Raw genomic sequence first — 144179 nt, forward strand, 5'->3', positions numbered from 1 at the left:
TGACATCCTGCATGGGGCATTATATTGGAGGAGAGGTGACGTCCTGCATGGGGAATTATATGTGGGGGGGAGTGACATCCTGCATGGGGCAATATATGGGGAGGATAGGTGACATGCTGCATGGGGCATTATATGGGGGGGAAAGGTGTCATCCTGCATGGGGCAATATATGCGGGGGAGTGGTGACATCCTGCATGGGGCATTATATGGGGGGAGAGGTACCATTGTGCGTGGGGTATTATACGTGTGGGTGATGACATCCTGCATGGGGCATTATATGGGGGGGTGATGACATCCTGCATTGGGCATTATATGGGGAGGAGAGGTGACATCCTGCATGGGGCATAATATGGGGGGAGAGGTGACATTCTACATGGGGCATTATATAAGGGGAGAGGTGACATCCTGCATGGGGTATTATATGGGGGGAGAGGTGAAATCCTGCATGGGGCATTATATGGAGGGAAGAGGTGACATCCTGCATGGGGCATTATATTGGGGGTGTGATGACATCCTGCATGGGGCATTATATGGGGGAGGTGATGACATGCTGCATGGGGCATTTTATGGGGGGAGGTGACATCGTGCATGTGGTATTATATGAGGAGAAGAGGTGACATCCTGCATGGAGCATTATATGGGGGGACATCTTGAATGGGGCATTTAATGGGGGGGGTGATGACATCCTGCTTGGTTCATTATGTGGGGAGGAGAGGTGACGTCCTGCATGGGGCATTATATGGGGGGGTGATGACATCCTACATGGGGCATTATATGGGGAGGAGAGGTGACATCCTGCATGGGGCATAATATGGGGGGGAAAGGTGACATCCTGCACGGGGCATTATATGTGGAGGAGAGGTGACATTCTACATGGGGTATTATATGGGGGGTGATGACAACCTGCATGGGGAATTATATGTGGCAGAAAGGTGACATCCTGCATGGGGCATTATATAGGGGGGAGAGGTGACATCCTTCTTGGGACATTATATGGGAGGATAGGTGACATCCTGCATGAGGCATTATATGGGGGGAGAGGTGAAATCCTTCATGGGGCATTATATCATGGGAAGAGGTGACATCCTGCATGGGGCATTATATGGGAGGGTGATGACATCCTGCATGGGGCATTATATGGGGAAGGCGATGACATGCTGCATGGGGCATTATATGGGGGGTGATGTCATCCTGCATGGGGTATTATATGGGGTTAGACATCTTGTATGGGGCATTATATGGGGGGAGAGGTGACATCCTGCATGGGGCATTATATAGGGGGGAGAGGTGTTATCCTGCATGGGGCATTATATGTGGGGGAAAGGTGACATCCTGCATGGGGCATTATATAAGGGGAGAGGTCACTTCCTGCATGAGGCATTATATGGGGAGAAGAGGTGACATTCTGCATGGGGCATTATATTGGGGGGGGACATCTTGCATGGGGCATTATATGGGGGGTGATGACATCCGGCAAAGGGCATTATATGGGGCATTATATAGGGGGGAGAGGTGACATCCTGCATGGGGCATTATTTGGGCGTGATAACATCCTGCATGGGGCATTATATGGGGGGGTGATGACATGCAGCATGGGGTATTATATGGGGGGAACCATCCTGCATGGGGCATTATATGGGGGAGAGGTTACATCCTGCATGGGGCATTATATGGGGAGGAGAGGTGACATCCTGCATGGGGCATTATATGGGGGGAGAGGTGACATTCTAAATGGGGTATTATATGGGGGGGTGATGACATCTTGCATGGGGCATTATATGGGGGGGTGATGACAACCTGCATGGGGCATTATATGGGGGTAGGGATGACATCCTGCATGGGGCATTATATGGGGGGGATGACATCCTGCATGGGGCATTATATGGGGGTGAGAGGTGACATCCTCCATGGGGCATTATATGGGTGGGTGACATCCCGCATGGGGCATTATATTGGGGGGTGATGACATCCTCCATGGGGTATTATATGGGGGTGATGACATCCTACATGGGACATTATATGGGCAGGTGATGACATCCTGCATGGGGTGTTATAAGGGGGCAGCCATCCAGCATGGGTCATTATATGGGGGGGAGAGGAAAATCCTGCATGGGGCATTATATGGGGGGAGAGGTGGCATCCTGCATTTGCATGATATGGGGGGAAGAGGTGACATACTGCATGGGGCATTATATGGGGGGGAGAGGTGACATCCGGCATGGGGCATTATATGGGGGGGAGAGGTGACATGCAGCATGGGGCATTATATGGGGGGAGAGATGAAATCCTGCATGGGGCATTATATGGGGGGGTATGATGACATCCTGCATGATTCATTATATGGGGTGAGGTGACAACCTGCAAGGAGCATTATATGGGGGGGTGATGGCACTCTGCATGGGGCATTATATGGGGGGTGATGACATCCTGCATTGGGCATTGTATGACTGGAAGAGGTGACATGCTACATGGGGATTATATGGGGGGAGAGGTGACATCCTGCATGGGGCATTATATGGGGGTAAGTGACATCCTGCATGGGGAATTATATATGGGGGTAGAGGTAACATCCTGCATGGGGCATTATATTGGGGGAGAGGTGACATCCTGCATGGGGCATTAAATAGGAGGAGAGGTGACATCGTGCATGGGCATTATATGGGCGGGTGATGACATCCTGCATGGGCCATTATATGGGAGGGAAAGGTGACATCCTGCATGGGGAATTATATGGGAGGGAAAGGTGACATCCTGCATGGGGCATTATAAGGGGGAAAGGTGACATCCTGCATGGGGCATTATATGGGGGGGGAGGTGACATCCTTCATGGTGCATTATATGGGGGCAGTGACATCCTGCATGGGGCATTATATGGGGAGAACAGGTGACATCCTGCATGGGGCATTATATGGGGGGTTGATGACATCCTGCATGGGGTATTATATGGGGGAGTTGATGACATCCTGCATGGGGCATTATATGTGGGGGAGATGTGACATCCTGCATGAGGCAGTATATGGGGGGAGGTGACATCCTGCATGGGGCATTATATGTGGGGTGTGACATCCTGCATGGGGCATTATATGGGAAGGAGAGGTGACATCGTGCATATGGCATTATATGGGGGGGGAGGTGACATCCTGCATGGGGTATTATATGTGGGGGAGAGGTGACATTCTACATGGGGCATAATATGGGGGGTGATGACATCCTGCATGGGACATTATATGAGGGGTGATGACATCCTGCATGGGGCATTATATGGGGGGAGGGACGACATCCTGCATGGGCCATTATATGGGGGGAGGAATGACATTCTGCATGGGGCATTATATAGGGGGGAGAGGTGACATCCTGCATGGGGCATTATTTGGGGGTGATGACATCCTGCATGGGGCATTATATGGGGGGGTGATGACATCCAGCATGGGATATTATATGGGGGGAACCATCCTGCATGGGGCATTATATGGGGGAGAGGTTACATCCTGCATGGGGCATTATATGGGGGGAAGAGGTGACATCCTGCATGGGGCATTATATGGAGGGGAGAGGTGACATCCAGCATGGGGAATTATATGGGGGGGAGGTGACATCCAGCATATGGGGGGAGAGGTGAAATCCTGCATGGGGCATTATATGGGGGGCGTGATGACATCCTGCATGGGGCATTATATGGTGGGGAGGTGACATCCTGCTTGGAGCATTATATGGGACGGAGAGGTGACATCCTGCATGGGGCATTATATGGGGGAAAGGTGACATCCTGCATGGGGCATTATATGGGGGGGAGAGTTGACATCCTGCATGTGGCATTATATGGGGGAAAGGTGACATCCTGCATGGGGCATTATATGGGGGAGGTGATGACATGCTGCATGGGGCATTATATTTGGGGGGAGAGGTGACATCCTGCATGGTGCATTATATGGGAGGTGATGACATCCTGCATGGGGCATTAAATGGGGGGGAGAGGTGACATCCTGCTTGGGGCAATATATGGGGGGAGAGGTGACATCCTGCATGGGGCATTATATGAGGAAAAGAGGTGTCATCCTGCAAGGAGCATTATATGGGGGGGACATCTTGCATGGGGCATTTAATGGGGGGGTGATGACATCTTACATGGGGCATTATAAGGGGAGGTGATGCCATCCTGCATGGGACATTATATGGAGGAAGGGATGACATCCTGAATAGGGCAGTATATGGGGGAGAGGGATGACATCCTGCATGGGGCATTATATTGGGGGGGGTGATGACATACTGTTTAGGGCGTTATATGGTGGCAGGAATGACATCCTACATGGGGCATTAAATGGGGGGAAGGATGAAATCCTGCATGAGGCATTATATGGGGGGTGATGACATCCTGCTTGGGGCATTATATAGGGGTGTGACATCCTGCATGGGGCATTATATGGAGGGTGAGGACATCATGCATGGGTCATTATATAGGGGGGAGAGGTGATATCCTGCATGGGGCATTATATGGGGGGAAAAGTGACATCATGCATGGGGAATTATATGGAGGGGTGAAATCCTGCATGTGGCATTACATGGGGGGTGATGATATCCTGCATGGGGTATTATGTGGGGGAAGACATCTTTCATGGGGCATTATATGGGGGTGAGAGGTGACATCCTGCATGGGGCATTATATAGGGAGGGAGGTGATATCCTGCACGGGGCATTATATGGGGGGAAAGGTGACATCCTGCATGGGGCATTATATGGGGGGAGTGACATTCTGCATGGGGCATTATATAGGGAGAAGAGGTGACATCCTGCATGGGGCATTATATTGGGGGGGACATCTTGCATGGGGCATTATATGGGGGGGTGATGACATCCGGCAAAGGGCATTATATGGGGGGATGATGGCATCCTGCATGGGGCATTATATGGAGGGAGGGATGACATACTGAATGGGGCATTACATGGGGCGGAAGTGACATCCTGCATGGGGAATTATATTGGGGGGGACATCTCGCAAGGGGCATTATATGGGCGGGTGATGACATACGGCAAAGGGCATTATATAGGGGGGTGATGACATTCTGCATGGGGCAATATATGGAGGGAGGGATGACATCCTGCATGGGGCGGAGGTGACATCCAGCATGGGGCATTATTTGGGGAGTGATGACATCCTGCATGGGGCATTATATGGGGGATGATGACATCCTGCATGGGGCATTATATGGGGGGTGATGACATCCAGCATGGGGTATTACATGGGGGGGTTGATGACATCCTGCATGGGGCATTGTGTGGGATGGAGAGGTGACATCCTGCATGGGGAATTATATGTGGGAGAAAGGTGAAATCCTACATGGGGCATTATATGGAGGAGAGGTGACATCCTGCATGGGGCATTATACGGGGGGGGAGAGCTGACATCCTGCATGAGGCATTATATGGGGGGAGGTGACATCCTGCATGGGGCATTATATGAGGGAAAGTGACATCCTGAATGGAGCATTATATGGGGAGGAGAGGTGACATCCTGCATGGGGCATTACATGAGGGGAGAGATGACATTCTACATGGGGTATTATATGGGGGGGTGATGACATCTTGCAAGGGGCATTATATGGGGGGGTGATGACAACCTGCATGGGGCATATATGGGGGGAGGGATGACATCCTGCATGGGGCATTATATGGGGGGATGACATCCTGCATGGGGCATTATATGGGGGTGAGAGGTGACATCCTCCATGGGGCATTATATGGGTGGGTGAAATCCCACATGGGGCATTATATGTGGGGGTGATGACATTCTGCATGGGGTATTATATGGGGGTGATGACATCCTGCATGGGGCATTATATGGGGGGGAGAGGAAAATCCTGCATGGGGCATTATATGGGGGGAGAGGTGGCATTCTGCATTGGCATTATATGGGGGGAGGGACGACATCCTGCATGGGCCATTATATGGGGGGAGGGATGACATTCTGCATGGGGCATTATATAGGGGGGAGAGGTGACATCCTGTATGGGGCATTATTTGAGGGTGATGACATCCTGCATGGGGCATTATATGGGGGGTGATGACATCCAGCATGGGGTACTATATGGGGGGGAACCATCCTGCATGGGGCATTATATGGGGGAGAGGTTACATCCTGCATGGGGCATTATATGGGGGGAAGAGGTGACATCCTGCATGGGGCATTATATGGAGGGGAGAGGTGACATCCAGCATGGGGAATTATATGGGGGGGAGAGGTGACATCCTGCATGGGGCATTATATGGGGGGAGAGGTGAAATCCTGCATGGGGCATTACATGGGGGGGTGATGACATCCTGCATGGGGTATTATATGGGGGAGTTGATGACATCCTGCATGTGGCATTATATGGGGAGAAGAGGTGACATCCTGCATGGGACATTATATGGGGGGTTGATGACATCCTGCATGGGGTATTATATGGGGGAGTTGATGACATCCTGCATGGGGCATTATATGTGGGGGAGATGTGATATCCTGCATGGGGCCTTATATGGGGGAGAGGTGACATCCTGCATGAGGCAGTATATGAGGGGAGGTGACATCCTGCATGGGGCATTATATGTGGGGGGTGACATCCTGCATGGGGCATTATATGGGAAGGAGAGGTGACATCCTGCATATGGCATTATATGGGGGGGGAGAGGTGACATCCTGCATGGGGTATTATATGTGGGGGAGAGGTGACATTCTACATGGGGCATAATATGGGGGGTGATGACATCCTGCATGGGACATTATATGAGGGGCGATGACATCCTGCATGGGGCATTATATGGGGGGAGGGACGACATTCTGCATGGGCGATTATATGGGGGGGAGGAATGACATTCTGCATGGGGCATTATATAGGGCGGAGAGGTGACATCCTGCATGGGGCATTATTTGGGGGTGATGACATCCTGCATGGGGCATTATATGGGGGGGTGATGACATCCAGCATGGGGTATTATATGGGGGGAACCATCCTGCATGGGGCATTATATGGGGGAGAGGTTACATCCTGCATGGGGCATTATATGAGGAGGAGAGGTGACATTCTACGTGGGGTATTATATGGGGGGGTGATGACATCTTGCATGGGGCATTATATGGGGGGTGATGACAACCTGCATGGGGAATTATTTGGGGGTAGGGATGACATCCTGCATGGGGCATTATATGGGGGGATGACATCCTGCATGGGGCATTATATGGGTGGGTGACATCCCGCATGGGGCATTATATGGGGGGGTGATGACATCCTCCATGGGGTATTATATGGGGGTGATGACATCCTGCATGGGACATTATATGGGCAGGTGATCACATCCTGCATGGGGTGTTATAAGGGGGCAGCCATCCTGCATGGGTCATTATATGGGGGGGAGAGGGAAATCCTGCATGGGGCATTAAATGGGGGGAGAGGTGGCAACCTGCATTTGCATTATATGGGGGGAAGAGGTGACATACTGCATGGGGCATTATATGGGGGGGAGAGGTGACATCCGGCATGGGGCATTATATGGGGTGGAGAGGTGACATGCAGCATGGGGCATTATATGGGGGGAGAGATGAAATCCTGCATGGGGCATTATATGGGGGGGTATGATGACATCCTGCATGATGCATTATATGGGGTGAGGTGACAACCTGCAAGGAGCATTATATGGGGGGGTGATGGCACTCTGCATGGGGCATTATATGGGGGGTGATGACATCCTGCATTGGGCATTGTATGACTGGAAGAGGTGACATGCTACATGGGGATTATATGGGGGGAGAGGTGACATCCTGCATGGGGCATTATATAGGGGGGGATGACATCCTGCATGGGGCATTATATGGGGGTGAGAGGTGACATCCTCCATGGGGCATTATATGGGTGGGTGAAATCCCACATGGGGCATTATATGGGGGGGTGATGACATTCTGCATGGGGTATTATATGGGGGTGATGACATCCTGCATGGGGCATTATATGGGGGGGGAGAGGGAAATCCTGCTTGGGGCATTATATGGGGGGAGAGGTGGCATTCTGCATTGGCATTATATGGGGGGAGGGACGACATCCTGCATGGGCCATTATATGGGGGGGAGGGATGACATTCTGCATGGGGCATTATATAGGGGGGAGAGGTGACATCCTGTATGGGGCATTATTTGAGGGTGATGACATCCTGCATGGGGCATTATATGGGGGGTTATGACATCCAGCATGGGGTACTATATGGGGGGGAACCATCCTGCATGGGGCATTATATGGGGGAGAGGTTACATCCTGCATGGGGCATTATATGGGGGGATGAGGTGACATCCTGCATGGGGTATTATATGGAGGGGAGAGGTGACATCCAGCATGGGGAATTATATGGGGGGGAGAGGTGACATCCTGCATGGGGCATTATATGGGGGTAGAGGTGAAATCCTGCATGGGGCATTATATGGGGGGGTGATGACTTCCAGCATGGGTCATTATCTGGTGGGGAGTGACATCCTGCATGGAGCATTATATGGGGGGGGTTCATGGTATCCTGCATGGGGCATTATTTGGGGGGTTATGATATCCTGCTTTGGGCATTATATGATGGGAAGAGGTGACATCCTGCATGGGGCATTACATGGGGTGAGAGGTGACATGCTGCATGGGGCATTATATAGGGGGAGAGATGACATACCGCATGGGGCATTATATAGGAGGAGATGTGACATCCTGCATGGGGCATTTTATGGGGGGGTGATGACAACCTGCATGGGCCATTATATGGGAGAGGTGATGACATCCTGCATGGGGCATTTTATGGGACGGAGAGGTGACATCCTGCATGGGGCATTATATGGGGGGGAGAGGTGACATCCTGTATGGGGCATTATTTGAGGGTGATGACATCCTGCATGGGGCATTATATGGGGGGTGATGACATCCAGCATGGGGTACTATATGGGGGGGAACCATCCTGCATGGGGCATTATATGGGGGAGAGGTTACATCCTGCATGGGGCATTATATGGGGGGAAGAGGTGACATCCTGCATGGGGCATTATATGGAGGGGAGAGGTGACATCCAGCATGGGGAATTATATGGGGGGGAGAGGTGACATCCTGCATGGGGCATTATATGGGGGGAGAGGTGAAATCCTGCATGGGGCATTACATGGGGGGGTGATGACATCCTGCATGGGGTATTATATGGGGGAGTTGATGACATCCTGCATGTGGCATTATATGGGGAGAAGAGGTGACATCCTGCATGGGACATTATATGGGGGGTTGATGACATCCTGCATGGGGTATTATATGGGGGAGTTGATGACATCCTGCATGGGGCATTATATGTGGGGGAGATGTGATATCCTGCATGGGGCCTTATATGGGGGAGAGGTGACATCCTGCATGAGGCAGTATATGAGGGGAGGTGACATCCTGCATGGGGCATTATATGTGGGGGGTGACATCCTGCATGGGGCATTATATGGGAAGGAGAGGTGACATCCTGCATATGGCATTATATGGGGGGGGAGCGGTGACATCCTGCATGGGGTATTATATGTGGGGGAGAGGTGACATTCTACATGGGGCATAATATGGGGGGTGATGACATCCTGCATGGGACATTATATGAGGGGCGATGACATCCTGCATGGGGCATTATATGGGGGGAGGGACGACATTCTGCATGGGCGATTATATGGGGGGGAGGAATGACATTCTGCATGGGGCATTATATAGGGCGGAGAGGTGACATCCTGCATGGGGCATTATTTGGGGGTGATGACATCCTGCATGGGGCATTATATGGGGGGGTGATGACATCCAGCATGGGGTATTATATGGGGGGAACCATCCTGCATGGGGCATTATATGGGGGAGAGGTTACATCCTGCATGGGGCATTATATGAGGAGGAGAGGTGACATTCTACGTGGGGTATTATATGGGGGGGTGATGACATCTTGCATGGGGCATTATATGGGGGGTGATGACAACCTGCATGGGGAATTATTTGGGGGTAGGGATGACATCCTGCATGGGGCATTATATGGGGGGATGACATCCTGCATGGGGCATTATATGGGTGGGTGACATCCCGCATGGGGCATTATATGGGGGGGTGATGACATCCTCCATGGGGTATTATATGGGGGTGATGACATCCTGCATGGGACATTATATGGGCAGGTGATGACATCCTGCATGGGGTGTTATAAGGGGGCAGCCATCCTGCATGGGTCATTATATGGGGGGGAGAGGGAAATCCTGCATGGGGCATTAAATGGGGGGAGAGGTGGCAACCTGCATTTGCATTATATGGGGGGAAGAGGTGACATACTGCATGGGGCATTATATGGGGGGGAGAGGTGACATCCGGCATGGGGCATTATATGGGGTGGAGAGGTGACATGCAGCATGGGGCATTATATGGGGGGAGAGATGAAATCCTGCATGGGGCATTATATGGGGGGGTATGATGACATCCTGCATGATGCATTATATGGGGTGAGGTGACAACCTGCAAGGAGCATTATATGGGGGGGTGATGGCACTCTGCATGGGGCATTATATGGGGGGTGATGACATCCTGCATTGGGCATTGTATGACTGGAAGAGGTGACATGCTACATGGGGATTATATGGGGGGAGAGGTGACATCCTGCATGGGGCATTATATAGGGGGGGATGACATCCTGCATGGGGCATTATATGGGGGTGAGAGGTGACATCCTCCATGGGGCATTATATGGGTGGGTGAAATCCCACATGGGGCATTATATGGGGGGGTGATGACATTCTGCATGGGGTATTATATGGGGGTGATGACATCCTGCATGGGGCATTATATGGGGGGGGAGAGGGAAATCCTGCATGGGGCATTATATGGGGGGAGAGGTGGCATTCTGCATTGGCATTATATGGGGGGAGGGACGACATCCTGCATGGGCCATTATATGGGGGGGAGGGATGACATTCTGCATGGGGCATTATATAGGGGGGAGAGGTGACATCCTGTATGGGGCATTATTTGAGGGTGATGACATCCTGCATGGGGCATTATATGGGGGGTTATGACATCCAGCATGGGGTACTATATGGGGGGGAACCATCCTGCATGGGGCATTATATGGGGGAGAGGTTACATCCTGCATGGGGCATTATATGGGGGGATGAGGTGACATCCTGCATGGGGTATTATATGGAGGGGAGAGGTGACATCCAGCATGGGGAATTATATGGGGGGGAGAGGTGACATCCTGCATGGGGCATTATATGGGGGTAGAGGTGAAATCCTGCATGGGGCATTATATGGGGGGGTGATGACTTCCAGCATGGGTCATTATCTGGTGGGGAGTGACATCCTGCATGGAGCATTATATGGGGGGGGTTCATGGTATCCTGCATGGGGCATTATTTGGGGGGTTATGATATCCTGCTTTGGGCATTATATGATGGGAAGAGGTGACATCCTGCATGGGGCATTACATGGGGTGAGAGGTGACATGCTGCATGGGGCATTATATAGGGGGAGAGATGACATACCGCATGGGGCATTATATAGGAGGAGATGTGACATCCTGCATGGGGCATTTTATGGGGGGGGTGATGACAACCTGCATGGGCCATTATATGGGAGAGGTGATGACATCCTGCATGGGGCATTTTATGGGACGGAGAGGTGACATCCTGCATGGGGCATTATATGGGGGGAAGGTGACATCCTGCATGGGGCATTATATGAGGCGGGGAGAGGTGACATCCTGCAAGTGGCATTATATGGGGGAAAGGTGACATCCTGCATGGGGCATTATATGGGGGAGGTGATGACATGCTGCATGGGGCAATATATGGGGGGAGGGGTGATATCCTGCTTGGGGCATTATATGGGGGTAGGTGACATCCTGCATGGGGCATTATATGAGGAGAAGAGGTGTCATCCTGCATGGAGCATTATATGGGGGGGACATCTTGCATGGGTCATTTAATGGGGGGGTGATGACATCCTGCATGAGGCATTATAAGGGGTGGTGATGCCATCCTGCATGGGGCATTATATGGAGGAAGGGATGACATCCTGAATAGGGCATTATATGGGGGAGAGGGATGACATCCTGCATGGGGCATTATATGCATTGAGAGGTGACATTCTACATGGGTATTTTACGGGGGGTGATGGCATCCTGCATGGGGCATTATATTGGGGGGGTGATGACATTCTGTTTAGGGCATTATATGGTGGCAGGAATGATGTCCTACATGGGGCATTAAATGGGGGGAAGGATGATATCCTGCATGAGGCATTATATGGGGGGTGATGACATCTTGCTTGGGGCATTATATGGGGGTGAATGGGGCATTATATGGAGGGTGATGACATCATGCATGGGTCATTATATAGGGGGGAGAGGTGATATCCTGCATGGGGCATTATATGGGGGGAAAAGTGACATCCTGCATGCGGAATGATATGGAGGGGTGACATCCTGCATGTAGCATTATATGGGGGGTGATGATATCCTGCATGGGGTATTATATGGGGGAAGACATCCTTCATGGGGCATTATATGGGGGTGAGAGGTGACATCCTGCATGGGGCATTATATAGGGGGGAGAGGTGATATCCTGCATGGGGCATTATATGGGGGGGAAGGTGACATCCTGCATGGGGCATTATATGAGGGGAGTGACATTCTGCATGGGGCATTATATGGGGAGAAGAGGTGACATCCTGCATGGGGCATTATATTGGGGGGGGACATCTTGCATGGGGCATTATATGGAGGGGTGATGACATCCGGCAAAGAGCATTATATGGGGGGGTGATGACATACTGCATGGGGCATTATTTGGAGGGAGGGATGACATACTGCATGGGGCATTACATGGGGCGGAGGTGACATCCTGCATGGGGAATTATATTGGGGGGGACATCTTGCAGGGGGCATTATATGGGCGGGTGATGACATACGGCAAAGGGCATTATATGGGGGAGTGATGACATCCTGCATGGGGCATTAAATGGAGGGAGGGATGACATCCAGCATGGGGCATTACATGGGGCGGAGGTGACATCCAGCATGGGGCATTATTTGGGGAGTGATGACATCCTGCATGGGGCATTATATGGGGGATGATGACATCCTGCATGGGGCATTATATGGGGGGTGATGACATCCTGCATGGGGTATTATATGGGGGGGTTGATGACATCCTGCATGGGGCATTATGTGGGGCGGAGAGGTGACATCCTGCATGGGGAATTATATGTGGGGGAAAGGTGAAATCCTACATGGGGCATTATATGGAGGAGAGGTGACATCCTGCATGGGGCATTATACGGGGGGGGAGATGTGACATCCTGCATGAGGCATTATATGGGGGGAGGTGACATCCTGCATGGGGCATTATATGAGGGGAAGTGACATCCTGAATGGAGCATTATATGGGGAGGAGAGGTGCCATCCTGCATGGGGCATTATATGGGGGAGAGGTGACATTCTACATGGGGTATTATATGGGGGGGTGATGACATCTTGCATGGGCATTTTATGGGGGGGTGATGACAACCTGCAGGGGCATTATATGGGGGGAGGCATGACATCCTGCATGGGGCATTATATGGGGGGGATGACATCCTGCATGGGGCATTATATGGGGGTGAGAGATGACATCCTCCATGGGGCGTTATATGGGTGGGTGAAATCCCGCATGGGGCATTATATGGGGGGGTGATGACATTCTGCATGGGGTATTATATGGGGGTGATGACATCCTGCATGGGGCATTATATGGGGGGGTGATGACATCCTGCATGGGGTGTTATAAGGGGGGAGCCATCCTGCATGGGGCATTATATGGGGGGGAGAGGGAAATCCTGCATGGGGCATTATATGGGGGAGAGGTGGCAACCTGCATTTGCATTATATGGTGGGAAGAGGTGACATCCTGCATGGGGCATTATATGGGGGGGAGAGGTGACATCAGGCATGGGGCATTATATGGGGGGGAGAGGTGACATGCAGCATGGGGCATTATATGGGGGGTATGATGACATCCTGCATGAGGCTTTATATGGGGTGAGTTGACATCCTACAAGGAGCATTATATGGGGGGTGATGGCATTCTGCATGGGGCATTATATGGGGGGTGATGACATTCTGCATTGGGCATTGTATGACGGGAAGAGGTGACATGCTACATGGGGATTATATGGGGGAGAGGTGACATCCTGCATGGGGCATTATACGGGGGTAAGTGGCATCCTGCATGGGGAATTATATATGGGGGGGAGAGGTAACATCCTGCATGGGACATTATATTGGGGGAGAGGTGACATCCTGCATGGGACATTAATTAGGAGGAGATGTGACATTCTGCATGGGGCATTATATGGGCGGGTAATGACATCCTGCATGGGCCATTATATGGGAGGGAAAGGTGATATCCTGCATGGGGAATTATATGGGAGGGAGAGGTGACATCCTGCATGGGGCATTATATGGGGGAAAGGTGACATCCTGCATGGGGCATTATATGGGGGGGAGAGGTGACATCCTGCATAGTGCATTATATTGGGGCAGTGACATCCTGCATGGGGCATTATATGGGGAGAAGAGGTGACATCCTGCATGGGGCATTATATGGGGGGTTGATGACATCCTGCATGGGGTATTATGTGCGGGAGTTGTTGACATCCTGCATGGGGCATTAAATGTGGGGGAGAGGTGAAATCCTGCATGGGGCCTTATATGGGGGAGAGGTGACATCCTGCATGAGGCAGTCTATGGGGGGAGGTGACATCCTGCATGGGGCAATACATGTGGGCGAGTGACATCCTGCATGGGGAATTATATGGTATATGGGGAGGAGAGGTGACATCCTGCATGGGGCATTATATGGGAAGGAGAGGTGACATCCTGCATATGGCATTATATGGGGGGGAGAGGTGACATCCTGCATGGGGCATTATATGTGGGGGAGAGGTGACATTCTACATTTGGCATAATATGGGGGGTGATGACATCCTGCATGGGACATTATATGGGGGGTGATGACATCCTGCATGGGGCATTATATGGGGGGAGGGACGACATCCTGCATGGGCCATTATATGGGGGGGGAGGGATGACATTCTGCATGGGGCATTATATAGGGAGGAGAGGTGACATCCTGCATGGGGCATTATTTGGGGGTGATGACATCCTGCATGGGGCATTATATTGGGGGGGAGATGACATCCAGCATGGGGTATTATATGGGGGGGAACCATCCTGCATGGGGCATTATATTGGGGGAGAGAAACATTCCTCATGGGGCATTATATGGGGGAGAGGTTACATCCTGCATGGGGCATTATATGGGGGGAAGAGGTGACATCCTGCATGGGGCATTATATGGAGGGGAGAGGTGACATCCAGCATGGGGAATTATATGGGGGGGAGAGGTGACATCCAGCATGGGGCATTATATGGGGGGAGAGGTGAAATCCTGCATGGGGCATTATATGGGGGGGTGATGACATCCTGCATGGGGCATTATATGGTGGGGAGGTGACATCCTGCATGAAGCATTATATGGGGGGGGTTCTTGGTATCCTGCATGGGGCATTATTTGGCTGGTGATGATATTCTGCTTTGGGCATTATATGACGGGAAGAGGTGACATCCTGCATGGGGCATTATATGGGGTGAGAGGTCACATGCTGCATGGGGCATTATATAGGGGGAGAGGTGACATACTTCATGGGGCATTATATAGGAGGAGATGTGCATCCTGCATGGGGAATTATATGGGGGGTGACAACCTGCATGGGCCATTATATGGGAGAGGTGATGACATCCTGCATGGGCCATTATATGGGAGGGAAAGGTGACATTCAGCATTGTGCATTATATGGGACGGAGAGGTGACATCCTGCATGGGGCATTATATGGGGGAAAGGTCACATCCTGCATGGGGCATTATATGGGGGGGGAGAGGTGACATCCTGCATGTGGCATTATATGTGGGAAAGGTGACATCCTGCATGGGGCATTATATCGGGGCAGTGACATCCTGCATGCGGCATTATATGGGGAGAAGAGTTGACATCCTGCATGGGGCATTATATGGGGGGTTCATGACATCCTGCATGGGGTATTATATGGGGGGGTTGATGACATTCTGCATGGGGCATTATGTGGGAGAGAGAGGTGACATCCTGCATGGGATATTATATGTGGGGGAGAGGTGAAATCCTGCATGGGGCCTTATATGGGCAGAGGTGACATCCTGCATGAGGCAGTATATGGGGGGAGGTGACATCCTGCATGGGGCATTATATGAGGCAGAGTGACATCCTGCATGGGGCATTATATGGAGGGAAGAGGTGACATCCAGCATGGGGAATTATATGGGTGGGAGAGGTGACATCCTGCATGGGGCATTATATGGGGGGAGAGGTGAAATCCTGCATTGGGCATTATATGGGGGGGGTGATGACATCCTGCATGGGGCATTATATGGTGGAGAGGTGACATCCTGCATGGAGCATTTTATGGGGGGGTTGATGGTGTCCTGCATGGGGCATTATTTGGGGAGTGATGATATCCTGCTTTATATGATGGGAAAAGGTGACATCCTGCATGGGGCATTATATGGGGTGAGAGGTGACATGCTGCATGGGGCATTATATAGGGGGAGAGGTGACATACTGCATGGGGCATTATATAAGAAGAGAGGTGACATCCTGCATGGGGCATTATATGGGGGGGTGATGACAACCTGCATGGGCCATTATATGGGAGAGGTGATGACATCCTGCATGTGCCATTATATGGGAGGGAAAGGTGACATTCTGCATGGGGCATTATATGGAACGGAGAGGTGACATCCTGCATTGGGCATTATATGGGCGGATGAGGACATCCTGCATGGGGTATTATATGGGGGGGTGACATCCTGCATGGGGCATTATATGGTTGCCACTATCCTCTATGGAGTGTTATATGGGGGCCAATATCCTGTATGGAGCTTTATATGGGGTCCAATATTCTGTATGGAGCAATATATGGGGCCCATAATATTGTATTAAGGACTATTTGGGGTCATTACTCTGTATGTAGCAATATATGGGGCCCATAATACTGTATGGAGGACTATGTGGTGCCCATAATACCATATGGAGGACTATATTGTCTGGGCTACACTGTGCACTGCGAGGATTCGCCGCCTCTGAGCTTTTGTAGAATTTACAATAGATATCGCTCATGTAATGTAAGAAGTGAAATCTTCGGTATTGTACTATATATATATATATATATTTCTCTGTGGCATCTGTGCATCATGAATCGTGGTATGTGTTAAAGGGGCTTACTGAGACTCTTTAGCCCGGGGCCCACAGAAACCTGGACCCAGCCCTGCTCCCAGACTATGAGAAATAAGATTCTCTGGTCTGATGAGACAAAGATAGAACTTTTTGGTGATAATTCTAAGCTGTATGTGTTGAGAAAACCATGCACCGCTCATCACCTGCCCAATAAATTCCAACAGTGAAACATGGTGGTGGCAGAATTATGCTATGGGAATGTTTTTCAGCTGCAGGGACAGGACGACTGGTTGCAATTGAAAGAAACATGAATGCGGCCAAGTCCAGAGGGCTCTGGTCCTCAGACTTGGCCGGATGTTCACCTTGCAACAAGACAATGACCCTAAGCACACAGCTAAAATAACAAAGTAGTAGCTTCAGAACAACTCTGTGACCATTCTTGACTGGCTCAGCCAGAGCCCTGACCTAAACCCAATTCAGCATCTCTGGAGAGACCTGAAAATGGCTGTCCACCAACGTACACCATCCAACCTGACAGAACTGGAGGGGATCTGCAAGGAAGAATGACAGAGGATCCCCAAATCCAGGTGTGAAAAACTTGTTGCATCATTCCCAAGAAGACTCATGGCTGTACTAACTCAAAAGGGTGCTTCTACTCAACACTGAGCAAAGGGTTTGAATACTTATGACCATGTGATATTTCAGTTTTTCTTTTTTAATACATTTGCAAAAATTTCTACATTTCTGTTTTTTTTAGTCAAGATGGGGTGCAGAGTGTACTTTAATGAGAAAAAAATGAACTTTTTAGAATTTACCAAATGGATACAATGAAAAAAAGAGAGAAAAATTTAAAGGGGTCTGAATACTTCCCGTACTCACTGTACGTACCAGGATTGGGGGCTGAGGAGGCCATGCACACCAGGATTGGAGATGAGGGTGCCATACATACCAGGATTGGGGGAAAAGGGCCCATACATACCAGGATTGGGGGCTGAAGAGGCCATGCATACCAGGATTGGGGGTGAGGGGTGCCATGCATACCAGAATTGGGGGTGAGGGGTGCCATGCATACCACGATTGGGGATGACGGGCCATACATACCTGGTTTGGAGGATGAGGAGTCCATGCATACCAGGATTGGGGGTGAGTGGACCATGCATACCAGGATTGAGGATCAGGGGTGTCATACATACCAGGATTGAGGGAAAAGGGCCCATACATACCAGGATTGGGGGCTGAGGAGGCCATGCATACGAGGATTGGGGAGAGGGGTACCATGCATACCAGGATTAGGGGTGAGGGGTGCCATGCATAACAGGATTAGGGGATGAGAGGGCCATGCATACCTGGATTGGGGAATGAGGGGGGGCATGCATACCAGGAATGGGGATGAGGGAGCAATGCATACCAGGATTGGGGGATGAGGGGTGCAATACGTACCAGGATTGGGGATGAGGGGTGCCATACGTACCAGGATTGGTGGATGAGGGGTGCCATACGTACCAGGATTGGGGGATGAGGAGTGCCATACATACCAGGATTGGGGTATGAAGGGGCCATACGTACCAGGATTGGGGATGAGGGAGCAATGTGTGACGCTCGCAAGCCCTGCCCTGGGAAGATGGGGTACTCGGAGCCGGGTCAGATGTTGAGAACGGGGATGCAGTCGTGTCCTGGACCCGTTCCATGCCCAGGGCCGTCACATTGAAAATGATGTTAGCGCTTTCCGGGTTGAGTGGTAATTGTCGACTACGCCACCTGTGGTGTCTGGTGATGCGCCACCAGCGCCGCTACAGTCCGCTGAGGCCCGATGTCATGGCAGCTAAAGTTCTCGCTGCTCCCCACAGGCGGAGCGCGGCCTCAGGGCAGGCAAGGCAGGATGAAGGGGGTAGTAGTAGTAGCGCGGGGAGTGCGGGCACCGCGTCGCGTGGTATGGCGCGTAATGAACAGTCCGGAGGCCATAGGGATGAATTTCCAAGGCTTTACTCAAAGTTCTCTCAAGCAGCGCAAGGCTTCTCCCTGCTCCTCGCGTAGTCCTGTGGCCACCAGGGACGGGGGTCCGACTACCTCCGAGGAAGTCCAGTGTGAGGTATTTTCCCTACACCAGAGTGTTCCTGCACTACAGACTTTACCCTTTCCCGTCTGTGCGTGTGTAGATAGGCCGGGTCTCCCTCTGAGCTCCTCTCAGGTGTTGGGCTCGGGTGGCAATTCCTCTCCATCCGAAGCCCGGCGGGATCCTCAGGGCCTAACCGGGCTTTCCCGTCCTGGACATAGAGTACGAGGTCGGGTGTCGGGGGCCGGTACCCCTCTCGCAGCCGGAATCCCTCTGAATAGATCAGGTAGGCGAGGACAGGTGGCGTACTCCGCTCCGTCTGCATCCTCCCCGGGACCCATTTGCTAGGGAGCCACACTCTAAAGCTCCCGGGCCTTCTTGATCCTGGTCCTTGGCCGGGTTGAGACATTCCTCGTCTGCAACCTTCCTCTCGTCCCATAGATCGGGGTACGAGGGCTGTGTCCCATGCCGGTGCAGGCCCACACAGGATCTGCGCTCCCGGAGGGAAGTCACATTACACACAGTAGTTTGACAGCAACCAAGACCAAGATCAAAGATGGCATTCTATTAAATATGAAATTTGAAGTGTAACTAACTAACTGTTCCTCCACCCACACCCACTAACTGGATCCTACCACTTTGTGTTCCCCAGTCTCCCTGTAACCAGGGGAGCAGCACTAGTGCATACTAGCTCCCTCTGGTGGAATGTGGTGTTGGATGCAAAAGGCTAGGTCACTACCATCACACCAGGCTTACCTCAGAGGAGGAACACCACACTCCTTTAAAGAAGTGCAGCATTCCTGTGGCGGCCGAACCCTCAGGGGCGCCACAAATGCGTACTAGGATGGGGAAATTTACCAGTAGCTACTCGAGTCAATAAGTTTTCCCATTTTTTTGTGGTAAAATTAGGGGCTACTCGGGTCAGTTTATTTAAAATATACGGTATTTTAAAATCAGTGAGCACATGGTACCCATAATACTGCAGGACTGTGGGGTGCATTATACTATATGGGGGCTGCATTTTACACTATGGGGTGTGTAATATACTGTATGGAGGACTATGTGGAGTGCATTATATTCTATGGGGGACCGTGGGAAGTTCATTATACTATATGGAGGATTATGGGGGGCATATTATACTATATGGAGGATTATGGGGGGCGCATTATACTATATGAAAGGCTATGTGGGGCCATTATACTGTATGAAAGCAATTATACCGTGTGAAGGTTTGTGTGGGGTCCATAATACTGTTTGGAGGGCTGTGTGGGGCCATTATACTGTATGTAGGCCCATTATACTGTATGGAGGGCTGTGTGGGAGTCACAGTTGGGGGATCATACTGTGTTAGGGTCACCATACTTTGCCTTGGGAGTTGAAGTGGGGTACAATAGGGTTATTATACTGTGCATGTGGAGGCTAATGTGGAAGAATGCATCATGGGGGTATCATACTGTGTTTGGGGGCACTTTTATTGGCATCATACTTTACGGGGGCAATGAAAGAGGAATCTAGGACTTCAGCAGGAGGAAAATTGTTATGTAAAGGCTGGAAAGTTGTGAGATATGCTCTTCTGTTTCACAGATAAATATTTATTTTTATTTTTTTGGCGGGGGTGCCCAATTAGAGCTTCTGCTATGGGGACCCATGATTTCTAGGTACGCCCCTGCCTGTAAAGTATAATTTTATAGTGTTGTCTGTGTAGTCAAAGCAATTACAGAACTTCCTTTTACCCAGTGATAAAGGGGGAGGCATATAGAATAATGTAATTTTAGGCAATGTCTGTAAGAAGGCAAAGTAATTATAGGAACTGTAGTCCTTTACATTGGTTACATCTCCCATAGAAGCTCAACTATGCTAAGGCTTGGAGTAAGCCACTTCGCACAGGTTCCAATGGCATTCTGGTGTCATCTTTTACTCCTCTACAGGGATCTGTCCTTTTCTGCAAAGACATCTATAGAGTAACAGCAGACTAGTGGAGTGAGTTACAGGAAGAGAGTATAAGCTTGTTTGGTCAGAACAAGAGAGTTTCGGGACAATTGAAGAATTGGATACCAAAAGTGTATGGGTTTGGCAAGGGTTAGGTGAAAGATAAAAGCCTAAATAGGGTGTTGAGCATCCCAATGCACCGCTAAGCCACCCTACTATAAGAATCTCACTTGGATACTCAAGAATAAGGAGTGTTCTGTATCCAATATAATCTATCCATCAGACAGGTCATCAATATGAAACCTTGGAAGGCCAACAAATAAGAATCCCACACCCTCCAGCTGACATCTGCAGTGGCCAGAAATAAGCAGGGTAAGGAGCCAAGCACCTGCATCTTATCACTTGCACCTTTAAGTGACTGACAGATAAGGTGCAGTACACCACATAGGATCGAAAACAGCAGTCCCATATGTTGCAAAGTGGCCATTGCAAATATTACTACTTGTCTACTATAAGTAAATAAGGAGCAGTACTCGGGAGCGGCTACTAAGCATCACATGGGTCTGCTGTCTTCCACTTTACTATACTTAACTTATATGTCCCGCAAATTTCAGATTAACAGTGATGGTGCTGCTGGCTGCTTGACCCTGCCAATCTCATATTAGTGAGCTACCTCTTGAACTTTTATGGCAAGAGGGGAGAATACTTTCCCTCCAGAGTAGTTGAATCCAGAATGTACTAGACAGCTGGCACACTACTTATCAGTGACATCACCATATCTTCCTAGCTGTGAACACTGGCCACAGAATCCCAAGAACAGAGACAGCCTGGACAGGAGTGAAGACAGGTAAGTCCATTAAAGGAGTTATGCGGGCATGGGACAAAAATCTGCAGCCACTATATAATACCGCAGACTGACGAATCATGTCAGCATGCACACACAAACTGTCACGGTTCTCCGGTATTTACAGTGCAAGAAGACGGTTATGACCACATGTATGTGATTTGCATTCTTGCTGTAACAAGCCTTCACATCCCATTTAATATGATATATATATATATATATCCAATTGTGCTCTGGAACTACTTAGATCTCAGTGACTTGATAGGGGGCTAGAGTCAGCAAAATAGAGTAGTTTGATTCTTATAAAGAAATACGAGAATGTTGTAAGGAAAGGGACTAAACTATATTATCTTACCTTATCAAAGTATCCTTGATAAAGTAAACAATAAGAGACAAGAAAATCAAAAGATTAATATTAAAACAGAATTATTGACAAAGATGTTGGGGAATAGTTAGAGGTTCTCAACATTCTTCTAAATACTATCTCTGTATATTGTACATGGATCACACTATACTCCCCTTGGATATAAAGAATGGAACATGGAAATTAATAAGATTAGTGTCATTGCAGTTACTATTTCATATAATCCAGTTTTTATATAAATACAAACAGGAGTGTGTTATTAAGAGAATTGTGTTTGCTGAGTAAAATAACACTGCACAGGTGGATTTTCAACTTGGCCCCCAAGGTTTATAGCTATACACCTGGTTAAAATACACTCCTCAGCATTGAAATTGCAACACCAAGATGAAAAATTCATGGAGTTCTTCATTTATAAGATCCTTGGATTGAGAATATGCAGCCAAGTCATATGAAACCTTTTTAAAGCACTTTTTTTCTTTATCACAATGAGATGATGGGTAGAGTTTTGGAATGGGTAAGTGCTGTTAGAATAATAATTTATTTACTGTTTGCAAATTAAGGAGACGGGAAAAAAATTGCCATTGAATGAATTGCATTGTTATGGTTGTTACGGATCCGGGTGGTGGAACCTCTGTGCCGCGGTGCAAGGAGGGACCCAGAGGGGCGTAACTAAGTATCAACTCAGACCGACCCTGGTCGTACGGCGGCTAACGACTCCGTGACCAGGGAGGGACCGAGCAGAGGGACCAGGTGCTACTCTGGGGACGACCTTGTAAGAGAGCAGGTGGCTCCCACGGGTCAGATGACAGGGACTGACCGGTATAGCAGATGGACACAACAAGCAGGCAGAAGTCTCTGGGTTAGCTGACAGGTGGTCACGGCAAGTGACAGCAGGAGCCTCCAGGTAGGCAATCAGGTGGTCACGGCAAGTGACGGCCAAGCAGGCTGGAGTCTCTAGGTTAGCAGGCAGGTGGTCACGGCAAGTGACGGCAGAGCCTCCAGGTAGGCTAGCAGGTAACAGGCAGGCAATAGGCGAGTGCTCCCAGGTGAGCGGGTTAACAGGCATGGCAGGTAGCAGGCAGGTAATAGGCGAGTTCTCCCAGGTGAGCGGGTTAACAGGCACGGCAGGTAGCAGGCAGGTAACTGGCAGGTGCTTCCTGGTAAGCAGGCGGACTTGCCCATAGACAGACTGGCGGGTTGAACGGAAGACAGACTGTCGGGCTGGGGAGTAGTGAGGCTGGCGGACTGGAACAGTAGTCAGGCTGGCAACTGGACCTGAGGGCTGAAGCAGAGGTAAGTATACTGTGCATCAACTATTGCTCTGGCACCTCCATTTTGGAGGAGGTGCCTTATAGATGGGAGGTCCTCCGGCTATTGGCCGGGGACTCCTTAGGACGGCGCGCGCCGCCCCTTTAAGAGGGAGGGAGCGCGTGCGTCCTGAGCACGGTTCCCGGGAAGCAGCGCGCGCCGACAGCTGCAGCAGGAAGAGGAGCGCTGGAGGACGCCGCGCGGGGAGCGAGGAGGTGAGAGGGACGGCGTCTCTGCCTAGCAGGAGGTAGAGACGCCGATGCTACAATGGTCTTTTTGAGTGCTCTGTGGTATACTGTTACCAGGGGACAGAAAAAATGTATAACTTATTGCCATTTTCTTGCTATTTACAAAAGTAGAGAATATGAATTAATGTAGAGCCTACACATGTCACCACTTTAGGCCGGACAGTCAGTAATAAAAAGATCTATATACAGTATATAACTACAATCTATATTAGTGTTAATGATAATGAGTAGTGATGGGCGAGCACTAAAATACTCGGGTGCTCGATGCTCAGGATGAGCAATGTCGGTCAACGGGAAAGTCAAGCATTTTTCAGGCGGCTCCCCCCGGCGGTCTTCAGAGGGCCTAAAAATTGCCGAAATCGATGGGAACACTGCTCAAATGACATGGAAACAGCATGGGGAAGACCCCTTGAAGCATTTCTGACTCCCAGGTCACTGCTGGCAACAACGTTGTCAGAGGTATTACGCCACTTTTACGGACTCACAATAAACAAACCAAAATGGATTTTCCTGGGAAATATGTTAAGGAACATCCTTTCCAGGGTAATGACTTGTATATAAGTATACAAATCAATAACCAAAAACAAAAATACTCCTCCTCACCTTGGGCTATGTTCACACGTAGAGTTTTTGATGCGTTTTTGCACTTTTGCATTGCTTTCAACCATGACAAATGCAATCACCAGGAAATGTAATTTTAACATTTTACCTTATCTGGCCATGTGGTGTTTGACACATGATCAGACACATCCTGTTTCATTTATGAAGGAGGAACTCTGAAAGTTACAAAGCCTATTTTTATAGGGCCATCAGGCAGCCTTTACTATTCTTAAAGGGCCAGCTGTCAGCCCTCACTATTCTTAGAGAGCCATCAGCCAGCTATGCTTTATTGTTCCCATTACTAAAGAGTGGGTCTCCTATACTGTTATTGCATATGCAGTGAGTGGCAAGGCTGCCTAAAATTTGGACACACCCCAATTCCCCTTTGAAAATTTGGACACACCCCAATGCCCCTTGGAAGAGACATAGAGGGCCTCATGAAAAAATGTTCACATTATTAGGAAGTGGGTCTCCCATAGTGTTGGTATATGCAGTGAATGCAAGGGCTGCCAAAAATTGGGAGGCACTCCAATATACCTTGGAAAAGACGTGAAGGAGGGCCTCATAAAAAAATGTTTCCATTAGAAAGGAGCGGGTCTCCTATACTTGTAATGCCCATGCACTAAGCGTATGGGCTGACAAACATATACCCCTGGGGGGTATACATGAACAATTTTTTTACAGGCATCATAAACACCCTTAAAAACAATTATGTGGGTGTTGCATCACAGACCACGGTCACCATGGTGATATGGTGGTGGAGGATGAGGATGAGGAGAAGGAGGAGGACAAGTGCAAATAGCCAAAATCAGGAAGCGTATACCTGTTATGTTCTGCTACCAAAGCTAAGGAAAGAGAGGAGATCTGTCCCTACTATAGGACTCAGCTGAATCCCTACGATGTAACAGGGAACCTGATCCTGCGATCAGACCTGCTAAAGTCCTAATCTAGTCTGTACGGAGACCTATAGATGTGGGGAGGGAATCCCTACAAGTACTAAGGACTGGGAGGAATATGGGACACCTCCTAACAGAAATAGTAGCAGACAGACGAACAAACAAAATAGATAGAACATAGAGGTCCGTAGACCAAGCAAACTAACAGAGCTAGATACAGAGCACAGGCTAGCTAGAAAGTAGATATACAATGAAGTCCAGCAAAGCCAGAAGGGCGGAGCAGGATTAAATAGGCCAACAAGGTCATGTGACCAGCAAAGGAAAAAAAACCTAACAGCAAGGTTCTAACAGTACCCCCCCTTCTAAGAGGATCCTCCGGATCCCCTAGGACCAGGCTTATCAGGAAATCTCCTGTGAAACGCTCTGATAAGTCTGGACGCGGAAACATCATCTGACCTCACCCAAGAGTTATCCTCGGGTCCGAAACCTTTCCAGGCCACAAGATACTGCAAACTACCTCTATACCGTCTAGAGTCAAGGATGCGAGAAATTTCATATTCCCCGTCCTCCACCACCGGAGGAACAGAGGCAGAGGCGTCACCATCCGACACAACAGCTTTTTTTAACAGAGAGACATGAAAGACCGGATTAATTCTCCAGGAGGTAGGAACCTCCAACCTAACAGCAGATTGGTTGACAACCTGAAGCACCTTAAAGGGCCCTACAAACTTGGGACCCAATTTCTTAGAAGGAATCCTCAACCGCAGATTCCTAGAGGACAACCAAACCATGTCACCAACAGCGAACAAAACCTCCTGTCGTTTCCTATCAAAGTAGTCTTTAGATTTTCTGTTGGCCTCCTGAAGATTACCACACACATCCGTCCAAACTCTTTCCAAATCACCGGAAAAATTCTCCTCCTCAGGCACGGCAGATCCCAACTTGGAGAACGACCCAAACGACGGATGTCTCCCAGAACAACAAAAAAAAGGCGAACAACCAGCAGAAGAAGATGTATGATTGTTCAGAGCAAATTCGGCAAGTGGCAGAAACTCAGACCACCCCTCTTGATTGTCTGCCACAAAACAACGCAAGAACTGCTCAACATCCTGGTTTTTCCTTTCTGTCTGGCCATTAGATTCAGGATGATATCCGGACGAAAACGACAAATGAATTCCCAACCTGTCACAAAAGGCACGCCAAAAACGAGCCACGAACTGAGGACCCCTATCAGAAACAATGTCAGTAGGAACGCCATGAAGTCTGACAATTTCCTTGACAAAGGCCTTAGCGAGAGTTTTAGCGCAGGGCAGTTTGACGAAGGGAACCAAGTGACACATCTTGCTAAAACGGTCCACGACCACCCAGATGACAGTAAAACCCTCAGAGGGGGGGAAGGTCAGTTATAAAGTCCATAGCCAAATGTGTCCAAGGAGCACTGGGGACCTCCAAAGGACAAAGTAACCCCGCAGCAGGAGTATGTGAGGACTTAGATCTAGCACATATAGTACATTGGCGCACCCACTTAATGACTTCCTTCTGCCATCCAGGCCACCAAAAACTGCGACCCACCAGTCTCTTGGTCTCAGAGATTCCGGGATGACCTGCCAACCGAGATTCGTGACACTCAACAAACAAATCTCTCCTAAAGGTCCCAGGCACAAACAACCTCCCATGAGGAGTGTTAGATGGGGCATTCTCCTGAGCTTTAAGAATCTCATCTTCCAAAACGGAGCCTAAAGCAGCTATCACAACACCTTCTTGTAAAATGTTTTCCTCTTTCTCAGCACCGACAATGGGAGAAAAACTGCGAGACAAGGCATCCGCCTTAACATTCTTAGTACCAGGGATGTAAGTAACGGAGAAATTAAACCGCGAGAAAAACAGTGCCCACCTAGCCTGACGGGCATTCAGGCGCTTGGCAGCATCAAGATATATCAGATTTTTATGATCCGTAAGAACCTGAACGGGAAATTCCGCACCTTCCAAGAAGTGGCGCCAGTGTTCAAATGCGAGTTTAATAGCCAATAATTCCCGATTACCAATATCGTAATTCAATTCAGTCTCCGAAAATTTTTTTGAAAAAAAGGCACAGGGATGTAATCCATCCCCGTTATCCTGAGACAATACTGCGCCAACCCCCACAGAGGAAGCATCAACCTCAACCAAAAACGGCCTAGTAACATCAGGCTGCATAAGGATGGGAGCAGAGGTGAACCTCTCCTTGAGATACACAAAAGCTTCAATGGCCTCAGAAGACCACTGAACCGCATCAGCACCTTTCCTGGTGAGATCAGTCAGAGGTTTGACAATACTAGAAAAATTTTTTATGAATTTTCTATAGTAATTGGCGAAACCCAAAAACATCTGTATCGATTTCAAACCAATAGGCCTAGGCCATTCCTGCACAGCCTGAACCTTAACCGGATCCATCTCAAAACCTTTGCTGGAGATAATGTAGCCCAAAAAACTAATTCTCTGTACAGCGAACTCACATTTCTCCAGCTTAGCAAAAAGCGAATTGTCCATTAATAACTGTAATACCTCACGCACGCTCCGCCAATGAGACTCCAGATCTGGCGAATAAATCAAAATGTCATCCAAATACACAACCACATTTTTACCGATCAAAGGTCTAAGGATGTCATTAATCAGATTCTGAAAAAATGCAGGAGCATTAGTAAGACCAAAAGGCATAACCAGATTCTCAAAATGACCCACAGGAGTGTTAAAAGCAGTCTTCCATTCATCACCCTCCTTCATGCGCAACAGATTGTATGCCCCCTTAAGGTCAATTTTAGAGAACCACTTGGCCCCCAATAACTGGTTAAACAGATCAGGAATCAATGGCAGTGGGTAAGGATTGCGTACCGTAATTTTGTTAATCTCACGAAAATCCAGACAAGGACGTAAACCGCCGTCCTTTTTTTTTACAAAAAAAAATCCAACCGCCACAGGAGACTTAGAGGGCCTAATGTGACCGGCGGCCAAACTTGTCTGTATGTATTCCTCCAAAGCCTTCCTCTCAGGAATAGTAAGGTTAAATAAACGACTTTTGGGAAGAATCGCTCCAGGGACAAATTCAATAGAACAATCATAGTCTCTATGGGGAGGCAAAACCTGCGATTCTTTCTCAGAAAAAACTCTCCAAAAATCCTGAATAGGATAGGCAATTCTCCCCTATCCAAAGCTGCAATACGCCCGTTACAACACTTGTCATAACATTTATGGCTCCAGGATTTAATTTCACTGGTAGACCAATCCAGTACAGGATTGTGAAATTTTAACCAGGGCAAACCCAATATTACTGGAGAAGGCAAGTTATTCAACACTACCAAATCCAATTTCTCATGGTGAACACCATTAATAGTGAGAGGAAATTCACTGACCTTGAGAGTAATATTCTTCAAAGGGGAGCCATCCACAGAAACCACAGCAATGGGGGATGATAAAGGTTCAGGTTTTAAATTGAGTTTTTCCACGAATCCCCCATCAATTACATTCAGTGTAGACCCGCAATCAACAAACACCCGAAATTCCATTAATTTTTCCTCAGCAATCGTGGAAGCAGCTAAAAATATACCCTTGGAATTTAAACAGGCAATACGGGCGTGACTGACCATTTTTTTTTCTTTCTTCATACGAAGCTCACAGCCTTTAATCAAATGACCAGATTTTCCGCAATAGAAACACAAGCCTTCCGAAAAACGACGGTCTTTTTCTTGAGAGCGAGGTGCCACCGATCCAATCTCCATCGGTTCACCACTGTTAGTACACACATTATCATAACCAGAAACTGACATAGCAGAGGATTTGCTCTCATTAACCCTAGCACGCAGTCTTCTATCCACCCGTATAGCTAATTGCATAGCCTGTTGCAAATCCTCAGGTGTAGGATAAGCAATTAGCAGGTCTTTAACCCTTTCACTGAGCCCAGCAAGAAATAGACTTTTCAGAGCAGAATCGTTCCACCCTGTTTGAGTGGACCAACGACGAAAATGAGTACAATATTTTTCCACATTACCTGATCCTTGTTTTAAACGTCTCAACTCAGTCTCAGCTGATGCCACACGGTCAGGATCATCATATAATAATCCTAAAGCAGAAAAAAAACTATCCACTGATCTGAAGCATGTATCACTAGGTTGCAAAGAAAAGGCCCACTCCTGAGGCTCTTTGCGCAAAAGTGACATTATGAACCCTACGCGCTGGGATTCATCCCCAGAGGACTTGGGTCTCAAACGAAAATACAATAAGCAAGCATTTTTAAATGAAAAAAATTCTCGATGTTCACCAAAAAATAAATCCGGCAAACATACCTTAGGCTCCAAGAAATATGCTCCAGGACAGTTACTCACGTGCTGACGGAGCTCGGCCACTTCCAGAGAGAGTCCCTGCAGGTGTTTAGCCAAATCCTGAACCGACACCATGATGGAACAAAAAAAAAAAAAAAATCTTTCCTTAGAGAATTTGCAGGCTGGACTTACTGTTATGTTCTGCTACCAAAGCTAAGGAAAGAGAGGAGATCTGTCCCTACTATAGGACTCAGCTGAATCCCTACGATGTAACAGGGAACCTGATCCTGGGATCAGACCTGCTAAAGTCCTAATCTAGTCTGTACGGAGACCTATAGATGTGGGGAGGGAATCCCTACAAGTACTAAGGACTGGGAGGAATATGGGACACCTCCTAACAGAAATAGTAGCAGACAGACGAACAAACAAAATAGATAGAACATAGAGGTCCGTAGACCAAGCAAACTAACAGAGCTAGATACAGAGCACAGGCTAGCTAGAAAGTAGATATACAATGAAGTCCAGCAAAGCCAGAAGGGCGGAGCAGGATTAAATAGGCCAACAAGGTCATGTGACCAGCAAAGGAAAAAAAACCTAACAGCAAGGTTCTAACAATACCCATGTGTGGGTGTGAAAAGGTGCATGGGAATACACCTCCCAAAAAAAGACACTGGATTTGAGTTTATGTTACACTGTTAACATTCAGTGGTGTTGAGAAGTTTGACACAATCCAGCCCTTGTTCATTTTTTAGGAGTCAGTCTGTCAGCATTTTCAGTTGACAGGCGGATGCGCTTATCAGTTATAATTACACCAGTGGCACTAAAAACCCGCTCTGATAAAACGCTAGCGACAGGGCAGGCCAGGACCTCCAAGGCGTAGAGAGCCAGTTCATTCCACATATCCAGCTTGGATACCCAATAATTATAAGGCACAGAGGAGTCACAGAGGACATTGGTACAGTTGGCAAGTTAGACAAGGTGGTTAAGGTGATGGACTGCTAATCAATTGTGCTCTTCATGCATGGGTTCAAATCCCATCCTCATTGGTATAATCTGCTTCTTTCCCTTTGACAAGCTTGGCTTTCATTTTTGTGGGTAAATAGCTGGCTGAGTGATAGAAAGCAGAGGGTGGTTATCAATTGAGTAAGCTCAGGGTGTGTCAGGGTTACTAGCGGGGTGCCTCAAGGGTCTGTCTTGGGCCCTATATTATTTAATATATTTATTAATGATCTAGTGGAATGGTTGCATAGTAAAATAGCAATATTTGCAGATGATACTAAACTTTGTAAAGTAGTTAATACAGATGAGGATAGGGCACAGCTACAGGAGGATTTAGATAAATTGGGGAGTTGGGCTAAAAAATGGCAAATGGGGTTCAATGCCGATAAATGTAAGGTCATGCACATGGGAAAGAAAAACAGCAGTCACCCATACATATTAAATGGGAAACCGTTGGGAAAATCTGACATGGAGAAGGACCTGGGTATCTTGGTTAACAGCAAATTAAATTGGAGTGCCCAGTGTCAGGCAGCAGCTGCGAAGGCAAATAGAGTCATGGCATGCATCAGAAGAGGAATAGGGGCATATGATGAGTAGTGTTGAGCCACCCCCGTAGTGTTCGGGTTCGGTTCGTCGAACACCGGGATGTTCGAGGAACTCTTTGTCGAACACCGTTAAAACCAATGGCAGGCAAACAAAAACACATATAAACACATAGAAAACACCTTCAAAGGTGTCCAAAAGCTGACAAACTGCTCAGAAGACACTCTCTTTAAAAAAGCCGGCCGGCAATTCAGCAGCGGCATACACCGGTACCCGACAATTTAGACAAGAAGGAATAGAGCATCACACATAGATTAGATAGATAGAAACATGTCAGTCACATATATAAGAAGTACAGTGACAGTGTTGGTTACTGTACTTGTCATTTAGTGTTAAAGGATTTATTTAAAAAAATATTAGTGTTTTCATGCACCGTCTCTTTACTGTACTTGTCATTCAGTGTTAAAGTAAAGGATTTATTAAAAAAAAAATTGGCGTGGGGTTCCCCGTAATTTTAGTCTCTAGCGGAGGTTAAGCAGACGGCTGGGGCAGATCTTTGAAGCCTGGGAAGGGGGTAATACCCACGGAGCTTCCCAGGCTACTAATATCAGCCCCCAGCTGAATACCTAGCCATTACTAGCTATTAAAATGGGGGACCCCAAAAAAAATGATGTGGGGTCCCCCCTATTTTAATAGCTAGCAAAGGCTAGGCAGACAGCTGGGGGCTGATATTAATAGCCCAGGAAGGGTGCCATGAATATTGGCCCCCTCCCAGGCTAGAAACACCAGCCGTCAGCCGCCCCAGAAATGGCGCATCCATAGGATGCGCCAATTCTGGCACTTAGCCTCGCTCTTCCCACTGGCCTGTAGCGGTGGCAGTGGGGTAATAGGGCTGGGGTTGATGTCAGCTTATAATGCCAGCTGACATCAAGCCCAGGTTAGTAATGGAGAGGCGTCTATAAGACACCCCCATTACTAACCCCATAGTCAAAGTTACAAAAAACACAAACACCCAGAATAAAGTCCTTTAATTGAAATAAAGACACAATTCTTTATTGTTCTAAATTAAACCATACTTACCACCACGCCCATTCCAGCTGAAGCCAACGATCTCCTGCAATAAAAGTAAAATAATAAAGCAACATCATCCTTACCTTTCCATGGTTCCCACGACAGCTTCAGCTCTGCTACATTCACATGACAGGCTGGACCGCAGCAGAACGCTGCCATCCAGCTTGCCATGCGGCAGACACTGAGAAGCGCAGGCATGCTTGCGCTCCTCAGTGTCTGGCTGTGACGGTATAAAGATGAGCCGAGTTCATGTCCAATGAACTCAGCTCACCTTATGCACGTCACTGACAGCGTGGGAAAATTCTCCTGCGCATGCGGTGAGTGCAGGAGAATTTTCCCACGCTGTCAGTGACGTGCATGAGGTGAGCTCAGGTTCAATGAACTCGGCTCACCTGAGTGCTGCCATCCAGCTTGTCATCCTTCAGAGACACTGCAGAGCGCAAGCATGCCTGCGCTCTGCAGTGTATATGAAGGATGGCATGCTGGATGGCAGCGCTCAGCTGTGATCCAGCCTGTCATCTCAATGCCATCCCAGCGTGGGAGAATTCTCCTGCTCAAGCGCTGAGCGCTGAGAATTTTCCCACGCTGTCAGTGATGTGCATGAGGTGAGCTGAGTTCATTGTCGACTCATCTGGATGCCGTCACAGCCAGACACTGAGGAGCGCAAGCATGCCTGGCGCTTCTCAGTCTCTGCGGCATGGCAAGCTGGATGGAAGCTTTCTGCTGCGATCCAGCCTGTCATGTGAATGTAGCAGAGCTGGAGCCGTCGTGGGAACCATGGAAAGGTAAGGATGATGTTGGTTTATTATTTTTCTTTTATTGCAGGAGATCGTTGGCTTCAGCTGGAATGGGCGTGATGGTAAGTATGATTTAATTTAGAACAATAAAGAGTTGTGTCTTTATTTCAATTAAAGGACTTTATTCTGGGTGTTTGTGTTTTTTTGCAACTTTGACTATGGGGTTAGTAATGGGGGTGTCTTATAGACGCCTCTCCATTACTAACCTGGGCTTGATGTCAGCTGGCATTATAAGCTGACATCAACCCCAACCCTATTACCCCACTGCCACCGCTACAGGGCAGTGGGAAGAGCGAGGCTAAGTGCCAGAATTGGCGCATCCTATGGATGCGCCATTTCTGGGGTGGCTGACGGCTGGTGTTTATAGCCTGCGAGGGGGCCAATATTCATGGCACCCTTCCTGGGCTATTAATATCAGCCCCCAGCTGTCTGCCTAGCCTTTGCTAGCTATTAAAATAGGGGGGGGCCCCACGTCATTTTTTGGGGGGTCCCCCATTTTAATAGCTAGTAAAGGCTAGGTATTCAGCTGGGGGCTGATATTAGTAGCCTGGGAAGCTCCGTGGGTATTACCCCCTTCCCAGGCTTCAAACATCTGCCCCAGCCGTCTGCTTAACCTCCGCTAGAGACTAAAATTACGGGGAACCCCACGCCAATTTTTTTTTTTAATAAATCCTTTATTTTAACACTAAATGACAAGTACAGTAATCAACACTATCACTGTACTTCTTATATATGTGACTGACATGTTTCTATCTATCTAATCTACGTGTGATGCTCTATTCTTTCTGTTATAAATTGTCGGGTACCGCTGCTGAATTGCGGGCCGGCTTTTTTAAAGAGACGGTGCATGAAAACACTAATATTTTTTTTAATAAATCTTTTACACTAAATGACAAGTACAGTAAGCAACTCTGTCACTGTACTTCATATATATGTGACTGACATGTTTCTATCTATCTAATCTTTGTGTGATGCTCTATATTTTCGGCTCTAAATTGTCGGGTACCGGTGTATGCCACTGCTGAATTGCTGGCTTTTCATGTTTCACTGTGAGCACTGTTCCCATCGATTTGGGCAACCACTGTAATGCCACAACCACCATGGCTGTGGCATTACAGTGAGTGGCAGACAATCCCTGCATGATTGGTGCTCTAAATGCCAGACATGCAGGACACGCTTTTGGTGCATGAACAGTTATCGAACATAACCTCGAACAGCCAAATTTTTTGCAAATCGTTCGCGTTCGTCGAACGACTCGAACACCGCCCAAAGCAGCTCGAATTTGAGATTGGTGAACAGTTTTAGTTGAACACTGCTCATCTCTAATGATGAGAACATTGTTCTTCCTCTGTATAAAGCGCTGGTAAGGCCGCACTTAGAATATTGTGCACAGTTCTGGGCTCCGGTGCTCAGGAAAGACATATTGGAGCTAGAGAGGGAACAAAGGAGGGCGACTAAGGTAATAAAGGGAATGGAGGGACTAGAATACCCAGAGAGGTTATCAAAATTAGGCCTATTTACGTTGGAAAAGAGAAGGCTTAGGGGAGACCTCATAAACATGTATAAATACATCAGGGGGCAGTACAGAGATCTCTCCCATGACCTGTTTATACCAAGGATGGTGACAAAGACGAGGGGGCACACTATGCGTCTGGAGGAAAGGAGGTTCCTGCACCAGCATAGAAGGGGATTCTTTACGGTCAGAGCCGTGAGACTCTGTAACTCTCTGGGAGAGGAAGTGGTGATGTCCAACTCACTTAATGAGTTCAAGAGAGGCCTGGACGCCTTTCTTGAGAACAATAAAATTACATCTTATGCTTAGTGATAGTTAATTAATCCAGGGATTTAATCTGACTGCCAGATTGGAGTCGGGAAGTGAATTTTTCCTCAATGATGTAAATTGGCCTATACCGCATGGGTTTTTTTTGCCTTCCCCTGGATCAACGCTGCGGAATAGCTGCAGTGCACAAGAAATAGGCTGAACTGGATGGACGCTTGTCTTTTTTCGGCCTTATAAACTATGTAACTATGTAAGGTACTCCCTCAGCATCTTCCCAAACTTTGCACTCTTTGTGAGAGTAACCCACGCCTCAAAGCCTGTGTGATGGGAGGGGCTGAGAAAATTCTCCCAGAACGTTGACAGTGTTCCCCTGCCTCTGCTGGATTGGAGTTGTGTCTCTGTCAGCTGTACTCCTTGGTTGTCCAACGAACTGTGACCTCTGCCGCCAGCGTTTTCAGATGGGAATTTTTTTAATAGTTCCGCAACAAGTGCCTTCTGGTACTGCCCCATTTATGTAGACCTGTCCACCTAAGGAATAAGAGATATAAAGTTCTCCTTGTAGCGTTGGTCTAGAAGTGTCACCAACCAGTAATGACTGTCACTCAAGATTTTGAAAACGCGAGGGTCATGGGAAAGGCAGCGTTGCATAAACTCAGCCATGCGTGCCAGACTGCTAACAGGCAAGACAACCGTGTCCTCACCAAGAGGATGAGTGACCATGCTCTCCTCCTCCTCCACCTCCTCCTCCTCAGGACATCAAAGCTGAACAGACGGTATGACAGTTGTGCAGATAGAACCGTCTATAGCGCAGGAAAATAGGTTCTGTTCTTCCTCCTCCTCCTCCTCCTCCTCTTCCTCATTGTCAATCAATCCACATTGGGATGAAATGAGGCTGGGCTGTGTATAATCACCCTGTATGGTTCCTTGCTCCATCTCATCGTGCTCCGCCTGCAATGCATTCTCTTTGATTGTGAGCAGAGAGTGTTTCAGAAGACAGAGAAGCGGGATGGTGATGCTTATTATGGCGTCATTGCCGCTCACCATCTTGGTGGAGTCCTAAAAGTTTTGGAGGATGGTACAGATGTCTGACATCCATGTCCACTCCTGAGGTTTTATGTGTGGAGTCTGACCTGAATACCTATGGCCTTGTTGATGCTGGTAGTCAACAACTGCCCTCTTCTGCTCACAAATCCTTCCGAACATCTGCAGTGTAGAGTTACAATGCATGGGGACATCACACACCAGTCAGTAAGCAGGAAGCTGCATACGCTGCTGAAGCACCGCAAGGGCAGCAGAAGCTGTAGCTGACTTTCTAAAATGGGCACAAAGGCGGCGTACTTTGACAAGCAGATCTGGCAGCTCCGGGTAGATTTTGAGAAACCGCTGAACCACGAGGTTAAGCACATGGGCCAGGCATGGTACATGTGTGAGCTCGCCTCACCTCGGAGCCACCACCAGGTTCCGGCCATTGTCACACATTACCATGCCTGGCTGTAGGTTCAGTGGTGTGAGCCACAGATCTGCCTGCTCTTTCAGAGCTGTCCGCAACTCTTCAGCATTGTGCGGTTTGTCACCTAAGCATATTAGCTTCAGCACAGCCTGTTGCCGCTTGGTTGTGGCAGTGCTGCAGTGCTTCCAGCTTGTAACTGATGTGGTCATTTTGGAGATGGAGGCTGAAGAGGAGGATGAATTTCAGGAGCTGTAGACTGTGGGGGCAACCCTGATTGACCTAGGGCCTACGATCCTCGGCGTCGGGAAGTTGTGTTCCATCCCAAGGTCCAACAGTGTCCCGGCTTCCACTATGTTAACCCAGTGTGCCGTCAGCGAGATGCACCGTCTCTGCCCACAAGCACTTGTCCACATGTCCGTGGTTAGGTGGACTTTCCCTGTAACTGCATTATTGAGGGCACGGCTAATGTTGTGGGACACGTGCTTGTCTAATGCGGGGACGTCACACCGGGAGAAATAGTGGGGGCTGGGGACCAAGTAGTGAGGGACTGCCGCCGCCATCAGGTTGCGGAAAGCTTCCATCTCCATGAGCCTAAAAATCAACATTTCGAACGCAAACAGTCGCGAAATGTGGGAATTTATAGTTGTAGCATCGGCGTCTCTGCCCCCTGCCAGGCAGAGACGCCATCCCCCTTACCGCTGCGGTCCTGCTCCAGCGTCTTCCGGCCTCCCTGCAGCTGCTGCTGGTGTATGCAGCTTCCCTGGCTCTGTGCTTAGGGCACGCAAGCACGCTCCCTCCCTCTTAAAGGGGCCGCACGCACCATCCTAAAAAGTCCCCGGCCAATCACCGGAGGGCTTTCCCTATAAGAGGCACCTCCTCCAATATGGAGGTGCCCGTGCAAGATTGTTGCTTTGTGATTCTTACTTTGCTTCAGCCCCCAGGTCCTCTGCAAGTCAGTCCTGTTCGCCAGTCTGATCTTCTGCTCAGTCCGCTAGCCTGTCTTCTCTTCAGCCCGACAGTCTGTCTACAGTCCAGTCCGCCAGTCTGTCTATGGGCTCTGCCCGTCTGCTTACCTGGAAGCACCTGCCTGTTACCTGCCGTGTCCACCAGCCTGCTTTTCCTGGAAGCACCTGTCTGTTACCTGCCTGTTACCTGCCGTGCCCACCAGCCTGCTCACCTGGAAGCACCTGCCTGGTACTTGCCGTGCCTGCCTGCCCACTTACATGGAAGCACCCGCCTGTTACCTGCCATGCCTGCCAGCCCGCTTACCTGGAAGCACCAGCCAGCTATCTGTTGTGCCGCCAGCTTGCCTACCCGGAACGCTCGCCTGACTATCTGCCTAATCAGCCTGCTTGTCTACCTGGACCACCCGTCAGCCTGCCAGCCGAAGCTCATCCGCTGTACCGGTCAGTTCCTGCCTTCTGACCCATGGGAGTCACCTGCTCTCATACAAGGTCGGTCCCAGAGTGGCACCTGGTCCCTCTGCTCGGTTCCTCCCTGGTTCATGGAGTCGACTGAGCCGCCATGCGACCTTGGTCGGACGGAGTTGATACTTAGTCACGCCCCTCTGGCCCCTCCTTGCACCACAGCACAGAGGTTCCACCACCCGGATCCGTAACATTAGTAATGTGGCCTGTATTGGCTGCGTATTTGCACTTGTGTATCAAGGACTAGGGTATGGACAACTGAACGCTGCGCTGGGACAAGGATGTGCTTGATGATGGTGCTAGTTGAGAATGTGCAATGACAGGTGTAGGGTAGGAGGCATCTTCGCATGCACTATGGACGAGGGGATTGGTTTGCACGCACAACAGCAGAAAAAGCAGTGGTGTCACCCGCAGACACTGTTCCTGGACCCTGGGGTTCAGCCCACAAAGTCGGGTGCTTAGCTGCCATGTGCCTTATCATGCTGGTGGTGGTCAGGCTGATAGTTTTGCTACCCCTGCTAATGCTGGCCTGGCAGGTGGTGAAAATGGCCTTTTTGGGATTATTGGCAGAGTCTTTAAAAAACAACCAGACTCGGGAAGAACTAACAGTTGTACTGGTATCTTCCGTCGTCTTGGTGTTACGGGGAACAGTTGCCTGCCTTCTGTCTGCGGCCACCACATTGCTTATTCCTGCCTGTTGGGGTGTTATGCCTCCCTCCCCCTGTGTGCTGCTGTCCTTGCTCTGCATGTCCTCCCTCCTGCCAGGTTGGGTCAGTTACTCTATCATCCACCACCTCGTCTTCCACTTCCGCACCCTGGTCTTCCTCCTGACTTTCTGGCAATTGTGACTCATCATCGTCCACCTCTTGTGACACTTTCCCACTGTCGCCTTCACATGACCGTGGCTGCTCAAATATTTGGGCATAGCTACATGCGATCTCCTCTTGCCCCGCTTCAAGCGGACCAGGTGACAGGGCCGAATCTATAAATGGAAAAGTGAACAGCTCTTCGGAGTGTCCAAGTGCGGGATCAGTTGTCTCTGGGCACTCGGCATGGTGGGAGGAAGGAGGATCAGAGTGAGGAATATGCGGTCCAGACTCACGGCTACTGAGACTTGACCGTGTGGAAGACAGGGTGGTGGTGGCTAAGTGACTGGAAGCATTATCTGCTATCGAACCAATAACCTTTTGACACTGCTCTGTGTTCAATAGTCGTGTTCTGCGGTCCCCTATTAATTGGGACAGGAAGGTCAAGCAAGAAGATGTGGGTGTTTGTTGTGGAAAAATTTCAGCTTGCCCACGGCCTTGGCCTCTGCATGCACCATCACCATCAAGTCCAGTTCCCCGTCCCTTGCCCATTTTAAATGGAGGACAATATCTTCCACGCTTACTACAAATGGCTGAATTTGGAGCGAACTCATATGTGATCCATGTGATTGACAAACCACAGTTTTAAATAGCTGGCCTGTAGGTAACTATTTTTAACAGCAAACTGGTGTCAATAACTTCACTGACACACTGAAACAAAATTTTTTATGGAGGCCAGAAATGACAGAATTTTCAGCGCAATTATATGTGATCCGTGTGATGGACAAACCACAGTTTTAAATAGCTGGCCTGTAGGTAACTATTTTTAACATCGCCGACCTCGTGTCAATAAGTTTGCTGACACACTGCAACAAAATTTCAATGGAGGCCAGAAATGGCAGAATTTTCAGCACAATTATATGTGATCCGTGTGACGTACAAACCACAGTTTTATATAGCTGGTCTGTAGGTAACTATTTTTAAAAGCAAACTGGTGTCAATAACTTCACTGACACACTGAAACAAAATTTCAGTGGAGGCCAGAAATGGCAATATTTTCAGCGCAATTATATGTGATCCGTGTGACGGACAAACCACAGTTTTAAATAGCTGAATTTTTAGTGCTGTAATATGGAAAGGACCTGGCTGTATTCTGCAATGCCAACAAGCAAATGGCACAGAAAAACAGTGTTCTTTGGATTGCTTTTTAAGAAAATAATAAGGATTAAGATAAAAAAATTTAATATTCCTGGCCCCTGATACCTGGGGCTATTTATAGAAATATATGTAAAAGCACCAGCAGCAGACAGAACTGGAATGGACCCTCTTGCTATGTGCAATGCAGTCTGCTATATACCCTGCCTGCCGGTCTAGCACTGATATCTGTGCAGCTCAGAAGGACTGTTAGTTGAGTTGGCTATGTGCCTCTAATATAATCTTACTAGAAACAAGCAAATCTCTCCCTAGCTCAGCAGCACCTCTGCCTACAGTGTCTGATTCCGGAGTGACTGTGACGAGCAGGGCGGTGTCAGGTCTGGTATAGACCTGATAACGCTGTGCAGCCAGCCAATCACTGTAATGCCACAACCAACATGGCTGCGGCATTACAGTGTATGCCAGACAATCCCTGCATGTTGATTGGCACTCTAAAGAGCACCAAACATGCAGGGAGGGGACCCAAGCTCCTGCCAAGCAACCCCGGAAATACTTGGCGAGCACCGAGCATCTCGAGCAGTGAGATGCTCGGGCGAGCACCGAGCAGTAGCGAGCATGCTCGCTCATCACTAATAATGAGCAAAGCACTACCTAATCTGATACATTTGGCTTTCTTCCCAGAATCCTATTGATTAAGGTATACTTAAATGCAAACCCACCTCAAGGTTATAATAATTACAAATCCACTATTACAGTATCTGCAGAATCACTACCTACATACATAGCTTGGGAACTTTATCCATTTTTTTAGTTCAGCTAATGCACATTATTCAAATCTTTTCATACAGAAATTAATCTTGGTCACTAGCAGCCAAATTATTATAGAATATATTGTGTGCACAAGCTACCACAGTTTAAGGGGAATCAGTCACCAGATTTTTGTCACCTAATCTGGGAGCAGCATAATATAGAGATTCCAACAATGCGTCACTTACTGGTCTGCTTGCTTTCGTTTTGATGAAATCAGTGTTTTATCAGCATGATATTATCACTAGAGCACTAGTAAACCTGCTGCCTCCATATTCATGAGCTATATTGATGTTACGCACCTGTCTCGACTTTGGTGCTGGCCCTTGCTTCCTTCACTTATGGCCGTCTTCCTTTGCTGTGGTCCACACCAGGATTCACATGATTCCCAGTGAAACTCCAGTGGCTCACTCACCCATAAATGTCTGAGTATTGTGTAAGAGTATTGAGCTATCGTGTGCTTTTAAGGCTGGCTCTTCAGTTTTTCCAGCTGGCAATCTTCTCTGCAAATGCCTGTGCTTTGTTCTAAAACCTGCATCTACTTCCTGGCCTAGACCTGCTTATTGACCCTTCGTCTGCGGTAAGCATAACACACTCCTCTCTGGACTGGTTCCTGTTTGAATGGCTGCTACATCCATGTGTATCTTCTCTTTAAACAAGTTTGAATCTTCATCTCTGCTGCCAGTTACTATCCAATTATTTGCTGATTATCCCTTCATATACTGTAAGTGTGGGGCCCCTGAGGGTTCAGTCGCCACAGGGGTACTGCACCTCAGAACGAGGTGTGGTATCTCCTCTCCCAGGTAAGGATGGAGTACTACACAGGACCCCAACCACACACTCAACACTACACCACTCCAGTTCGGAAGGGGGCCTAAAGCACCATAGTGCAGCCCCGGGCCTGAATGGAGGAGTTGGGGGGAACCAAAGTTAGGGGGAACCACGTAGTGTGTGAGGGTGGAGGAAGCATTTAACCTAAGCACTTTACTAAAATTCTATATAGCTAGAGGCCATTTTAATAACCATGTCTTTGGTCGTGGGTCTTTGGGACAGCAGGTCAGCACAAGGCTGCAGCAGGCTCAGGGTCCATGGTTTCCGGTCTCAGGCCTCGAGACGGGGAATTGGGGCAGAGTTATAACCGGCTCTGTCCCCGGTCAGAGTCCTACCAAGAAGGCCCAGGAGGGGAGCAGAGGAGATAGGCTCCACAGGCGAAAGGATCTCAGGGGGTGCGGACGGAGCGGAGTCGCCACCTGCATACCTTATTCTGGCCCAGCCAGAGAGACCCTGCCGCAAGAGGGGGTACCGGTCCCCGATTATCTGACTTTGCACTTCACGTCTCTGTCGGAAAAGTCCGGAGGCTTACGTGGATCCCAGGGGGATACGGACGGAGTGGAGTCGCCACCTGTATGCCCTAATCTGAGTTTATCCAGAGGGACCCGGCCTTACACCACGTTCTCACCACAAGTCACCAAAAAGGGCACCCAGTCGGTCCGGGAACTACACGTTACCCTCAAGGGACATCGCAGCACCCGTACGGGACTCAGTGGGGGACACTAGGCGGGAGAACTTCAACAAGAGAGGAACACACTAGAGCGGGGATCCTGACAAGTGCTCCTGAGCTACCTGGAGTGTGCTGAACCCCACCCTGGCAGCCGCAGCTCGCCGTGTGACAGCAGAGAGAAGCTCTGAGCTGACTACGCACCAAAGTGAGTAAAGCCTTGTATGACTTCAACTACCGCCTCTGTCTGTTATTTCTCTCCGCGGCCTAGCACCCGCCAGCGCTCTATTCTACACTCCTCTCTACGCTGCCCTGAGGCCTGCTCCACCTGTGGGGAGCGGAACCATCTATAGCTGCCCTGACACCTGCCTCAGAGGACTGTTGCAGCTCTGGTGACCTTCACCAGACACCACAGGTGGCGTCACGAACATTCCCCCTATCCCATACACCTTTCCCCCTTTTCCTTGCTTTTAAGAGTGACCCCAGGGTACGGGCCCGGGAGCCGGCCACCACGACATCCCCCCCCCAAGATCAAGCAACAACAAGGCCCGGGCGCCGAGACGTTAGAAGTACTTAATTATATTTACCAAATGTCCAACTGGGGGTCTTTATGTAGGGGAAAGAGGGCAAAAACTTAGGACAAGGATGAATCATCATCGCCACACAATAAAAGAAAAAAGAATAGATCTACCTGTAGCCAAGCATTTTTGTTACCCTGATCACATCATAAAAGACATGAAATTACTGGTATTAAAAGGTAACTTCAAATCTCAAAGAGAAAGAAGAATCTCAGAATATAAACTGATGATGACCTTTAACACTTTCAGAGCAGGAATGAATGTGTCGCATGGATTTATGCCATTCTACATCAACTAAGGAATGTGCCCCTCAGACTTGTGAGGCCATCATAACACTGGACCTAATCACAGGACAATAAAACCTTCACACTCCTTATCTATTAACTGCTAAAATATTTATAGCCAGAACTGTTTATCTCTTCCATAATAACTCTGCTTTCCATCACCTGTCTTATCTATTGCATTATTTTTGTGTCTTATTGTGTATAAATATGTGACTCTTCAGATTTTGTGGTATACTAGCCTGATGAAGAGACCTGAGTAGTCTTGAAAGCTTGCAATTTGTTACCATCTTTTCAGTTAGCCATTAAAAGGTATTAACCACTGAGGACTCTCAAATCTAAATATTTTTCTATCTACTGGCTAACACGGTACTAGAATATATATTTTCCCTATATCAAAAACAATCCAAAAACTATCACTTTTTGGTGAAAGATGCCTGCTTTGCTGGTGTTTATACATAGGTAAGTTACAGGTAAATTATTTTCCATTTTTGGGAATATCAAGAGCTTTTTAGTTTACTGAATGAAGAAGTCATAGCTTTTTACAATCCAGGAGAGTGTGGAGCCATTGGTCGGTGCAGCAGCTGATTGGAGATATCCTCCATTGTGCTTTTCATCCAGTGTTGTGCCTGTCCGACACAAATGAAGGTGAGCGCCACTTACCTGGACTTTGTCTAGGTGCATTGCCAATTCACACGGAGCACTTTTCTGTTTTTTCTTCCATTTTTAGGGAGCAGGAACAGGCTAGCTATTTGCAAAGTGAAGAAGCAATGACATGTCAGCAAGCCTTTGAAAAATGTAGCCCTATTTTGAGAGCTGTTTCATTTTTATGTACCCTGAACAGAGTATGTTTCCCAGTGTAGTATAGCTATAAAACACAATGGGCAACCAGGAAATGTGCAGCTGGCATGGCTACCCAGTGCAGTGGCAAAATCTGCAAAGTAAAAAAATAGAACACATCAGGAAAGCAGATGTCTGAGAGTGTAGGGCAGCAAAGGCAAGTCCGGCAGCAACAGTACAGTTTACACTATAAAACACAGTTGGTCGGCAGCCAGGAGATGTGTGGCTGGAGCAGTGGCAGAAACCGCATGATATTGAATTAGCACTAGACAGGAACGAGATGTCTGGCAGTGTAGGTGAAGCAATTGCAGGTTTGGCAGCAGTAGTACAATCTAGCATTATAAAACACAGTAGGCAGACAGCCAGGAGAAGTGTGGCTGGCATAGCTGTGCAGTAACAGTGACAGCAGCAAAAGTCTCGTGGTATAGAATTAGAACAGGTTCGGAGATATGTATCAGTTTATGGTCATCAATAGTAGGCCCGGTAGTTGCTGTACAGTCTAGCACAGTGGGCAGGCAGTCACATGTCAAAGTCACAGGCCAAAGTCACTTGAAAAAATCACATATCAAAATCACTTATCAAAGTCAAATGTCAAAGTCACTTATCTTTGGCTATGTAATTAACCATGCAAATAGACAGCATGTCTGAAACTCTTTCTTAACACATCAGAATGACAATTAGAATGTCAGATATTAAAAATAAAACATCCCTGTAGTTTGTGTGCTAACTAAGCATAATTTAAAAAAAAAAATTCTTCAGCTCCTGGGATTTGAACCCAGAAGCTGCACTTTATGAGGCTGAAGCTTTACCATTCAGCCATTAGGTCAAGTAATAATGACTACCACTTTTTCTTGGCTTATGGGATTGCCCATGAAAATACACAGGGTGTCTAAAAGTAATTGTGATTCTGATTCTGATGTGTGAAGAAAGTCAGATATCAAACTCACACATCAAAGTCACACATCATATGAATTTGGCTTGGAGCAGGTCTATGTGAAAGTCCCAATGAGTTTCAGACACGTTTGCACTGAAAATCACATAACCACCTAGAATACCTAAGCTTCAATCACTGAGTGTGTAGCACAATGGTAAAAGTACTGGCTTCTGGACATAGAGTTTTAGGTTCAAGTTCCCACAGCAGACAGTGAACTTTTTTTTATTTAGTTGTAAAAGTCAGATGTCAAAGTTACATATCAAGCTCCCATATCAAAGTCAGATGTCAAAGTCACATGTCAAAGTCACTTATCAAAGTCACATATCAAAATCACTTATCAAAGTCACAGGTCAAAGTCACTTATCAAAGTTACATATCAAAATCACTTGTCAAAGTCACTTATCAAAGTCACTTATCAGAGTCAGTTCTCAGACAGGTTATTTAGCCTCAAACTGGCATTATTCTAATGTTTGATTTTGATATCTGATCATGTCCTAAAATGGACACTGTATAGCTGTTCAGACACTGAATCACTGTTTGCTGAAGTATGCCAGGTTGTTTCATTGGCAGATAAAATATTTGGTCCATCATGTTAAAATACTGTAGCTGTTGCTGATGCTTCTGCTTTGGCAAGAAGCTGTAGGCCTAATGCTGGCCCAGGCAAAGGAATGTTGGGTCTGCAGGGATCACAGAGGGGTCTGCTGAACAGTCATGTAATCAGATTACAGGATTAGTGGTATAACTAGTCTGGGGAAAACTATGCCCCCATGACAAGTCATCCACTTATTAGCTTCTCGCCACACCAGTTATACAATAAGGCAAGGGCTTGTTAAGTAAGGTATGAAGACAGTATAAAGAGAGCAATAAATACATAGTTGCAGTTCGTGGGATTTAAGGAAGCTCTGAGGCCCACTTCAAGTAGGATCTCGAGGACCCTTGGCTGTAAGCAAAAATCATCAGTTTGTAATGACTATATAATATGAGTTTCACTTTTTATATTGAAGAACTGAAATAAATTTACTTTTTGATGATAATCTAATTTTGTGAGAAGCACCTGTAACTCTGCAGCTACAGCACTTTTCTAGCTCACTTGAATATTTGGATTATTATTCACAGACTAACTACTACTCCCATTTTAAATGTGTTTCACCAGTGCAATAGTACAGTCATGGCCAAAAGTATTGAGAATGAGACAAATAGTAATTTTTCCAAAGTTTACTGCTACATTTTTTGTAATGGCAATTTGCATATACTCCTGAATGTCAAAGAGTGATCAGCTTAACAGCAATTACTGTACTTGCACAGTCAATATTTGCCCAGAAAATGAACTTTAACCCCCAAAACACATTTCAACATCATTGCAGTCCTGCCTTAAAAGGAGCAGCTAACATCGTTTTAGTGATTGATCCATTAACACAGGTGTGGGTGTTGATGAGGACAGGGCTGGCGATCAATCAGTCATGATTAAGTAAGAATGACATCACTGGACACTTTAAAAGGAGGCTGGTTCTTGGTATCATTGTTTCTCTTCAGTTAACCATGGTTATCTCTAAAGAAACACGTGCAGCCATCATTGCACTGCACAAAAATGGATTAACAGGGAAGAGTATCGCAGCTACAAAGATTGCACCTCAGTCAACAATCTATCGCATCATCAAGAACTTCAAGGAGAGAGCTTCCATTGTTGTCAAAAAGGCTCCAGGGCGCCCAAGAAAGACCAGCAAGCGCCAGGACCGTATCTTAAAACTGTTTCAGCTGCGGGATCGGACTACCAGCAGTGCCGAGCTTGCTCAGGAATGGCAGCAGGCTGGTGTGAGTGCTTCTGCACGCACTGTGAGGCGGAGACTCTTTGAGCAAGGGCTGGTTTCAAGGAGGGCAGCAAAGAAGCCACTTCTCTCCAGAAAAAACATCAGGGACCGACTGATATTCTGCAAAAGGTACAGGGAGTGGACTGCTGAGGACTGGGGCAAAGTCATTTTCTCTGATGAATCCCCTTTTCGATTGTTTGGGACATCTGGAAAACAGCTTATTCGGAGAAGAAGAGGTGAGCGCTACCACCAGTCTTGTCTCATGCCAACTGTAAAGCATCCTGAAACCATTCATGTGTGGGGTTGCTTCTCAGCCAAGGGAATCGGCTCACTCACAGTCTTGCCTAAAAACACAGCCATGAATAAAGAATGGTACCAGAATGTCCTCCAAGAGCAACTTCTCCCAACCGTCCAAGAGCAGTTTGGCGCCCAACAATGCCTTTTCCAGCATGATGGAGCACCTTGCCATAAAGCAAAGGTGATAACTAAATGGCTCATGGAACAAAACATAGAGATTTTGGGTCCATGGCCTGGAAACTCCCCAGATCTTAATCTCATTGAGAACTTGTGGTCAATCATCAAGAGACGGGTGGACAAACAAAAACCAGCAAATTCTGGCAAAATGCAAGCATTGATTATGCAAGAATGGACTCAGGATTTGGTCCAAAAGTTGATTGAGAGCATGCCAGGGAGAATTACAGAGGTCTTGAAGAAGAAGGGGCAACACTGCAAATATTGACTTGCTGCATTAACTCATTCTAACTGTCAATATGACCTATTGGTACTCATAATATGATTGCAATTATATTTCTGTATGTGATATAAACATCAGACAAACACTAATAAAAACCAGAGGCCAGCAGATCATGTGAAAATATAATTTTGGTGTCATTCTCAAAACTTTTGGCCATGACTGTACAACACAATCCAAATTTGTCCTTTTTCTATGCCTATTAGGCCACTTTCAGTGTTTGGTCAGTATTTTACATCAGTGTTTGTAAGCCAAAACCAGGAATGGGTGAAAAATGCAAAAGTGGTGACGTGTTTCTATTATACTTTTCCTCTGACTGTTTCACTCCTGATTTTGGCTTACAAATAGAGATGAGCGTTGTTCTACTCGAACTGTTCGCCAATCTCAAATTCGAGCTGTTTTGGGCGGTGTTCGAGCCGGTCGGCGAACACGAACAATTTGAGAAAAATTCGGCTGTTCGAGGTTATGTTCGATAACTGTTCGTGCACCAAAATCATAACTGGATTTTTTCTCAGTAATGATGAAAATTAATGTTAATACGCAGTTTGAGTGTACAGCGGGGCGGGGGGAGGGGCAGGGGATGGATCTCTGCAGGAACAATGAAGATCTCCATTTTTTTTTCTCTTTCCCGCATTTGCAGTGGGGAGGTGCAATCTGTCAGCCTATCAGCAGCGCACACACGGAGCGAAGTGCTTTTTTTCACACAAGCAAGGGCATGTGTGATTGGCAGTGTATGTCACATGTCCTTGCCCTATAAGACCAAGCCATTTTCCCCGTCGCCACCATTTTCTCACTGCTGCAGCTGCGTGTTAGACGGCACCACTGTTGCTGTGTGCGCTATACCTTGTTAATTTCAAGCCAATTTTCGCACAAATATACAGATAGCTTGGGAGTAGGGAATAGTTGTGATTGCAGTCCTTTTAAGGACTAGGTTACAGCATTTCCTACGACTTTTATCAGGCAGGTCTGTGCTCTTAAATAGATAGATTGTGGGAGTAAAGACTAATTGTAATTGGAGTCCTTTTCAGGACTAGGTTACATCAGTTCCTATCAGTTTTTGCCAGGCAGGTCTGTGCCAGTGCTGTGCAAGTTTTTTTCACAGCATTTGGCTGAATCTAGCAAAGCTAATCCTTTTTGGCCTATTGCAGAGTGTGTTAGTCAGTGGAGTAGCCTATCTGTGTTGCAAGATATACCACCTGTGTATAGAATACCAATTTTTTTACTGCACCTAGTGAAGTAAAATCTTTTGGGCATAGCATCATTCTATTACTCCATCTATACTGACCTCCATCAGGTTGCAAACTGAATATAATTTTTTTCTGCATCTAGCTCTGAAAAAATATTTGGGCTTCTAGCGGTGTGTGGGACTTGGTCTATTAGTCCATCTATACTGACCTCCATCAGGTTGCAAATTAAAAATAATTTTTTTCTGCATCTAGCTCTGAAAAAATATTTGGGCTTCTAGCAGTGTGTGGGACTTGGTCTATTAGTCCATCTATACTGACCTCCATCAGGTTGCAAATTAAAAATAATTTTTTTCTTCATTTATCTCTGAAAAAATATTTGGGCTTCTAGCAGCGTGTGGGACTTGTTCTATTAGTCCATCTATACTGACCTCCATCAGGTTGCAAATTAAAAATAATTTTTTTCTGCATCTAGCTCTGAAAAAATATTTGGGCTTCTAGCAGTGTGTGGGACTTGGTCTATTAGTCCATCTATACTGACCTCCATCAGGTTGCAAATTAAAAATAATTTTTTTCTTCATTTAGCTCTGAAAAAATATTTGGGCTTCTAGCAGCGTGTGGGACTTGTTCTATTAGTCCATCTATACTGACCTCCATCAGGTTGCAAATTAAAAATAATTTTTTTCTTCATTTAGCTCTGAAAAAATATTTGGGCTTCTAGCAGTGTGTGGGACTTGTTCTATTAGTCCTTCTATACTGACGTCCAGCAGGTTGCAAATTGAATATAATTTTTTTCTGCATCTAGCTCTGAAAAAATATTTGGGCTTCTAGCGGTGTGTGGGACTTGGTCTATTAGTCCATCTATACTGACCTCCATCAGGTTGCAAATTAAAAATAATTTTTTTCTGCATCTAGCTCTGAAAAAATATTTGGGCTTCTAGCAGTGTGTGGGACTTGGTCTATTAGTCCATCTATAATGACCTCCATCAGGTTGCAAATTAAAAATAATTTTTTTCTTCATTTAGCTCTGAAAAAATATTTGGGCTTCTAGCAGTGTGTGGGACTTGTTCTATTAGTCCTTCTATACTGACGTCCAGCAGGTTGCAAATTGAATATAATTTTTTTCTGCATCTAGCTCTGAAAAAATATTTGGGCTTCTAGCGGTGTGTGGGACTTGGTCTATTAGTCCATCTATACTGACCTCCATCAGGTTGCAAATTAAAAATAATTTTTTTCTGCATCTAGCTCTGAAAAAATATTTGGGCTTCTAGCAGTGTGTGGGACTTGGTCTATTAGTCCATCTATACTGACCTCCATCAGGTTGCAAATTGAATAAAAAAATTTTCTGCATCTAGCTCTGAAAAAATATTTGGGCTTCTAGCGGTGTGTGGGACTTGGTCTATTAGTCCATCTATACTGACCTCCATCAGGTTGCAAATTAATAATAATTTTTTTCTGCATCTAGCTCTGAAAAAATATTTGGGCTTCTAGCAGTGTGTGGGACTTGGTCTATTAGTTCATCTATACTGACCTCCATCAGGTTGCAAATTAAAAATAATTTTTTTCTTCATTTAGCTCTGAAAAAATATTTGGGCTTCTAGCAGTGTGTGGGACTTGTTCTATTAGTCCTTCTATACTGACGTCCAGCAGGTTGCAAATTGAATATAATTTTTTTCTGCATCTAGCTCTGAAAAAATATTTGGGCTTCTAGCGGTGTGTGGGACTTGGTCTATTAGTCCATCTATACTGACCTCCATCAGGTTGCAAATTAAAAATAATTTTTTTCTGCATCTAGCTCTGAAAAAATATTTGGGCTTCTAGCAGTGTGTGGGACTTGGTCTATTAGTCCATCTATACTGACCTCCATCAGGTTGCAAATTGAATAAAAAAATTTTCTGCATCTAGCTCTGAAAAAATATTTGGACTTCTAGCGGTGTGTGGGACTTGGTCTATTAGTCCATCTATACTGACCTCCATCAGGTTGCAAATTAAAAATAATTTTTTTCTGCATCTAGCTCTGAAAAAATATTTGGGCTTCTAGCAGTGTGTGGGACTTGGTCTATTAGTCCATCTATACTGACCTCCATCAGGTTGCAAATTAAAAATAATTTTTTTCTGCATCTAGCTCTGAAAAAATATTTGGGCTTCTAGCAGTGTGTGGGACTTGGTCTATTAGTCCATCTATACTGACCTCCATCAGGTTGCAAATTAAAAATAATTTTTTTCTGCATCTAGCTCTGAAAAAATATTTGGGCTTCTAGCAGTGTGTGGGACTTGGTCTATTAGTCCATCTATACTGACCTCCATCAGGTTGCAAATTAAAAATAATTTTTTTCTGCATCTAGCTCTGAAAAAATATTTGGGCTTCTAGCAGTGTGTGGGACTTGGTCTATTAGTCCATCTATACTGACCTCCATCAGGTTGCAAATTGAATAAAAAAAATTTCTGCATCTAGCTCTGAAAAAATATTTGGGCTTCTAGCGGTGTGTGGGACTTGGTCTATTAGTCCATCTATACTGACCTCCATCAGGTTGCAAATTAAAAATATTTTTTTTCTGCATCTAGCTCTGAAAAAATATTTGGGCTTCTAGCAGTGTGTGGGACTTGGTCTATTAGTCCATCTATACTGACCTCCATCAGGTTGCAAATTAAAAATAATTTTTTTCTGCATCTAGCTCTGAAAAAATATTTGGGCTTCTAGCAGTGTGTGGGACTTGGTCTATTAGTCCATCTATACTGACCTCCATCAGGTTGCAAATTAAAAATAATTTTTTTCTGCATCTAGCTCTGAAAAAGTATTTGGGCTTCTAGCAGTGTGTGGGACTTGGTCTATTAGTCCATCTATACTGACCTCCATCAGGTTGCAAATTAAAAATAATTTTTTTCTGCATCTAGCTCTGAAAAAATATTTGGGCTTCTAGCAGTGTGTGGGACTTGGTCTATTAGTCCATCTATACTGACCTCCATCAGGTTGCAAATTGAATAAAAAAATTTTCTGCATCTAGCTCTGAAAAAATATTTGGGCTTCTAGCGGTGTGTGGGACTTGGTCTATTAGTCCATCTATACTGACCTCCATCAGGTTGCAAATTAAAAATAATTTTTTTCTGCATCTAACCCAGCCAATAGTTTTGGCCTAATACCACAGTTTGGCCACTCAGCTCTGCTCGGTTACCATCCATTGTTTTTTTGTGCAAACAACTCCAGAGTTGTGAATTAGTTAACCACCAAAATGAGTGGAAAAAGGCCTGCTGCTGGTGGAAAGGGGAATAGGCGTGTTGGGAAGGGGAAAAAAGGTTGTGTCCGTGGGGTAGGTGCAGAAGAAAGACCATCTTCCAGCCAAACTAAAATGTCTACTTCTTTTAGCAGACAATGTGATAAGATCCCTTTCTTACGGCCACGCCAATCGCTACAAATTCCAGATGAGGCACAAAAACAGCAGGTGCTTCAACGGATATCAAGTGCTCCTTTAAGTGGGCTCTCCTCCACATCAACTTCAACATCACAAATACTCCAGTCCTCAAAGGTGTCACCCAAATCGCACTTGCTTCCTCACAGCTCCCAAATCTCCAGCTGCCCGTCTGAGTATGAGGTAGAACAGATGGTTGAGTCTGCAGAGCTGTTTACTCATACTATAGCCTGGGAATCAGAGGTCGACTCCAGCGCTTCTGTGAATCCAGACGAGGAAATGATCTGCACTGATGCCCAGAATCTTTATGAGTCGGATCCAGGACCAGACGCAGAAGGTTCTGACCATAATGTAGACCCTCATTCCCAAACTGTAACTCCTGTTGGTGGAGACAATGAGGAAGACGATGATAAGACTCAAATACCTGATTGGAGCGACAACTTTAGTTTTTTGTCAGGGCAGGAACAGGTTGGCTCTGAGGACGACGGGTGTGATAACGCACAGGGTGATGATGATGAGGTCGGAGATCCCACTTACTGTCAACCCACAGTCAGCCAAGAGATGAGGTCAGCAGAGGAGGTGGAGGAAGATGCTAGTGACGACGAGGTCAGGTTGCGCCTTCCTGGACAGAGACGTAGTACTGGAAGCACGTCAACAACTGCATCCTCAAACACAACTCTGCCTCTCACCACAAGTCGTGGTGGCTCTTCAGGTCGCATGGGTGCTAAGCCTTGCATAGCCTGGGCATTTTTTCAGATCGATAAAGATGACCCAACTCGTGTTATCTGTAACATTTGTCAGCAAAAGCTAAGTAGAGGCCAAAAAATACATAGTTTGAGTACTTCATGCATGAACCGGCACATGGACATGAAGCATAAGTTGCAGTGGGAAGCTCAGTGTGCTACAATGCGGTCTAGCCGGCCGGGCCAACCACCGTCTGCCATATCTTGTGCATCCGCGGCCTCTTCATCCTCTGTGACTGGGGGGACAGCAGTCACACCTGTTTTGGGGCGCAGACCTGCCACCTCTTTACCCGCAACAGCCAGCGTGATTGGCAGGTCATCATTTTCTTTGGAGGTGGTAACACCAGCTGGTCTTGAGCGCTGTCCGACATCGATAGCACCACCTTTGGATCAAGGCAACCTAACATGTCCGCCTGCATCTTCCTCACAGACCGGCAGTTTGCCGGGGACACCCTTATCAACCCCGTCTAAGCACAATAGCCAGCCCTCGGTCCCTCAGATGTGGACAAGTAAAAGACCATTTCCTCCTAGCCATGAGAAAGCTAAGAGGTTGAATTTCACCATCTGCAAGCTCTTGGCTACAGAAATGCTGCCTTTCCGCCTGGTGGACACAGAGGATTTTCGAGACCTTATGTCCGTCGCAGTGCCCCAGTACCAGATGCCCAGTCGGCACTACTTCTCAAAGAAAGGTGTGCCTGCGCTCCACCAGCATGTCGCACACAACATCACCGCTTCTTTGAGAAACTCTGTGTGTGACAGGGTGCATTTCACCACAGACACTTGGACGAGTAGGCATGGACAGGGGCGTTACATGTCGCTGACTGGGCACTGGGTAACTATGGTGACAGCAGGACAAGGGGCTGCTGTCCAAGTCTTGCCGTCCCCACGAGTTGTGCGTCAATCCTCTTTATGTCATTTTTCCTCCACTGCTTCTGCCTCCTCAACCTCCTCTCGGTCTTCCACCTGCACCCAAAGCCTGTCTGGTCATGCCACAAGCTTTCTAACTGCGCAGAAGGGATCCTGCACACCTCCTTACTATGCTGGCAGTAGGGCTCAACGTCATCAGGCGGTTTTTACATTGAAATGTCTGGGAAATGTGAGTCACACAGCTGAGGAGTTGTGGTCAGCTCTGGAGAACCAATTTCATGAATGGTTGTCTCCACTGGACCTGAAACCAGGGAAGGCCGTGTGCGACAATGCTGCAAACCTGGGTGCGGCCCTTCGCCGGGGCAATGTCACACACGTGCCTTGTATGGCTCACGTGTTGAACCTGGTTGTCCAGCAATTTTTAGCCCACTATCCCAGACTAGATGGCCTTCTGCAGAGGGCACGGTCGCTGTGTGCTCACTTCCGCCGTTCGCATCCCGCAGCTCAGCGACTTACATCTCTACAGAAGTCGTTGGGCCTGCCACTTCACCGGCTAAAATGCGATGTGCCTACCCGGTGGAATTCAACTCTGCACATGTTGCAGCGACTGTGGCAGCACCGACAAGCCCTGGTGCAATACGTTCTGACGTATAGCCTGGGCCAACGAGATTCAAAGGTGGGGCAAATCACGCTGGAGGAATGGTCTCAGATCAGGGACCTATGCACCCTTCTGCACAGTTTTGAAATGGCGACGAAGATGTTTAGTGCTGACGATGCCATTATCAGCATGACTATTCCGGTGATTTACATGCTGGAGCACATGTTAAACAGAATTCGGAGTCAGGTGGTGGCACAAGAGGAGGTGGAGGAAGTAGAGGAGGAGGAGTTGTATGCGGAAGGGCTAACATCTGCAAGGTCCAGACGGTCGGCAGCACCAAGGCGGCAGGCATGTGAGGGTGGGGGAGATGGTTTAACCAGGGCGCATGGTAGCAGCCAAACTAGTGAGGAAGGTGCAGGAGCCCAGGAAGAAGTGGAGGACGAACTGATGGAAGACTCATCAGATGAGGGAGACCTTGATCACATTTCTGTTGTGCGAGGTTGGGGGGAGAGGACAGAGGAAGGAAGCATGATTGTTACCTCGCCACCAACACAACAGGGACTTGGTGCTCCTGGATGCGCAACACACGAGTGCCTTCTTGCTGCACTACCTGCAACATGACCCTCGAATTGTGAGAATTAGAAATAATCCTGACTACTGGGTTGCCACACTGTTAGATCCCCGGTACAAAAGTAAATTTGCAGAAATTATTCCTGCCATAGAAAGGGATGCACGCATGCAGGAGTATCAGCAGAGACTGTTGCAGAATCTTACATGTGCTTTTCCACAAAATACCAGTGGTGCACGTAGTGAATCTCACAGTTCCAACTTGCCAACCGTGGGACCGTCAAGTGTTCAGCACTCAAACCGTAACAGAACCACAGTATCTGCTGGTAACATCAATTTTGCGGAATCATTTCACCACTTTTTTAGCCCATCCTTTGCAAGGCCACAGGAGACAAGAAGTCTGACACATAGTCAACGCCTAGAGACGATGGTACAGGAGTATCTCCAAGTAAACATTGAAGCCACGACTGTGTCACTGGACCCTTGCTCTTTTTGGGCTTCCAATCTGGATAAATGGCCGGAGCTAGCCACTTACGCCTTGGAGATCTTGTCATGCCCCGCAGCCAGCGTTCTGTCTGAACGTGTGTTCAGTGCTGCTGGTGGTGTGCTGACAGATAAGCGCACGCGGCTCTCCACTGATAATGTAGACAGACTCACGTTCATAAAGATGAACAAATCATGGATCCGAAACGACTTTTCTACCCCTGTGTCATCCTGGGGAGAGTAAAAGCTTGATGATTGGTTAAAATCACCCTACCAACCGTTTTAAGCTTTCAAATTACTAATCATGTTTATCTGTATCTTGACTGGAAAATAATTTGGGCTTTGTAGCAGTGTGCAGCACTGATCCTATTAGGCCATCTATAATAAGCTTCACCAGATTTAAAATTAAAAATAATTTTTAGCTGCATCTAGCCCGGAAAATAATTTTGGGGCTCCGAGATGCGCAAGACACATAAGTGCCTTCTTGCTGCACTACCTGCAGCATGACCCTCATATTGTCAGAATTCGAAGTAATCATGACTACTGGGTTGCCACACTCTTAGATCCCCCAAACTTTTCGATCAACCTTTTCATTTTAATAAAGACCAAAAAAATGGTCATTTTTGAAATTATAAGCATTAGCAGGTTGTTAGAAACTGAAATCAAACAGTTTTCAACTCAAAACTTTATTCTAGGTGATGTTACATTTTCACATAGGACCCCTTGTTCGAAAGGAGCTTCTGAACTCTCTCGTCCATTGAATTTGTCAGGTTTTGGATGGTTTCTGCTTCAATTGTTTTGCATGAGGACAGAATACCCTCCCAGAGCTTAGATGTGAACTGCCTCCCGCCATCATAGACACTCCTTTTAATGATGCTCCAAAGGTTCTGAATGGGGTAGAGGTCAGGGGAGCATGGGGGTCACACCATAAGTTTGTCCCCTTTTATGCCCATATCAGCCAGAGATGCAGATGTTTTATGTGCAGCATGAGATGGTGCATTATCATGCAGAAAAATGATCTTGCTGTGAAATACACGGTTCTTCTTCTTGAACCATGGCAGGAAGTGCTGTTTGAGAAAATCCACATACATTATGGAGTTCATCTTTAGCGCCTTCAGGGATCCTAAAGGGGCCGACAATCTCTCTCCCCTTGATTCCAGCCCAAAACATTACTCCACCTCCTCCTTGTTGGCGCTGTAGCCGTGTTTGCGTGGGGTGTCCATCAACCAGCCATCCTCCACTCCATTCATCTGGACCATCGAGCGCTGCACGGCACTCATCCGTGAACAAAACAGTTTTGAAATCAGTCTTCATGTAATGTTTGGCCCACTGGAGCCGTTTCTGCTTGTGTGAAGTGGATAGAGGAGGTCGACAGGATGGCGTATGCACAGCTGCAAACCTCTGAAGGACCCTGCATCTTGTTGTTCGGGGGACGTTGGAGGCACAAGCAGCTTCAAAAACTTGTCTGCTGCTATGACAAGGCTTTTTTGCCGCTGCTCTTTCAACCTGACGTAATTGCCTGTAGGAAAGAGTCCTCAATTTGCCCTTATCAGCACGCACACGTGTGTACTGTGAATCAGCTACATACTTCTTGATTGCCAAGACACTTCATCCTGATCATCGCACAATGTTGATTGTAGTCATGCCTTGACCTAAACACTCCACAATTTGTTGCTTCTCAGCAGCCGACATATCCTTTTTCTTTCCCATTTTGGCAGAAAATGTAGGCTGCTTAATAATGTGAGAGAGCCTTCTTAAGTAGTCTTGCCTTTATTGGACACACCTGCCAAACTAATTAGCACAGGTGTCTGCAATGGCTTACAGTGATATAAAGAGCCCTGACACACATCACCATCAATGAGTTTAACTGACAAACAAACAAATTCTTCCCTTATCACTCCTAAACACTTTTTGCATAATAATTTGGAACGCGGTGTACATGTGCTTTTCCACAAAACACCAGTGGTTCACGTAGTGAATCTTACAGTTCTAACTTGCCAACCGTGGTCTGTATGGAATTGTTCAATAAAGGGCCCAAAATTAAGATAACATAGATGGGAGAGGTCTCTATGAATAGGAATTCCTAAGTATTTGATACCCTGTGAGGGCCAGGCAAAGGGAAAGTTGGACTGGATGGAATCCTATATGGATTTAGGGAGGGAGACATCGAGGGCCTCAGACTTCGCTGCATTGATTTTAAAATTTTACCATGTAACAAAGTGATCTATTTCAGCCATAACAGCAGGGATGGATATATGTGATTGAGTGATATATACTAGGACATCATCAGCAAATAGAGAGCACTTGTACTCGGTGCCTCCCACCTCAATCCACCTAATATTGGGGTTATGGCGAATTGATGAGAGCAGGTGCTCCGTCACTAGGATGTATAAGAGAGGGGACAGAGGACATCCCTGCCTTGTCCCATTGGTGATTGTGAAAGGTGATGAAAATGTTCTGACGCACCCCCTGGGCCTTGGGACACCCGGAGCCGGACCCTTTTTGGTGGATGCTGGTGGTTGTAGTCTTCGTGGCGGCGATCCGGTTCCGTGGCTCAGGGCGGTCAAACCAGTGGCGGAACTATTTATGTGGTTTTGATGTTTAAATGTCCGACTACGCCACCCGTGGATTGCGGTCAGAGTGAACCGCCGCTACAGGGCAGACCGCTAAGGCTGGTGTTGTGGGTGCAGCAGAGCGTAGCATAACTCCCCACGGGAGGAGTATAGCCTCAGGGCAGTGTATGCGGAGGATGGGGGTGATGGTGCAGGGCAGCAGCAGTAATGACACGGAGTCAGTGATGCAGTTCAGGGCCTTTACTCACAGTTCTTATTATCCAGACCACGTCTGCAGGTAACGGCTGCCCACGTCGTACTGTGCTCACCAGGTGAGGGGCTCAGACAACTCCCAGATAACTTTGGAGCGCTTCACAGGACCCCCTTTGTGTGTCCTTTGTCTGGCCTTTCTTACCAACCCTTCTGTCCGGCTGCCTCGGGCCTCCTCTTGGTAAACTTGGCGCCAGTTTCCCTGACCCTATGTGGTGCCTTCCTAGCGGGTGGAGCAAGGGGCTGCGCCACATAAAATGTCAGAGCCTCCGGTTTCTAGCTGAGGGTCGTTTCCTGCCTCCACTAGTTCGGGGACTGGTCTCCCCCTTTGGCCTGACCCCTCCACGCAGGTGGATTCGGGCGTGCGGTGGCGACTCGCCCGTCCGCACCCCTGGGATCCCTTCATTCCTCGTTCCTGGAGCCTTCTCCGCTCCTCTTCCTTCCTTCTCCCTCTTGCAGGCCTGGGCCTCTGTTACTAGGCCCGCCTCCGGAGCAGAGCTCATGCAGAGCCCCTGCTCCCTGCCACTTCTGCTCAGACTTCTCTGCACTGAACTAAGATGGTGCCCACCTTTTATACTCCCTTCTCAATGCACCCAGGAACTGCTTCCTCCCTGCTCCTGCACTGCAGGGTTCCCCTTCCTCAGTGTTCCCTCCCCCCACTCCAGCCAGGGACAGGGACTGTCGTGCCCATCTCAGGGGCATATTGGTCGCCCTGCCCCACGGCAATGTGGTGTAATGCATGCAGGTGTCGGGTCCTGATCCACACTCCATCCTTATCTGAGAGTGAGATATCACACCTCTGGGTGAGGTGCAATACGTCTGTAGCAACCGAGCCCTCGGTGCTACAGTTCCATTTATCTTCAGCCTAGGTGACGTATTGTGATACAGGGCCGTGATTTTGGCTATAAAAGGGTCCCCTAGACCCCTACCCCAAGCTTTTTAAGAGAATCATATATGGCGTGCCAGGAGACTCTATGGAATGCTTTCTCAGCATCCAACGAGAGTATCTACTTACAAATTTTTAACTGCATCTAGCCCAGGAAATACTTTGTGCCTAGTAGCAGTGTCTGCTAGTCAGCGGATTATCCCGGCTGTTAAGCAAGCTACACCACCTGTAGTTTGGACACTTAATTTTTTCAAAGGAAATGCTTCGGGACCACGGGATACTTAGTGAAGAGCATCAGGAGGCACCCCAAGGCATAGGGGCTGGGACTGGCACTAGGATGCCTTGCGGTGGACAGCCGAGCTCGATCCTTATAAAAGCTTTTTAACTGCAGCAGCTTTAGTGGACGCTACTGGAGCTGGAATTACGCGGCTGCTGGCATGAGACTTGCCCTCCAATAGATCCTTGTAAATGGATTTAAAGTGTATTCATTCAAATTAGAGGGACAATTTAAATTAAAAAGCTTAGAGCTGCCTCCACCACAGGGGGGCTCTCTCGACCCACCAGCGGACAGGCACCAGTATTGGGAGAGGGGGGCTGGCCATCAGGGTTCACCGCGGCTCTGGCACAAACCCGGCGACACGGAGGTGGCACGGGCAGGAGCGGACTGGCCGTCTCGGCTTCTCACTTTTTGGATTTTAGAAGGGCATGACATGCCTATATCTGTGTCTCCCCCTCCTTTTACTCCTCCACCTCTTTTCTTTTCGCATGACTATATGTACTTGTCACTTTTCCATGTGTTAGTTGTGTCTTCTGAGCAGTTTGTCAGCTTTTGGACACCTTTGAAGGTGTTTTCTATGTGTTTCTATGTGTTTTTGTTTGCCTGCCATTGGTTTTAACGGTGTTCGAAGGTGTTCGACGAACAGTTCGACGAACTGTTCGGCGAACACACGGGTGTTCGACGAACCGAACCGAACTCGAACACTACGGGGGTGGCTCAACACTACTTACAAATACTGATGTCAAATACTGACCAAATACTGAACATGTAAACGTGGCCTTAGTGTGAGCTGTGTGCTCTGAACTCTATCCTTACATAGTAGAAGTATAAAATGCCACTCCTTGTCAGGCTTCCTTTTTTATACTTGCTATAATAGTCCTTCTTGATTGGCTGCTTTAGAACATCGGATGTGATAGCTACACAACCCACCAGACTGTGTCTGATTTCAATAGTCAGCTCTATGACTCTTCAGCCAATAGTCCAAAACACCGTGTCTGCAAATTTAGATTCTGATTTGGCTATAATCCTAAGTCTTATTGCAAGATTCGCTAAAGGGTCAATTGTGACTTGCAGCTTCCAATAGGTGGCGCTATAGAGTTCAAGTCCTCTTTCTCTCTGAAGAGGCAATTTGCATATTACATTTCTCAGAGAAGCATTGCACAGCAAATAAGTCTAATTACCTTGGCATGCCAGAGGCGGTATGTCACTTTCCACAAGGAAAAACCTTATCCCTTAGACCTCACTCCAGAGACTCACACATAACCAAATCAGTTCTTATACTTTGCACTGATGAGGGCTAATAGCCCGAAGCACCGTGTCTGCAAATTGAGATTGTGATTTGGCTATTATCCTAAGTCATATTACAAGACTTGTTAAAGGGTCGATTGTGACTTGAAGGATTGCCGCTTCCAATAGGTGGCGCTGTAGAGGACATATTGATACTCATGCTAGAGCAACTCCATTTTGTCTACTCGCTTTAAAATCATGTTATTATCACTCCTTGCATAACATACATTCTTTCTTTCTCTTCCCATAGAACTTATCTCACACTAACCTTTTCTCAAGAGAACATTTTGTCAGACACTGTTATCTAATTTGTTTAGGCCAGGTTTGACCTTGTAAAATTTCCATAGTGCTTCAAACTAACAATGATAATATAACCATATATGTGTTTTCTGTAATAATTGTACTAACATCAGTTAGCCAATAGTATTATAGTATGGCTGTAGAGTTGATTGGCTATTTGATATACTCAAAACAATATAAAATGCTAAGCAAAATAAACGGGATCAGAGATTCTTTGAATCCTCCCAATACAGAACATTGTTTCCGTTTGGTTTTCTGTGGATTGCAATCAACATAATAATTTAATAATTTGACACTCACTTGGTCAACCGTGAAGGGTTATTGCCCTCCCTTAACAGCGCTATAGAGTTCAAGTCCTCTTTCTCTCTGAAGAGGCAGTTTACATCTTCAGCAGTGTGAAATCATTTGTCTGCACTTTGGCTGCTACAGTCTTTTTTGCATATTTTTTTTTTTTTAAATCCTCATGAATCATATCACAAATTGTTTGAATTTGCGAGATCGGAGAATTTTAGGAGCTTCAACTCCAAGTCGATCTACAGCAGATCGAGCTGATCATCTCTAGTAATGAATGCTTGCTTATGGACAGAAATTTGCCTATCTAAATTGAAATTAAGAGTATGTATATGTTTAAATAAATCACTGTTTAATTATAAAGAATAATTGAATGAATAAACAAGTCAACCTACAAAGCATTCTGGGGTCTGTGCTGTTATAGAAACATCTCAGTCATAAAATGACAACTAACTTTACAGGAAAGAAAATGCATGGTAGATTTGTCTCTAAATATAACTAATCACTGTGGTTGTTACAGTTAAATATACTTGTACTTAGTAATGTATCTTTCACTGCATTATTCCTGTTGCTAAAGCAGTGAAAATTCTTAGCTCCCTTTTAACCAATTGCAGTTCAATATCATGAAAAAGTCAGAAAATGCAAAAAAAGTACAATCAGAAATAACTGTAACACAAATAATTACTGAAGTTTTCTGCAGTAGCAAATCAATATGAAATGGTCAGTAAAAGGAATTCCAATGCTAAATCATTTGGATGAGTTTGGCTTCCGTATGTTTCCCCAAATGAATTTTATAATTTCATTTATTATATTGATTTGAAATCTTTTCCTGTCTGCTCGGAATAAAAAGTACCGGCGCATAGTATGCATATAGTAAGCTATCACTTTATGCCCAGCATATTTGCTGTCAGTGCATGTAGTTCTCATAAATATTGTACTATTTACATTGCTGACATAATTTCCAAGCATGCACACATATAAAATATATGTATTAGGTAATATTACCAATATTCTACAGCTTTGTAGGTCTGCATATAAAATAGTGGCTAAAAAGGAATTCCCCAGCTGCAGAATAAAATGTTACATACACATGTGGTCAAAATTGTTGGTACCCCTCGTTTAATAAAATAAAAACCCACAATGGTCACAAAAATATCTTGAATCCGACAAAAGTAATAATAAATTAAAAATCTATGAAAATGAACAAATGAAAGTCAGTCATTACTTTTCAACCCTGCTTCCACAGAATTTATTTAAAAAATTAAACTCATGAAATAATGTAGGCCTGGACAGAAATGATGGTTCTCTTCTTAACTTAATATTTTGTTGAACAATCTTTTGAGGCAATCACTGCAATCAAACGATTCCTGTAACTGTCAATGAGACTTCTGCGCCTCTTGACAGGTATTTTGGCCCACTCCTCATGAGCAAACTGCTCCAGTTGTCTCGTGTTTGAAGGTTGCCTTTTTCAGACTGTTTCAGCTCTTTCCAAAGATGCTCAACAGGATTTAGGTCAGGGCTCATAGAAGGCTACTTCAGAATAGTCCAATGTTTTCCTCTTAGCCATTCTTGGGTGTTTTTAGCTGTGTGTTTTGGGACCAAGCTTTCTGACACTGGGCAGCACGTTTCTCTTTAGAATCCCTTGAAATTCTTGAGATTTCATTGTACCCTGCACAGATTCAAGACAGCCTGTGCCAGATGCAGCAAAGCAGCCCCAGAACATAACAGAGCCTCCTCCATGTTTCACAGTAGGGACATTGTTCTTTTCTTGATATGCTTCCTTTTTCCATCTGCGAACATAGAGCTGATGTGCCTTGCCAAAAACTTCAATTTTTGTCTCATCTGTCCATGGGACATTCGCCCAGAAGCTTTGTGGCTTGTCAACATGTAGTTTGGCAAATTCCAGTCTGGATTTTTTAGGTTTTTTTTAAACAATGGTGTTCTTCTTGGTCGTCTCCCATGAAGTCCAGTTTGGATCAAACAACGATGGATGGTGTGATCTGACAGTGTTGTTCCTTGAGATTGAAGTTCACCTTTAATCTCTTTAGAAGTTATCCTGGGCTCTTTTGTTACCATTCGTATTATCCGTCTCTTTGATTTGTCATCAATTTTCCTCCTGCGGCCACGTCCAGGGAGGTTGGCTACAGTCACATGGATCTTAAATTTCTGAATAATATGAGCAACTGCAGTCACAGGAACATCAAGCTGCTTGGAGATGGTCTTATAACCTTTACCTTTAACATGCTTGTCTATAATTTTCTTTCTAATCTCCTGAGACAACTCTTTCCTTTGCTTCCTCTGGTCCATGTTGAGTGTGGTACACACCATGTCACCAAACAGCACAGTGAGTATCTGTAGCCCTATATACAGGCCCACTGACTGATTACAAGATTGTAGACACCTGTGATGTTAATTAGTAGACACAACTTGATATAACATGTCCCTTTTGTCACATTATTTTCAGGGGTACCATCATTTCTGTCCAGGCCCATTTCATGAGTTTAATTTTTTTTTAAATTCTGCGAAAGCAGGGTTAAAAAGTAATGACCTACTTTCATTTGTTCATTTTCATAGATTTTTAATTTATTATTACTTTTGTCAGATTCAAGATATTTCTGTGACCATAGTGGGTTTTTCTTTCATTAAACGAGGGGTACCAATAATTTTGATCACGTGTGTAAGATATACAACCATACCTATACTGTAGTTCTACATTATAGATAGTGCTGTAAATACGTTCAGATATCTATTTGACCCAACATTAGTAATATTTTAGGTCCATTACAAAGATTTCCCAAAAACATTGAGCTGCAATCAAAAGACATTTCTAAGCAGATGACAGTAACATTTTGCTATTAGCACATATTGGAGCTTGTTTTCTGCAGGCAAAGATTTAGCTATTGTGATTGCTTAGATTTCACCAACATATTCCACAGCCATTATTATCACTGTCCCCATAATCTAAATTACCTATCAGTATGTCTTTAGATTGTGGGAGAAACCCATGAAAACAAATTATGGACATGCAAAACTCTCCAAGATGTTGTCCTTGGTGGGAGTTTAACCCTTGATACCAGCGCTGGAAAGCAACAGTGCTAACCACTGAGCCACCATGAGTTTCAAACTTGAAACACTCTATTCATTTTCCCAAATAAGGTACTTAAAGAAGGGAATAATATTCCACGTGGGATGGAATTTTTCTTTGAGGTGTGATTTTATGTTGATCATTTTTCATAAAAAAAATCCTGGTAACTTTTAACTATGGAGTAGTATGGTTATAGTGTTAATAATATTTTTTTTATTAATTAAAAACATAAATCTCACCATAATCAGAACCATCACTTGTATGATTGTTTGTTTTTGCTATATAAGTTTTAGCTTTTATTGGTACCATTTTGCGATCCATACGACTTTATGATCTTTTTATTCTATTTTATGCGACATGGCATGACAAAAATGCAGAATCCTACTATATAATTATTTTTCCCTTTTAGTATTTACTAGAAATAAGAAGATTTAATGAGATTCCGCACATGGCTATGCCACCAATATAGTATACCATAGCTCCCAACCCTCCCGGATTAAGTGGGACTGTCCCAAAGCTGCGGGACCCCAGTGCTGCAAGACTGCAATGCTAACCACTGAGCCACCAAGCTCAGTGTGAAATTAACAATCTCCTATGAATCCCAGCTACTTTCTGAGCTTAATAGACATTCTAACATGGCAGATACAGAAGCCTTTAGTAGTCCCCGGCTGATATATGTACCCAATGGAGGTTGGGGAGGCATGTTGATTCTTTATAAATGCAGATTTTATGCTTGACAGCAACATTTAAGAGTAGTGATGAGCGAGCATACTCGCAAGTACTCGGTACTCGCACGAAAATCTCAGTACTCGAGATGCTCGGAGATCGCCGAGTACTTGCGAGATGCTCGGGAGGATGCTCGGGTCCCCTCCCTGCATGTTTGGTGCTCTTTACAGAGCCAATCAACATGCAGGGATTGCTTGCCACTCATTGTAATGCCGCAGCCATGGTGCTTGTGGCATTACAGTGATTGGCTGGCCGCTCAGCATTATCAGGTCTATATCAGACCTGGCGCTGCTGTGCTAGTCAGTCTACTCCGCAATCAGGCAGTGTAGGGAGAGGTGCTGCTGAGCTAGGGAGTGATTTGGTTGTGCATTAGGTAGTGAAGGGAGAAAACAAGTACATTGCACATATCCATCTCAACAAACAGTCCTTCTGAGGACTAATCCATCTGCAGAGATATCAGGCAGGCAGTGTATATAGGCAGGCAGGCAGTATATATAGCACAAGAGGCTCCATTCCAGTTCTGTCTTCTGCTGCTGTTAGATATTTCTAGACAAAGGCCCAGATCTTGGGGGCCAGGAATAATATTTTTTGGATCTTAATCCTCATTATTTGCTTAAAAAGCAATCCAGAGAACACCCTTTTTCTGTGCCATTTTCTAGTTGGCACTGCAGAATACAGCCAGGTCCTTTCCATATTGCAGCGATAAAAATCCAGCTATTTAAAACTGTGTTTTCTCCATCACACGGATCACATATAATTACGCTGAAAATATTGCCATTTCTGGCCTCCATTCAAATTTTTTTTCACTGTGTCAGTGAAGTTTTTGACAACCGTTTGCTGTTCAATATAGTTACTTACAGAGCAGGTATTTAAAACTGTGGTTTCTCTGTCACACGGATCACTTTCACATATAATTGCGCTGAAAATACCGCCATTTTTGGCCTGCATTCAATTTTTTTTTCAGTGTGTCAGCAAAGTTTTTGGCACCGGTTTGCTGTTCAAAATAGTTACCTTCAGGCCAGGTATTTAAAACTGTGGTTTCTCCATCACACGGATTACACATAACTTCGCTCCAAATTCAGCCATTTGTAGTGAGCGTGGAAGATATTGTCCTCCATTTAAAATGGGCAAGGCGCGTGGCAAGGGACAGAGAACTGGACGTGATGGTGATGGTGCATGCGGAGGCCGAGGCCAAGGCCGTGGGCAAGCTGAAATTGTGCCACAACAAACAATTCCTAGGGGACAGCAGCACACAACTATTGAACCCAAAGAAGTGTCAAAAGGTTGTTTGTTGGATAGCGGATAATGCTTCCAGTCACTTAGCCACCACCACCACCACCACCACCCTGTCTTCCAAATGGTTAAGTCTCAGTAGCCGTGAGTCTGGACAGCATATTCCTCACCCTTATCCTCCTTCCTCCCACCATGCCGAGTGCTCGGAGACAAATGATCCCACACTTGGACACTCTGAAGAGCTGTTCACTTTTCCATTTATAGATTCGGGCCTCTCGCCGGTCCACTTGAAGCGGCGCAAGAGGAGATCGCATGTAGTGATGCCCAAATACTTGAGCAGCCACAGTCACACAAAGGCGACTGTGAGAAAGTGTCACAAGAGGTGGATGATGATGAGACACAATTGCTAGAAAATCAGGAGGAGGACCAGGGTGCGGAAGTGGAAGACGAGGTGGTGGATGATAGAGTAACTGACCCAACCTGGCAGGAGGACATGCAGAGCAAGGACAGCAGCACACAGGGGGAGGGAGGCAGAGCACCCCAACAGGCAGGAAGAAGCAGTGTGATGGCCACAGACAAAAGGCAGGCAACCATTCCCCGTAACACCAACATGAAGGAAGTTGCCAACTGTTAGGTCTTCCCGAGTCTAGTTGTTTTTTAAAGACTCTGCCGATAACCCCAAAAAGGCCATTTGCACCACCTGCCAGGCCAGCATCAGCAGGGGTGGCAAAACGACCAGCCTGACCACCACTAGCATGATCAGGCACATGGCAGCAAAGCACCTGACTTTGTGGGCCGAACCCCAGGGTCCAGGAACAGTGTCTGCGGGTGGCACCATTGTTTCTTCTGCTGTTGTGCATGCAATCCAATCCCCTGTCCATGGTGCATGCGAAGATGCCTCCTGCCCTGCACCTGTTGTTGCACACTCTCAAGTAGCAGCATCAGGAAGCCCGTCCACGTCCTTGTCCCAGCGCAGTGTTCAGTTGTCCATACCCCAGTCCTTCGAACGCAAGCACAAATACGCAGTCAATGCCCCACAAGTCACACTACTAAATTCCCATATTTCACGACTGCTTGCGCTCGATATGTTGCATTTTAGGCTTGTGGAGATGGAAGAATTCTGCAACCTGATGGCGGCGGCCATCCCTTGGTACTTGGTCCCAGCCGCCACTATTTCTCGTGGTGTGCCGTCCCCGCATTACAAAAGCATGTGTCCCAAAACATTAGCTGTGCCCTCAACAACGCAATTACCGGGAAAGTCCACCTAACCACGGACACGTGGACAAGTGCTTGTGGGCAGGGACTGCACACTTGGGTTAACATAGTGGAAGCCGGGACCCAGTCGGACCTTGGGACGGTACTCGTCCTCCACACGCCAAGGATTGCAGGCCTTAGATCAATCAGGGTTGCCCTCACAGTTTACAGCGCCTGCAACTCATCCTCCTCAGCCTCCTCCTCCTCTTCAGCCTCCATCTCCAAATTGACCACATCAGTCACAAGCTGGAAGCACTGCAGCACTGCCTTGGCCAGGCTGTGCTGAGGTTAATATGCTTAGGTGACAAACCGCACAATGCTGAAGAGTTTTGGACAGCTCAGAAAGAGCAGGCAGATCTGTGGCTTACACCGCTGAACCTACAGCCAGGCATGGTCGTGTGTGACAATGGCCGAAACCTGGTGGCTGAGGCGAGCTCACACATGTACCATGCCTGGCTCATGTGCTTAACCTCGTGGTTCAGCAATTTCTCAAATCCTACCCAGAGCTGCCAGATCTGCTTGTTAAAGTACGCCGCCTGTGTGCCCATTTTAGAAAGTCACCTACAGCTTCCGCCGCCCTTGCCGTGTTTCAGCAGCGTTTGCAGCTTCCAGCTCAAAGACTGGTGTGTGATATCCCCACGCATTGGAACTCTACACTGCAGATGTTGGGAAGGATTTGTGAGCAGAAGAGGGCAGTTGTTGAGTACCAGCATCAACAAGGCCGTCGGTATTCAGGTCAGACTCCACACATAAGACCTCAGGAGTGGAGATGGATGTCTGACATATGTACCATCCTCCAAAACTTTGAGGACTCCACCAAGATGGCGAGCGGTTATGATGCCATAATTAGCATCACCATCCCGCTTCTTTGTCTTCTGAAATGCTCTCTGCTCACAATCAAAGAGGATGCATTGCAGGCAGAGCACGATGAGATGGAGCAAGGAACCATACAGGGTGATTACACACAGCCCAGCCTCATCTCATCCCAACGTGGATTGGGTGACAATGAGGAAGAGGAGGAAGAGCAGGATATAGTTTCATGTGCTATAGATGGTACTACCTGCACAGCTGTCATACCGTCTGTTCAGCGTGGATGGCCAGAGGACAGAAAGGAGGAGGAGGAGAGCATAGTCAGTCATCCTCTTGGTGAGGACACGGAAGTCTTGCCTGTTAGTAGTCTGGCACGCATGGCTGAGTTTATGTTATGCTGCCTTTCCCTTGACCCTCACCTTCTCAAAATTTTGGGTGACAGTCAATACTGGTTGGTGACACTTCTAGACCCATGCTACAAGGAGAACTTTTTATCTCTTATTCCTGAGGAGGATAGGTCTACAAAAATGAGGCTGTACCAGAAGGCCCTTGTTGCGGAACTATTAAAAAAAATTCCCATCTGAAGACGCTGGCGGCAGAGGTCACACTTCTTTGGACAACCAAGGAGTACAGGCGAGAGAGACGCAACTTCAATCCAGCAGAGGCAGGGGAACACTGTCAAAGTTCATTGGAGAATTTTCTCAGCCCCTCCCATCGCACAAGCCCTGAGGCGCTGGGCACTCTCACAAGGAGTGCAAAGTTTGGGAAGATGCTGAGGGAGTACCTTGCCGACCATACCAACATTCTCCTTGATTCCTCTGTGCCTTATAATTATTGGGTATCCAAGCTGGATACGTGGAATGAACTGGCTCTCTATGCCTTGGAGGTCCTGGCCTGCCCTGCCGCTAGCGTTTTATTAGAGCAGGTTTTTAGTGCCGCTGGTGGAATTATAACTAGTGTTGAGCCACCCCCGTAGTGTTCGAGTTCGGTTCGGTTCGTCGAACACCCGTGTGTTCGCCGAACTGTTCGTCGAACTGTTCGTCGAACACCTTCGAACACCGTTAAAACCAATGGCAGGCAAACAAAACACATAGAAACACATAGAAAACACCTTCAAAGGTGTCCAAAAGCTGACAAACTGCTCAGAAGACATAACTAACACATGGAAAAGTGACAAGTACATATAGTCATGCGAAAATAAAAGAGGTGGAGGAGTAAAAGGAGGGGGAGACACAGATATAGGCATGTCATGCCCTTCTAAAATCCAAAAAGTGAGAAGCCGACACGGCCAGTCCGCTCCTGCCCGTGCCACCTCCGTGTCGCCGGGTTTGTGCCAGAGCCGCGGTGAACCCTGATGGCCAGCCCCCCTCTCCCAATACTGGTGCCTGTCCGCTGGTGGGTCGAGCGAGCCCCCCTGTGGTGGAGGCAGCTCTAAGCTTTTTAATTTAAATTGTCTCTCTAATTTGAATGAATACACTTTAAATCCATTTACAAGGATCTATTGGAGGGCAAGTCTCATGCCAGCAGCCGCGTAATTCCAGCTCCAGTAGCATCCACTAAAGCTGCTGCAGTTAAAAAGCTTTTATAAGGATCGAGCTCGGCTGTCCACCGCAAGGCATCCTACTGCCAGTCCCAGCCCCTATGCCTTGGGGTGCCTCCTGATGCTCTTCACTGAGTATCCCATGGTCCCGAAGCATTTCCTTTGAAAAAATTAAGTGTCTAAACTACAGGTGGTGTAGCTTGCTTAACAGCCGGGATAATCCGCTGACTAGCAGACACTGCTACTAGGCACAAAGTATTTCCTGGGCTAGATGCAGTTAAAAATTTGTAATTAGATACTCTCGTTGGATGCTGAGAAAGCATTCCATAGAGTCTCCTGGCACGCCATATATGATTCTCTTAAAAAGCTTGGGGTAGGGGTCTAGGGGACCCTTTTATAGCCAAAATCACGGCCCTGTATCACAATACGTCACCTAGGCTGAAGATGAATGGAACTGTAGCACCCTGAGGGCTTGGTTGCTACAGAGGTATTGCACCTCACCCAGAGGTGTGATATCTCACTCTCAGGTAAGGATGGAGTGTGGATCAGGACCCGACACCTGCATGCATTACACCACATTGCCGTGGGGCAGGGCGACCAATATGCCTCTGAGATGGGCACGACAGTCCCTGTCCCTGGCTGGAGTGGGGGGAGGGAACACTGAGGAAGGGGAACCCTGTAGTGCAGGAGCAGGGAGGAAGCAGTTCCTGGGTGCATTGAGAAGGGAGTATAAAAGGTGGGCACCATCTTAGTTCAGTGCAGAGAAGTCTGAGCAGAAGTGGCAGGGAGCAGGGGCTCTGCATGAGCTCTGCTCCGGAGGCGGGCCTAGTAACAGAGGCCCAGGCCTGGAAGAGGGAGAAGGAAGGAAGAGGAGCGGAGAAGGCTCCAGGAACGAGGAATGAAGGGATCCCAGGGGTGCGGACGGGCGAGTCGCCACCGCACGCCCGAATCCACCTGCGTGGAGGGGTCAGGCCAAAGGGGGAGACCGGTCCCCGAAACTAGTGGAGGCAGGAAACGACCCTCAGCTAGAAACCGGAGGCTGTGACATTTTATGTGGCGCAGCCCCTCGCTACACCCGCTAGGAAGGCACCACATAGGGTCAGGGAAACTGGCGCCAAGTTTACCAAGAGGAGGCCCGAGGCAGCCGGACAGAAGGGTTGGTAAGAAAGGCCAGACAAAGGACACACAAAGGGGGTCCTGTGAAGCGCTCCAAAGTTATCTGGGAGTTGCCTGAGCCCCTCACCTGGTGAGCACAGTACGACGTGGGCAGCCGTTACCTGCAGACGTGGTCTGGATAATAAGAACTGTGAGTAAAGGCCCTGGACTGCATCACTGACTCCGTGTCGTTACTGCTGCTGCCCTGCACCATCACCCCCATCCTCCGCATACACTGCCCTGAGGCTATACTCCTCCCGTGGGGAGTTATGCTATGCTCTGCTGCACCCACAACACCAGCCTCAGCGGTCTGTCCTGCAGCGGCGGTTCACTCTGACCGCAATCCACGGGTGGCGTAGTCGGATATTTAAACATCAAAACGACATAAATAGTTCCGCCACTGGTTTGACCACCCTGAGCCACGGAACCGGGTCGCCGCCACGAAGACTACAACCTCCAGCATCCACCAAAAAGGGTCCGGCTCCGGGTGTCCCAAGGCCCAGGGGGTGCATCAGAACATTTTCATCACCTTTCACAATCACCAATGGGACAAGGCAGGGATGTCCTCTGTCCCCTCTCTTATACATCCTAGTGACGGAGCACCTGCTCTCATCAATTCGCCATAACCCCAATATTAGGTGGATTGAGGTGGGAGACACCGAGTACAAGTGCTCTCTATTTGCTGATGATGTCCTAGTATATATCACTCAATCACATATATCCATCCATGCTGTTATGGCTGAAATAGATCACTTTGTTACATGGTCAAATTTTAAAATCAATGCAGCGAAGTCTGAGGCCCTTGATGTCTCCCTCCCCAAATCCATATAGGATTCCATCCAGTCCAACTTTCCCTTTGCCTGGCCCTCACAGGGTATCAAATACTTAGGAATTCCTATTCATAGAGACCTCTCCCATCTATGTTATCTTAATTTTGGGCCCTTTATTGAACAACTCCATACAGACCACGGTTGGCAAGTTAGAACTGTAAGATTCACTACGTGAACCACTGGTGTTTTGTGGAAAAGCACATGTACACTGCGTTCCAAATTATTATGCAAAAAGTGTTTAGGAGTGATAAGGGAAGAATTTGTTTGTTTGTCAGTTAAACTCATTGATGGTGATGTGTGTCAGGGCTCTTTATATCACTGTAAGCAATTGCAGACACCTGTGCTAATTAGTTTGGCAGGTGTGTCCAATGAAAGGCAAGACTACTTAAGAAGGTTGTCTCACATTATTAAGCAGCCTACATTTTCTGCCAAAATGGGAAAGAAAAATGATGTGTCGGCTGCTGAGAAGCAACAAATTGTGGAGTGTTTAGGTCAAGGCATGACTACAATCAACATTGTGCGATGATCAGGATGAAGTGTCTTGGCAATCAAGAAGTATGTAGCTGATTCACAGTACACACGTGTGCGTGCTGATAAGGGCAAATTGAGGACTCTTTCCTACAGGCAATTACGTCAGGTTGAAAGAGCAGCAGCAAAAAAGCCTTGTCATAGCAGCAGACAAGTTTTTGAAGCTGCTTGTGCCTTCAACGTCCCCCGAACAACAAGATGCAGGGTCCTTCAGAGGTTTGCAGCTGTGCATACGCCATCCTGTCGACCTCCTCTATCCACTTCACACAAGCAGAAACGGCTCCAGTGGGCCAAACATTACATGAAGACTGATTTCAAAACTGTTTTGTTCACGGATGAGTGCCGTGCAGCGCTCGATGGTCCAGATGGATGGAGTGGAGGATGGCTGGTTGATGGACACCCCACGCAAACACGGCTACAGGGCCAACAAGGAGGAGATGGAGTAATGTTTTGGGCTGGAATCATGGGGAGAGAGATTGTCGGCCCCTTTAGGATCCCTGAAGGTGCTAAAGATGAACTCCATAATGTATGTGGATTTTCTCAAACAGCACTTCCTGCCATGGTTCAAGAAGAAGAACCGTGTATTTCACAGCAAGATCATTTTTCTGCATGATAATGCACCATCTCATGCTGCACATAAAACATCTGCATCTCTGGCTGATATGGGCATAAGAGGGGACAAACTTATGGTGTGACCCCCATGCTCCCCTGACCTGTACCCCACTCAGAACCTTTGGAGCATCATTAAAAGGAGTGTCTATGATGGCGGGAGGCAGTTCACATCTAAGCAACAGCTCTGGGAGGGTATTCTGTCCTCATGCAAAACAATTGAAGTAGAAACCATCCAAAACCTGACAAATTCAATGGACGAGAGAGTTCAGAAGCTCCTTTCGAACAAGGGGTCCTATGTGAAAATGTAACATCACCTAGAATAAAGTTTTGAGTTGAAAACTGTTTGATTTCAGTTTCTAACAACCTGCTAATGCTTATAATTTCAAAAATGACCATTTTTTTGGTCTTTATTAAAATGAAAAGGTTGATCGAAAAGTTTGAGGGATCTAAGAGTGTGGCAACCCAGTAGTCATGATTACTTCGAATTCTGACAATATGAGGGTCATGCTGCAGGTAGTGCAGCAAGAAGGCACTTATGTGTCTTGCGCATCTCGGAGCCCCAAAATTATTTTCCGGGCTAGATGCAGCTAAAAATTATTATTAATTTTAAATCTGGTGGAGCTTATTATAGATGGCCTAATAGAATCAGTGCTGCACACTGCCACAAAGCCCAAATTATTTTCCAGCCAAGATACAGATAAACATGATTAGTAATTTGAAAGCTTAAAACGGTTGGTAGGGTGATTTTAACCAATCATCAAGCTTTTACTATCCCCAGGATGACACAGGGGTAGAAAAGTCGTTTCGGATCCATGATTTGTTCATCTTTATGAACGTGAGTCTGTCTACATTATCAGTGGAGAGCCGCGTGCGCTTATCTGTCAGCACACCACCAGCAGCGCTGAACACACGTTCAGACAGAACGCTGGCTGCGGGGCATGACAAGATCTCCAAGGCGTAAGTGGCTAGCTCCGGCCATTTATCCAGATTGGAAGCCCAAAAAGAGCAAGGGTCCAGTGACACAGTCGTGGCTTCAATGTTTACTTGGAGATACTCCTGTACCATCGTCTCTAGGCATTGACTATGTGTCAGACTTCTTCTCTCCTGTGGCCTTGCAAAGGATGGGCTAAAAAAGTGGTGAAATGATTCCGCAAAATTGATGTTACCAGCAGATACTGTGGTTCTGTTACGGTTTGAGTGCTGAACACTTGACGGTCCCACGGTTGGCAAGTTGGAACTGTGAGATTCACTACGTGCACCACTGGTATTTTGTGGAAAAGCACATGTAAGATTCTGCAACAGTCTCTGCTGATACTCCTGCATGCGTGCATCCCTTTCTATGGCAGGAATAATTTCTGCAAATTTACTTTTGTACCGGGGATCTAACAGTGTGGCAACCCAGTAGTCAGGATTATTTCTAATTCTGACAATTCGAGGGTCATGTTGCAGGTAGTGCAGCAAGAAGGCACTCATGTGTGTTGCGCATCCAGGAGCACCAAGTCCCTGTTGTGTTGGTGGCGAGGTAACAATCATGCTTCCTTCCTCTGTCCTCTCCCCCCAACCTCGCACAACAGAAATGTGATCAAGGTCTCCCTCATCTGATGAGTCTTCCATCAGTTCGTCCTCCACTTCTTCCTGGGCTCCTGCACCTTCCTCACTAGTTTGGCTGCTACCATGCGCCCTGATAAAACCATCTCCCCCACCCTCACATGCCTGCCGCCTTGGTGCTGCCGACCGTCTGGACCTTGCAGATGTTAGCCCTTCCGCATACAACTCCTCCTCCTCTACTTCCTCCACCTCCTCTTGTGCCACCACCTGACTCCGAATTCTGTTTAACATGTGCTCCAGCATGTAAATCACCGGAATAGTCATGCTGATAATGGCATCGTCAGCACTAAACATCTTCGTCGCCATTTCAAAACTGTGCAGAAGGGTGCATAGGTCCCTGATCTGAGACCACTCCTCCAGCGTGATTTGCCCCACCTCTGAATCTCGTTGGCCCAGGTTATACGTCAGAACGTATTGCACCAGGGCTTGTCGGTGCTGCCACAGTCGCTGCAACATGTGCAGAGTTGAATTCCACCGGGTAGGCACATCGCATTTTAGCCGGTGAAGTGGCAGGCCCAACGACTTCTGTAGAGATGTAAGTCGCTGAGCTGCGGGATGCGAACGGCGGAAGTGAGCACACAGCGACCGTGCCCTCTGCAGAAGGCCATCTAGTCTGGGATAGTGGGCTAAAAATTGCTGGACAACCAGGTTCAACACGTGAGCCATACAAGGCACGTGTGTGACATTGCCCCGGCGAAGGGCCGCACCCAGGTTTGCAGCATTGTCGCACACGGCCTTCCCTGGTTTCAGGTCCAGTGGAGACAACCATTCATGAAATTGGTTCTCCAGAGCTGACCACAACTCCTCAGCTGTGTGACTCACATTTCCCAGACATTTCAATGTAAAAACCGCCTGATGACGGTGAGCCCTACTGCCAGCATAGTAAGGAGGTGTGCAGGATCCCTTCTGCGCAGTTAGAAAGCTTGTGGCATGACCAGACAGGCTTTGGGTGCAGGTGGAAGACCGAGAGGAGGTTGAGGAGGCAGAAGCAGTGGAGGAACTTTGACATAAAGAGGATTGACGCACAACTCGTGGGGACGGCAAGACTTGGACAGCAGCCCCTTGTCCTGCTGTCACCATAGTTACCCAGTGCCCAGTCAGCGACATGTAACGCTCCTGTCCATGCCTACTCATCCAAGTGTCTGTGGTGAAATGCACCCTGTCACACACAGAGTTTCTCAAAGAAGCGGTGATGTTGTGTGCGACATGCTGGTGGAGCGCAGGCACACCTTTCTTTGAGAAGTAGTGCCGACTGGGCATCTGGTACTGGGGCACTGCGACGGACATAAGGTCTCGAAAATCCTCTGTGTCCACCAGGCGGAAAGGCAGCATTTCTGTAGCCAAGAGTTTGCAGATGGTGAAATTCAACCTCTTAGCTTTCTCATGGCTAGGAGGAAATGGTCTTTTACTTGTCCACATCTGAGGGACCGAGGGCTGGCTATTGTGCTTAGACGGGGTTGATAAGGGTGTCCCCGGCAAACTGCCGGTCTGTGAGGAAGATGCAGGCGGACATGTTAGGTTGCCTTGATCCAAAGGTGGTGCTATCGATGTCGGACAGCGCTCAACACCAGCTGGTGTTACCACCTCCAAAGAAAATGATGACCTGCCAATCACGCTGGCTGTTGTGGGTAAAGAGGTGGCAGGTCTGCGCCCCAAAACAGGTGTGACTGCTGTCTCCCCAGTCACAGAGGATGAAGAGGCCGCGGATGCACAAGATATGGCAGACGGTGGTTGGCCCGGCCGGCTAGGCCGCATTGTAGCACACTGAGCTTCCCACTGCAACTTATGCTTCATGTCCATGTGCCGGTTCATGCATGAAGTACTCAAACTATGTATTTTTTGGCCTCTACTTAGCTTTTGCTGACAAATGTTACAGATAACACGAGTTGGGTCATCTTTATCGATCTGAGAAAATGCCCAGGCTATGCAAGGCTTAGCACCCATGCGACCTGAAGAGCCACCACGACTTGTGGTGAGAGGCAGAGTTGTGTTTGAGGATGCAGTTGTTGACGTGCTTCCAGTACTACGTCTCTGTCCAGGAAGGCGCAACCTGACCTCGTCGTCACTAGCATCTTCCTCCACCTCCTCTGCTGACCTCATCTCTTGGCTGACTGTGGGTTGACAGTAAGTGGGATCTCCAACCTCATCATCATCACCTTGTGCGCTATCACACCCGTCGTCCTCAGAGCCAACCTGTTCCTGCCCTGACAAAAAACTAAAGTTGTCGCTCCAATCAGGTATTTGAGTCTTATCATCGTCTTCCTCATTGTCTCCACCAACAGGAGTTACAGTTTGGGAATGAGGGTCTACATTATGGTCAGAACCTTCTGCGTCTGGTCCTGGATCCGACTCATAAAGATTCTGGGCATCAGTGCAGATCATTTCCTCGTCTGGATTCACAGAAGCGCTGGAGTCGACCTCTGATTCCCAGGCTATAGTATGAGTAAACAGCTCTGCAGACTCAACCATCTGTTCTACCTCATACTCAGACGGGCAGCTGGAGATTTGGGAGCTGTGAGGAAGCAAGTGCGATTGGGGTGACACCTTTGAGGACTGGAGTATTTGTGATGTTGAAGTTGATGTGGAGGAGAGCCCACTTAAAGGAGCACTTGATATCCGTTGAAGCACCTGCTGTTTTTGTGCCTCATCTGGAATTTGTAGCGATTGGCGTGGCCGTAAGAAAGGGATCTTATCACATTGTCTGCTAAAAGAAGTAGACATTTTAGTTTGGCTGGAAGATGGTCTTTCTTCTGCAGATGTTACTGTTGCTTTAACACCTACCCCACGGACACAACCTTTTTTCCCCTTCCCAACACACCTATTCCCCTTTCCACCAGCAGCAGGCCTTTTTCCACTCATTTTGGTGGTTAACTAATTCACAACTCTGGAGTTGTTTGCACAAAAAAACAATGGATGGGAACCGAGCAGAGCTGAGTGGCCAAACTGTGGTATTAGGCCAAAACTATTGGCTGGGTTAGATGCAGAAAAAAATTATATTCAATTTGCAACCTGATGGAGGTCTGTATAGATGGATTAATAGAACAAGTCCCACACACAGCTAGAAGCCCAATATTTTTTCAGAGGTAGATGCAGAAAAAAATATATTCAGTTTGCAACCTGATGGAGGTCAGTATAGATGGACTAATACAACAAGTCCCACACACAGCTAGAAGCCCAATATTTTTTCAGAGGTAGATGCAGAAAAAAAATATATTCAGTTTGCAACCTGATGGAGGTCTGTATAGATGGATTAATAGAACAAGTCCCACACACAGCTAGAAGCCCAATATTTTTTCAGAGCTAGATGCAGAAAAAAATATATTCAGTTTGCAACCTGATGGAGGTCTGTATAGATGGATTAATAGAACAAGTCCCACACACAGCTAGAAGCCCAATATTTTTTCAGAGGTAGATGCAGAAAAAAATATATTCAGTTTGCAACCTGATGGAGGTCTGTATAGATGGATTAATAGAACAAGTCCCACACACAGCTAGAAGCCCAATATTTTTTCAGAGGTAGATGCAGAAAAAAATATATTCAGTTTGCAACCTGATGGAGGTCTGTATAGATGGATTAATAAAACAAGTCCCACACACAGCTAGAAGCCCAATATTTTATCAGAGGTAGATGCAGAAAAAAATATATTCAGTTTGCAACCTGATGGAGGTCTGTATAGATGGATTAATAGAACAAGTCCCACACACAGCTAGAAGCCCAATATTTTTTCAGAGGTAGATGCAGAAAAAAATATATTCAGTTTGCAACCTGATGGAGGTCTGTATAGATGGATTAATAGAACAAGTCCCACACACAGCTAGAAGCCCAATATTTTTTCAGAGGTAGATGCAGAAAAAAATATATTCAGTTTGCAACCTGATGGAGGTCTGTATAGATGGATTAATAGAACAAGTCCCACACACAGCTAGAAGCCCAATATTTTTTCAGAGGTAGATGCAGAAAAAAATATATTCAGTTTGCAACCTGATGGAGGTCTGTATAGATGGATTAATAAAACAAGTCCCACACACAGCTAGAAGCCCAATATTTTATCAGAGGTAGATGCAGAAAAAAATATATTCAGTTTGCAACCTGATGGAGGTCTGTATAGATGGATTAATAGAACAAGTCCCACACACAGCTAGAAGCCCAATATTTTTTCAGAGGTAGATGCAGAAAAAAATATATTCAGTTTGCAACCTGATGGAGGTCTGTATAGATGGATTAATAGAACAAGTCCCACACACAGCTAGAAGCCCAATATTTTTTCAGAGCTAGATGCAGAAAAAAATATATTCAGTTTGCAACCTGATGGAGGTCTGTATAGATGGATTAATAGAACAAGTCCCACACACAGCTAGAAGCCCAATATTTTTTCAGAGGTAGATGCAGAAAAAAATATATTCAGTTTGCAACCTGATGGAGGTCTGTATAGATGGATTAATAGAACAAGTCCCACACACAGCTAGAAGCCCAATATTTTTTCAGAGGTAGATGCAGAAAAAAATATATTCAGTTTGCAACCTGATAGAGGTCAGTTTAGATGGACTAATACAACAAGTCCCACACACAGCTAGAAGCCCAATATTTTTTCAGAGGTAGATGCAGAAAAAAAATATATTCAGTTTGCAACCTGATGGAGGTCTGTATAGATGGATTAATAGAACAAGTCCCACACACAGCTAGAAGCCCAATATTTTTTCAGAGCTAGATGCAGAAAAAAATATATTCAGTTTGCAACCTGATGGAGGTCTGTATAGATGGATTAATAGAACAAGTCCCACACACAGCTAGAAGCCCAATATTTTTTCAGAGGTAGATGCAGAAAAAAATATATTCAGTTTGCAACCTGATGGAGGTCTGTATAGATGGATTAATAGAACAAGTCCCACACACAGCTAGAAGCCCAATATTTTTTCAGAGCTAGATGCAGAAAAAAATATATTCAGTTTGCAACCTGATGGAGGTCTGTATAGATGGATTAATAGAACAAGTCCCACACACAGCTAGAAGCCCAATATTTTTTCAGAGGTAGATGCAGAAAAAAATATATTCAGTTTGCAACCTGATGGAGGTCAGTATAGATGGACTAATACAACAAGTCCCACACACAGCTAGAAGTCCAATATTTTTTCAGAGGTAGATGCAGAAAAAAATATATTCAGTTTGCAACCTGATGGAGGTCAGTATAGATGGACTAATACAACAAGTCCCACACACAGCTAGAAGCCCAATATTTTTTCAGAGGTAGATACAGAAAAAAATATATTCAGTTTGCAACCTGATGGAGGTCAGTATAGATGGACTAATACAACAAGTCCCACACACAGCTAGAAGCCCAATATTTTTTCAGAGGTAGATGCAGAAAAAAATATATTCAGTTTGCAACCTGATGGAGGTCTGTATAGATGGATTAATAGAACAAGTCCCACACACAGCTAGAAGCCCAATATTTTTTCAGAGGTAGATGCAGAAAAAAATATATTCAGTTTGCAACCTGATGGAGGTCTGTATAGATGGATTAATAGAACAAGTCCCACACACAGCTAGAAGCCCAATATTTTTTCAGAGCTAGATGCAGAAAAAAATTATATTCAATTTGCAACCTGATGGAGGTCAGTATAGATGGACTAATAGAATGATGCTATGCCCAAAAGATTTTACTTCACTAGGTGCAGTAAAAAAAATGGTATTCTATACACAGGTGGTATATCTTGCAACACAGATAGGCTACTCCACTGACTAACACACTCTGCAATAGGCCAAAAAGGATTAGCTTTGCTAGATTCAGCCAAATGCTGTGAAAAAAACTTGCACAGCACTGGCACAGACCTGCCTGGCAAAAACTGATAGGAACTGATGTAACCTAGTCCTGAAAAGGACTCCAATTACAATTAGTCTTTACTCCCACAATCTATCTATTTAAGAGCACAGACCTGCCTGATAAAAGTCGTAGGAAATGCTGTAACCTAGTCCTTAAAAGGACTGCAATCACAACTATTCCCTACTCTCAAGCTATCTGTAGATTTGTGCGAAAATTGGCTTGAAATTAACAAGGTATAGCGCACACAGCAACAGCGGTGCCATCTAACACGCAGCTGCAGCAGTGAGAAAATGGTGGCGACGGGGAAAATGGCTTGGTCTTATAGGGCAAGGACATGTCACATACACTGCCAATGACACATGCCCTTGCTTGTGTGAAAAAAAGCACTTCGCTCCGTGTGTGCGCTGCTGATAGGCTGACAGATTGCACCTCCCCACTGCAAATGTGGGAAAGAGAAAAAAAAATGGAGATCTTCATTGTTCCTGCAGAGATCCATCCCCTGCCCCTCCCCCCACCCCGCTGTACACTCAAACTGCGTATTAACATTAATTTTCATCATTACTGAGAAAAAATCCAGTTATGATTTTGGTGCACGAACAGTTATCGAACATAACCTCGAACAGCCGAATTTTTCTCAAATTGTTCGTGTTCGCCGAACGGCTCGAACACCGCCCAAAACAGCTCGAATTTGAGATTGGCGAACAGTTCGAGTAGAACAACGCTCATCTCTAATTATAACTGATAAGCGCATCCACCTGTCAACTGAAAATGCTGACACGCTGACTGTTATAAAAATGAACAAGGGCTGGATTGGGCCAGACTTCTCAACACGACCGAATGATAGCAGCGTAACATAAACTCAAATCCAGTGTCTTTTTTTGGGAGGTGTATTCTCATGCACCTCTTCACACCCACACATGGGCATACGCTTCCTGATTTTGTCTATTTGCTCTTGTCATCCTCCTTCTCCTCATCCTCCACCACCATATCACCAGGGTGACCGTGGTCCGAGATGCAACAACCACATCATTTTTTTAAAGGGTGTTTTTTTATACAGTATTTTCATGTATAACGCCCAGGGGTAAATGTTTGTCAGCCCATACACTTAGTGCATGGGCATTACAAGTATAGGAGACCCGCTCCTTTCTAATGGGAACATTTTTTTATGAGGCCCTCCTCCACGTCTATTTCAAGGGGCATTGGAGTGCCTTCCAATTTTTGGCAGCCCTTGCATTCACTGCATAGGCAAACACAATGGGAGACCCACTTCCTAATAATGGGAACATTGTTTTAAGGAGGCCCTCTGACCTCCACATCTCTTCCAAGGCGCATTGGAGTGCCTCCAAATTTTTGGCAACCCTTGAATTCACTGCATAGGCAAACACAATGGGAGACCTACTTCCTAATAATGGGAACATTGTTTTCAGGAGGCCCTGCTCTAAGTCTCTTCAAAGGGGTATTGGGGTGCATCCAAATTTTCAAAGTGTTATTGGGGTGCGTCCAAATTATGGGCAGCCCTGCATATGCAATAACAGTATAGGAGACCCACTCTTTAGTAATGGGAGCAATAACACATAGCCGGCTGATGGCTCTCTAAGAATAGTGAGGGCCGACTGCTGGCCCTTTAAGAATAGTAAAGGCCTCCTGATGGCTCTATAAAAATAAGCTTTGTGACTTTCAGAGTCCCTCCTTCATAAATGAAACACGATGTGTCTGATGATATCTCACACACCACATGGCCAGATAAGGTGGTAAAATGTTAAAATGAAATTTCCTGGTGAATGCTTTTGTCACGGTTGAAAGCAATGCAAAAGTGAAAAAACGGACCAAAAAACGCTACGTGTGAACATAGCCCAATGTGTGGAGGAGCATTTTTGTTTTTGGTTATTTGTTTTGCTTTATATACAAGTCATTACCCTGGAAAGGATATTCCTTAACATATCTCTCAGGAAAATCCATTTTGGTTTCATTTTTATATGTTTTATTGTGAGTCCGTAAAAGTGGCGTAATACCTCTGACAATGTTGTTGACAAAAGTGACCTGGGAGTCAGAAATGCTTCCAGGGGTCTTTCCCATGCTGTCCCCATGTCATTTGAGCACTGTTCCCATCGATTTGGGCAATTTTTAGGCCCTCCGGGGGGAGAGGCCTGAAAAATGCTTGAGTTTCCCATAAACTTACATTGGTCTTGTTGCTCGAGTCAAGCACCCGAGTATTCCAATTTGCTCGACCCGAGCAACAAGTACCCGAGCATTTTAGTGCTCGCTCATCACTATTTAAGAGGTAAGGTCACGGCCCCACTATCAGTATTTGGTCAGTATTCGGTCAGTATTTTTTCTCAGGAGTGGGAGCCAAAAACAGAAGTGGGTGATAAATGCAGAATTGGTGACTTGTTTCTATTATACCTTTTCTCTTATTGTTCCTCACCTGGTTTTGGCTCTCACTCCTGAGAAAAAATACTGACCAAATACTGACCAAATACTGATAGTGGGGCAGTGGCCTAAAGCTGAGTCTTTGGTTAAGTTTCATAGGAGAATGTAATTTTAACTACCGGTATATACTGCAATACTTTTGCATTGCAATACATTGTATAGGCAAAACAACCGTTGCAAGTTCAAGTCCCCTAAGAGGACTAAAAAAAAAAGTTTTAATAAATGTAAAAAAAAAAATACATAAACGATAGAATCACTAAAAAAGAAACGTGCTATTGCTACATCCATAAAAGTCCAATTTATCAAAATCTACAATTAATTAACCCGATTGATTAACACTAGTGATGAGCGAACGTGCTCGCCACTGCTCGGTACTCGCCCGAGCATCTCATTGCTCGAGATGCTCGGCGCTCGACAAGTATTTCCGTGTTGCTCAGGCGGGAGCCCGGGTTTCCTCCCTGCATGTTTGGCGCTCATTAGAGAGTCGATGAACATGAAGGGATTGTCTCTCATAGGGATGTCTCTCATAGTTGAGGTCTACCTATGATGTCAATTACTGGTCTCTCTCATCTTTTTAAGTGGGAGCACTTGCACAAATGGTGACTGACTAAATACTTTTTTTCCCCACTGTATAAGACCGGGCGCCGCCATGCTTGTCACAGTCTACCCCGAAATCAGGCAGAGTAGGGAGAGGTGCTGCTGTGTCAGGGAGAGATTGGCTTGTTTAGAGTTAGTATAGGTATTCCACAACATATACAGTATCTATAATATCCATCTGAACTAACAGTCCTTCTGTGGACTAATCCAGCTGCATCTATTCAGTGGTGACAGAAGGAGTTACGCAGGCAGGCAGTGTACAGTATGTGGCATATATGTGGCATATATATATTTGTTGTGGAATACCTGGACTAACAGGACGTTCAATGGACCCTCTTGCTATATGCTCTGCAGTCTGCCACATACACCGCCTGCCGGCCTAACTCCTGCTGTCACCACTGAATAGATGCAGCTGGATTAGTCCTCAGAAGGACTGTTAGTTCAGATGGATATTATGGATATATGCTGTGGAATACTAATACTAACAGGACGTTCAATGGACCCTCTGGCTATATGCACTGCAGTCTGCCACATAGACTGCCTGCCTGCCTAGCTCTGATATCAGAGCTAGGCAGGCAGGCAGTCTATGTGGCAGACTGCAGTGCATAGATCACAAGAGACTCCATTCCAGTTCTGTCTGCTGCTGCTGTTACAGATATTTCTAGAAATAGCCCTAGATATTAGGGGCCAGGGCTAATTTTTTTTAAACAATCCAGAGAACACAGTTTTTCTGCTCCATTTGCTTGTTGCCACTGCAGAATACAGCCAGATTCTTTCCATATTACAGCGATAAAAATCCAGAAATTTGTAGTGAACGTGGAAAATATTGGCCTCCATTTCAATTTTGTTGCAGTGTGTTAGTGAAGTTATTGACAAGAGATAGCTGTGAAAAATAGTAACCTACAGACCAGCTATTTAAAAATGTGGTTTTCCATCACACGTATCACATATAAGTTTGCTCCAAATTCAGCTATTTCTGGCCTCCATTTAAATTTTGTTGCATTGTGTCAGTGAAGTTATTGACACGAGGGAGCTATGAACAATAGTAACCTACAGGCCAGCCATGGGCATACCCAGGATCAAAACTAGGGGGGGGGGCAAGCCATGGTCACAGATACTGAAGAGAAATATACTATATATATAGTACAATGCAAAGATTTCACTTCTTATAGTACATGAGTGATATCTATTGTAAATTCCACAATAGCTCAGAAACCAGCGAATCACCCCACACAGTATACTGGCCCCCATAAAATGCTCCATACAGGATACTGGCCCCCATATAATGCCCCATACAGAATACTGGCCCCCATATAACGCTCCATACAGAATACTGGCCCCCATATAACGCTCCATACAGGATACTGGCCCCTATATAACACTCCATACAGGATACTAGCCCCCATATAACGCTCCATACGGAATACTGGCCCCCATACAACGCTCCATACATAATACTGGCCCCCATATAATTCTCCATGCAGGATACTGGCCCCCATATAACGCTCCATGCAGGATACTGGCCCCAATATAACGCTCCATGCAGGATACTGGCCCCCATATAATGCTCCATACAGAATACTGGCCCCCATATAACTCTCCATACAGAATACTGGCCCCCATATAACGCTCCTTACAGGATACTGGCCCCCACATAACACTCCATACAGGATGCTAGCCCCCATATAACGCTCCATACGGAATACTGGCCCCCATATAACGCTCCGTGCAGGATACTGGCCCCCATATAACGCTCCATGCAGGATATTGGCCCCCATATAACACTCCATACAGAATACTGGCCCCCATATAACGCTCCATGCAGGATACTGGCCCCCATATAACGCTCCATACAGAATATTGGCCCCCATATAGCGCTGCATGCAGGCTGTTCCCCACACATAATGCCTCATGCAGGCTGTTCCACCCACATAATGTACCCACGCAGGCTGTTCCCTCCACATAATGCCCCATGCAGGCTGTTCCCCCCATATAATACCCCATGTAGGATGTCACCCCCCCTTATAATGCCCCATGCAGGATGGCACCCCCTCCCTTATAATGCCCCATGCAGGATGTCACACACACCCCCTCCCTTATAATGCCCCATGCAGGATGTCACACACCCCCTCCCTTATAATGCCCCATGAAGGATGTCACACATCCCCACTCCCTTATAATGCCCCATGCAGGATGTCACACACACCCCCCTCCCTTATAATGCCCCATGCAGGATGTCACACAACCACCCCATATAATGCCCCATGCAGGATGTCACACAACCACCCCATATAATGCCCCATGCAGGATGTCACACAACCACCCCATATAATGCCCCATGCAGGATGTCACACAACCACCCCATATAATGCCCCATGCAGGATGTCACACAACCACCCCATAGAATGCCCCATGCAGGATGTCACCCCCCCATATAATGCCCCATGCAGGATGTGACACAACCACCCCATATAATACCCCATGCAGGATGTCACACAACAACCCCATATAATGCCCCATGCAGAATGTCACACAACCACCCCATATAATGCCCCATGCAGGATGTCACCCCCCCATATAATGCCCCGTGCAGGATGTCACACCCCCACCTCACCGCCCTCCCTTATACTGCCACAGGCCTCCATACAATAAAAAAAATATCAAATACTCACCTCACTTCTCACCTGCTGCCGCTGCTCCAGACTCCTCAGCGTCGCCGGCCTCATCCCGATCTGCGCTGTGACTGCTCAGGAGAGAGCGCGGTGTAAAGACGTCACCGCGCCCTCTGACCTGAGACGTCACAGTGCAGCAGCCACGGAGGATGCAGGAGCTGCTGCGGAGGCACGGGGAGGGGTAAGTATTGTGCCGGGTGCCGGGGCCCTGAGCAAGTGGGGGGGAGCGGGTGCTGACACTGCTCTCCTCCACTCAGGGCTCTGGCATTTGCCCGGGTGCGCCGGGTGCTGACGCCGGCCCTGGTGTGCGGTGTGCGGCCCTGCTTCTAGGGGGGGGCAGCGGCCCCTCCCGGCCCCACGGTGGGTACGCCCATGAGGCCAGCTATTTAAAACTGTGATTTTCTGTCACACGTATCACATATAAGTGTGCTCCAAATTCAGACATTTCTGGCCTCCATTTAAATTTTGTTAGTGTGTTAGTCAAGTTATTGACACCAGGACGCTGTGAAAAATAGTAACCTAAAGGTGAGCCATTTAAGACTGTGGTTTTCCGTCACATGTATCACATATAAGTTCGCTCCAAATTCAGCCATTTCAGGCCTCCATTTAAATTTTGTTGCTGTGTGTCAGTGAAGATATTGACACGAGGTAGCTGTGAAAAATAGTAACCTACAGGCCAGCTATTGAAAACTGTGGTTTTCCATCACATGAATCACATATAAGTTTGCTCAAATTCAGCCATATCTGGCCTCCATGTAAATTTTGTTGCAGTGTGTTAGTGAAGTTATTGACACCAGGACACTGTGAAAAATAGTAACCTACAGGCCATCTATTTAAAACTGTGGTTTTCCGTCACATGTATCACATATAAGTTCGCTCCAAATTCAGCCATTTCTGGCCTCCATTTAAATTTTGTTGCAGTGTGTCAGTGAAGTTATTGACACGAGGTAGCTGTGAAAAATAACCTAGAGGCCAGCTATTTAAAATTGTGGTTTTCCGCCACACGTATCACACATCACGGAGGTTCAAATCCAGCCATTTGTAGTGAACATGGAAAATGTTGTCCTCCATTTAAAACTGGCAAGGCGCCTAGTAAGGGACGGAGAAGTGGACGTGATGGTGATGGTGCATGCAGAGGATGAGGTCGAGGCCGTGGGCAAGCTGGAACTGTGCCACAACAAACACCCACATCTTGTCGCTCGATCTTCCTGTCCCAATTAATTGGGGATCGCAGAACACCACTATTGAACACAGAGCAGTGTGAAAAGGTTATTGGTTGGATAGCAGATAATGCTTCCAGTCACTTAGCCACCACCACCCTTTCTTCCACACGGTCAAGTCACAGTAGCCGTGAGTTTGAACTGCACATTCCTCACCCTGATCCTCCTTCCTCCCACCATGCCAAGTGCCCAGAGACAACTGATCCCACACAAGTACACTAGGAAGAGCTGTTCACGTTTCCATTTATAGATTCGGGCCTCTCACCCGGTCCACTAGAAGCGGGGCAAGAGGAGATCGCATGTAGCGATGCCAAAATATTTGAGCAGCCACGGTCACATGAAGGCGACGGTGGGAAACTGTCACAAGAAGTGGATGATGATGAGACACAATTGCCAGAATGTCAGAAGGAGGACCAGGGTGCGGAAGTGGAAGACGAGGTGGTGGATGATATAGTAAATAACCCAACCTGGCAGGGGGACACACAGAGCGAGGACCGCAGCACACAGAGGGAGGGAGGCATAGCATCACAACAGGAAGGAAGAAGCAGTGTGGTGACGGCAGACACAAGGCAGGAAAGCTTTCCTCGTAACGCCAACACGGCGGAAGTTGCCAGTACAACTGTTAGGTCTTCCCGAGTCTGGTTGTTTTTTAAAGACTCTGCCAATAACCCCAAAAAAGCCATTTGCACCACCTGCCATGCCAGCATCAGCAGAGGTGGCAAAATGACCAGTCTGACCACCACCAGCATGATCAGACACATAGCAGAAAAGCACCTGACTAAGTGGGCCGAACCCCAGGGTCCAGGAACAGTGTCTGCGGGTGACACCACTGCTTGCTCCGCTGTTGTGCGTGCATGCCAATCCCCTGTCCATGGCGCAAGCCAAAGATGTCTCCCGCTCTGCACCTGTCGTTGAACACTCTCAACTAGCACCATCAGCAAGCACGTCCACGTCCTTGTCCCAGCGCACTGTTCAGTTGTCCCTACTCCATTCCTTGGAACGCAAACGCCCCACTGGCCACACTACTAAATTCACACATTTCGCGACAGCTTGCGCTCTAAATTATGCCTTTTAGGCTCGTGGAGACAGAAGCTTTCCGCAACCTGATGGCGGCAGTCGTCCCTCGGTACTCAGTCCCCAGCTGTCACTATTTCTCCTGGTGTGCCGTCCCCTCATTACACAAGCACGTGTATCACAACATTAGACGTGCCCTAAACAATACAGTTACTGAGAAAGTCCACCTAATCACGGACACATGGACAGTGCTTGTTGTCAGGGATGGTACCTCTCGCTGACAGCACACTGTGTAAACATAGTGGAAGCTGGGACTCAGTCGGACTTTGGGACGGAACACATAATCCCGATGCCGAGGATTGCGGGCTTTAGATCAATCAGGGTTGCCCCCACATTCTACAGCTTCTGCACCTCATCCTCCTCCTCCTCTTCAGCCTCCATCTTTGAAATGACCACATCAGTCACAAGCTGGAAGCACTGCAGCACTGCCTCAGCCAAGCAACAACAGACTGTGCTGAAGCTAATATGCTTAGGTGACAAACCGAACAATGCTGAAGAGTTGTGGACAGCATTAAAAGAGCAGGCAGATCTGTGGCTCTCACCGCTGAACCTACAGCCAGGCATGGTCGTGTGTGACAATTGCCGGAACCTGGTGGCGGCTCTAAGGCAAGGCGAGCTCACACACATACCATGCCTAGCCCATGTGCTTAACCTCATGGTTCAGCGGTTTCTCAAAACTTACCCGGATCTGTCGGATCTGCTTGTACGCCACCTGTGTGCCCATTTTAGAAAGTCAGCTACAGCTTCCGCCTCCCTTGCCGTGCTTCAGCAATGTTTGCAACTTCCAGCTCACCGACTGATCTGCGATGTCCCCATGCATTGGAACTCTACATTGCAGATGTTGGGAAGGATTTGTGAGCAGAAGAGGGCAGTTATTGACTACCAGCATCTTCAAGGCCGCCGGTATTCAGGTCAGACTCCACACATAAAGACTCAGGAATGGACATTGATGTCAGTCATATGTACCATCCTCCAAAACTTTGAGGACTCCACCAAGATGGTAAGCGGCAATGACACCATAATTAGCGTCACCATCTTGCTTCTCTGGCTTCTGAAATGCTCTCTGCTCTCAATTAAAGAGGATGCATTGCAGGCGGAACATGTTGAGATGGAGCAAGGAACCATACAGGGTGACAATGAGGAAGAGGAAGAGGAGGAAGAACAGGAGCTAGTTTCCTGCACTATAGATGGTACTACCTGCACAACTGTCATACCATCTGTTCAGCGTAGATGGCCAGAGGATAGGGAGGAGGAGGATGAGGAGGAGAGCATGGTCAGTCATCCTCTTGGTGAGGACACGGAAGTCTTGCCTCTTTGCAGTCTGGCACACATTGCTGAGTTTATGTTACGCTGCCTTTCCCGTGACCCTCAAGTTGTCCAAATTTTGGGTGACAGTCAATACTGGTTGGTGACACTTCTAGACCCATGCTACAAGGAGAACTTTATGTCTCTTATTCGTTTGCAGGACAGGTCTAATAAAATGGGGCAGTAGGAGAAGGCCCATGTTGCGGAATTAATAAAAAAATTCCCATCTGAAAACGCTGGTGGCAGAGGTCACAGCTCATTGGACAACCAAGGAGTACAGGCAAGACAGACACAAATGTAATCCAGCAGAGAAACACTGTCAAAGTTCTGGGACAGTTTTCTCAGACCCTTTCATCACACAGGCCCTGAGGCGGGGGGTACTCTCACAAGGAGTGCAAAGTTTCAGAAGATGGTGAGGAAGTACCTTGCCGACCGTACCAATGTCCTCCGCGATTCCTCTGTGCCTTATAATTATTGCGTATCCAAGCTGGACACGTGGCATGAACTGGCTCTCTATGCCTTGGAGATCCTGGCCTGCCCTGCCGCTAGCATTTTGTCCAAGCGGGTTTTTGTGCCGCTGGTGGAATTATTCGATAGGCGCATCCGCCTGTCAACTGAAAATGCTGACAGGCTGACTCTTATAAAAATTAACAAGGGTTGGATTGGGCTAGACTTCTCAACACCACCGAATGATAGCAGCGTAAGATAAACTCAAATACAGCGTCTTTTTTTGGGGAGGCCTAACTCTATTCCCATGCAGCACTGTCTTCACACCCAAACATGGGTATACGCTTCCTGATTTTGTTATTTGCTCTTGTCCTCCTCCTTCTCCGCATCCTCATCCTCCACCACTATATCACCACCATATGTACCATATCAACATATCTTCGTCTCTTGCAAGGGGCATTGGATTTACTCCAAATTTTTGGCAGCCGTTGCATTCACTGCATAGGCAAACACTATGGGAGACCCACTTCCTAATACTGGAAACATTGTTTTAAGGAGGCTCTCTGACCTCTACGTCTCTTTCAAGGGGCTTTGTAGTTCCACTAAAACTTTGGCAGCCGTTGCTTCACTGCATAGGCAAACAATATGGGAGACCCACTTCCTAATAATGGGAACATTGTTTTCAGGAGGCCCTCTGACCTTTACGTCTCTTGCAAGGGGCATTGAAGTGCCTCCAAATTTTTGACAGCCATTGCAGTCAGTGCATAGGAAAACAGTATGGGAGGATCTCTCCTTTCTAATGGGAACATGTCATACTCGTTACTGGGGCCCTGCTCTGTTTCTTTAAATTGTTAGTGGGAGTTTTCATAAATTTTTTCAGCCATTGGACTCACTGAATACCTTATAACTGATTAGCAGACCCTCTCCTTTCTAATGGGAACATGTCGTATTCGTTACTGTGGCCCTGCTCTATATGTCTTTAAATTGTTAGTGGGGTTTCTCCCAAATTTTGTCAGCCGTTGTAGTCACAGCATGAGTATTATCACTATAGGAGACCCGCTCATTTATAATAGGAACATTTTTTTTTACTGAGACCCTCCTCTATGTCTATTCAAAAGGGTATTGGGTTGTGTCCAAATTTTTGGCAGCTCTTGCAGTCACTTCATGCGCAATAACAGTATAGGAGACACACTCGTTAATAATGAGAACAACAAAGCATAGCCGGCTGATGGCTCTCTAACAATAGTGAGGGCCGACTGCTGGCCCTTTAAGAATAGTAAAGGCCGCCTGATGGCCCTATAAAAATAGGCTTTGTGACTTCCAGAGTCCCTCCATCATAAATGAAACAGGATGTGTCTGATGATGTGTCACACACCACATGGCCAGATAAGGTTGTAAAATGTTAACATTACATTTCCCGGTGAATGCATCTGTCTTAAAAAATAACGTAAAAAAAAAACAAAAAACACAGTATGATCGTACTTTAGTATAAAAACCAGAGTCGCCAACGTAACCTCAATGTAATCACATTATTCAGCTCCTGCACCTCCTCCTCCAGTTGAGACAATGGGTAGAACCTGGTGACAGAGAAGTGACAGCCGGAGTAGATATGGTTTCCCTCTATGCCAGTCATTTTACTGAGCTAAAGAATATGGCTGTGGTAAAATACAACTCCCATTGAGAAACAGTTTCAAACTGAAAAACCATGGGCCCACCAGAGGATTTGATTCTGAGGGCTCACATTTCTCCCCCGCTCAAGAGCCTTATAGCTGTTGCAAAGTTTGTGCTATCATAAATAGTGATGGGTGAGCACTAAAATGCTCGGGTGCTCAATGCTCGGGTCGAGCAAATTGGAATGCTCGGGTGCTAGACCCGAGCAACGAGCCCAATGTAAGTCTATGGGAAACTTGAGCATTATTCTCCCCCCGGCTGTCTGCAGAGGGCCTAAAAATTGCCCAAATCGATGGGAACAGTGCTCAAATGACTTGGGAACAGCATGGGGAAGACCTCTGGAAGCATTACTGACTCCCAGGTCACTGCTGTCACTACTGTCAACAATGTTGTCAGAGGTATTACGCCACTTTTACGGACTCACAATAAAACATACAAAAACAGAACCAAAATGGATTTTCCTGGGAAATATGTTAAGGAACATCCTTTCCAGGGTAATGACTTGTATATAAGGCAAAATAAATAACCAAAACCAAAAATACTCCTCCATACACTGGGCTATGTTCACATGTAGCGTTTTTGATGCGTATTTGCACTTTTGCATTGCTTTCAACCGTGACAAATGCATTCACCGGGAAATGTCATTTTAACATTTTACAACCTTATCTGGCCACGTGGTGTGTGAGACATGATCAGACATATCCTGTCTCATTTATGAAAGAGGGACTCTGAAAGTCACAAAGCCTATTTTTAGAGGGCCATTAGGCGGCCTTTACTATTCTGAAAGGGCCAGCAGTCGGCCCTCGCTATTGTTAGAGAGCCATCAGCGGGCTATGCAAGGGTTGCCAAAAATTTGGAGGCACTCCAATGCCCCTTGGAAGACACGTAGAGGTCGAAGGGCCTCCTGAATACAATGCTCCCATTATTAGGAATTGGGTCTCCCATTGTGTTTGCCTATGCAGTGAATGCAAGGGTTGCCAAAAATTTGGAGGCACTCCAATGCCCCTTGGAAGAGACGTGGAGGTCAGAGGGCCTCCTGAAAACAATGTTCCCATTATTAGGAAGTGGATCTCCCATAGTGTTGGCCTATGCAGTAAATGCAAGGGCTGCCAAATATTGGGAGGCACTCCAATGCCCCTTGGAAGAGACGTAGAGGGCCTCATGAAAAAATGTTCCCATTATTAGGAAGTGCATCTCTCATAGTGTTGGCCTATGCCGTGAATGCAGATGTGGAGGAGGGCCTCATAAAAAAGTGTTCCTTTAGAAAGGAGCGGGTCTCCTATACTTGTAATGCCCATGCACTAAGTGTATGGGCTGACAAACATTTACCCCTGAGGGGTATACATGAACATACTGTATCAAAAAAATTTTTTTTACGGGCATCATAAACACCCTTTAAAAAAATTATGTGGGTGTTGTATCACGGACCACGGTCACCATGGTGATATGGTGTGGAGGATGAGGATGAGAAGAAGGAGGAGGACAAGAGCAAATAGCCAAAATCAGGAAGCATATACCCATGTCTGGGTGTGAAAAGGTGCATGGGAATACACCTCCCAAAAAAAGACACTGGATTTGAGTTTATGTTACGCTGCTATCATTCGGTGGTGTTGAGAAGTCTGACCCAATCCAGCCCTTGTTCATTTTTATAAGAGTCAGCATGTCAGCATTTTCAGTTAACAGGCGGATGCGCTTATCAGTGGCATAATTCCACCAGCGGCACTAAAAATCCACTCTGATAAAACGCCTACGGCAGGGCAGACCAGGACCTCCAAGGCGTAGAGAGCCAGTTCATTCCACGTGTCCAGCTTGGATACCCAATAATTATAAGGCACGGAGGACATTGGTACCTCTGCCGCCAGCGTTTTCAGATGGGAATTTTTTTAATAGTTTTTAATAGTTCAGCAACAAGGGCCTTCTGGTACTGCCCCATTTTTGTAAACCTGTCCGTCTCAGGAATAATAGAAATAAAGTTCTCCTTGTAACGTGGGTCTAGAAGTGTCAACAACCAGTAATGAATGTCACCCAAAATTTTGAGAACGCGAGGGTCACGGGAAAGGCAGCGTAACATAAACTCAGCCATGCATGCCAGACTGCTAATAGGCAAGAATTCCGTGTCGTCACCAAGAAGACGACTGACCATGCTCTCCTCCTCCTCCCTGTCCTCAGGCCATCAACGCTGAACAGACGGTATGACAGTTGTTCAGGTAGTACTGTCTATAGCGCTTGAAACTAGCTCCTGTTCTTCCTCCTCCTCTCCCTCAATGTCATCCAATCCACGTTGAAATGAGATGATGGTACATATGTTTGACATCCATGTCCACTCCTGAGGTCTTATGTGTGGAGTCTGAACTGAATACCGATGGCCTTGTTGTTGCTGGAAGTCAACAACTGCCCTCTTCTACTCACAAATCCTTCCCAACATCTGCAGTGTAGAACTCAAACGCGTGGGGACATCACACACCAGTCGGTGAGCCAGAAGCTGCAAACTGAAGAACGGCAAGGGCGGCGGAAGCTGTAGCTGACTTTCTAAAATGGGCACACAGGTGACGTACTTTGACAAGCAGATCTGGCAGCTCCGGGTAGGTTTTGAGAAACCGCTGAACCACGAGGTTAAGCACATGGGCCAGGCATGGAACATGTGTGAGCTCACCTGGCCTCAGAGCCACCACCAGGTTCCGGCCATTGTCACACACGACTATGTCTGGCTGTAGGTTCAGCGGTGTCAGCCACAGATATGCCTGCTGTTTCAGAGCTGTCCATAACTCTTCAGCATTGTGTGGTTTGTCACCTAAGCATATTAGCTTACAGCACAGCCTGTTGTCGCTTGGCTGAGGCAGTGCTGCAGTGCTTCCAGCTTGTGACTGTTGTGGTCATTTCAGAGATGGAGGCTGAAGAGGAGGAGGGGGCTGAGGAGGATGAGGTGCAGGAGCTGTAGACTGTGGGGGCAACCCTGATTGACCTAGGGCTCGCAATCATCGGCATCAGGAAGATGTGTTCCGTCCCAAGGTCTGACTGGGTCCTTTCTTCCACTATGTTAACCCAGTGTGCTGTCAGCAAGATGTACCGTCCCTGCCCACAAGCACTTATCCACGTGTCCGTGGTTAGGTGGACTTTCCCAGTAACTGCATTGTTGAGGGCATGGGTAATGTTGTAGGACACGTGCTCGTGTAATCTGTGGATGGCACACCGGGAGAAATAGTGGCGGCTGGACACCAAGTACCGAGGAACGGCCGTCGCCATCATTTCTGCATCTTTTGGCAGGAAAAACGCAACAGCGTAAACACTCGTCATTGCCGCATTTTTGTTGCGTTTTTCTCTTCCATTTTTGGTGCAGATTTTTTCCCACTCCTTAGCATGGGTGAAATCTGCAGCAAAATCGCTGAACGAATTGACATTCTGCAGATTTACATTAGCATCGAATCTGCAAGTCACAAATAAGCAACATGTGCATGGGACTTAATATTTCTGCATGTTTGTTACAAACATTTCTTATCCCATTTGCTTAACAAATTATGCAGTGCCTAAAGCACATGAAAAAATGGCAACATTTATGAAGAATAATAAGTTGCTAGTACCTGTCTTTTAAATCCAAAAAAGTCAGAAGAAAACAGTATATGAGCTGCACATTTATTTGGAAGAGTAACAGTACAATATTTTCACATTGCTTAACCATTGTATTATAGTTACTAGCTATTCAACAACCATTGTATTATAAAGTGGCTCCCTCTGTTGATAGGAAAGTGTAATTTTTTACCTGTCTGGACATGTCTCATTATTGCACATTCCATTCACATTCCTGCATTACTCCAGTTACTAAAAATACCTGGATATACAAGGCTTGGCTGTGGCTCGGATACAGATGATTACAAAGGTTGAGAACATATTCCCATGCTTGTAGGAATAAGATCCTGTAACTTGACACAGTGCAGTAATCCAGGCTAACAACCAGAATGTAACAGGTAAATGTTTAACGTGTACTTCAGGTAGCAAACTACATAAGGTACACAGAACTTAAAGATTCCTGTAAGCTTAGAAACCTGATTCATAAGAATTTAAGTTCTGCTGCAATTCTGGTAAAATAAAGGTGATTTTATGGGAGTTTTCCTCACAGTGAAAAGTAGTCTTCCAAATGAAATTCTGCAATTGTTTTTTGGGGCAATATGGCTGGCGCAATGGGGAGAAAGTGAATCCTCCGTTGAGCCACTGTGCAGGAGTCAGCCTCCACTCCTCCTAAATGAAGAGAAGTAACTGGCACAATTCAGTTGATTCACTATGTACAGACAAGGGCAGCATCTCATCATTCATTTAGCAAATTACTCAGTTTATCATTACATGCAAGTATAGATAAATCTGTGAATGAGGGTAATGTAACATTTGCATATAGCTAAGTAGTTGGCTCCCAGAGTCAGTGTTATGGATGAACCCATGGTAGCTCAGTCCTGGACTGATCTAATGTGAGTGACGTGTGCGTCATGTATTTAATATGAGTCATGTATCTAGTGATGAGAGAACGTGCTCTCCACTGCTCGGTACTCATCCGAGCATCACGGTGCTCGACAAGCTCGGCACTTGGCGAGTATTTCCGGGTTGCTCAGGTGGGAACTCGGTTCCCCGCCCTGCATGTTTGGTGACATTTGCTTGTTTATAGTTAGTATAGATATTCCACAACATATATATATATATATATATATATATATATATATATATATATATATATATATATATATATATATATATATATATATATATATATATATATCCATCTGAACTAACAATTCTTCTGAGGACTAATCCAGCTGCATATATTCAGAGGTGATAGCAGGAGTTAGGCAGGCAGGCAGGGTATGTGGCAGACTGCAGTGCATGATACAGCACAAGAGGGTCCATTGAACGTTCTGTCTGCTGCTGCTGTTCTTACAGATATTTGTAGACATAGCCCCAGGTATAAGGGGCCAGGGCAATTTTTTTTTTTATCTTAATTCTGGTTATTTGCTTAAAAAGCAATCCAGCGTACACCATTTTTCTACTCCATTTGCTTGTTAGCACTGGGGAATATAGCCAGATCTTTTCCATATTACAGCGATAAAAATTCAGAAATTTGAACTGAACGTGGAAAATATTGGCCCCCTTTTCCATTTTGTTGCAGTGTGTCGGTCAAGCAATTCACACGCAGGCCTGAAGTATAGTATTAGTAAACTACAGGCCTGCTTTTTAAAACCGTGGTTCTCTGTCAGACGTATCACATATAACAGTGTTCCAAAATCAGCCATTTCTGCCTCCCATTTCATTGCAGTGTCGGTCAAGCTATTCACACTAGGTCTCTGTGAAGAATAGTATTAGTAAATTACAGGCCTGCTATTTAAAATCATGGTTCTCTGTCAGATGTATCACATATATTATAACTGTGTTCCAAAATCAGCCATTTCTGCCTTCCATTTTGTTGCAGTGTGTCGGTCAAGCTATTCACACTAGGTCTCTGTGAAGAATAGTATTAGTAAATTACAGGCCTGCTTTTTAAAACCGTGGTTCTCTGTCAGACGTATCACATATAACAGTGTTCCAAAATCAGCCATTTCTGCCTCCCATTTCATTGCAGTGTCGGTCAAGCTATTCACACTAGGTCTCTGTGAAGAATAGTATTAGTAAATTGCAGGCCTGCTATTTAAAATCATGGTTCTCTGTCAGATGTATCACATATATTATAACTGTGTTCCAAAATCAGCCATTTCTGCCTTCCATTTTGTTGCAGTGTGTCGGTCAAGCTATTCACACTAGGTCTCTGTGAAGAATAGTATTAGTAAATTACAGGCCTGCTATTTAAAACCGTGGTTCTCTGTCAGACGTATCACATATCACAGCGTTCCAAAATCAGCCATTTCTGCCTTCCTTTTCAATACAGTGTCGGTCAAGCTATTCACACTAGGTCTCTGTGAAGAATAGCATTTGTAAATTACAGGCCTACTATTTACAGTCATGGTTCTCTGTCAGACATATCACATATATAACTGTGTCCCAAAATCAGCCATTTCTGCCTTCCATTTTGTTGCAGCGTGTCGGTCAAGCTATTCAAACTAGGTCTCGGTGAAGAATAATATTAGTAAACTAGAGGCCAGCTATTTAAAATCATGGTTCTCTGTCAGACGTATCACATATATAACTGTGTTCCAAAAGCAGCCATTTCTGCCTTCCATTTCGTTGCAGTGTGTTGGTCAAGCTATTCACACTAGGTCTCTGTGAAGAATAGTATCTGTAAATTACAGGGCTGCTATTTAAAACCGTGGTTCTCTGTCAGACATATCACATATAACAGCGTTCCAAAATCAGCCATTTATGCCTTCTATTTCATTGCAGTGTCGGTCAAGCTATTCACACTAGGTCTCGGTGAAGAATAGTATTAGTAAATTACAGGCCTGCTATTTAAAACCGTAGACTAAAAAAAGATAATTAGCTCATATCACCTGGAAAATAATGTTGAGATCAAAAAATGTATGAAATTTAGAAATGACTTGGAAATATCCAATTTTACTACATCCAACGAAAATTATTATCCCATTGCGGCGAGGATACCAGCTTTGGATTCCTTTCAAGCCGCAATGGAAAGGGATTTAAATAATCTTTTGGATGATGAAAAATTGAGAGTATCAAATAATCTTTCCAGAAGGGAAAGGAAAGCAATAATTTCCCTAAGGGCTAATTCTAACATTGTCATTAGACCTTCAGACTAGGGGGGTCGGTGGTGATTCTGGATTCAGGATTATATAAAAAATTGGTAGAAGATATATTATCTGATTCCACTGCCTGCCGCCCCTTAGTCTCTGATCTCACAAAAAAATTTACATTAAAATTAAACAAGCTACTGGAGGAAGGAGTAGCTCTTGGAGCCATTGATTCCAAGATGAAGGATTTATTGTCTCCTGATCAGCCTGTAATCCCGATTTTTCATGCCCTCCCTAAGACGCATAAGTCTGTGTTTCCGCCTCCCCTGAGGCCAATCGTGGCGGGTATACATTCCCTCCATGAGAGACTTTCGTGGTGGGTGGATTCCAGATTACGTGTCTTATTGAAGGGATCACCAGGTATGATAAAAGATTCAAAGCATCTAATGCAGGCCATTAATCATATGTCTTGGCATGAGGACTGTAATTGGATAACATGTGATGTTGTCCAGTTATATTCCTCAATACCTCACGATAAGGCATTGAGGGTTGTGCAATATTTTTTTAATCAAATTGACGTTTTCACTGATGGTGTCAAGGAATTTTTGTTATTGAGTTTGGAATTTCTTTTGAAGAGTAATTTTTTCATCTTCAATGATAAATTTTACCTACAGCTTTGCGGTTGTCCGATGGGCTCTAAGTTTTCCCCTTCACTGGCCAATGTTTATATGAAAAGATGGGAGGAAGAATATATTTTCAGTGAATGTTGTCCATATAGGAACAATATTTGGTGTGCGGGAGATTCATTGATGACATGATCCTTATATGGGGTCTGTCGTCGGGGTCTCCCGCACCACCTGTTACAGAATTTTTAAATTATCTGGAGGATAACAACTATAGTTTAAAATTCACTATGGAGATTCACAAGGAGTCAACTCCGTTTTTGGATGTCGTATTGACTGGTTGTGTGAGTACAGGGAAAATTACCTCTAAACTTTACCGCAAGCCCCTCAGCGGTAATTCTCTCTTGAGAGCTGAAAGTAGTCACCCAAAACATGTTATAAAAAATTTACCAGTGGGTGAGTTCATTAGAGCTAGACGCAATTGTAGTGAACAAGAGGGTTTTGAGGAGGAAACTAAAACTATGTCAGCGAGATTAAAATTTAGGGGATATGAAAAATGGATGATCGATAGGGCTGTATCTATAGCTACATCTAAAGATAGAGAAAATTTGTTGACACAATCAGAAAAACATAGTTCCAATAAGGCGAAATCTTCATTAACTTTCTCTACGCCATATAGTGATCATTTTTACAACATTAAACAAATTTTTCTCAAGAATTTACCCATATTATATCAGGATGACAAATTGTCTAATATATTGAAAGCAGGTTGTAGGGTGGTTTCAAGGAAAGGTCAGGATCTACGCAATATGTTGTCACCCAGCGTATTTTTGGATAATAAAGTACAAAGTCCCACCTGGCTGAAATATGTCGGTATGTATAAATGTGGTGAAAATAGATGCTGTATGCGCAAATATGTCGCTATGGGTTCTAGTTTCTCTGATCTACACACGGGTAGAAAATATGACATAGAGTCTTATATAATTTGTAACACCTCCCATGTTGTCTATATGGCAACTTGTGTCAGCTGTTCAAAATATTATATAGGCTGTACTATCAGAGCCCTTAAAGCAAGAATATCAGAACATATTACAGGAGCAAATCCTGCCTCAAAATCCATCAGGTTATCAGGTCTCTCCAAACATTTCAGGGAGGTACATGCGGGCAATATAAGTACATTAAATATTAGAAGCATAGAGAGAGCAACACGTCCCCATCGTGGTGGTAATTGGGAAAAAATGCTCCATAACAAAGAAAAACTATGGATATTGAAATTAAATGTACGGATACCGCAAGGTATGAATTATAGATCAGATCTAATGTTTTTTTATTAAATTATACATATATGCTTGCACTTACAATATTATATGCATGTTCTGTTTCTGTGCATTTATATGGCAAATCTATTACATATATACTTTTTTTTTTTTCCTCCTAAATTAATATTGGAATATTCTATGAGAATTCGTTGCACGCAAATCTTGTCTAACTAGGAGTTAATATCCTAATTTGTATACTAATCTATCACACATGTTTAGGGGTGGTCACAGTTTTTATTATAAATGTGTTGTTTTTTAATTCATTTGTATACTGACGAATAAGGGGCTGTGTCCTTGAAACGCGTCCAGTTGTTCCCCTCCTAGGGACATGTTGTGATTTTTATTTTTGGAATAAAAGGATTTATCGCATGTGGCACCAGATTTTACCTTCTTTATATATTTAAAACCGTGGTTCTCTGTTAGACGTATCTCACATATAACTGTGTTCCAAAATCAGCCATTTCTGCCTTGAATTTCATTGCAGTATCGGTCAAGCTAGTCAAACTAGGTCTCTGTGAAGAATAATATTAGTAAATTAGAGGCCAGCTATTTAAAATCATGGTTCTCTGTCAGACGTATCACGTATATAACTGTGTTCCAAAATCAGCCATTTCTGCCTTCCATTTCGTTGCAGTGTGTTGGTCAAGCTATTCACACTAGGTCTCTGTAAAGAATAGTATCAGTAAATTACACGTCTGCTATTTAAAACCATGGTTCTCTGTCAGACATATCACATATAGCAGCGTTCCAAAATCAGCCATTTCTGCCTTCTATTTCATTGCAGTGTCGGTCAAGCTATTCACACTAGGTCTCTGTGAAGAATACTATTAGTAAATTACAGGCCTGCTATTTAAAACCGTGATTCTCTGTCAGACGTATCACATATAACTGTTTTCCAAAGTCAGCCATTGTCCTCCATTTAAAATGGGTAAGGTGTGTGGCAAGGGACGGGGAAGTGGACATGATGGTGATGGTGCATGCAGAGGCCGAGGCTGTGAGCAAGCTGATATTGTGCCACAAAAAACACCCACATCTTGTCACCTGACCTTACTGTCCTAATTGCTAGGGGACCGCAGCACACCACTTTTGAACCCAGAGCAATGTCAAAAGGTTGTTGGTTGGATCGCAGATAATGCTTCCAGTCACTTTGCCATTAGTGATGAGCGAGCATACTTGCAAGTACTTGGTACTCGCCCAAGCATCTCAGTACTCGAGATGCTCGGAGCTCGCCGAGTACTTGTGAGATACTCGGGCAGATGCTTTGGTCCCCTCCCTGCATGTTTGGCGCTCTATAGAGCGCCAATCAACATTCAGGGATTGCTTGTCACTCATTGTATTGCCGCAGCCATGGTGGTTGTGGCATTACAGTGATTGGCTGGCCGCACAGCGTCATCAGGTCTATATCAGACCTGGCGCTGCTGTGCTCGTCAGTCTACTCTGCAATCAGGCAGTGTAGGGAGAGGTGCTGCTGAGCTAGGGAGAGATTTGGTTGTGTATTAGGTAGTGTAGGGCGAAAACAAGTACATTGCACATATCCATCTCAACAAACAGTCCTTCTGAGGACTAATCCATCTGCAGAGATATCAGGCAGACAGTGTATATAGGCAGGCAGGCAGGCAGTGTATATAGCAGACTACAGTGCATATAGCACAAGAGGCTCCATTCCAGTTCAGCCTTCTGCTGCTGTTAGATATTTCTAGACAAAGGCCCAGGTCTCAGGGGCCAGAAATAATTTTTTGGGGATCTTAATCCTCATTATTTGCTTAAAAAGCAATCCAGAGAACTCAATTTTTCTGCACCATTTGATTGTTGTCACTGCAGAATACAGCCAGGTCCTTTCCATATTACAGCGCTAAAAATCCAGCTATTTAAAACTGTGGTTTGTCCGTCACATGGATCACATATACACTGTGTTCCAAATTATTATGCAAATAATATTTTCTCAGATTTTCCCAAATTACCTATATGAATTGCAGTCATTGTAATTTTTCAGTCAAATTACTATTAGAGTACAATTGAAAGGTTTTTGTACAAACTGCCTATGATAACAGTATTTTAAAAAAAAATAAAAAACTCAAACTGCACTCAAAATGCATGTTCCAAATTATTATGCACAGCAGAGTTTTCAACCTTTTCATTTTAATAAAGAACAAAAAAATGGTCATTTTTGATATTATAAGCATTAGCAGGTTATTACAAACTGAAATCAAACAGTTTTCAACTCAAAACTTTATTCTAGGTGATGTTACATTTGCACATAGGACCCCTTGTTCGAAATGAGCTTCTGAACTCTCTCGTCCATTGAATTTGTCAGGTTTTGGATGGTTTCTGCTTTAATTGTTTTGCATGAGGACAGAATACCCTCCCAGAGCTGTTGCTTAGATGTGAACTGCCTCCCGCCATCATAGACACTCCTTTTGATGATGCTCCAGAGGTTCTCAATGGGGTTGAGGTCAGGGGAGCATGGGTGCCACACCATAAGTTTGTCCCCTTTTATGCCCATAGCAGCCAGAGATGCAGATGTGTTATGTGCAGCATGAGACCTGGAACTTGACGTGATGGTGATGGTACATGCAGAGGCCGAGGCCAAGGCCGTGGGCAAGCTGATATTGTGCCACAACAAACACCCACATCTTCTCGCCCGACCTTCCTGTCCCAATTCTTAGGGGACCGCAGAACACCACTATTGAACCCAGAGCAGTGTCAAAAGGTTGTTGGTTGGATAGCGGATAATGCTTCCAGTCATTTAGCCACCACCCTGTCTTACACACGGTCAAGTCTCAGTAACCGTGAATCTGAACCACATATTCCTCACCCTGATCCTCCTTCCTCCCACCATGCCGAGTGCCCAGAGACAAATGATCCCACACTTGGACACTCTGAAGAGCTGTTCACTTTTCCATTTATAGATTCGGGCCTCTCGCCCGGTCCACTTGAAGCGGGGCAAGAGGAGATCGCATGTAGTGATGCCCAAATATTTGAGCAGCCACGGTCACACGAAGGCGACAGTGGGAAAGTGTCACAAGAGGTGGGTGATGATCAGACACAATTGCCAGAAAGCCCAGAGGACCAGGGTGCGGAAGTGGAAGACGAGGTGGTGGATGATATAGTAACTGACCCAACCTTGCAGGAGGACGTGCAGAGCGAGGACAGCAGCACACAGGGGGAGGGAGGCAGATCACCCCAACAGGCAGAAAGAAGCAGTGTGGTGGCCGCAGACAGTAGGCAGGCAACCGTTCCCCGTAACACCAACACAAAGGAAGTTGCCAGTACAACTGTTCGGTCTTCAAGAGTCTGGTTGTTTTTAAAATACTCTGCCGATAACCCCAAAAAGGCAATTTGCACCACCTGCAAGGCCAGCATCAGCAGGGATGGCAAAACTAGCAGCCTGACCACCACCAGCATGATCAGGCACATAGCAGCAAGGCACCCGACTTTGTGGACCGAACCCCAGGGTCCAGGAACAGTGTCTGCGGGTGGCACCATTGCTTCTTCCACTGTTGTGCATGCAAGCCAATCCCCTGTCCATGGTGCATGCGAAGATGCCTCCTGCCCTGCACCTGTCGTTGCACACTCTCAAGTAGCAGCATCAGGAAGCACGTGCACGTCCTTGTCCCAGCACAGCGTTCAGTTGTCCATACCCCATCCTTGGAATGCAAGCGCAAATACGCAGCCAACGCCCGACAGGCCACACTACTAAATTCTCACATTTCACGACTGCTTGTGCTCGAAATGTTGCCTTTTAGGCTCGTGGAGACGGAAGCATTCCGCAACCTGATGGCGGCGGCCGTTCCAAGGTACTCGGTGCCCAGCCGCCACTATTTCTCCTGGTGTGCCGTTTCCGCATTACAAAAGCACATGTCCCAAAACATTAGCCGTGCCCTCAACAACGCAGTTACCGGGAAAGTCCACCTAACCAAGGACACGTGGACAAGTGCTTGTGGGCAGGGACGGTACATCTCGCTGACGGCACACTGGGTTAACATAGTGGAAGCGAGATCCAGTCGGACCTTGGGACGGAACATGTCCTCCCATCACCAAGGATTGCGGGCCCTAGGTCAATTATGGTTGCCCCCACGGTCTACAGCTCCTGCACCTCATCCTCCTCAGCGTCCTCCTCCTCCTCAGCCTCCATCTCCGAAGCTCATACACATACCATGCCTGGCCCTTGTGCTTAACCTCGTGGTTCAGAGGTTTCTCAAATCCTACCCAGAGCTGCCGGATCTGCTTGTTAAAGGACGCCGCCTGTGTGCCCATTTTAGAGAGTCATCTACATCTTCCGCCGCCCTTGCCGTGTTTCAGCAGCGTTTTCAGCTTCCGGCTCACAGACTGGTGTGTGATGTGCCCACGCGTTGAAACTCTACACTGCAGATGTTGGAAAGGATTTGTAAGCAGAAGAGGGCAGTTGTTGAGTACCAGCATCAACAAGGCCGTCGGTATTCAGTTCAGACTCCACACATAAGACCTCAGGAGTGGACATGGATGTCAGACATATGTACCATCATCTCATCCCAACGTGGATTGGGTGATAATGAGGGAGAGGAGGAGGAAGAACAGGAGCTAGTTTCATGCGCTATAGATGGTACTACCTGCACAGCTGTCATACCGTCTGGTTAGTGTGGATGGCCAGAGGACAGAGAGGAGGAGGAGGAGAGCATGGTCAGACAGCCTCTTGGTGAGGACACTGAAGTCTTGCCTGTTAACAGTCTGGCACGCATGGCTGAGTTTATGTTACGCTGTCTTTCCCATGACCCTCGCATTCTCAGAATTTTGAGTGACAGTCATTACTGGTTGGTGACACTTCTAGACCCATGCTACAAGGAGAACTTTATATCTCTTATTCCTGAGGCGGACAGGTCTACAAAAATGGGGCTGTACCAGAAGGCCCTTGTTGCGGAACTATTAAAAAAATTCCCATCTGAAAATGCTGGCGGCAGAGGTCACAGTTTGTTGGACGACCAAGAAGTACAGGCGAGAGAGACACAACTTCAATCCAGCAGAGGCAGGGGAACACTGTCAAAGTTCTTTGAGAATTTTCTCAGTCTCTCCCATCGCACAGGCCCTGACGCGCGGGGTACACTCACAAGGAGTACAAAGTACCAATGTCCTCTGTGATTCCTCTGTCCCTTATAATTATTGGGTATCCAAGCTGAATACGTGGAATGAACTGGCTCTCTATGCCTTGAAGGTCCTGGCCTGCCCTGCTGCCAGCGTTTTATCAGACCGGGTTTTTAGTGCCGCTGGTGGAATTATAACTGATAAGCGCATCCGCCTGTGAACTGAAAATGCTGACAGGCTGACTCTTATAAAAATGAACAAGGTCTGGATTGGGCCAGATTTCTCAACACCACCGAATGATAGCAGTGTAACATAAACTCAAATCCAGTATCTTTTTTTGGGAGGTGTATTCCCATGCACCTCCTCACACCCACACATGAGTATTCGCTTTCTGATTTTGGTTATTTGCGCTTGTCCTCCTCCTTCTCCTCATCCCCATTCTCCACCACCATATCACCAGAGTGAACGTGGTCCGTGATGCAACACCCATATAATTTTTTTAAAGGGTGCTTATGATGCCCGTAAAAAAATTTTTTTATACAGTATGTTCATGTATACCCCCCAGGGGTAAATGTTTGTCAGCCCATACACTTAGTGCATGGGCATTACAAGTATAGGAGGCTCGCTCCTTTCTAATGAGAACATTTTTTTATGAGGCCCTCTACGTCTCTTCCAAGGGGCATTGGAGTGCCTCCCAATTTTTGGCAGCCCTTGCATTCACTGCATAGGCAAACACAATGGGAGACCCACTTCCTAATAATGGGAACATTTTTTTTTCAGGAGGCTCTCCTCTACTTCTCTTCCAAGGGACATTGGAGTACCTCCAAATTTTTGGCAACCCTTGCATTCACTGCATAGGCAAACACAATGGGAGACCTACTTCCTAATAATGGGAACATTGTTTTCAGGAGGCTCTCCTCTAAGTCTCTTCAAAGAGGTATTGGGGTGCATCCAAATTTTCAAAGTGGTATTAGGGTGTGTCCAAATTTTGGGCAGCCCTGCCACTCACTACATACGCAATAACAGTATAGGAGACCCACTCTTTAGTAATGGAAGCAATAACACATAGCCGGCTGATAGCTCTCTAAGAATAGTGAGGGCCGACTGCTGGCCCTTTAAGAATAGTAAAAGCTGCCTGATGGCCCTATAGAAAAAGGCTTTGTGAATTTCAGAGTCCCTCCTTCATAAAGGAAACACGATGTGTCTGATGATATCTCACACACCACATGGCCAGATAAGGTTGTAAAATGTTAAAATTACATTTCCTGGTGAATGCATTTGTCACGGTTGAAAGCAATGCAAAAGTGCAAAACGCATCAAAAACGCTACGTGTGAACATAGCCCAAGGTGTGGACGAGCATTTTTGTTTTTGGCTATTAAGGCAGTGTGCTCACGTAGCATTTTACAAGCGTTTATGCTGCAGAATTTCCGCAGCATAAATGCTTGGGAAACGCTTGGTAATCAACCCCCATAGTCCCCAATGACAAGCCGCACTTTCAATGCCCATGCTGCATTTTTTTCCGCAGCGTTTATGCTGCGCTCAAAAATCTGCAGCATGTTCATTAATTTTGCGGAAGCACGGCGTAATCGCCGCCATTGACTTCCACTGAGACGCATATAATCCGTGTCAGTACATTTGTACTCACGGATTATATGCTTTTCAATGTGCGGATGGTACCCAGGCCTGGAGAAGAGGAGACTCTCATCCAGACCTGAGTACCATAGAAACTGTAAAAAAAAGAATTTAAAATAAAAAATAAAGTTTATACTCACCTTCCGATGTCTTCCCGGTGTTTTGTCTGCTCCGTCCAGTGTCTTGCAATGTTCGCGTTGTTGTGAAGGACCTGCCATGACGTCACTGAGTCATGTAACCCATCACATGGCTCAATGACGTCACATTTTTTTTATTTTTCACCATTCTTATTCTTTTTTTTAACTAACTTGGTCACACTACTATAAATCCATGCCGTTTGCATGGATTTATATAGTGTGAACAAGTTGTCAAGCACTTTTCCAAGTGATGCTAAAATCGCTTGGAAAGCGCTTGATAACACGCATGCAGAAATGCATGCAAAGACGCTTCACAAACGCTTCTACCTGGCGGGAAAACCGCATGTAAAAACCGCATGCGTTTTTCCTGGTCGGGAGAAGCGTAAAAAATATGCAGCATTTCTGCATCGTGGGCACATAGCCTTATTTTGCTTTATATACAAGTCATTACCCTGGAAAGGATGTTCCTTAACATATTTCCCAGGAAAATCCATTTTGGTTTCGTTTTGGTATGTTTTATTGTGAGTCCGTAAAAATGGCGTAATACCTCTGACAACATTGTTGACAGAAGTGACCTGGGAGTCAGAAATGCTTCCAGGGGTCTTCCTTCTGCTGTCCCCATGTCATTTGAGCACTGTTCCCATTGATTTGGGCAATTTTTAGGCCCTCTGCAGACCGCCTGGGGGGAGCGGCCTGAAAAATGCTCGAGTTTCCCATAGACTTACATTGGGCTCGTTGCTCAAGTCGAGCACCCGAGTATTCCAATGTGCTCGACCCGAGCATCGAGCACCCGAGCATTTTAGTGCTCGCTCATCACTCTTTGCCATCACCACTACCACTCTGTCTTCCATACGGTCAAGTCTCAGTAGCCGTGAGTCTGGACCACATATTCCTCACCCTGATTCTCCTTCCTCACACCATGCCAAGTGCCCGGAGACAACTGATACCACACTTGGACACTCAGAGGAGCTGTTCACTTTTCCATTTGTAGATTTGGGTCTCTTGCCTGGCCAGCTTCAAGTGAGTCAAGAGGAGAATGCGTGTAACAATGCCCAAATATTTGAGCAGCCACGGTAACACAAAGGTAATGGTGGGAAAGTGCAATTACTGTCGTAAGAGGTAGATGATGATGATGATGAGACACAATTGCCAGAAAGTCAGGTGGAGGACCAGGGTGCAGAAGTGGAAGACGAGGTGGTGGATGATATAGTAACTGACCCAACCAGGCAGGGGGACATGCAGAAAGAGGACAGCAGCACACAGTGGGAGGGAGGCGTAGCACCACAACAGGCAGGAAGAAGCAGTGTGGTGGCCGCAGACACAAGGTGGGAAAGTGTTGCCCGTAACACCAACACGATGGAAGTTGCCAGTACAATGGTTAGGTCTTCCCGAGTCTGGTTGTTTTTAAAAGACTTTGCAGATAACCCCAAAAGGCTGTTTGCACCACCTACCAGGCCAGCATCAGCAAGGGTAGCAAAACTAGCAGCTTGACCACCACCAGCATGATCAGGCACATGGCAGCAAAGAACCTGTTGCATCGGCATCTCTGCCTCCTGCCGGGCAGAGACACCGTTCCCCTCACCGCCGCGATCATGGTCCATTGTCTTCCTGCTTTCCTGCTGCTGTGGCGCACACCGAGCGCAGTTTCCCGGGCACCGTGCTTAAGGAGCTCGCTTCCTCCCTCTTAAAGGGGCCACGCGCGCCGTCCTAAAGAGCCCCCGGCCAATGGCCGGAGGACTTCTCCTATATAAGGCACCTCCTCCAAAATGGAGGAGCCTGTGCATTGTTGTTGCTCCGTGTGCTAACACTTGCTTCAGCCCTCACATCCCGCTGCCTGTCAGTCCAGCCCGCCAGTCTGTCCAACAGTTCAGCCCGCCAGTCTGTCTAACAGTTCAGCCAGTCAGTCTGTCTAACAGTTCTGCCCGCCAGCCTGCCTACCTGGAGCACCTGTCAGTTACCTGCCATGCCCACCAGCCTGCCTACCTGGAGCACCTGCCAGTTACCTGCCGTGTCCGCCAGCCTGTCTACCTGGAGCACCTACCAGTTACCTGTTGTGCCTGCCAGCTTGCCTACCCGGAGCACCTGCCAAGTAACCTGTCATTTTTATTAGTATGATTTATTAGTACGTTTAATAACAACTGGATTGACATTAAGAACATACTTACCAAACATTGGCCAATATTATTGACCGATAAAGACCTGAAAAGTCAGCTTCCTACCCGTCCAGCTGTGACGTGGCGGAAATCCAACACGCTAGGTGACTTACTAACTAATAGTCACTACATACCACCAAAGACTACCCTTTTGACTGGACATAAAGGTCCTCCATGGGCTAGCTCTTCATGTGGCAGATGCTCGATATGTAAATTTGTTCCCTAAGCATCACATTTTCTTGACTCTAGCGGAGAGAAGTCATTTCGTATCGTCCACCATATTACATGTAATACTGAAGTGGTTGTCTATCACCTTACCTGCCCTTGCGGGTTGATTTATATAGGTATGACTACAAGAGCCCTTAAAACACGGATTCAGGAACATATCAGAGACATTAAAAATGCCCTGGTATGCACTGATCCAACATCCCTTAAAACAATACCTAGACATTTTTTGGAAAAACATAAAGGCAAACCCCAAGGCCTAACTGTTCGAGGTATTGACCATATACATATGGGCATCAGGGGAGGTAATGTCAAAAAGAAACTACTTCAGAGGGAGACTCGGTGGATTGTTACATTGGATACTACCTCCCCCAAAGGATTGAATGATATGGTCATTTTCAAGTCTTTTTTGTAAAATGCTGCGCTGTTTTTAATGGGACATCCTTCTTTCTCTTTTTAATATCCCCGTCGTTCGGTTCATTCTTTAGTTTTTTAGCATTATCTTACTTTTTCTTTTTTGACTGTTTACGCTATTCAGATCCACTTTGTTGCTATTGCATGGAGATACGTTGGCCTGTCTATTCTACGGGATCCATGATCTGGGGAGAATTCACCATGAACAAATATTACAACCTATCCACTCCTTATGAATAAACACAGAACACGTTGAGTCTTATGGATGACGTTCCACATCCCGGGATATCTCATTGAACCCTTGGACTTGAAGGAGAATTTACTTTGATGTACTTTGATCTGCCTCCTCTTGATTTATTGCAAGTGTCCTAATGTAAAAATATTAATATTGATTTTGTTTTTGTACACTTGCTTTATTTATTATATAAGACTACTGTTCTTCACTTTTTCTTCTTTTTCCCAGTCCAAATAATTTTTTTCTTTCATTCCCTCCTCATTTCCCCTCTTTTTTCTATCTTTTCTTTTCCTCCTCTTTTTCTGGTCTTTCTTTTCCTCCCCCCCCTCCTCTTTTCTCTCTCCCTTTCCCTCCTTCCCCTTCTTTTCTTTCTCTCTCCTCCTTCTCTTCTATTTTTGGCCACCTATTCTGTGGCCCTTTTTTGTTTTTGTTTTTGTTTGTTGTTTTTTGTTTTTTGTTTTTGTTTTTGTATATGCACTGATGGATGTATTATCTAAGTAATTCTGTTTATTATAGATACCTGTGTATATATAAGGCTGGACGTATTCATGGGTGTTCTTGATTTATGACACTTATAATTTATACAAGTATTATCCATGTAAAATGCATACCTCTACACCTCGTGTAACATATCCACTTATTTTTTTTCCCCCTCTCATTTACTTAATGACTTCTATTCTCTATTAATTACCCCTTTTTTCATGTCTCCCTGCTTTTGTATCTGCAGCGCTTCATGGCACAGTGAGGTGGCCACTCCGTGTGTCCATGCAGCGCTGCATCATGCATAATAGCTTGGATCTGTATATAGTCTATCTCTTTACATACTCCCTTGTATCACCACTCACCGCTCTGACATGGACTTCCGCCCCAGTGATGTTCAAGGCAGGACGCGTCGCCGCAGCAATTCCTCTCACCAGCTGTGTACAGCGTGAGTGCCTGGCCGCGTCATCACTGGGGACGGGGCTTCTATGACGCGAGCGATTCTGATTGGCCAGTTCTCATATAAAGGATGTCCCCTCACCTCACGACAGCCACGCCTCCTGACGAAGCCACTTCCGGGGGCGAAACGCGCGTCGAGGCTGTTCCACATCGCGTCGAGGCTGTTCCACATCCCCCCCAGCTCTCCAGGACATGCTGCTTTATCACTTTTCATATGGCACAAGGTAATTGATTCTCTATAGAGCCGCAGCTCCAGACTAGACAGCAATACTATATCAATAGCACTATCGATTCATTAACACTTATGTATCACCGGTGTACATTTTTTATGCTACCTATCTAATGCTATTTGTTTAATGCTCTTACCCATATATTACTGCTATATGATCTGATATATGCTGCCATATGTCCACATATCAATATTATTATCTTGTATACCATGTTTTATACCTTACTGCTATTACTAGTGTGGACATAGATTGATATGATCCTTCCATTATCCTTTAAATAGCAGCTAGTACGCGTGGCTTACCTTCCATGCTGGTTTAGGGATGTTAGTCTCCTGGCAGGATTTTATTCCTTTAAACCTGCCCCTATAGTTTACCTACCACCTCGTCTTTTTCCCTTCTCTTATATTGTGAATTATGATGTAATTTTTACAATTTCTAATAAAATTTATATTTTTGGAATAAAATCCCTCTTTTGTCCTTTTGGGGTCCACTAACACGTGGATTGGGATATAGACTACTAGGGCGATTATTCCCTCCCACATAACCACCCCTTTCCCCAAAATAGGCTATTTATCAGTTTTTCTAGTTTTCTAGGGATTACTGACCATATATATATTCTTTATGGCCAGCTTGTAGGTTTTCATGCCTGCCAGCTTGCCTACCCGGAGCACCTGTCTGGCTATCCGCCGTGTCCGCCTGCTTGCCTACCCGGAGCACCTGTCTGACCATCTGTCGCACCTGCCTGCTGATCTACCCGGACCACCCGTCTGCCTTCCTGCCGTGCTCATCCGCTGTACCGGTCAGTTTCTGTCATCTGACCCGTGGGAGTCACCTGCTCTCACACAAGGTTTGTCCCAGAGTGGCACCTGGTTCACCTGCCCGGTCCCTCCCTGATTCACGGAGTCGACTAAGTCGCCGTGTGACCTGGGTCAGGCTGAGTAGGCACTTAGTCATGCCCCTCTGGTCCCTCCTTGCACCGAAGCACAGAGGTTCCCGTAACAGCACCCTACTAAGTGGGCCGAACCCATGGGTCCAGAAACAGCGTCTGCGGGTGACGCCACTGCTTCTTCCACTGTTGTGCGTGTATGCCAATCTCCTGTCCATGGTGCATGCCAAGATGCCTCCCGCTCTGCACGTGTCATTGCACACTCTCAACTAGCACCATCAGCAAGAACATCCACATTCTTGTCCCATCGCAGGGTTCATTTGTCCCTACCCCAGTCCTTAGAATGCTAGCGCAAATCGTAGCCAACGCCCCACAGGACATACTACTAAATTCACACATTTCGTGATGGCTTGCGCTCAAAATGTCGCCTATTAGACTCGTAGAGATGGAAGCTTTCCGACACCTGATGGCGGCGGACATTCCTTGGTACTCGGTCCCCAGCTGCCACTATTTCTCCCAGTGTGCCGTCCCCGCATTACACGAGCACGTGTCCCACAACATTAGCTGTGCCCTCAACAACATAATTACTGGGAAAGTCCACCTAACCACGGACATGTGCTTGTGGGAAGGGATGGTACTAGGGTTGAGCGAGTATGTTCTGTCCAAGTATGCTCAGGCTGAGCTCCGAGTATTTACAGCTGCTCGGTGATAAGGTTAAATCGCTCCCATGTGCATGATTTGCAACTGTTTGACAGCTTTATTACATGTGAGGAATGTGTAAGAAATAGACATTCCTCACATGTAAAAAAAACTGTCAAACAGTCGCAAATCATGCACATGGGAGCGATTCAACCATATCACCGAGCAGCTGTAAATACTCGGAGCTCGGCCCAAGCATACTCGTCGAAAGGGTTAATAGAACATACTGGCTCAAAACTAGACGGTACATCTTGCTGACGGCACACTGGGCTAATATAGTGGAAGCTGGGACCCATTTGGACCTTGGGACAGAACACGTCCTTCCAACATCGAGGATTGCGGGCCCTGGGTCAATCAGGGTTACCCCCACATTCTACAGCTCCAGCACCTCCACCTCCTCTTCTTCAGCCTCCATCTCTGAAATTACCAAATCAGTCACAAGCTGGAAGCACTGCAGCACTGCCTCGGCCAAGCGGCAACATGCTGTGCTGATGCTAATATGCTTAGGTGACAAACCGCACACCGCTGAAGAGATGTGGACAGCTCTGAAAGAGCAGGCAGATCTGAGGCTGACATCGCTGAACCTACAGCCAGGCATGGTCATGTGTGACAATGACCGGAACCTGGTAGCAGCTCTGAAACGAGGCGAGCTCAAACACATACCATGCCTAGTTCATGTGCTTAACCTCATGGTTCAGCAATTTCTCAAAACCTACTCAGATCTGTCACATCTGCTTGTCAAAGTACGCCGCGTGTGTGCCCATTTTATATGCTACAGCTTCTGCCGCCCTTGCTGTGCTTCATTAGCGTTTGGAGCTTCCAGCTCACCGACTGGTGTGCGATGTCCCGACGCATTGGAACTCTACATTGCAGATGTTGGGAAGGATTTGTGAGCAGAAAAGGGCAGTTGTTGACTACAAACATCAACACAGCCATCAGTATTCAGGTCAGACTCCACACATAAGACCTCAGCAGTGGACATGGATGTCAGACATCTGTACCATACTCCAATACTTTAACGACTCAACCAAGATGGTGAGCTGCAATGACGCCATAATTAGCACCACCATCCTGCTTCTCTATCTTCTGAAATGTTCTCTGCTCACAATTAAAGAGGATGCATTGCAGGCGGAGCACGATGAGATGGAGCAAGGAACCATACAGGTGATTACACACAGCCCAGCCTCATCTCATCCCAATGTGTATTGGGTGACAATGAGGAAGAGGAGGAGGAAGAACAGTAGCTAGTTTCCTACGGTATAGACGATACTACCTGCACAACTGTCATACCGTCTGTTCAGCGTCGATGGCCTGAGGACAGGGAGGAGGAAGAGGAGGATGAGGAGGAGAGCATGGTCAGTCATCCTCTTGGTGACACTGAAGTCTTGCCTCTTTGCAGTCTGGCACACATGGCTGAGTTTATGTTACGCTGCCTTTTCTGTGACCCTCGCGTTGTCCAAATTTTGGGTGACAGCCATTACTGGTTGGTGACACTTCTAGACCCACGCTACAAGGAGAACGTTCTGTCTCTTATTCCTGCGCAGGACAGGCCTAATAAAATAGTGCAGTACGAGAAGGCCCTTGTTGTGGAATTATTGAAAAAATTCCCATCTGAAAACGCTGGCGTCAGAGGTCACAGTTTGTTGGACAACCAAGAAGTACAGGTGGGAGAGACACAAATGCAATCCAGCAGAGGCAGGGGAACACTGTCAAAGTTCTGGGACAGGTTTCTCAGACCCTTCCATCGCACAGGCTCTGAGGCGCGGGGTACTCTCACAAGGAGGGAAAACTTTCGGAAGATGGTGAGGGAGTACCTTGCCGACCGCACCAACGTCCTCTGTGATTCCTCTGTGTCTTATAATTATTGGGTATCCAAGCTGGATACATGGAATGAATTGGCTCTCTACGCCTTGGAGGTCCTGGCCTGCCCTGCCGCCGTCGTTTTATCAGAGTGGGTTTTTAGTGCCGCTGGTGGAATTATAACTGATAAGAGCATCCGCCTGTTAACTGAAAATGCTGACAGGCTGACTCTTATAAAAATGAACACGGGCTGGATTGGGCCAGACTTCTCACACACCACCAAATGATAGCAGCATAGCATAAACTCAAATACAGTGTCTTTTTTTTGGGAGGTCTAACTCTATTCACATGCACCTCTGTCTTCACTAGTGTTGAGCCACCCCCGTAGTGTTCGAGTTCGGTTCTGTTCGTCGAACACCCGTGTGTTCGCCGAACTGTTCGTCGAACACCTTCGAACACCGTTAAAACCAATGGCAGGCAAACAAAAACACATAGAAACACATAGAAAACACCTTCAAAGGTGTCCAAAAGCTGACAAACTGCTCAGAAGACACAACTAACACATGGAAAAGTGACAAGTACATATAGTCATGCGAAAAGAAAAGAGGTGGAGGAGTAAAAGGAGGGGGAGACACAAATATAGGCATGTCATGCCCTTCTAAAATCCAAAAAGTGAGAAGCCGACACGTTCAGTCCGCTCCTGCCCGTGCCACCTCCGTGTCGCCGGGTTTGTGCCAGAGCCGCGGTGAACCCTGACGGCCAGCCCCCCTCTCCCAATACTGGTGCCTGTCCGCTGGTGGGTCGAGCGAGCCCCCCTGTGGTGGAGGCAGCTCTAAGCTTTTTAATTTAAATTGTCTCTCTAATTTGAATGAATACACTTTAAATCCATTTACAAGGATCTATTGGAGGGCAAGTCTCATGCCAGCAGCCGCGTAATTCCAGCTCCAGTTGCGTCCACTAAAGCTGCTGCAGTTAAAAAGCTTTTATAAGGATCGAGCTCGGCTGTCCACCGCAAGGCATCCTACTGCCAGTCCCAGCCCCTATGCCTTGGGGTGCCTCCTGATGCTCTTCACTGAGTATCCCGTGGTCCCGAAGCATTTCCTTTGAAAAAATTAAGTGTCCAAACTACAGGTGGTGTAGCTTGCTTATTCCGCTGACTAGCAGACACTGCTACTAGGCACAAAGTATTTCCTGGGCTAGATGCAGTTAAAAATTTGTAATTAGATACTCTCGTTGGATGCTGAGAAAGCATTCCATAGAGTCTCCTGGCACGCCATATATGATTCTCTTAAAAAGCTTGGGGTAGGGGTCTAGGGGACCCTTTTATAGCCAAAATCACGGCCCTGTATCACAATACGTCACCTAGGCTGAAGATAAATGGAACTGTAGCACCCTGAGGGCTCGGTTGCTACAGAGGTATTGCACCTCACCCAGAGGTGTGATATCTCGCTCTCAGGTAAGGATGGAGTGTGGATCAGGACCCGACACCTGCATGCATTACACCACATTGCCGTGGGGCAGGGCGACCAATATGCCCCTGAGATGGGCACGACAGTCCCTGTCCCTGGCTGGAGTGGGGGGAGGGAACACTGAGGAAGGGGAACCCTGTAGTGCAGGAGCAGGGAGGAAGCAGTTCCTGGGTGCATTGAGAAGGGAGTATAAAAGGTGGGCACCATCTTAGTTCAGTGCAGAGAAGTCTGAGCAGAAGTGGCAGGGAGCAGGGGCTCTGCATGAGCTCTGCTCCGGAGGCGGGCCTAGTAACAGAGGCCCAGGCCTGGAAGAGGGAGAAGGAAGGAAGAGGAGCGGAGAAGGCTCCAGGAACGAGGAATGAAGGGATCCCAGGGGTGCGGACGGGAGAGTCGCCACCGCACGCCCGAATCCACCTGCGTGGAGGGGTCAGGCCAAAGGGGGAGACCGGTCCCCGAAACTAGTGGAGGCAGGAAACGACCCTCAGCTAGAAACCGGAGGCTCTGACATTTTATGTGGCGCAGCCCCTCACTACACCCGCTAGGAAGGCACCACATAGGGTCAGGGAAACTGGCGCCAAGTTTACCAAGAGGAGGCCCGAGGCAGCCGGACAGAAGGGTTGGTAAGAAAGGCCAGACAAAGGACACACAAAGGGGGTCCTGTGAAGCGCTCCAAAGTTATCTGGGAGTTGTCTGAGCCCCTCACCTGGTGAGCACAGTACGACGTGGGCAGCCGTTACCTGCAGACGTGGTCTGGATAATAAGAACTGTGAGTAAAGGCCCTGGACTGCATCACTGACTCCGTGTCGTTACTGCTGCTGCCCTGCACCATCACCCCCATCCTCCGCATACACTGCCCTGAGGCTATACTCCTCCCGTGGGGAGTTATGCTACGCTCTGCTGCACCCACAACACCAGCCTCAGCGGTCTGCCCTGCAGCGGCGGTTCACTCTGACCGCAATCCACGGGTGGCGTAGTCGGACATTTAAACATCAAAACCACATAAATAGTTCCGCCACTGGTTTGACCACCCTGAGCCACGGAACCGGGTCGCCGCCACGAAGACTACAACCACCAGCATCCACCAAAAAGGGTCCGGCTCCGGGTGTCCCAAGGCCCAGGGGGTGCATCAGAACATTTTCATCACCTTTCACAATAACCAATGGGACAAGGCAGGGATGTCCTCTGTCCCCTCTCTTATACATCCTAGTGACGGAGCACCTGCTCTCATCAATTCGCCATAACCCCAATATTAGGTGGATTGAGGTGGGAGGCACCGAGTACAAGTGCTCTCTATTTGCTGATGATGTCCTAGTATATATCACTCAATCACATATATCCATCCATGCTGTTATGGCTGAAATAGATCACTTTGTTACATGGTCAAATTTTAAAATCAATGCAGCGAAGTCTGAGGCCCTCGATGTCTCCCTCCCCAAATCCATATAGGATTCCATCCAGTCCAACTTTCCCTTTGCCTGGCCCTCACAGGGTATCAAATACTTAGGAATTCCTATTCATAGAGACCTCTCCCATCTATGTTATCTTAATTTTGGGCCCTTTATTGAACAACTCCATACAGACCACGGTTGGCAAGTTAGAACTGTAAGATTCACTACGTGAACCACTGGTGTTTTGTGGAAAAGCACATGTACACTGTGTTCCAAATTATTATGCAAAAAGTGTTTAGGAGTGATAAGGGAAGAATTTGTTTGTTTGTCAGTTAAACTCATTGATGGTGATGTGTGTCAGGGCTCTTTATATCACTGTAAGCAATTGCAGACACCTGTGCTAATTAGTTTGGCAGGTGTGTCCAATGAAAGGCAAGACTACTTAAGAAGGCTGTCTCACATTATTAAGCAGCCTACATTTTCTGCCAAAATGGGAAAGAAAAAGGACGTGTCGGCTGCTGAGAAGCAACAAATTGTGGAGTATTTAGGTCAAGGCATGACTACAATCAACATTGTGCGATGATCAGGATGAAGTGTCTTGGCAATCAAGAAGTATGTAGCTGATTCACAGTACACACGTGTGCGTGCTGATAAGGGCAAATTGAGGACTCTTTCCTACAGGCAATTACGTCAGGTTAAAAGAGCAGCGGCAAAAAAGCCTTGTCATAGCAGCAGACAAGTTTTTGAAGCTGCTGGTGCCTCCAACGTCCCCCGAACAACAAGATGCAGGGTCCTTCAGAGGTTTGCAGCTGTGCATACGCCATCCTGTCGACCTCCTCTATCCACTTCACACAAGCAGAAACGGCTCCAGTGGGCTAAACATTACATGAAGACTGATTTCAAAACTGTTTTGTTTACGGATGAGTGCCGTGCAGCGCTCGATGGTCCAGATGGATGGAGTGGAGGATGGCTGGTTGATGGACACCCCACGCAAACACGGCTACAGCGTCAACAAGGAGGAGGTGGAGTAATGTTTTGGGCTGGAATCATGGGGAGAGAGATTGTCGGCCCCTTTAGGATCCCTGAAGGCGCTAAAGATGAACTCCATAATGTATGTGGATTTTCTCAAACAGCACTTCCTGCCATGGTTCAAGAAGAAGAACCGTGTATTTCACAGCAAGATCATTTTTTTGCATGATAATGCACCATCTCATGTTGCACATAAAACATCTGCATCTCTGGCTGATATGGGCATAAAAGGGGACAAACTTATGTTGTGACCCCCATGCTCCCCTGACCTCTACCCCATTCAGAACCTCTGGAGCATCATCAAAAGGAGTGTCTATGATGGCGGGAGGCAGTTCACATCTAAGCAACAGCTCTGGGAGGGTATTCTGTCCTCATGCAAAACAATTGAAGCAGAAACCATCCAAAACCTGACAAATTCAATGGACGAGAGAGTTCAGAAGCTCCTTTCGAACAAGGGGTCCTATGTGAAAATGTAACATCACCTAGAATAAAGTTTTGAGTTGAAAACTGTTTGATTTCAGTTTCTAATAACCTGCTAATGCTTATAATTTCAAAAATGACCATTTTTTTGGTCTTTATTAAAATGAAAAGGTTGATCGAAAAGTTTGGGGGATCTAAGAGTGTGGCAACCCAGTAGTCATGATTACTTCGAATTCTGACAATATGAGGGTCATGTTGCAGGTAGTGCAGCAAGAAGGCACTTATGTGTCTTGCGCATCTCGGAGCCCCAAAATTATTTTCCGGGCTAGATGCAGCTAAAAATTATTATTAATTTTAAATCTGGTGGAGCTTAGTATAGATGGCCTAATAGGATCAGTGCTGCACACTGCTACAAAGCCCAAATTATTTTCTAGCCAAGATACAGATAAACATGATTAGTAATTTTAAATCTGGTGGAGCTTATTATAGATGGCCTAATAGAATCAGTGCTGCACACTGCTACAAAGCCCAAATTATTTTCCAACCAAGATACAGATAAACATGATTAGTAATTTGAAAGCTTAAAACGGTTGGTAGGGTGATTTTAACCAATCATCAAGCTTTTACTCTCCCCAGGATGACACAGGGGTAGAAAAGTCGTTTCGGATCCATGATTTGTTCATCTTTATGAACGTGAGTCTGTCTACATTATCAGTGGAGAGCCGCGTGCGCTTATCTGTCAGCACACCACCAGCAGCGCTGAACACACGTTCAGACAGAACGCTGGCTGCGGGGCATGACAAGATCTCCAAGGCGTAAGTGGCTAGCTCCGGCCATTTATCCAGATTGGAAGCCCAAAAAGAGCAAGGGTCCAGTGACACAGTCATGGCTTCAATGTTTACTTGGAGATACTCCTGTACCATCGTCTCTAGGCGTTGACTATGTGTCAGACTTCTTGTCTCCTGTGGCCTTGCAAAGGATGGGCTAAAAAAGTGGTGAAATGATTCCGCAAAATTGATGTTTCCAGCAGATACTGTGGTTCTGTTACGGTTTGAGTGCTGAACACTTGACGGTCCCACGGTTGGCAAGTTGGAACTGTGAGATTCACTACGTGCACCACTGGTGTTTTGTGGAAAAGCACATGTAAGATTCTGCAACAGTCTCTGCTGATACTCCTGCATGCGTGCATCCCTTTCTATGGCAGGAATAATTTCGGCAAATTTACTTTTGTACCGGGGATCTAACAGTGTGGCAACCCAGTAGTCAGGATTATTTCTAATTCTCACAATTCGAGGGTCATGTTGCAGGTAGTGCAGCAAGAAGGCACTCATGTGTGTTGCGCATCCAGGAGCACCAAGTCCCTGTTGTGTTGGTGGCGAGGTAACAATCATGCTTCCTTCCTCTGTCCTCTCCCCCCAACCTCGCACAACAGAAATGTGATCAAGGTCTCCCTCATCTGATGAGTCTTCCATCAGTTCGTCCTCCACTTCTTCCTGGGCTCCTGCACCTTCCTCACTAGTTTGGCTGCTACCATGCGCCCTGGTAAAACCATCTCCCCCACCCTCACATGCCTGCCGCCTTGGTGCTGCCGACCGTCTGGACCTTGCAGATGTTAGCCCTTCCGCATACAACTCCTCCTCCTCTACTTCGTCCACCTCCTCTTGTGCCACCACCTGACACCGAATTCTGTTTAACATGTGCTCCAGCATGTAAATCACCGGAATAGTCATGCTGATAATGGCATCGTCAGCATTAAACATCTTCGTCGCCATTTCAAAACTGTGCAGAAGGGTGCATAGGTCCCTGATCTGAGACCACTCCTCCAGCGTGATTTGCCCCACCTCTGGATCTCGTTGGCCCAGGCTATACGTCAGAACGTATTGCCCCAGGGCTTGTCTGTGCTGCCACAGTCGCTGCAACATGTGCAGAGTTGAATTCCACCGGGTAGGCACATCGCATTTTAGCCGGTGAAGTGGCAGGCCAAACGACTTCTGTAGAGATGTAAGTCGCTGAGCTGCGGGATGCGAACGGCGGAAGTGAGCACACAGCGACCGTGCCCTCTGCAGAAGGCCATCTAGTCTGGGATAGTGGGCTAAAAATTGCTGGACAACCAGGTTCAACACGTGAGCCATACAAGGCACGTGTGTGACATTGCCCCGGCGAAGGGCCGCACCCAGGTTTGCAGCATTGTCGCACACGGCCTTCCCTGGTTTCAGGTCCAGTGGAGACAACCATTCATGAAATTGGTTCTCCTGAGCTGACCACAACTCCTCAGCTGTGTGACTCACATTTCCCAGACATTTCAAAGTAAAAACCACCTGATGACGTTGAGCCCTACTGCCAGCATAGTAAGGAGGTGTGCAGGATCCCTTCTGCGCAGTTAGAAAGCTTGTGGCATGACCAGACAGGCTTTGGGTGCAGGTGGAAGACCGAGAGGAGGTTGAGGAGGCAGAAGCAGTGGAGGAACTTTGACATAAAGAGGATTGACGCACAACTCGTGGGGACGGCAAGACTTGGACAGCAGCCCCTTGTCCTGCTGTCACCATGCCTACTCGTCCAAGTGTCTGTGGTGAAATGCACCCTGTCACACACAGAGTTTCTCAAAGAAGCGGTGATGTTGTGTGCGACATGCTGGTGGAGCGCAGGCACACCTTTCTTTGAGAAGTAGTGCCGACTGGGCATCTGGTACTGGGGCACTGCGACGGACATAAGGTCTCGAAAATCCTCTGTGTCCACCAGGCGGAAAGGCAGCATTTCTGTAGCCAAGAGCTTGCAGATGGTGAAATTCAACCTCTTAGCTTTCTCATGGCTAGGAGGAAATGGTCTTTTACTTGTCCACATCTGAGGGACCGAGGGCTGGCTATTGTGCTTAGACGGGGTTGATAAGGGTGTCCCCGGCAAACTGCCGGTCTGTGAGGAAGATGCAGGCGGACATGTTAGGTTGCCTTGATCCAAAGGTGGTGCTATCGATGTCGGACAGCGCTCAACACCAGCTGGTGTTACCACCTCCAAAGAAAATGATGACCTGCCAATCACGCTGGCTGTTGCGGGTAAAGAGGTGGCAGGTCTGCGCCCCAAAACAGGTGTGACTGCTGTCCCCCCAGTCACAGAGGATGAAGAGGCCGCGGATGCACAAGATATGGCAGACGGTGGTTGGCCCGGCCGGCTAGGCCGCATTGTAGCACACTGAGATTCCCACTGCAACTTATGCTTCATGTCCATGTGCCGGTTCATGCATGAAGTACTCAAACTATGTATTTTTTGGCCGCTACTTACCTTTTGCTGACAAATGTTACAGATAACACGAGTTGGGTCATCTTTATCGATCTGAAAAAATGCCCAGGCTATGCAAGGCTTACCACCCATGCGACCTGAAGAGCCACCACGACTTGTGGTGAGAGGCAGAGTTGTGTTTGAGGATGCAGTTGTTGACGTGCTTCCAGTACTACATCTCTGTCCAGGAAGGCGCAACCTGACCTCGTCGTCACTAGCATCTTCCTCCACCTCCTCTGCTGACCTCATCTCTTGGCTGATTGTGGGTTGACAGTAAGTGGGATCTCCAACCTCATCATCATCACCCTGTGCGTTATCACACCCGTCGTCCTCAGAGCCAACCTGTTCCTGCCCTGACAAAAAACTAAAGTTGTCGCTCCAATCAGGTATTTGAGTCTCATCATCGTCTTCCTCATTGTCTCCACCAACAGGAGTTACAGTTTGGGAATGAGGGTCTACATTATGGTCAGAACCTTCTGCGTCTGGTCCTGGATCCGACTCATAAAGATTCTGGGCATCAGTGCAGATCATTTCCTCGTCTGGATTCACAGAAGCGCTGAAGTCGACCTCTGATTCCCAGGCTATAGTATGAGTAAACAGCTCTGCAGACTCAACCATCTGTTCTACCTCATACTCAGACGGGCAGCTGGAGATTTGGGAGCTGTGAGGAAGCAAGTGCGATTGGGGTGACACCTTTGAGGACTGGAGTATTTGTGATGTTGAAGTTGATGTGGAGGAGAGCCCACTTAAAGGAGCACTTGATATCCGTTGAAGCACCTGCTGTTTTTGTGCCTCATCTGGAATTTGTAGCGATTGGCGTGGCCGTAAGAAAGGGATCTTATCACATTGTCCGCTAAAAGAAGTAGACATTTTAGTTTGGCTGGAAGATGGTCTTTCTTCTGCAGATGTTACTGTTGCTTTAACACCTACCCCACGGACACAACCTTTTTTCCCCTTCCCAACACGCCTATTCCCCTTTCCACCAGCAGCAGGCCTTTTTCCACTCATTTTGGTGGTTAACTAATTCACAACTCTGGAGTTGTTTGCACAAAAAAACAATGGATGGGAACCGAGCAGAGCTGAGTGGCCAAACTGTGGTATTAGGCCAAAACTATTGGCTGGGTTAGATGGAGAAAAAAATTATATTCGATTTGCAACCTGATGGAGGTCAGTATAGATGGACTAATAGAGAAAGTCCCACACACTGTTAGAAGGCCAAATATTTTTTCAGAGCTAGATGCAGACAAAAAATTGTTTTGAATTTGCAACCTGATGGAGGTCAGTATAGGTGGACTAATAGAACAAGTCCCACACACTGCTAGAAGGCCAAATATTTTTTCAGAGCTAGATGCAGAAAAAAATTATATTCAGTTTGCAACCTGATGGAGGTCAGTATAGATGGACTAATAGAACAAGTCCCACACACAGCTAGAAGCCCAAATATTTTTTCAGAGGTAGATGCAGAAAAAAATTATATTCAGTTTGCAACCTGATGGAGGTCTGTATAGATGGATTAATAGAACAAGTCCCACACACAGCTAGAATCCCAATATTTTTTCAGAGGTAGATGCAGAAAAAAAATTATTTTTAATTTGCAACCTGATGGAGGTCAGTATAGATGGACTAATAGAGAAAGTCCCACACACTGCTAGAAGGCCAAATATTTTTTCAGAGCTAGATACAGAAAAAAATTATATTCAGTTTGCAACCTGATGGAGGTCAGTATAGATGGACTAATAGAACAAGTCCCACACACAGCTAGAAGCCCAAATATTTTTTCAGAGGTAGATGCAGAAAAAAATTATATTCAGTTTGCAACCTGATGGAGGTCTGTATAGATGGATTAATAGAACAAGTCCCACACACAGCTAGAAGCCCAATATTTTTTCAGAGGTAGATGCAGAAAAAAAATTATTTTTAATTTGCAACCTGATGGAGGTCAGTATAGATGGACTAATAGAGAAAGTCCCACACACTGCTAGAAGGCCAAATATTTTTTCAGAGCTAGATGCAGAAAAAAATTATATTCAGTTTGCAACCTGATGGAGGTCAGTATAGATGGACTAATAGAGAAAGTTCCACACACAGCTAGAAGCCCAAATATTTTTTCAGAGGTAGATGCAGATAAAAATTATTTTTAATTTGCAACCTGATGGAGGTCAGTATAGATGGACTAATAGAGAAAGTCCCACACACTGCTAGAAGGCCAAATATTTTTTCAGAGCTAGATGCAGATAAAAATTATTTTTAATTTGCAACCTGATGGAGGTCAGTATAGATGGACTAATAGAGAAAGTCCCACACACTGCTAGAAGGCCAAATATTTTTTCAGAGCTAGATGCAGATAAAAATTATTTTTAATTTGCAACCTGATGGAGGTCAGTATAGATGGACTAATAGAGAAAGTCCCACACACTGCTAGAAGGCCAAATATTTTTTCAGAGCTAGATGCAGAAAAAATTATATTCAGTTTGCAACCTGATGGAGGTCAGTATAGATGGACTAATAGAACAAGTCCCACACACAGCTAGAAGCCCAAATATTTTTTCAGAGGTAGATGCAGATAAAAATTATTTTTAATTTGCAACCTGATGGAGGTCAGTATAGATGGACTAATAGAGAAAGTCCCACACACTGCTAGAAGGCCAAATATTTTTTCAGAGCTAGATGCAGATAAAAATTATTTTTAATTTGCAACCTGATGGAGGTCAGTATAGATGGACTAATAGAGAAAGTTCCACACACTGCTAGAAGGCCAACTATTTTTTCAGAGATAGATGCAGAAAAAAATTATATTCAGTTTGCAACCTGATGGAGGTCTGTATAGATGGATTAATAGAACAAGTCCCACACACAGCTAGAAGCCCAATATTTTTTCAGAGGTAGATGCAGAAAAAAAATATATTCAGTTTGCAACCTGATGGAGGTCTGTATAGATGGATTAATAGAACAAGTCCCACACACAGCTAGAAGCCCAATATTTTTTCAGAGGTAGATGCAGAAAAAAAATATATTCAGTTTGCAACCTGATGGAGGTCAGTATAGATGGACTAATAGAGAAAGTACCACACACTGCTAGAAGGCCAAATATTTTTTCAGAGCTAGATGCAGAAAAAAATTATATTGAGTTTGCAACCTGATGGAGGTCAGTATAGATGGACTAATAGAACAAGTCCCACACACAGCTAGAAGCCCAAATATTTTTTCAGAGGTAGATGCAGATAAAAATTATTTTTAATTTGCAACCTGATGGAGGTCAGTATAGATGGACTAATAGAGAAAGTCCCACACACTGCTAGAAGGCCAAATATTTTTTCAGATCTAGATGCAGATAAAAATTATTTTTAATTTGCAACCTGATGGAGGTCAGTATAGATGGACTAATAGAATGATGCTATGCCCAAAAGATTTTACTTCACTAGGTGCAGTAAAAAAATTGGTATTCTATACACAGGTGGTATATCTTGCAACACAGATAGGCTACGCCACTGACTAACACACTCTGCAATAGGCCAAAAAGGATTAGCTTTGCTAGATTCAGTCAAATGCTGTGAAAAAAACTTGCACAGCACTGGCACAGACCTGCCTGGCAAAAACTGATAGGAATTGATGTAACCTAGATCTGAAAAGGACTGCAATTACAATTAGTCTTTACTCCCACAATCTATCTATTTAAGAGCACAGACCTGCCTGATAAAAGTCGTAGGAAATGCTGTAACCTAGTCCTTAAAAGGACTGCAATCACAACTATTCCCTACTCCCAAGCTATCTGTAGATTTGTGCGAAAATTGGCTTGAAATTAACAAGGTATAGCGCACACAGCAACAGCGGTGCCGTCTAACACGCAGCTGCAGCAGTGAGAAAATGGTGGCGACGGGGAAAATGGCTTGGTCTTATAGGGCAAGGACATGTGACATACACTGCCAATGACACATGCCCTTGCTTGTGTGAAAAACTGCAGTTCGCTCCGTGTGTGCGCTGCTGATAGGCTGACAGACTGCACCTCCCCACTGCAAATGCGGGAAAGAGAAAAAAAAATGGAGATCTTCATTATTCCTGCAGAGATCCATCCCCTGCCCCTCCCCCCACCCCGCTGTACACTCAAACTGCGTATTAACATTAATTTTCATCATTACTGAGAAAAAATCCAGTTATGATTTTGGTGCACGAACAGTTATCGAACATAACCTCGAACAGCCGAATTTTTCTCAAATCGTTCGTGTTCGCCGAACGGCTCGAACACCGCCCAAAACAGCTCGAATTTGAGATTGGCGAACAGTTCGAGTAGAACAACGCTCATCTCTAGTATTCACACCCAGACATGGGTATTCGCTTCCTGATTTTGTCTATTTGCTCTTGTCCTCCTCCTTCTCCTTATTCTCATCCTCCACCACCATATCACCACAATATCTATCATATCAACATATCTATGTCTCTTGCAAGGGGCATTGGAGTTCTTCCAAATTTTTGGCAGCCGTTGCATTCACTGCATAAGCAAACACAATGGGAGACCCATTTCCTAATAATGGGAACATTGTTTTCAGGAGGTCCTCCGTCCTCTACGTCTCTTGCAAGAGACATTAGAGTTCCTCCAAATTTTTGGCAGCTGTTGCATTCACTGCATAGGCAAACAGTATGGGAGACCCACTTCCCAATAATGGAAACATTGTTTTCAGAAGGCCCTCCGACCTCTATGTCTCTTGTAAGGGGCATTGGAGTTCCTCTAAATTTTTGGCAGCCGTTGCAATCACTGCTTACCCTTTAACTGTATAGCAGACCCGCTCCTTTCTAATGGGAACATGTTGTTATTGTGGCTCAGCTCTACAGTATGTGTCTTTAAATTAATATTGGGGTTTTTCCTTAATTTTGGCAGCCCTTGCAGTCACTGCATGGGTATTACCACTATAGGAGACCCACTGCTTTATAATGGGAATATTTTTTTACTGAGGCCCTCCTCTATGTCTGTTTAAAGGGGTATTGGGTGCATCCAAATTTTTGGCAGTCCTTACAGTCACTGCATACCCAATAACAGTATAGGAGATCCACTCTTTAATAATGGGAACAACAAAGCATAGCTGACTGCTGGCCCTTTAAAAATAGTAAGGGCCACTTGATAACCCTAAAAAAATAATGTTTGTGACATATCATAGCCCAAGGTGTTGAGGGGCATTTTTGTTTTTGTATATTTATTTTGCCTTATATACAAGTTATTACCCTAAAAAGATGTTTCTTAACATTTTTCCCAGGAAAATCCATTTTGGCTTCGTTTTTGTATGTTTTATTGTGAGTCCATAAAAGTGGCGAGATACTGTACCTCTGACAACATTGTTGACAGCAGTGACCTGGGAGTCAGAGATGCTTTCAGGGTTCTTCCCAATGCTGTTCCCATGTCATTTGAGCACTGCTCCCATTGATTCGGGCAATTTTTGGGCCCTCTGCAGACCGTCGGGGGGGGGGGGCGCCGGAAAATTCTCGAGTTGCGGAATGCTTCGGTCTCCACGAGCCTAAAAGGCATCATTTCGAGCACAAGCAGTCGTGAAATGTGAGAAATTAGTAGTGTGGCCTGTGGGGTGTGGACTGCGTATTTGCGCTTACGTTCCAAGGACTGGGGTATGGACAACTGAACGCTGTGCTGGGACAATGACATGGACGTGCTTCCTGATGCTGCTACTTGAGAGTGTGCAACGACAGGTGCAGGGCAGGAGGCATCTTCGCATGCACCATGGACAGGGGATTGGCTTGCATGCACAACAGTGGAAGAAGCAATGGTGCCACCCGCAGACACTGTTCCTGGACCCTGGGGTTCGGCCCACAAAGTCGGGTGCTTTGCTGCCATGTGCCTGATCATGCTGGTGGTGGTCAGGCAGCTAGTTTTGCCATCCCTGCTGATGCTGGCCTTGCAGGTGGTGCAAATGGCCTTTTTGAGGTTATCGGCAGAGTCTTTAAAAAACAACCAGACTCGGGAAGACCGAATAGTTGTACTGGCAACTTCCTTCGTGTTGGCGTTATGGGGAACGGTTGCCTGCCTTCTGTCTGCGGCCACCACACTGCTTCTTCCTGCCTGTTGGGGTGCTCTGCCTCCCTCCCCCTGTGTGCTGCTGTCCTCGCTCTGCATGTCCTCCTGCCAGGTTGGGTCAGTTACTATATCATCCACCACCTTGTCTTCCACTTCCGCACCCTGGTCCTCCTCCTGATTTTCTTGCAATTGTGTCTCATCATCGTCCACCTCTTGTGACACTTTCCCACCGTGCCTTTGTGTGACCGTGGCTGCTCAAATATTTGGGCATCGTTACATGCGATCTCCTCTTGCCCCACCTCAAGTGGACCGGGTGAGAGGCCCGAATCTATAAATGGAAAAGTGAACAGCTCTTCGGAGTATCCAAGTGTGGGATCAGTTGTCTCCGGGCACTCGGCATGGTGGGAGGAAGGAGGATCAGGGTGTAGAATATGCAGTCCAGATTCACGGCTACTGAGACTTGACCGTGTGGAAGACAGGGTGGTGGTGGTGGTGGCAAAGTGACTGGAAGCATCATCCGCTATCCAACCAACAACCTTTTGACACTGCTCTGGGTTCAATAGTGGTGTGCTGCGGTCCCCTAGGAATTGGGACAAGAAGGTCGGGCGAGAAGATGTGGGTGTTTGTTGTGGCACAATTTCAGCTTGCCCATGGCCTTGGCCTTGGCCTCTGCATGCACCATCACCATCACGTCCAGTTCCCCGTCCCTTGCCACGTGTCTTGCCCATTTTAAATGGAGGACAATATCTTCCATGCTCCCTACAAATGACTGAATTTGGAGTGAACTTATATGTGATCCGTGTGACGGACAAACCACAGTTTTTAATACCTGGCCTGTAGGTAACTATTTTGAACAGCAAACTGGTGTCAACTGCTTCACTGACACACTGAAACAAATTTTTAATGGAGGTCAGAAATGGCAGTATTTTCTGAAAACGTATATGTGAACCGTGTGACAGAGAAAATACGGTTTTGAATACCTGACCTTTTGGTAACTATTTTGAACAGCAAACCGGTGTCAAAAACTTCGCTGACACAGTGAAAAAAAATTTGAATGGAGGACAAAAATGGCAGTATTTTCTGAAAACGTATATGTGATACTTGTGACGGAGAAAACACAGGTTTAAAAAGCTGGATTTTTAGCACTGTAATATGGAAAGGACCTGGCTGTATTCTGCAGTGCCAACAAGCAAATGGCGCAGAAAAACGGTGTTCTCTGGATTGCTTTTTAAGCAAATAATGAGGATTAAGATCCAAAAAAAATTATTCCTGGACCCTGAGACCTGGGTCTTTGTCTAAAAATATCTAACAGCATCTCGCAAGTACTCGGCAAGCTCCGAGCATCTCGAGTACTGAGATGCTCGGGCGAGTACCGAGTACTTGCGAGTATGCTCGCTCATCACTACTCATCATGAATACTTTTCTCAATGTCTAGGAGACCGACCACTTCTGCTGTCTACCTTCTGAACATTGTGTTGAAGCTTGATTGACCCAGGGCCTGCAATACTCTGCGTCAGGAGGACGTGTTTCATCCCAGGATCCCAAGTGCAAGCAGTCCAGAAATGTGGCAGTTTAGTATTGCGGCCTGTCTGGCTGCATACATGTGCTTGGGTCAGTGACTTCATTATCCACCGCTTCGTCTTCCACTTTCTCATCCTGGTCCTCCTCCTGACTTTCTGTCCATTGTATCTCATCATTATCCGCCTCTTGTGACAGTAATTGTACTTTCCCATCGTTACTTTCGGGTGACCATGGCTGCTCAAATCGCTACATGTCATCTTCTGTTGCCCTGCCCGAAGCTGGCTGGTCGAGAGGCCCGAATCTATGATGGAAAAGTGTACAGCTCTTGGGGTAACCCTGGACTCTAATCTCTCCTTCAAACCACATATCCAAACTCTTTCCACTTCCGGGCGGGCAGAAACCAGAATCAATAAATGGAAAGATGAACAAAACAGCTCTTGGACTGTCCAAGTGTGGGATCAGTTGTCTCAGGGCACTAGGAATGGTGGGAGGAAGGAGGATCAGGGTGAGGAAGATGCCGACTCCAAGCAAATAAAATCTCCCAGATCTACACATTCCTCAACTACGAATGTACAAAAACACTAGTGCGCGCCCTCATCAATGACTGCAATCTCCTGCTCTGTGGCCTTTCTTTTAACACTCTCACATTCCTCCAATCTATCCTAAACTCTGTTACCCAACTAATCCACCTGTCCCCTTTCTATTCCCTGGCCTCTTCTCTCTGTCAATCCCTTCACTGGCTCCCCATGCCCAGAGACTCCAGTTCAAAACTCTAATCTTGGCATGCAAAGCCATCCACAACCTGTCTCCTCCATACATCTATGACCTAGTCTCCCGGTACTTACCTGCACGAAACCTCGGATCCAAGATCTCCTTCTCTACTCCCCTCTTGTCTCCTCTTCCCACAATCGCATACAAGATTTTTCCTATGCATCCCCCCTTCTCTGGAACTCTCTACCCCACCATATCTGACTCTCACCTACTGTTGAAACCTTCAAAATGCACCTGAAGACCCACCTCTTCCGACATGCGTACAACCTGCAGTAACCATGGCTCCACCATGCCGCTGCACGACCAGCTCTATCCTCACCTACTGTATCCTCACCCATCCCTTTTAGATGGTGAGCCCTCACAGACAGGGTCCTCTCATCTCCTCTCCTGTACCAGTCGCTGTCACAAGATTATTGTAATTGTTTTTGTAATGTATTTTTCACATGTAAAGCACCATGGAATAAATGGCGATAAAGTATTAATAATAATGTGGTCCAGACTCACATCTACTGAGACTGGACCATGTGGAACACAGGGTAGTGGTGGTGGCAAATTGACTGGAAGTTTTATCTGCTATCCAACCAACAACCTTTTCACACTGCTCTGGCTTCAATAGTGGTGTTCGCAGCCCCTTAGAAATTGGGATAGGAAGGTATTTCGACATGACTTGGGTGTTTGTTGTGCTCCCTCAGTAGGCACAGTTTCATCTTGCCCACGGCCTCTGCGTGCACTATTACCATCACCATAACGTCCATTTCCCCATCCCTTGACATACACCTTGCCTATTTTAAATGGAGTTTAATATTTGTCATGTTGTCAAAAATATCTGTATTATTACCGCAGTATAGGATCACGTCTAATGAGATGACCACAATTTTAAGCAGTGACCTTGGAGTTGGAGAAGCTTCCAGGGGTCTTCCCCATGCTGTTCCCATGTCTTTTCAGCACTGTTTGAATGTGTCTGATCATGTCTCACACACCACATGGCCAGATAGGGTAGTAAAATGTTAAAATGACATTTCCCAGTGAATGCAAATGTGCAAAAACACATCAAAAACGCTGCATGTGAACATAGCCCAAGGTGTAGAGGAGCATTTTTGTTTTTGGTTATTTATTTTGCTTTATAAGTCATCACCCTGGAAAGGATGTTCCTTAACATTTTTCCCAGGAAAATCCATTTTGGTTTCGTTTTTGTATGTTTTATTGTGAGTCCGTAAAAGTGGCGTAATATTCTGACAACATTGTTGACAGCAGTGACCTGGGAGTCAGAGATACTTCCAGGTGTCTTCCCCTTGCTGTTCCCATGACATTTGAGCACTGTTCCCATTGATTTGGGCAATTTTTAGGCCCTCTGCAGACCGCCGGGGGGAGGCCGCCAGAAAAATGCTTGCGTTTCCCATAGACCTACATTGGGCTTGTAGCTCGGACCAAGCACTCGAGCATTTCAATTTGCTCAACCCGAGCATGTTAGTGCTCGTTCATCACTAATGGGAATACTTCTTGATTTATTTTTCATTTTGAACTAAAAATGTAACCAATCCATTTTTAACTAATATTTCTTTATGCTAGTGCATAGTGATAAATTAATATAGCTATTTGATCTATAAGTTCCCATTATTGCTTAACTCAATTCATGAATTATTCTGTTCTTTGTATATATACGTACACTGCATTTCTTTACTGAGTGGCTTAGTGGTTAGCACTGTTGCTTTGCAGTGCTGGGCTCCTGGGTTCAAATCTCACCAAGGACAACATCTGAAAGGAGTTTGTATGTTCTCCCCGTGTTTGCGTGGGTTTCCTCTGGGTTCTCTAGTTTCCTCCTACTCTCCATAGATATACTGATAGGGAATGCAGATTATGAGCCCCATTGGGGACAGCGATGAATGATACTGAATGATAATGTATGTAAAGTGCTGCGGAGTATGGTGCTATATAAGCAATGCATAATAATAATAATAACTAAATAATAGTGTTGAGCGATACCTTCCGATATCAGGAAATATCGTATCGGATTGGATCGGACCGATACCCAAAAAGTATCGAATATCGCCGATTCCGATACCGGAAACCAATGCAAGTCAATGGGACACAAATATCGGAATGAAAATAAACCCTTTCTTTCCTTGTAGGTTAATTCTACATGAAGTAAAACAACTAAGAATAATGTAGAATGTATTACGCGAAAAGCCGGCAATTCATCAGCGGCATACACCGGTACCCGACAATTTACAACAGAAAGAATAGAGTATCACACATAGATTAGATAGATAGAAACATGTCAGTCACATATATAAGAAGTACAGTGACAGTGTTGGTTACTGTACTTGTCATTTAGTGTAAAGGATTTATTTAAAAATATAATAGTGTTTTCATGCACCGTCTCTTTAAAAAAGCCGGCCGGCAATTCAGCATCTGTACCCGACAATTTAGAATAGAAGGAATAGAGAATCATACATAGATTAGATAGATAGAAACATGTCAGTCACATATATATGAAGTACAGTGACAGTGTTGATTACTGTACTTGTCATTTAGTGTTAAAATAAAGGATTTATTTAAAAAAAAATTGGCGTGGGGTTCCCCTTAATTTTAGGCTCTAGCGGAGGTTAAGCAGACGGCTAAGGCAGATGTTTGAAGCCTGGGAAGGGGGTAATACCCACGGAGTTTCCCAGGCTACTAATATGAGCCCCCAGCTGAATACCTTGCCTTTACTAGCTATTAAAATGGGGGACCCCCTCAAAAAAATGACGTGGGGTCCCCCCTAATTTAATAGCTAGCAAAGGCTAGGCAGACAGCTGGGGGCTGATATTAATAGCCCAGGAAGGGTGCCATGAATATTGGCCCCCTCCCAGGCTAGAAACACCAGCCGTCAGCCGCCCCAGAAATGGCGCATCCATAGGATGCGCCAATTCTGGCACTTAGCCTCGCTCTTCCCACTGCCCTGTAGCGGTGGCAGTGGGGTAATAGGGTTGGGGTTGATGTCAGCTTATAATGCCAGCTGACATCAAGCCCAGGTTAGTAATGAAGAGGCGTCTATAAGACACCCCCATTACTAACCCCATAGTCAAAGTTAAAAAAAAAAACACAAACACCCAGAATAAAGTCCTTTAATTGAAATAAACACACAATTCTTTATTGTTCTAAATTAAACTCTACTTACCATCACGCCCATTCCAGCTGAAGCCAACGATCTCCTGCAATAAAAGAAAAATAATAAAGCTACCTCATCCTTACCTTTCCATGGTTCCCAGGACAGCTTCAGCTCTGCTACATCGAGATGACAGGCTAGACCGCAGCAGAACGCTGCCATCCAGCCTGTCATCCCGCAAACACTGAGAAGCGCAGGCATGGTTGCGCTCCTCAGTGTCTCTCTGTGACGGCATCCAGATGAGCCGAGTTCATGTCCAATGAACTCAGCTCACCTCATGCACGTCACTGACAGCGTGGGAGAATTCTCCTGCACTCAGCGCTTCAGCGTGAGAATTTTCCCACGCTGTCAGTGACGTGCATGAGGTGAGCTGAGTTCATTGGACATGACCTCACCTCATTCACGTCACTGACAGCGTGGGAAAATTCTCACGCTGAAGCGCTGAGTGCAGGAGAATTTTCCCACGCTGTCAGTGACGTGCATGAGGTGAGCCGAGTTCATTGGACATGACCTCGGCTCATCTTTATGCCGTCACAGAGAGACACTGAGGAGCGCAAGCAAGCCTGCGCTTCTCAGTGTCTGCGGGATGACAGGCTGGATGGCAGCGTTCTGCTGCGGTCCAGCCTGTCATCTCGATGTAGCAGAGCTGAAGCTGTCGTGGGAACCATGGAAAGGTAAGGATGAGGTTGCTTTATTATTTTTCTTTTATTGCAGGAGATCGTTGGCTTCAGCTGGAATGGGCGTGATGGTAAGTATAGTTTAATTTAGAACAATAAAGAATTGTGTGTTTATTTCAATTAAAGGACTTTTTTCTGGGTGTTCTGTTTTTTTTAAATACTTTACTAGAAATTCATGGTGGTCATGTCTAATATTGGCGTGACCCCATGAATTTCGGGCTTAGGGCCAGCTGATAATGCCAAGCTGGCCTTAACCCCTTTATTACCCAGTGAGCCACCGCACCAGGGCCCTGGATGAGTTGGGTACAGCGCCAGAAGATGGCGCTTCTATGAACGTGCCATTTTCTGGGGTGGCTGCGGACTGCAATTTGCAGCGGGTGGGGCCCAGAAAGTTTGGGCCTCCCTACGCTGCGGATTCCAGACCCCAGCTGCCTAGTTGTACCTGGCTGGACACAAAAATAGGGCGAAGCCCCACGTATTTTTTTTTTAAATTATTTCATGAAATTCATGAAATAATTAAGAAAAAAAGGGCTTCCCTATATTGTTGTGTCCAACCAGGTACAAATAGGCAGCTGGTGGTTGGGGGCAGCCCGTTCCTGCCTGCTGTACCTGGCTGGACATAAATATAGTGCAAAGCCCCACATCAATTTTTTTTTAATTATTTCATGAATTTCCTGAAATAATTAAAAAAAAATTGACATGGGACTTCGCACTATATTTGTGTCCAGCCAGGTACAGCAGGCAGGAACGGGCTGCGCCCAACCACCAGCTGCCTATTTGTACCTGGCCGGACACAACAATATAAGGAAGCCCTTTTTTTCTTTATTATTTCATGAATTTCATGAAATAATTTAAAAAAAAAATACGCGGGGCTTCTCCCTATTTGTGTGTCCAGCCAGGTACAACTAGGCAGCTGGGGGATGGAATCTGCAGCGCAGGGAGGCCCAAGCTTTCTGCCCCCCGCCCCCTAGGTGCAAATTGAAGTCCGCAGCCACCCCGGAGAATGGCGCGTTCATAGAAGCTGGATGCTGTACCTGGCTGGCATACAAAAATATGGCAAAGCCCACGTCAAAATTTTTGGGAAAAATTAATTAAAAAATAAATAATAATTTAGGGACTGCATCTTTATTAACTCCTCAAATGTGATTTAGTGTTAAAATAAAGGATTTATTTAAAAAAAAATTGGCGTGGAATCCCCCATAATTTTAGGCTCTAGCGGAGGTTAAGCAGACGGCTGGGGCAGATGTTTGAAGCCTGGGAAGTGGGTAATACCCACGGAGCTTCCCAGACTACTAATATCAGCCCCCAGCTGAATACCTAACCTTTACTAGCTATTAAAATGGGGGACCCCCCCAAAAAAATGACGTGGGGTACCCCCTATTTAATAGCTAGCAAAGGCTAGGCAGACAGCTGGGGGCTGATATTAATAGCCCAGGAAGGGTGCCATGAATATTGGCCCCCTCCCAGGCTAGAAACACCAGTCGTCAGCCGCCCCAGAAATGGAGCATCCATAGGATGCGCCAACTCTGGCACTTAGCCTCGCTCTTCCACGCTGCCCTGGTGCGGTGGCAGGGGGTAATAGGGTTGGGGTTCATGTCAGCGCCAGCTGCCATGAAGCCCAGGTTAGTAATGATGGGCGTCTATAAGACACCCCCATTACTAACCTACAAAGTGTTAAAAAGAAAAAACACACTACACCCAGAAAAAAATAATTTATTTGAAATAAAGCACACAATTTTATTTAATTCTTAGTTTACTAAAAAAAAATAGTTACCTGTCCACGTTCCAGCGCTGATCTCCCATGCACAGCTGTCACATCTGGAGATGGTGACAGCTGTGCATGGCTGCTGTAAGCTCACACTGCCGGGAACACGTCCGCTCCCGGCAGCGGGAGCCACTGACTGAGGTCACCGGAGTGCATTCAGGCAGCGCAGCTCCGGAGACCTCCTTTACGGCACTGCTGTACCGTGGGAATTTCTCACGGTACAGCAGGGCCGTAAAGGAGCTAACCGGAGCAGCACTGCCTGAACTCCGGCGAACCCGCTTATGCAATGACGGGGCTGCTTTACGGCCCCATCATTCTAGCGGCGGCAGCGGTTCAGAGCGGTCACATTCTATGTGGCTGCTCTAAACTGGAGATCATCGTGGGACACTCGTGGACTACTACGGAGGGGTAAGGATAAGGTTGTGGTTTATTATTTTATATTTTATTACAGGAGATCGATGGCTTCGGGGAATTAGGTGTCTAGGTGAGTATAGGTGTAGTTTTTTATTTTTTACTTTATTTTAGGTGGCGATCGGCGGGGACAGGTAATGTATGAGCTAATTTATTGTAGGTAACCACTGGCCACCAATGACATGTATTTAAATTTATTGGGGAAACAGTAGGGCAATTTAAATTACAGGATCAGGCTGATGGGAACTACTGCTCCCATCGAGCTGATCCTGCTGGCACGAGTGGACGGGGGACAGACATAGGCCGATGGGAGTAGTAGTGTCACATCGGCCTATGTCTGCCTGCAGGCACACACCAGCACACACTCGCAGACATCGCACAGACACCGCACACACCCGCAGACATCGCACAGACACCGCACACACCCGCAGACATCGCACAGACACCGCACACACTCGCAGACATCGCACAGACACCGCGCACACCCGCACACATCGCACAGACACCCCGCACACACTCGCAGACACACGCACAGACACCCCGCACACACTCGCAGACACACGCACAGACACCCACACACACCAATCATGACGGGCTGATCGTCTGGGAGGTGAGGCTGACCTGTGCGGCCGTGGGAAAGTTCATGTGAGTTCATGCAATGCAGTCAAGCATGAACTCACATGAACCCTCTGAGGGCACCGCGGCTACTTCAAATGAACAGCTGATCAGCATCACCTGATACCTCAACTGTTCATTTGAAATAGCCGGCGGGAAAGCGCAGCACAGAACGGGAAAGCCGGCGGTGAAGTCTTTTCACTGCCGGCTTCCCCGCCCGGGTCCTTCGCTCCGCGCTCCTTGGTGCTGCGCTCCCCGCCCGGTCCTAACTTACGATCGGGATGGGAGGTGGCGAGGGGAGCGGAGGATCGGGGTGGGAGGCTGCGGGGAAGCAGTATGGGGCTGTGTGATTGTTTAAAAGCCGGCGGCTTTTTACCGCCCGCCGGCTTTTAAACGATCAGGAGAATTCTCCCACGCTGGGATGGCATTCTGATGACAGGCTGGATCGCAGCTGAGCGCTGCCATCCAGCTTGTCATCCTTCAGAGACACTGCAGAGCGCAGGCATTATGGGAACTTCCGATTCCGGTATTCGATATTGTAAAAGTATCGGAATTAAGTATCGGAATTCCGATACCGCGAATATCGGCCGATACCCGATATTTCAGTATCGGAATGCTCAACACTACTAAATAATAATCATTTCTCTGTTCAACTGTGACAATCTTCTTGTCTATAACTGAAAGACAAATGTTGACTTGGTTATCAATATGGGTATAGTATGCTGATTCTTTGGACATAAAATGATTCTTGAAAAATGGAAATAGTTTATTGTTTATGTGCAAAATGATTTTGGTTTAGACAAGTACAGAAGTATCATATCTGTGTGCTACAATTTAGACTGATATACTACATCAATTATTGGACAATTGAGACTTTTATCACATCTTTATCTATTCATTTTTAATTAAAACATTTATTTTAAGTAAATTCATTTTTTATGTCAATTACTGTTGAAGACTGGATCTTTGTTAGGGGTACATATCTTCTGTGATTAGTATAGATTAAGGAATTGTTCAAACTATTGTCCATGATGGAACAGTTTGCTAAAATTGTTATGTTCTGCTACCAAAGCTAAGGAAAGAGAGGAGATCTGTCCCTACTATAAGACTCAGCTGAATCCCTACGATGTAACAGGGAACCTGATCCTGCGATCAGACCTGCTAAAGTCCTAATCTAGTCTGTACGAAGACCTATAGATGTGGGGAGGAAATCCCTACAGGTACTAAGGACTGGGAGGAATATGGGACACCTCCTAACAGAAATAGTAGCAGACAGACGAACAAACAAAATAGATAGAACATAGAGGTCCGTAGACCAAGCAAACTAACAGAGTTAGATACAGAGCACAGGCTAGCCAGAAAGTAGATATACAATAAAGTCCAGCAAAGCCAGAAGGGCGGAGCAGGATTAAATAGGCCAACAAGGTCATGTGACCAGCAAAGGAAAAAAAACCTAACAGCAAGGTTCTAACAGTACCCCCCCTTCTAAGAGGATCCTCCGGATCCCCTAGGACCAGGCTTATCAGGAAATCTCCTGTGAAACGCTCTGATAAGTCTGGACGCGGAAACATCATCTGACCTCACCCAAGAGTTATCCTCGGGTCCGAAACCTTTCCAGGCCACAAGATACTGCAAACTACCTCTATACCGTCTAGAGTCAAGGATGCGAGAAATTTCATATTCCCCGTCCTCCACCACCGGAGGAACAGAGGCAGAGGCGTCACCATCCGACACGACAGCTTTTTTTAACAGAGAGACATGAAAGACCGGATTAATTCTCCAGGAGGTAGGAACCTCCAACCTAACAGCAGATTGGTTGACAACCTGAAGCACCTTAAAGGGCCCTACAAACTTGGGACCCAATTTCTTAGAAGGAATCCTCAACCGCAGATTCCTAGAGGACAACCAAACCATGTCACCAACAGCGAACAAAACCTCCTGTCGTTTCCTATCAAAGTAGTCTTTAGATTTTCTGTTGGCCTCCTGAAGATTACCACGCACATCCGTCCAAACTCTTTCCAAATCACCGGAAAAATTCTCCTCCTCAGGCACGGCAGATCCCAACTTGGAGAACGACCCAAACGACGGATGTCTCCCAGAACAACAAAAAAAAGGCGAACAACCAGCAGAAGAAGATGTATGATTGTTCAGAGCAAATTCGGCAAGTGGCAGAAACTCAGACCACCCCTCTTGATTGTCTGCCACAAAACAACGCAAGAACTGCTCAACATCCTGGTTTTTCCTTTCTGTTTGGCCATTAGATTCAGGATGGTATCCGGGCGAAAACGACAAATGAATTCCCAACCTGTCACAAAAGGCACGCCAAAAACGAGCCACGAACTGAGGACCCCTATCAGAAACAATGTCAGTAGGAACGCCATGAAGTCTGACAATTTCCTTGACAAAGGCCTTAGCGAGAGTTTTAGCGCAGGGCAGTTTGACGAAGGGAACCAAGTGACACATCTTGCTAAAACGGTCCACGACCACCCAGATGACAGTAAAACCCTCAGAGGGGGGAAGGTCAGTTATAAAGTCCATAGCCAAATGTGTCCAAGGAGCACTGGGGACCTCCAAAGGACAAAGCAACCCCGCAGCAGGAGTATGTGAGGACTTGGATCTAGCACATATAGTACATTGGCGCACCCACTTAATGACTTCCTTCTGCCATCCAGGCCACCAAAAACTGCGACCCACCAGTCTCTTGGTCTCAGAGATTCCGGGATGACCTGCCAACCGAGATTCGTGACACTCAACAAACAAATCTCTCCTAAAGGTCCCAGGCACAAACAACCTCCCATGAGGAGTGTTAGATGGGGCATTCTCCTGTGCTTTAAGAATCTCATCTTCCAAAACGGAGTCTAAAGCAGCTATCACAACACCTTCTTGTAAAATGTTTTCCTCTTTCTCAGCACCGACTATGGGAGAAAAACTGCGAGACAAGGCATCCGCCTTAACATTCTTAGTACCAGGGATGTAAGTAACGGAGAAATTAAACCGCGAGAAAAACAGTGCCCACCTAGCCTGACGGGCATTCAGGCGCTTGGCAGCATCAAGATATATCAGATTTTTATGATCCGTAAGAACCTGAACGGGAAATTCCGCACCTTCCAAGAAGTGGCGCCAGTGTTCAAATGCGAGTTTAATAGCCAATAATTCCCGATTACCAATATCGTAATTCAATTCAGTCTCCGAAAATTTTTTGGAAAAAAAGGCACAAGGATGTAATCCATCCCCGTTATCCTGAGACAATACTGCGCCAACCCCCACAGAGGAAGCATCAACCTCAACCAAAAACGGCCTAGTAACATCAGGCTGCATAAGGATGGGAGCAGAGGTGAACCTCTCCTTGAGATACACAAAAGCTTCAATGGCCTCAGAAGACCACTGAACAGCATCAGCACCTTTCCTGGTGAGATCAGTCAGAGGTTTGACAATACTAGAAAAATTTTTTATGAATTTTCTATAGTAATTGGCGAAACCCAAAAACCTCTGTATCGATTTCAAACCAATAGGCCTAGGCCATTCCTGCACAGCCTGAACCTTAACCGGATCCATCTCAAAACCTTTGCTGGAGATAATGTAGCCCAAAAAACTAATTCTCTGTACAGCGAACTCACATTTCTCCAGCTTAGCAAAAAGCGAATTGTCCATTAATAACTGTAATACCTCACGCACGCTCCGCCAATGAGACTCCAGATCTGGCGAATAAATCAAAATGTCATCCAAATACACAACCACATTTTTACCAATCAAAGGTCTAAGGATGTCATTAATCAGATTCTGAAAAAATGCAGGAGCATTAGTAAGACCAAAAGGCATAACCAGATTCTCAAAATGACCCACAGGAGTGTTAAAAGCAGTCTTCCATTCATCACCCTCCTTCATGCGCAACAGATTGTATGCCCCCTTAAGGTCAATTTTAGAGAACCACTTGGCCCCCAATAACTGGTTAAACAGATCAGGAATCAATGGCAGTGGGTAAGGATTGCGTACCGTAATTTTGTTAATCTCACGGAAATCCAGACAAGGACGTAAACCACCGTCCTTTTTTTTTACAAAAAAAAATCCAACCGCCACAGGAGACTTAGAGGGCCTAATGTGACCGGCGGCCAAACTTGTCTGTATGTATTCCTCCAAAGCCTTCCTCTCAGGAATAGTAAGGTTAAATAAACGACTTTTAGGAAGAGTCGCTCCAGGGACAAATTCAATAGAACAATCATAGTCTCTATGGGGAGGCAAAACCTGCGATTCCTTCTCAGAAAAAACTCTCCAAAAATCCTGAATAGGAACAGGCAATTCTCCCCTATCCAAAGCTGCAATACGCCCGTTACAACACTTGTCATAACATTTATGGCTCCAGGATTTAATTTCACTGGTAGACCAATCCAGTACAGGATTGTGAAATTTTAACCAGGGCAAACCCAATATTACTGGAGAAGGCAAGTTATTCAACACTACCAAATCCAATTTCTCATGGTGAACACCATTAATAGTGAGAGGAAATTCACTGACCTTGAGAGTAATATTCTTCAAAGGGGAGCCATCCACAGAAACCACAGCAATGGGGGATGATAAAGGTTCAGGTTTTAAATTGAGTTTTTCCACGAATCCCCCATCAATTACATTCAATGTAGACCCGCAATCAACAAACACCCGAAATTCCATTAATTTTTCCTGAGCAATCGTGGAAGCAGCTAAAAATATACCCTTGGAATTTAAACAGGCAATACGGGCGTGACTGACCATTTTTTTTTCTTTCTTCATACGAAGCTCACAGCCTTTAATCAAATGACCAGATTTTCCGCAATAGTAACACAAGCCTTCTGAAAAACGACGATCTTTTTCTTGAGAGCGAGGTGCCACCGATCCAATCTCCATCGGTTCACCACTGTTAGTACACACATTATCATAACCAGAAACTGACATAGCAGAGGATTTGCTCTCATTAACCCTAGCACGCAGTCTCCTATCCACCCGTATAGCTAATTGCATAGCCTGTTGTAAATCCTCAGGTGTAGGATAAGCAATTAGCAGGTCTTTAACCCTTTCACTGAGCCCAGCAAGAAATAGACTTTTCAGAGCAGAATCGTTCCACCCTGTTTGAGTAGACCAACGACGAAAATGTGTACAATATTTTTCTACAGTACCAGATCCTTGTTTTAGACGTCTCAACTCAGTCTCAGCTGATGCGACACGGTCAGGATCATCATATAATAGTCCTAAAGCAGAAAAAAAACTATCCACTGATCTGAAGCATGTATCACTAGGTTGCAAAGAAAAGGCCCACTCCTGAGGCTCTTTGCGCAAAAGTGACATTATGAACCCTACGCGCTGGGATTCATCCCCAGAGGACTTGGGTCTCAAACGAAAATACAATAAGCAAGCATTTTTAAATGAAAAAAATTCTCGATGTTCACCAAAAAATAAATCCGGCAAACATACCTTAGGCTCCAAGAAATATGCTCCAGGACAGTTACTCACGTGCTGACGGAGCTCGGCCACTTCCAGAGAGAGTCCCTGCAGGTGTTTAGCCAAATCCTGAACCGACACCATGATGGAACAAAAAAAAAAAAAAAATCTTTCCTTAGAGAATTTGCAGGCTGGACTTACTGTTATGTTCTGCTACCAAAGCTAAGGAAAGAGAGGAGATCTGTCCCTACTATAAGACTCAGCTGAATCCCTACGATGTAACAGGGAACCTGATCCTGCGATCAGACCTGCTAAAGTCCTAATCTAGTCTGTACGAAGACCTATAGATGTGGGGAGGAAATCCCTACAGGTACTAAGGACTGGGAGGAATATGGGACACCTCCTAACAGAAATAGTAGCAGACAGACGAACAAACAAAATAGATAGAACATAGAGGTCCGTAGACCAAGCAAACTAACAGAGTTAGATACAGAGCACAGGCTAGCCAGAAAGTAGATATACAATAAAGTCCAGCAAAGCCAGAAGGGCGGAGCAGGATTAAATAGGCCAACAAGGTCATGTGACCAGCAAAGGAAAAAAAACCTAACAGCAAGGTTCTAACAAAAATCTACATAAAGTCTAAATATTCAGCAACTTTTTGTACAGATACAGAGATGACCAACTCTGGAGAACAAACCGCTGATGTAGCAATTCATTATAAATATAATGTGCAGACAGAGGTGTAGCTGGAGAAGGGGGTAAAACACATCCTAGTGGGCCCTAACTCTAGGTAACCATGTTTACAACTGGGTACTGCACCCTGATCATAGTGGCTATAGGAGAACCTCACCAGATGATAATGCTGTTATTGAAAAAAATCACTATACAAATACCAAGACCATTTAATAGTAGATACAATTCTGTTGAACATATTAGGAGATTACTGTAAGATACAAATAGTGATTTACAGGTGATGTTTTTTCTGATTAAGTCAATCACTTTTACCATCTTATTCATCTAGCCCAGTCCACAATGAAGACTTTTTTCAGACCCAACTTGCCTACGGAGTTTACAACAAAGACACATTTGGCTTCACACATTTCTAGCACCATCTATATGGACATCTATTCTCCACCTGCACAAACTCTCCATGCCGATGCCCATGCTGAGCCTACTGCTGCCACATTTGTCATTATTACTGGACCTTCTGTGTGACATTGTAACAGTACTAGTCTTAATGCCCCACATAGTAATAATTCCCACCAATGTGCCCCTTTAGTAAAATACCCCCTTTGTGCATCCTATATGGTGAAATTGCCCCTTAGAAAATATACTTAACATTTAATAATGTCCTCTGTGTGCCCCAAAAGTAGTAATATCCTCTTAACATTTATTATTGGTCCCTGAGTTCCGATAAACAGTAATAATCTCCCCCTTTGGCAAATAATAATGCCCTGAGTGCTTTAACAAAAGTAATAATACTCTCTGAATTGCCTCCATGTATATTATGTATAATTCCATCTGAGTCCCCCCGTATAATAATTCCCCATAACTCCCTTCACATATA

Source organism: Phyllobates terribilis, unplaced genomic scaffold, assembly GCF_046119375.1.
Source record: "Phyllobates terribilis strain yellow unplaced genomic scaffold, ASM4611937v1 Scaffold_1__5_contigs__length_1240528914, whole genome shotgun sequence".
In the NCBI taxonomy this organism is placed as follows: domain Eukaryota; kingdom Metazoa; phylum Chordata; class Amphibia; order Anura; family Dendrobatidae; genus Phyllobates; species Phyllobates terribilis.